Source organism: Cygnus olor, chromosome 2 (assembly GCF_009769625.2).
Source record: "Cygnus olor isolate bCygOlo1 chromosome 2, bCygOlo1.pri.v2, whole genome shotgun sequence".
Lineage (NCBI taxonomy): Eukaryota > Metazoa > Chordata > Aves > Anseriformes > Anatidae > Cygnus > Cygnus olor.
The window spans coordinates 111333209-111436491 of NC_049170.1; the positions used below are offsets into that span (position 1 = coordinate 111333209).

Consider the following 103283-nt stretch of genomic DNA (forward strand, 5'->3'; position numbering starts at 1 on the left):
AGGCTATACGAAAAAACAGTTTCTTCTTTGAAACAATATTTATAAGTAGTTGTCAGACAGAGGGAACTTTACAGTGAGTCAGTAAATGATCGTACTAATGTGAACATTTAAAAGGTAAGGAAAAAAGAAAAGCTAGATATTTTTGCAGTGATGTTCCTTTTTTTGACCGATGTTCATTACAGAAGTGCTTAAGGAACTTTCTTTGCAGAAAAGGTAAGAGGAGCTGTTGTAAAGTGAAGTGGCAGAAAACATCAATGAAGTGAGTGTCAGCAAGGTGGCGGCACTGGGGAGTGAGTGCTCCTGTGGATTCCAAAGTGAGGAAACAGCTTAGCCCTTAGCTGTAGCATGGAATTTGTAGCAAAAAGCAGCTTTGCTGTTCAAGGAATACAAAGTGACAATTCTGCCACCAGATTTTGAAGAAGACTGAGATCAGTGGAGCCCACAGCATGAATAGTTTTATAGTTTATTGGAAACAGTGAGCTAATTGAAAAAGTGTGATGAGCAGGATTTGCAGACCTATGGATAAATATAATGTGAAGAGTTGATGTGACTTTTTAAAGATGAGTCATTCTGCCTGTCTTTGTCTCTTTGAAGGTGTAAAAACAGGGTTCTGCTCATAGCAGGTATAAAAGAAGTTACCTCATAGATTGCACCTGTTTAAAGGTGCATCAAATCTTCATAGAGGGAAGAGGTTATAAGAGTTCTTCTAGGACTTCTTGCATTCAGCCGAATTGTGTTTTGAGAAGGCAAAGTAGAAAGTTGACTAAATTATTTACTGTGAAAGAGGACACTGACAGAACCAGAATATAGAAGACCAAGGGAGAGGGCACAATTTGCAAAGCAGAAGGTAAGACTTAATCTGAAAAGGAAACACAGAACAAGGGCTATGATAGATGCCAATGAAGTCATGAAGTGTGGAATCTGTAAACAGGAAGCGTTGCTCATCAGGGGCATCAGGTAGCAGGTTCAATTACAAGCAGAAGGGAGCATTTCTCTATGTATCCAGCTGAACTTGGGATTAGGCTATGGAACCACCGCGGCATATTATGGATACAGAAAATTTGGGCAGGTTAAAAAGAGAATATAAAGTGGAAAATGGTCATCAAGGATGGAATGTGTTAAAGATACTACTGCTGCCTCAGGCATTCCTTAAGTTTGGGTTACAGGAAACTGGGAGAGTATCCTAGGGGAAGTATCTGTCTCCGTATGTGTCCCTCAGTATAGCTGTACTTAGGTTCATGTTACACTTACGATGCTGCCAAAACTCCACAGAGTATTTACTAGAGAAGCTTACTGTCTGAGATGCCATTTCCCCTTGAAAATGTGATGTACCCCATCTTTTGGTTTGTGTCTGCCACTCGAGCAATAGCTTAAAGAGTTACGTTGCTAAACATGCATCACATCCCCTGTATCCACAGATCTGTAGATGTAAAGCTTGCAGAAATTAACCATTATTTAGACTCTGCCATTTGATAATAACTTTTACTTACTTTATAGTTCCACAGTGTTTCAAGTGAAATACAAAAGGCAGCTTGCAGAGGTTTTGGGTACAGAAGAATGAACAACATACAGTGAAATGAATATTTTATCAAATTTTTTTTTTTTGAAAATCCATTGGTGTTCATGAGGATAGTACTACTCCACTAGAGGACAGTAAGGAACTGCTTTTACGTGTAAAAGAATAAGAACTACCCTTTCCATTCTAGTTAACCAACGTTTTAAGAGCTCAGTTGCCTTAAAAATTCAATCTCTTGTCCATCTGCAATAATGCCAGGAAAAAAAAAAGTTTACTATTGAGACCAAGTTTCATCTTGATGAGATCAGATAATTAAAAAATCATCTAGAAGTAAAAATAGAAACAATAGCTGAGATACTCTATGGTTTCCCTTTCAAAGAGAGAATTTCCTAAAGAAATACCAGAAGTCTGAGCAACTTCTGTGTACCAAAAATGACAACTAAAATTGACAAATGTTAGAAATTAAGTTACTGTTTTCTATTTGCAGTAAATTTTAGTATTAATTTGTAATTATAGTTTACCTATATTTTTATCATGTTTTTGAAATAATGTATATTTTTGACCAGAGGAAATGGAAGAAAAAGGGGGTTGGGATTTTCTTCAGGTGTATTCAGGTATCAGTACCCAACTGGGAATCTTGGAATAGCAGTGCCTCTTGGGTCATACCTGCGCCACCCCTCACTCTTACCAGGACAGCTGCAGCTATTGTCTGGTTTCCTTATGTTGTCTGTGACAGCATCTTGGGGTTCGGATGTATCCACATGCTGCCTATTTTTGTTTTATGAAATAAGGGAAAAATATGGTAATTAATGCTAGGATTTGTGCATCTTTTAAAATGAAAATGCAGGTATAGGGTGCTACCATGTTAGCCATGACTGGAAGGAGCTGAAAACTTGATGTTCACATGGGTAGCTTCATCCCACTTCTGTTGATAAGAATCTATCATAGCAACAATCCTCAAGGAGCCAGCAATATCTAAAAACACATCCATTTGATGTCAAAACCAACCCCATTGGAATAGGTCGAAGTGGTTTCTGAAAGTCAGCTTCTCTTAACTTAGATCCAAGGTAACACTCAGCGGTTCCAGCAGAGTTTCTTCAGTAGTAGTGGAGCACAGAGCATCGCCCCTCTGTTATTAGGAATTGCTAGCATATATTCACATTTGTGATGTTAAGACACTTCCACGGGCCCAATAGTGGTACAGTTTTCAAGCCAGTGGCCTAAGGCCGTTCCCGAAAACATAAAGATAGCAAATGGCTGGCTTCAGTGCATCCGAAACGCTATCTGCCTGATCCACAAAGAGAGAGCCCAAAAAAAGTTAGCTTTTGATCATAAACTGTTTGTTGGGCTGCTTGGAGCACAAAAGTCAGACATTGTTAAAAAGTCCACAGGCAAACTGTTCCTTTCGCTGCCTGCAAGGCCGTCCCGGTCATTAGTTGCTTTTAATTAGTTGTGCTTTTGAACTTTGCTGTTCTCAGACAGAAAGGATGAATGGCTTAGCCCTAATGAAGCAGGAGGAAGACAGTGTCTATCTGCAGATTAATGAGGAATCCTGTCAAAAAAACAACATAAGAGAGCAAAATACAGGTGGAAGAAGAGCAGATGGAGAAGAGGTTGGTGTGGTTCTTGTTGTTGATGCATCCTGGGGTATCAGTGGGCTCTTCTTTTTAGAAATACCGCTAAAGTCAATTTGATCTCATCAGCCCTGATGCTCAAAGAAAGGGCTTTACTGAATTTAAGCGGATCAACTGGGGAAAATTCGGAAGAAAGAACTAACATTACCTTTCTCTTCCACGTGTAAGTGCAGAAAGACTGCTCGGTCTGAAGTGATTCACTGTGCTGTCCCAGCACAGCGCGAGCGTAACATTTACGGGGCTGTTCTCTGTGTATGAGTATGAAACAACAGCCAAGGGAAGGAGCGAGACAATGCAGAAGTAAGTCCAAAGATCCACTCAGTGGAAGATGGACCAGGACTGCTTCATGCCCACGTGGAACAATTTAATTGGATAAAGCCTGAAATGTAAAGCATTTTCCCCAGAATTCCTCTTTTTTCTCTAGCCTGTGCTTTGCGTGCAGCCTTGGAGGTCAGTTTGCGTTCCTGTATGTGTCCATCACATGGAAAATGATGTGCTGTAGACAATATAAACAGCGTTGTCCTCTGTGAATTACGTTGCTGATTACAAAGTGATGTGTCAGCACTGCTTGGGTTGAACTTCACAGTTTTGCGAGTGCTGTGACATAAAACGGGTGCGGTATAAAAATACACAATGCATTCATACCATCAGGGTTGAAACGATGGGTGCTATAAATATGGAGAAATCTTCCCTTGATGGTCATGTTAATATGAGATTCTTTCTGGGTTACAATTGCCTTCTTTCTCCAACTTCTTAGTACAGAAGGCTTGCCTCTCCTCCTTAGAATATGTTTAGGATGCGCTCGTGGCCAGGCGTGTGGCCATTTAGGTACAAGCACAGTGGTGGCAGAGCCCCCAGACTCCCAGGTGGCTGGGAGCTGGCTTTCTTTCCATCCCCACCAGGGCGAAGAGAGGCACTGGGCGCCTGCAGGGAAGGCCAAGGAGGTTTTTCTCCCACCATCGACACTTATGGGAGATAACCCTACCTGGCAGGAGCTGTGAGAAGGACAACTGGAGACTGGTTGCCCTTGGAAGGTTTTTGTTGGCATTCCAGCTGCAGCCATGAATGAGGCTAATCAGAGTTTTCACATGGTGATGAAACAATATATTTCGACTACGGTGCAAGAATGACCGTCGTTCTAACCACATCTTGGAAATACAGAAGTTTGCCCTTTTCTTGTTATTTCTGAGTGGTTTACGTAGAGCATCCTTGATGTTCTTACAAATGACTTTAAAAGGAGGAATAGAAATCAGTTAAGTCTTTGATTCATGTATATAATTTTTATGCTTGAAATTCAGCACCAACTCGAATAACTATTTTGAATGAATTCATTTTCAGTGAGTTAATAACTCACCTCACCTTGTCTATACTTAGCCAATGGTTTCATAGGGAGAAGGCTTTAAAAAATAATATAATGACAGAAAAGAAAAGACCTTTATATGCCTGTACTCCAAAGCCAGCAGAAATAGCCAGGAGACAGGCTGTGGGTCAGATGTTTGAAACCAGAAGCAGAGGAGACAAAATTCAGATCCAGTTATCGTCTTACATCTATGTGGTGATAAAAGCCACCCATTACCTCATAGTTAAAATTACCAACTCGATGAGTCCTTTTAGGGCGGTTTTAAATAAAGTGAGAATAAAATGAGGCTAGATAGGAAAGAAATGATGATTTTTGGACCTTGGGGAATCTGTTACATGTGCTTTACTTGTGCCCTTGGGTAAATCAGTTGTGGGAAAAGATAAAGAGATTAAAAACAGTCTTTGAAATGACATTCCTAATGACTCACCATTTCAGAGAGCTTGGGAATTTAAGCTGCATTTGAAAAGAAGCATAAAATAAAAAATAAAAAATGCTAACATTATCTTTGATAATGTGTATCAGATAATGAATTGATATGCTTTTAATGTTGAGCAGATGGCCCAGAAGAGGCAATTATTTGAATTCCAATTTTCTTTTACTTCAGTCAGTTTACAAAACTGCAGGTACCCTATCACACATGCATAAGGATGAATACAGTTAGAGCCAAGACACCGATCCTTGCAAATCAGAAAAGCCAATTTACTATTTCTATTCCAGGGAAGCGTCCAGTATCTCAAATTGTATCAGCGTTCTTCTTCGGAACAAAAAGCCAGGATTTTCCACAAAGTTACGTCTAAAAGAATTGGGTTTGAAATATTAAACTTGCTGAAGTATTTCACTCTGTCCTAATGCAATTCAGTTTATATCATTGCTGTCAGATGAGAAGAAGGCAAGAAATTCAAACACATCATGACAACCCTCTCTGAAATCACTCTGCTTTTTATATGCACTTCTAAAGCATGTTGCTTGCTGGGTATCAAGTGAATGAATAATACTTTTTGGTTTGCTAGCCTGCCAAATGCACTCTATTAATTGCTAATGAATTGTTAAATGCCTGGAAAATCACTCAGACAAAGCAACAGAATTTCTGAAATTCAGTCCCAATAATTTGACACTTAATCAAGAAAAAAAAAAAAAAAGGAAAAGGAAAGATGAAAAGATACAAAGAATATGCTTTTAGCCATTCTTCCCTCTCCTTCTCCCTTGATCTATAATCACACCAAATCATTGGAGATACAGCTCCATTCCTCTCAAGCCTGTGTTGAAAGAGTTAAGAGTTTAAGAGTGACAGGGGTGTCAAAAACTATTCCTCTTATTCCTCAGCCTCTGAGTATTGACACAGGGTATTTTCTTAGTGAGGTTTGAAAGGCATCATGAGTTCCTGAGAAAGGAGTTGCCTCCGTGCCTCCTCACTCCATGTCCTGCCTTGGTACCGGAGAGCATTGGGCAGGGGAGCCTTGGGGTGCCTGCTGGTGTCACCTCAACCTGCACGCTTCAAGGCATCCTGAAGGGGCTTCTCCACATCAGGATGAGCAAGGGAGGCTTTTGTGTAAACTTTGTCAAGGTGTTAGATGACCACATGGTTCTAACTTAGAATTCTGTACACCAAGATTTCATAATTCATTAAATGTGATCAATACTTCTAGAAGACAAGTATTCACTTGTATACAGTACTGGGGGTCTCTAGGCCATGCTGTCTGTTTACAATTACTGCATTTATGATTTCTCCAAAGAAAGAGGTTCATTTATATAGGGGTTTCTATTCCTTAAAACAAATGTGAACCAACACTGAAACAATAAAAAAAAAAGTTTCCCTTTGTGATGAAAACTAACTCCAGTTCAGCGTACATAAAAATAGATCTTGTAGGCTTTTTCAGAAGGAAACTTCTGCAGAATCTGTTTATCCTAGGATTGAACTGGGAAGGACATGAGAAAACGAACACTAAGACCTAAGGCATTTATTACCAAGAGACTACAACTGATTATTCCAAATGAGTATGTAAACTGGACGTGACCTACTCCGGGGGCTCTCACCCATGTCCCCACAACTCCTGGTTGCACTTTTTACACCAGGCGAAGTCCCCCGTGAGCTGTAGCAAGCTCCGAGTCATTCTGGTGGAGGCAGCTGCCTTCAACGTGCAGTTGTGAGACCTGCAGGAGTCTCCCGAAAGCCAACGCTTCATTTTTCTACCATTCCAGTTCGCCACCAAGAGGTGCCACCCTGCTTTCCTCCCAGAGCGTGCTAGCTCAGGGCCTTCTTCACTGCTCACTCCCAGAGGGAGACCAGAAGTGAAACCGGGAGGGAGCCAAGCCAAAGCCCTTGAATGCTCAACCACACTGGCCCAAGCTGCTCCTGGGCACACCTGGGAACTTCAGAGATCCAAAACTTGTTGCAGGTGAAGGAAGAAAACACCCAGCCCTGTGCACACGCCAACTTTCTGGCTGCCGAGCTGCCTGCCACTGCGGATTTTGTCAGATGAAGCTATGAGAATTGGTCCCCAGACTCTCAAATACTTCTGTGGCATACTCATCATCTCTGAAGCACGCTGTTATTTTTAAGCAAACTGTCTTAGTTTAATATCTGTCATATCCCTTGAAGCTTGCGCATTTCTTCCAAATCTCCTCAGCTCTCCTAAATCCTAGGCTTACGTACCTTTTGAGGAACAAAACTAATGTTTGCCTGCCAAGCATTTGTCTGCTTTCATCTTGGTAACGTATTTCCCTCAGCAATTTCCCATATCGCTCGCAATTCTGGATCCAGGCTTCTGGTAGCTAGCTGCAAGTGCTTTCAGAGGGGGGGATTGTTGCAAAGGGTGGGAGACTCAACACGTCTGGAGCATGCTGAATTTAAGCCATCGGACAGCAATGTAATTCACAGCCCATCACAAAAAGCTTGGCTGTACGTTGGGTCACTGGCAGAGGGAGTTTGGTGTGAAAATATTCTCTGATTCCCCAGGCTCTGGGAGTTGTGCTAGTATAAGGATGGCTGAGAACCTTTTGTAAGACCTTGGCCTGTTCCACAGCTGCTTTCAAAGCACACAGTCCGGATTATCCCCCTACTCTAGTGGCTTTCCTTGAGCCCTCATATTGGTGACTGGTGAATCAAGTATTTCAAATTGGTTTACTCCATTTTAAATCCTACTTGCTTCTTTTTCTGCATTTTTTTGACACTTAGGCTTTGGTAGCTATATCATATATATGTATTTGTGCTATAGACTAACCAAGAATAAATCATGCAAGTGGAAAAATATCAGGAACGATGTAGGAAAATAAAGTAATGCAGTTCTTTCTGTGGTCGCTGACCCCACAGACTACACAGAGAATATCTGATGCTCTTCAGATCCGGCATCCTTTTGAAAAGTAAAAAAGGCTATATGATAAAAGACCTGCAGCTCCTTTACCATGTCTGGTGTCAAAGCAGAGGATCTGTGGACTTCCCCAGCTGAGGAGCCCTCTCAAACCCATTTAATTTATTAAGGCTCTGGGATAGCAGAGGCTCATTCACTGCTCCCAAGTGGCCTGTGTGTAACTTCATATCAAGGGGGTTTGATAAAGTGTGAACACGTGAAATTTCAGGATTTTCCTGGCCTATTGGCAGCTCTTTTGCACTGCCTCTCTTCTGCTAGTTATTTGTGTGCATTTAAGTATTGCATTTCTGTTGTCAGACCATTCCACTTCCCCGTTTTTACTACCATAATGCTGTTGATGGTCATGGTCTCATCACCAGGCCCACAGCTATTGCCTTGCTAAGGCTCCAACCGCTGCAACCAAACAATTGCAGCAGTTTCTGCATTTATTTAAGCAATGCACACAAAGTGACCCCGACAACCTGGGAGGGCAAGAAGCTTTCTGTACGTCAGGCCTAATACTGTGAAGTGAGGTGACACAAGGCTGTGTCCGAAGCTGCTGTGCTGCGTGGCCTTGTGCAGGTACGTGCTTGTGCCCCTTGGGAATCCATCCTCGGCCTGGCTGCTGCCTGGGGCTGGATGCAGCAGGATGACCATGCCCGCAGGATTTGTTCCCTCATTCTGCAGCTCTGAGCACAAGATCATCGGCCTCAGGACCTGGGGCTGCAGCTCCCTCCCAGTACCCAGTTGTCAGTAAAACTTTCCAGTAAGCGAGACCCAATAAGGAGGTGTCAGTGATGAAAAGCCAACCCGAGAAGAATCCTCTCAGCCTCAGTGCTGATCACACTCATCAATCATTTACCTCTGCACCTTCTGGTGGCACCAAAGCAGCAATATCGGCACAAGTCCCTACAGCTCGTGCGCAGATGGTCTCCCACGGCTTGTGCTGCAGGAGAACTCTCAGCATGAGTGAGAGGGCTCATGAACGGGGGAACCACCCAGGTTATTCACGGGGACAGTTTACATCCTCAGCTTTGGGTACTAAACAGTGGAAAACAAGGCAGGCAGTGTTTCCTGCAAGTCTGGGAATTCTGACCTGTTTCTAAACAAGCGTCTGTTTGCTCTGAGCATCAAACCCATAAACAAGCACAGGAAAAAACTTCTTGCGAAAGCAGTGAGATGGAAAGCTTTCAAACCCTTTAAAATTTCTGACATCCTTTAAAATTCCCATATAAAATTCCTGAGATGTGTTTTCAAGCAGAAACATCGCTGAGGCTTCCTGGCTGGGTTGGCTGTGGCAGTTCTTGGAACGGCGGAGCAAAGATGGCAACCGCTACGGGTGATGCCCAAATCCTCTCGCCAGGAAAGCAAAACACACAGTAGAACTAGTTCATCTTGATTCATTTGTCTGCCTTTTGGTCCCTGGTGAGCCACTTTCACTGTGCAAGCGTTGTTAAGCATGAATACCTGGTCCACACTCCCCCCTTTCCCCTGCAAAGTAGCTTTTATAAGCTACGCATTGATACGAGGCAGTCCTGTCACGTGTGAGAGGCACCCACAGCTGGGGCTGTGACATGTTCCTGGGCTGAAGGCTTCAGTTGCAGCCCTAGGTTGAAAAAAAAGGGTAAGAAAAGGAAAAAAAAAATCCTCGATGTGATGATGCCTAAACAGAGCCCACTTTTGAGCCCCACTGATGTTTTCTTCTTCCAGAGGGATGCGAGTTAGACTGCAATTCTACCTAATAGCCTCGTGGTAAGAAAAAGATTAAATATCAAAGGAACACACTAATCCAGAAGCCATACCACAGTAACAGTGGATAATACACCAGCTCCATGGGAGTAGTGGACAGAAACACTCCCAGCCCAGAGCAATGCTCTCAGGTGCCAGTGCCACCATGTTACTTTCTTCGCAAGCCTTGCGTCCCATCCTGCAGCACTCTGAGAGCTTGGCCTGGTCCTCTTAATTTCCTTGACGTAAGTTCCTTGACGCTGCAGAGCCACCGTGGATGTGGGTCAGTGAGGGACAGGAGCTGGGTGAGGGCAGGGAGGAAGGCGCTGTAGAGGCAGGCCGCTTCTGGCAGCGGTGCAGGTTTCCAGTCAGGGCGGGTGCAGAGAGGCCCATGAGAAATGTGCCTTGGCCCTCAGGAGGCTGCGCTGGGACTTCAAATTCAGCTCTCTAGAGGACAGGAGGTCGATCCCACTTCTCAGCAGCTGCGTGTTGTGTAGTAAAGAAACTCTAAAGCGAAAGAGCTGGGTGAAATCAGACATGTAGGGTGTTGCCTGTGCTTGAGCTGCAAAGCCCTCTGGCTGTGCACGCCTTCAGAAAAGGTGTGCGGCCCTTCCTCTCGCCTCCCCCAGCACCCACCCGGCTCACTCCACAGTCAGACATTCCTGGAGCAGGGGTTTCCAAGGCCTGTACCAGGGCAGCAAACACAGACGTGCCTGTCACAATGAGCAGTCAATACTGTGACCCAAATGCAGGATCCCATCCAGGCTGGTTCTGAGCATCTCCAGAGAAGGAGACTCCACAGCCTCTCTGGGCAGCCTGTCCCAGTGCCCTGTCACCCTCGCAGTAAAGAAGTGTTTTCTGATAGCCATGGGAAGACCAATACATCTGCTTGGAGGTCCACAAAACCACAGCTGTGACTGAAAGAAGGAATACAGAAAAAGCCATGGTGAAAGCAGCTTCCTAGGCCTTGTTTTAGGACCTGTCTCTTCCACAACCAGGCCTTGCTGTTGTATTTTAGGTTGGGGGTGTCTGTATTTCCTCATGAACACCCCCGGGTCCTAGCACAACCTCGGGGTACATGGCGGGGCTCAGCAGTGGAGAACATGAGGGCCTTTCTGCCTTGACACTCAACTTGCTGCTCTAACGCTTTCTGGAAGTCAGATTTCTGTTTATTTATAGACAACCGAAATGAAAATATTATGTCTACTTTCATGTGGCAGGCTCAGAAAACAAGAAACAGTCACAGGAAAAGCATTTGTGATGGAAAGTTGCTGTCCTCTCACTGGGACCGTTTGGTCTGTGAGAAGAGAAGGAAAAGGGGGGGGGGGGGGGAAGGGATGTGTATATATATATATATATGTATATATATATATATATGTATGCATATATATAGTCTGCATGTGTTTGTATTTTAAATATATATTATATATAGAAGTAAGAATCATAATCTCAGAAGAAACCAGTATGAATATTTCTCATTAACATGAGAAGAAATAATACTGGTTCTTATAAGGGCCAGAAGGCAGCAACGTGTGCTCCACGGATGCGCACGTCCTTGGTGGGAGCTGGAGGTCTGGACATCGGTAGTTTTGGTGAGGGCATGAATGAAAGACAAATAAATCCAGGCTCCAGCTCCCACCCCAGCTTTCCTCTGGGAAGCCTCCTGGCATGCTCCTTGCTCTCTGGGTTTGTGAAAAGCAATTATAATGTCAATTATATTTTTATTCTTTCCCTCTAATAAAGAGCATCCCTAAGAGTGTCTCATTCACATGCCTTTCCTCTACTGCACCCAGCATTTCTCCAGCTTTGGCCAAGCTGGCAGCCCTGACCCCCTTCCCTCTCTACCCACCACATCGCCTCTGTGAGCCCCGAATCCCAAAAACTCAGCAGCATCTAAAAATATCAGCATATATATATATACATATATATATATATATATATACACCATTGGAGGCCCGACTCACCCGTGCAAAGTGCCATCCTGCGGTATCAGTTCTACAGGGAGTGCAGAAGGTGCACGTGGCCTTTGCACTGTCCCTGCCAAGGCAGATTGCATTGCTGCAAAGTACTTGCTGGGGACCAAATCTGTCCTCGCTGGAGGAACCTGCTACACCACAACAGGTGTACGTGCCTTTGTTTCTACTCCAAAAACAGAGTGCAGAACAGAACTTTAAGAGCAATTTTGAAAATTGCTCTCTTGTGACCTCAAAAAAATACATAATTTTCTATAGGAATTGCACATATGAAAATTCAGGGAAAAAATCTCCCATCAGGAAGACATTTTCCTAGACTTGGCGGATGCTACAAGCAGTGGAGCCCAGCGCATGTGCAAACACAACGTGCCTCTGGCCTGAGCGGGCGAGCAGCGCATAATGGGGCAAAAATCACACGCGGTGACACCGGCGAACATGCGGAGCACGAAACCCTCTGCTAGCTCTCCCAGAAAAATAGCCTTAAACAAACCAGCCCCAGGCCATTTCGGACGGCAACAAAGCTAACAACGAAACCAAACAGAGAAATGTCCTGACAGACTTCAGCTCAGTGAGCAAATAAACGCAGAAACCTGGGTTCCAAAGAGCGGGGGAACTCAGTTATGAAACAAGGTTTTGGTACAAAAGGAAGCTTAAAGCCACCGCTGGTGATCAGGCAGGGAGGAGGAAGGTCGCACTGGGTGTCAGGCCACACTTCACACACACACAGCTCGTTCAATCAATATTTGTCCTGGAATCGTACCCGGTGGAAAATTTCGAATTGAAAGGTCAGCATAATTCAGTGCTCACTTTCATTCATGCTGCATGCTTGGAAGAACGCGCGTTTTTACATCTAGCACAAAATAAGCTTCATAAATCCAAGGATTTTTTTTTAACAACAACAACAAAAAAAAAGACAGACACATCTTGGAAGTAAGCCCTGTGTTCGTAATGCCTTTCAGTTACACCTTCAGTGGGACAGGGACCTCTCGCCTATGATTTTAGCAAAGTAACCGTGGCACGAGGGAGACTGTTTAAATCCCCAGGTTCTGGACCTAATGGCACAAATCCACAAACGTGGGTGAGAAGTGAAGGCTCCAGAAACCTCCCCAAAGCCGGGAGCATGGGCACTGGTGCTGCCTTGGCACGCTGCGAAGGGCTGCACTGGGATTTATCCCCGCCGCCCCTGCCTGCCTCGGCCACGCCGGCATCAGGGGTTTTATTTAAGGTCACTCCAGGAACAGCGGGAAGATCTAATCCCGTGATCACCAGACAGCTGTTACCCCCTGCCTTTGTGAAAATGATGATCTCAAGTTGAGGATCTTGTTGCCTTGAATCATTGTTTTTTTTTCCCCGTGTGTTTGCCATAACAGATTGTTTGCTCGCATTCGGACTGTAAGGTCATGACCCAGTTTTTTTCCCCCTATCAAGAGTTAAAGGAAATTTGAGTGTGTGCAGCCCTAAACATGGACTTTAGAATTTGGCTCCAAAAAAATAATAATAATTAAAACACAAACAAAACAAACTAAAAATAGAGAAAAAAAACAACACTCTTGCCTAGTGACTTAATTACAACATATGCACAAAGCACAACAAATCATCCAGCTCACTCAAGGCTGTGATACAGCTGATGGGTGGCATTCAGATAACTATCACAGGGGCAGGACACCTTGAAGTCCTTAAAATAGCGTTGTTTTGTGGCTAACGTGAGGTATTGATACTCTCTAAGACAGTGCACAGGGTAATTTCAGCCACGCAGGAGAAAGCTCTGCAAAGGAGAGCCCAGTTACAGAAAGAAGGCAAATACAGAGGCAGGATGACTGCTTCCAGTCACAAGCTTACATGGAGAAGTTTATTTTAACAGCCTAGCTGGAAATTCACTGGAAAAACAGCTCCATCAGCCCTATCAAGAAGAGTCAGCACTGAGATGATGTTCCTCCGTCGGTCTGCCCTGCCAGAGCACCCGTGCTCCAGCACAAGACAAAGCACGGCCTTGTCCTGCATCAGATGTGCTGTACTCCTCATGCAGCTAATGAAAAAGGAAAAAAAAGCCCTTAAGTCAGTCACGCCGCATTAAAGATCACTCTGATGGACTTCAGCCTTGCTGAAATCAGCCACCGTGCACGCAGCGCCGCGTTGCTTTCAGAGAGCAGAAGGATGAGCGCAGGGCACTTCCCAGCTCGAGGGACTCCACACCTGGGGGAGCTGGCGTAGCACCATCCTGGTGCGGTCACGGCGAAGAGCAGCCCTCTTTCTCCTTCAAACCACTGCTCTTCCACCTGTGCACCTCCTTCCAGTGAAAGCATTTGCCTTCAGGTTAAATCTGACCCATGCCACCGTCATCTGGGGAGAGGAAAGTCCCCGTACAAAGCGGGGCACTCCGGTATACTCCCTGAGGCAGCATTTATCCTGAGAATAAACAAGGCCGGCACGCTTCACGTGCACTACCAGCCTGCTTCTAGGGGAGCTGTGCTTTCTAGGCTTCACCCACACAGTGCTATTGCTTTTGCATTTCATAACACTTGCAAGGGAACACTCGGAGCGGGGAGGGAAAAGAAAGATCCTCCGTGACCGTGTTCGGCACCGAGTGTTACAGTGCCCTGCCGTACCTGCTTGCTGGCTCTAAGCTGGGGCAAAACTGCAAAAATTCAGGCACGATTCAAACGATGTTTCATGGGAGTCACCCTTAATGCTCTGTGATGTATTTCTTTAAACAGCCATACATTTGGCCTTAAAACTACTTGGCTTGGTGCCCTTCAAAAATACCTACTCTAGAAACACTTGCACATTGAATTTAAGCATTTGAAGTTCCCGGAAAAACAGCCCTACTTTCATTCGTCATTGTCTCAGCCTTCACGGTCCATCATCATCTTATTTTCCTCTGCATCCAGGTGTACTTCATATACAGCAATAAAAGCAAAACAACCCTCAGCCTACCTTGTTCTAGTTGGCAAGCAAACACTAAAGTCTCAAGACTAGCAGATGGCTATTCAAACAAATTCACGTCTTATCAAGCTTACAATGGATTAACACACCCATGTTTTTGCTGTGCAGTTCTCCTCTGAGCTATAAAGATCGTTCTAAAGACAGAAACTGCAAACGGCTGTTTCCAAGGGTACAGTATATGCTTCATGATACATTATCAGAACAGCGGCTCCGCTGAAATGCTGGTTAGGCGTTGTAGCTCGTCACTTTGAAATTCCTGTAGCTTCTTAAGCACAAAAATACAGAGGGGTGGCAACTTGCCTTTGCTGTTAAGAGCAGGTGGAAATTTAAACCAGGAAGTTTCTTGATATTAGACAGAATGTCAGCACTAATCAAAGCTTTGATTAGAGTTGAAAAGGTCCCTTCCAATCCGACCCATTCTGTGATTATTTATAGTCTGTTCTTCTTTGCTTCTGTTTCTCAGAAACGTGTTTTCCACCCTCAAAAATAACAAATCACTCAGGTGAAACTGTACAGGAAGGAGGGACTTCGTGGCCCCTTGTAAGCTGCTGAGGTGGCCTGAACCAGCAGTGCACAAAACAGGGCGGACAGCAGATCTCTCCTGAAATGTGCTTCAGTTTCTCAACACTAAGCAGTGATCCTACCTTATCACCAACAAGCCCATTGCTCCAGTACTTTTCTTGGAGGTTTCTACTGGTGCCTAAAGTCTTCTGAGTCTAACACACCTTCAGATTTCTTCAGGGCCAGCTCACCATCACCTGCCTTAAGGATAAGAAGGGAAATGGCATACACAAGGTCCCCTTGCCTTCAGCAGGTGGATGCCTCATGGTCACCCTCTGCACTTCAAGTGAGGTACAAGAAGAGTTGCACCAAGACTAGAGCACCAGCAAGGAAAGCCAGGGCTATGCCAGCAGAGACAAGACGGTGATGAACTAGCACTGAGAACAGAACTAGAAAAGTTTCATCAGTGATTACAGGAGGAATAAGGACAAGACCGGAGGATACAATTCTGACATCCTTGTTTCATTTGTTTGTAGGAAAATGGTATTTCTGGACTCATAGTACCACATGGGACATGATGGGACCACACTTGAGGTTTCATTTACATATGTCCCCTTGATGTACAGCACATCCGACTCCATTTACTGGGTAATTCCCCCCAGTTTACGAGCTTGCCTTGAAATTTGAGTCCCAGCCTCCTTACAATTTCCAGTATGTCCATTCATTATCTGCTGGTTAAGAACAACAGATTAAGTTCTGTCCCCTTCATATCACTTACGTGCGTAACAGCTACTTTGCTGGCAGTTTTTACAGTTAGGAATTAAAAATTAAGCAGATACATTTGATCAGCTTCAGTTCAGGGTATGAACACTCAGAATACTGATTCAAAGAAATATTCGGCTAGCTACAGCAATTGCTTCATTCTCTGATGGGTCATATTGATTTTTTGTTGTTGCTGTTGTTTTCATTTTTTTTGTTTGGTTGTTTGTTTGTTTGGTTGTTTTTTTCCCCTGTAATCCCTTCTTTCAAAGGCATCCTTGAGAGAGCTTTGAAGTTCCACGTTTTTTTCCTGTAAGCATTACTCCTGCTGCAAGTAAACATTACAGCAACATAATACTCTTACAATATACAACACAAGACCTTGCTTCTCAGAGGAGATATGCATTGAAGGCAGCTGTTAACATGAAGCCAGATTCTAATAGGCTTCTTCACAAAGAATACTACTACTTTAATTCACCTATAGTCCTATTAAAGTGTATGGGATTACTGCTGCAGCATGGTGCCTTTCAAAAGGGTACCATCACTGGGATGCAGCTCTTGGAAGCAACACCATACTTGCAAGGAGGGTGTGAACAAGCTTTTACTATTGAGGATCTACTAGCTAGTCCTAATGACAGTTTTAATGTAGCTGATAGCATCTTGCCTCATTGACAGAGTAGAAAAAAAAATAATTAATTAGTTCTGAAAATGAGTGAATGTAATCCAAATATCACAGAAAAAAAATAATATTTACAGAGAATTAAGTTTTGTGCTAAACCCCAAGTTTTTAGCCAGGAGTCACCTTCTCTTGCTATAGAAGCCTCTTGCTATGAGGAAGCTTGTTCCCATAGGAACACAGTCATGCTGGCATGATGGAAACAGCTAAAACATTTCCAAAAACAGCCAGCAGAATAGTTCTGCTACATATCCTTGTTATTGTTCTAGTTTGAGTGTATTCATTATGTCCTATTATATCTGGTTGGATTACATCCCCGCAGGGGAAAATGAAATATCTATCTCTCTATATATACTTGCATATACACACACACACACACATATATATGTCTTTGGCTATATATATATATAGCCAAAATCTAGTTAATTCCTTTTTGGTGTGTATCTGAACATTTTCTTTCTTTCCTGAGGGGCTAGCACAAAAAAAACCAGCCACCTCCAGAGACATTGCAGTAAATTAGAAATAAACTATTTATTTTCACATTGGAAGAAGGAATTACTGGTGTGTCAAGCTTCCAAACAGAAAGACCTGCAGATGCACCAAATACAGACAAAATGTCATGCTAGCAGAGCTGTTCTCTTCTGCTACATTGCAACATCTTTGAACCGTTCAGTTTTCTTTCTGGCCCTTAACTGAGTTTTATTTTGTGATAAACTTTAGAATGGATTTCACAGACTTTCTCCAGCACTTACTTCTTCACAGCTTAAAGGATTTATCCTTTCCTTGGGGCTCAAGGAGGCTTGAATTTTAGTCTTTTGATTTGAATGCAGTCTCTCTTCTCTGGCTTTCTTTTACACTTAAATGCTTCTTTTATTTAAACAGCCCCATTGATCTCAGCATAAAGATTATTACATGAAGGTGCTGCTCAGTTGGAGTGGAGACAGCAGAAGACTTTGGATCTCTCCTGCTAGGGGACCACTTTTCCATTTGTTTCATTTTCTTTTTCCGCTTATTTTTTCATTTTATTCATTTTCTTTTGGCAGTTTCCTGCCAAAACTTTTCTGAGGGAAGAAGGCATCCCACTCAGACCATTTTTTTGCAGTTTTAGTCTCTATCAGACTATGCAAGATGTGCATATAATAAGTTGTGGTTATTCAGGTTAGGATTGAGCTGCTGTTTTGCCCCCTGAATTGCAGCCAGCTGTCTCTGGTCATTCCTCTGAGGATGAATTTTCTGTACTTCATGAAGGCTGGACTCCCTCCCCATCCAACACAAAAGCAAGCAGTAGGATTTAGGGGTCTCCCTTAGGGGTCTCCCTTCACACACATCTTGGTGTGATGAAGGAGAAAACCCATTCTCCGGACATAACCCTTGGGCGTCCATGCCAGGGTCGGGCCACCTATGCCATTTCTGAGTGTCCCCACACCCTAGCAGGCCCTCAGCCCCCTCGGAGAGTTTACCTGGCCACAGGGACTCCCAAACATCCACACACCAGCATTACCAGTGTTTATTCAGGGTTTTTGGGGGAGTGGAGCTGCCCTACCACCTCACACCCGGCCTGTGGCCAAGACTGGCCCCAGCCCCACCAAGGTCACCGCCACTCTGTCTCCCTCAGTGTGTTGTGCCAGTTTATCTGGCCGCCCTGGGAAAGAGGCAGAGCTGACCTTGCTGGGCACTATTATGCTGGAAATTTGCCCGTGGCAAATATTTACACAGGAGTATTGTTCAGAGAAGACCCAGGCAAGGCCTGTGCCCACCATGAGGGCAAGGAGAAGGGGCCCAGGCCACCTGTGCAGGCAGGCCGAGGTGGCATGAGGGGAGCCTGCTCTACTTCAAGGGTTTCAGGATTTCTACCAGCTGGGGACGATCTCCACCTGCTGAGGATGTCCTGAAGTTCACAGGGCTTGACAATTTACCCTGAAATCCTGGAGCGTACCGAGCATGGCATTCTTGGAGGATTGCATTGCACACAGGCAGAAAAATGCCATTGAGACGATGCAAAACCTCAGCTCGCTCTGCCAAAATTTTCCATGTGCCTCCTTCGTTCACACTGAATTAAATATTTTCAAGAGGAGAAAAAAAAAATCCCTTGAACTTTCTTTTTTTTCTTTTCAACTTGGATATTAAACTTTTACAGACACGATGAACTCATGCAACAGTCTCTGAAGTAAAACACTCCAGCAGCATGCCCCTTTGGGAACTTCAGATGCTATTTATTTAATGTTTTTACCCTCATTGAAGACTGTGTCTCAGAAAGTGTCAACAGTATTTTCCCTCTCACGCAGCAATTTGGTCAGACTGTCCTGTGAACTGGAGGATTTTCCTACCCTAGGCAGCCAACGTGCCTAAAGACTTGCTCACATGAATGTTTCAGAAACCTGCAGCTATGTTTTAAAATTATCCCGAGATGATTAAAAATTAACAAACACCATGGTGATGACAGATGTTCTCCCAGGCTTCCCACTGAAATCTTAATATCCAGTGATTCTATATTCAATTCCAAATTATCTCAAAATGGTAAAGAATGGGATAAATCACAGCTGTCACTTTATGAAAAACATTAAAAAAAGCTCTTTTTAGTGGTAAGTCTTGTTTTGTTCTACTGCCATTACAAGCTGCTTTTTATTTATCTGTCTGCTTAAGGAGACTGCCAGGAAGACAGGACATTTGCCTGTTCTCCTCACCTGAATAAAGACCACTGCATTCTTGAAGCTCACACCTACGTTAACTTACTATGATACTGAAAAAAATAAAAATTAAAAAAAATCTGAAGAAACTGCAGTGAGACAAGGACAAACACAGACCAGGATTGTTTTCTGCACAAGTGTCCACAGTTTTTGTTTTCCAAGGGAGGGAGGAGCTATGTGGCCCTGTTCCCATTTAATCACACAAATAGAAGCCAGAAACTGCTACATTCCAGTTGCAGCTCAGACACGGCCACCTTCCTTGTTTTGTCTACTTACCCTGCAAGCTCATTGCAGCAGCACGGGTCAGCATTTTAGCAACAACTAGTAAAACAGAGCTCCTGTTTGAGTGTGGGTCCTTAAGGGATCCAAAAGTATATACAGCAAACAAACACCACCAACAACAGAAATCCTCAAACCGAGCCTAAGTTGAATGAGTAACTTTAAAAATTCAAGCGTGTAAAAACTGAGGAAGGAGAACTCAGGCTGGGTGTGCTTCCCCTCAGCCCCCTCGCAGTGCATCCATCAGAAGGGAGGATGGTGTTTTCTCCTCGTGCAGCTCCTTCCGTCCCCACACCCAACCTTACGGTTCCCTCCTCTGCACCACTTGCCTGCCCTGAACCCATATTTCAGCAGCTGCCTCCACCGTGACCCAGAACAGCTGGGAACATCCCTTCCTGCGCTCCTGTAGGTCTGGGGACTGGGTGCACTCAGCTGGTTCGGGAAATGCAGAAGGCTGAGGTTTGCTCAGGGAAGACATCACTGGCAGTTTTAGCTGCGAGGCAGTAATAAGTCTCCAGCTAGCACATGCACGCTATGATTCAAAGGCTTAAAATTGGACCGAGGTGGGTGGATTTTGACAGGAAGGGCACTCCCTCCTCCTTCCCCAGCCCCACCTCAGACACAGAAGCCCACCTCCTAAATTCTTGTTTCAGTGCAGGAATGCTTGGGTATTTCAAAGCAAAGGTCAAAAGAATTTCTAATGTGGGCGAAGCAATGCGTTTTTCTTGTTCCTGCTCTTGGAGCTGGCAAAACCATTTTGACCAAAGTTTCCTGAAAAAAAAAATGTTTGGCCTGAAGAGGATCTAGCATAGAAAATGCCAAGGTGTTACAATGGAAAATGTTAAGTAGTCTTATTAAAAAGCTGTTGCCACCAGCCCCACCTAAAGGTATGGTATGTTGGAATAATGATATATATTCCGGTTTTGACCACTTAACTAGAGTGCCCTAATTTCTTGAAGAGACAAACATCTACCAAATTGGCCCCACCACCCACACGTGTACTGCTAGCCTACCGAAGACCTCAGAAGCCTTTCAAGGCGGTACAACACGCACACAAACACCACACATGCCACACCTCTGACATCTTAAATGATTAGCAGGTTAATTTGGTGACCTTTATATCTGCATGTCAGCTGAGCTGTGGAGGCACCGTTTCATCTTCGCCAAGGGCATTTGCTTCTGCGCTTCCTGCCAGTTACGCACAGGATCTTGCCCACACTGCTCCAACCATAATGCTAGGCGACCCCAAATCTCTCCCACTTTACCACTGCTGTATAAGAATTCGGTTTATGTTAACTGGCTAATGTTGGCACATACCCTAGAAAAATGCAAGAAAACAAAGTTAGGTTCCTGGTAAAGAGACAAGTGTGGGTCTCTGCATATCCAGGGAACTCTGTTTTTTAAACAAGGCAACAAGCATGTTAGTGTCAAGCTTTTATATCCAATTAGCAAGAGCAGACTTCAAAAAATAAAACACTCAGGCTCCTGAAGAATTACCAGTGGGAAGCAAGTACTTAGCTTTTCTGAGAATCAGGCTAAATTTACAACAGACTTAAGGTTAGGGCCTGGCACCGAAATAGGACTTACTATCCAGATGCAGTATTAGTCTTTTGTAAAGAATTTGTACTGTCTTTATCCAATTTCCATTCTTAACTATGGCTTTCAGTGAAGTGTGTTTAAATTCCCTCTATTTTATTTCTGCCAGACGCTTCTTTTAAGCAGAAGGATTATTAAATTCATATTCCAAGTCCTTCTTCAATGTTACAGCTTCTTTCTTCTATTGAAGTGCAATTGTATTCCAAAAAGGGACTTTGGGGAGGAACTAAAAAAAGCCAAATCGTTTATAAGATCGCTGATTTATTGTTTCTCCGAAGTCTTGCACAGCAAGTGTGCTCACAGGCTACAGGAATCTGCCTAGCTGCTGAGATCCGACAGTGGGATCCATGACCATGGGTAACAGTTGCTTCTGTTCTCAACTACAGAAGTGACGCAGTACCACCTTCAGATGACTTCTCTGCTGAGCTTTGCATATAACAACATTACCGGACTGATCTTGACAGTCAGAAAACAATGCTGTGAAAACGGCAAGAGAGAATTGCATTTGCTTTTCCTTCCACTAGCTGCCTTCCTCCTGCAGCTCTAACATGTGTCAATGACAATAAGAAACTTGTTTTTATCGCCCAAGCACACAAACACTGCACTGAGGACACTCAAGCACTGGCCTGGTGACTCACGTTGGTGACTCAGGACTGGTTATTCCTGCAGAGTTAACTCGCAATATAATACAAATCTTGTCTCTAACTCAAGTTCCAGGCAAAGTTTTCAATACACCTGCAAATATGTTTTTAAGCTTGAGGTGGCAAGCCATTCAGGCGCACAGCTTCAGCTCAACCTTCCGTGGCCTTTCAGACTTGCTCTTCAACTCCTGTTGGCTGCACACTTGCGTTGCAACAGGGCTCCCTTCGCACTAGTTACGCTAAAACCAAGACAACATAAGGCTTCCACGCTTGGATTCACTTTCCTACAAAGGCAGAGGCACCACTTCTACAGTCTCATTTCCCAGAGTGGTAAGTTGCTGAGCTTTCACTTTTTTTTTTTTTTTTTTTTTTTTTTTGTCCAAACTCCCTCTACCCTCCTCAAAATCTTTAAACCTGGCCTCTCCACTCACCTGTGTCAACTGGCTCCCCCAGTTCCTCGTTGTCTCCAGACACCCACAGCTGATGAATCTCTCTCTCTATTCCAGCATTTTGTGCACTGGGTAAAAAAGTTATCACGCTCTTCCGCTGCTATTACCACTTGTCATCCAACCACTTACATAAGCCTGTGACCTCTGAAATAAAAACATTTGCTTGCACTTGGGTAGAGCTGGTTGGTTGGAAGAGAAATTGGAGAGGAAAATGATTTAAAAAACAGTCACAGAAGCAAGTTTCCAGAATATGTCTTTTTGGTTTTCCTTTCAAGTTTGCTATTTCCTCTAGTCAACCACCGGTTCCCCATCAAAGAAAAAAGTTTGAACCAGCAAAGTCAATTTGTTTAACATTTCCACATAACCTCCGGCAAACAAGACTCCTATAGCCCGTGCAATCATCTACAGTTCTGCTAAGCACAGATCAAAAGGATGTAAGTAACTAGGAAAAAAATATTCACCTTAGGTTGTACATATTCGTTTTAATTTGCTACTAAACATATAAATAGGTCTAGAGAACCTGGTATTTCTAACATGCCAATTATCTCTGTACTGTGGTGCCCCACTCATTAACAAAAATAGCTTCACTTTCGACTGAAAAAGTCGTGTTTTTCTTGTTGTATGTTGCTTTCTCAAAGGGGTTTGTTCTCGTGTGCAGTGGAAGGGATGTTTTAACCCATCTTCAGCAGCACTGTTGGAAAAGGCAGTCCATACCCACACAGCGCCCACAGGAGCATTTGTTGAGGTCCCCTGAGGAAGTTAGGCTCATGGGCACACAGATACGTGCTCCGCAGAGGTTGCAAGAGGTGACAAGAACCTGGTGACCTCAGCCGAATGCCCCAGCCTAGCAAAGACGTACAATTTATCCCAGTCCCTCTAACTTTGACGTAAGGAGGTTCGATAAACTCAACCATTCACATGAGTCTTCCCAATTGTACACAGTGTATCAGGTGCCAAAACGTATTCGGACACCTGTGAGGACAAGGGGGGCTAACAGTTTTCTCTAGAAGAGTTTCAGAGGTGTTCTAGAGCAGAGGTTATGCCTCCAAAGCAAAATAACGCTCACATTTATCCCACCACAAGGGGGATTTTGTGAAAGGAGCGCACACTTTACACATCAGAATTGCCCCAGGTTAGACAAACCTCTCGAACCTGCACCCGGCATTTTGGTGGCGGTTCTCTTTTACCATGCTTATCCCCTGGTAGAGGCTGGATTTGGAAAATACACTCCAGGACTCAGTTGCCATAGCAAGCTTTTGAGCTCTGGGGAAAAATACACACTGTGGCTGCTTCCAGTCAGAAATGCAAGAGGTACAAAATGAGTGTATGCCTCACTCAGCTGTAATGTGGAAGGTGTGAGTTTCATGACCTACAACACAGAAGTAGTCCTCGGGTCAGAGGTCAGCACCCAGGGAACGTGCTGACTGTCAGGCTATGAAGCTATGGCATTTCCCTATGTGGCCCAGGAGTCCTCCCCGAAAGAGTCCTAAATTCTTTTTAAAGTGGAACTGTCTCAAAAGGCACCCTGAGCTTCTCCATGGGACCTGAGTGCATCGCTTCCCTAGCACCAGCCGCCCCACTGCCTCCTGCTGCAGCACTGGGGCTGCCAGTCGGAAGCAATTCCTCACGCTTCCTCTCCAAAAGAGAAGTTGGAAGGACTCGTGGTGATCAGCGGGGTACAGAGCACCTCCCTTACAGACGGGAGATGCCCGCTGGGCTCTCCTCTGGGGAGGTGAGTCCAGCACTCAGGCCCACCCGCTTCCCAACCAAACCATCCGTCCCTGATGCACCACAGGGACGAGCACACCGGTGCCATCTGTTAGGGAAGACAGCATCAGCTTAAGCCTCAAGAGAGCAGTCTGAAGTGGGAATGCCCATCTCAAAATAGCACTGGGATCTAGAAGGAGGTGGGGGTTGGGAAACGCTCCCTTTCCCCCAGCATTTCCCATCCATGCCGCCTGTACAGCATCCTTATTGCATCAGGAGCCTGCAGAGCCCACTCGAGGGACATCGGGGCCTTAAAGGCAGGGTTTTGGGGCACCCAGGGTGAGTAAAGGCCAAACTTTCACAAATCAGTCCGAGTCACAGAGCTCAATTCTAAAGTCATTGAACGCTCAAAAGGTCAGTTTTGAGAGGAGGGCAAACCTGGGTCCTTAGCTGCTTCAAAATTAATAGCATTAGGTTTTCCTCTGTGACCAAACGCCCAGCTTTGTTGATCAAATCTGCAAACTTTTGATCAAATCATAGGGGGCACTGCCTTCTTTGTGACAGTCTGAGAGGGATGTAAACTATCAGCAAACTGTAACGGGGATATAATAATACACATCATTGTAATGCTTCATGAAGGAGGTGCACGTTGCTGTCTCACAAGGATCGTGTGTGCTGGTGTTTGTGTTATCCAGCCCTTACATAAGGACATAAACACTTGTAGCAAGGCTGAGCTGAGCGAGTGAAGTGATGAAGAAACGAAGGCGCTTCGCGCTGTGATGGGACTGGCCTCAGGCCAGTGGGGCTGGGGGCGAGAGGGCACCCTGAGTAACCCCACTGCCCCCGGAGCAGGGCAGAGCGAAGGCTTGGGGTGAAGGGGGTGAGGGAAGGGGGGCTTGGGGGTCTCGTGAGGTGTTTTAATGGTGCTTTAATGATTTGGGGTTCTTGTGAGGTGTTTTAATGGCGCTTTAATGGTTTGGGGGTCTCGTGAGGTGTTTTAATGGCGCTTTAATGGTTTGGGGGTCTCGTGAGGTGTTTTCCGAGCCGTCAGCTCGCTGCAGCAGCCCGGCCGGGGTGCTGCCGGTGGGGACACGGCGCTGGCAGCCCGGCGGGCCATGTGGGCACAGACTCCACCTTCCCCTGCTCCCGCCCGCCCCCACGCATCCAGGAAGGGAAGAAGAGGAGGAGGAGGAGGAGGAGGAGGAGGAGGAGGGAAGGGGGAAAGAAAAAAAAAAAAAAAGCAGAGAGAGGTTGAAAGGAGGGAGCTCGCCGAGACCCACCCTTCTCCCTCCTCCTCCTCCTCCTCCTCCTGCTGCGGGCTGCTGGCCGGGCTTTTGTTTTGCTCCGCTCCCCGCTCCGCACGTGATAGCCGCGGCACCCCCATGCGGCCCTCCGGGGCGGCCCCGCCGGCGGCCCGACGGCAGCCTCGCCCCGCCGCCCGCCCGCTGCCCTAGCGGGGAGCCCGGCAGCGAGAGCGGAGCGCCCGGCCGCAGGGCAGGGACGCGGCAGGGAGCGGGCGGCCGGCCGGCACAGCCACGCACAATGGCGGCGGCCGCCGCCAGCCCCGGCAGCCCCGCCGCCGCCGGGCCCCTGCCGCCGCCGCCGCCGGAGCCCTGCCCCAGGAAGGGGCCGGGGCCGCCGCTGCCGACGGGTGCGGGGCCGGCGGCGCCGCCGCGCAGCGACCCCCGTCGCAGGCAGGCCGCGCTCTCCTTCCTCACCAGCATCTCCCTCGACGGGCGGCCCCCGCCGCCGCCGCCTCCTCCGGCCGACGGCCCCGCCGCCAGGCCCCGCCAGGCCCCGCCGCCGCCCCCGCCGCCGCCGCCGCGGCTGGGCAGCCCCCCGGCGGCGCCCGCCGAGCCCCCCCGGCCCCGCGGCGGGGCGGAGGAGGAGGAGGGCGGCGGCGGCGAGGAGGACGAGGAGGAGGAGGAGGACGCCTTCGCCGCCGTGCAGGTGCCGGCCGCCGCCTTCCTGGGCGCCGCGGCGGCGGCGGGGAGCCGCGGCCGCCTCAACTCCTTCACGGCCGGCGTGCTGCCCGTGCCCTTCGGCCGCGCCAGCCCCCAGGGCGGCGGTGGAGGAGGCTGCGAGCTGGGGCAGCCCGGCCCCGCCGCCGCCTTCGAGCTGCAGCGATCCCGGTAAGCGGCGGCGGGGCACGGGGAGGGACGGCACGGGGCGGGGGGGCGGCCCCGGGCAGCGGCAGGTGGGAAGCCGCTTCCCTCCTTCCTTCCCTCCTTCCTTCCTCCTTCCTTCCCCGCGGGAAGGCGTTTCCACCTTCATCCACGAGCTCTTGGCGTCCCTACACGCTGTTCCCCGCCTCAGGGCATCCTTTTCCCCGTTACCGAGCTCGCTCGCCCCCAAGTGTGTAACCTCACCTGCTTGAACAACCACCGCTTTTGGGCTAGGGACGTGCAAATGCACGTGGAGCAGCTGCGCCACGCGTACTGAACGCTCCTCCCGCACCGCATCGTGCCCGGGTATCGCAGGCTGAGGGAGAAGCAGGCTGGAAGCCGGAGGAAACGACTGCGTGCTCCCAGCCAACCGCTCCCACGTTCCCTGCTTGCCACGCTCGCTCCGTGTCGCTCCCTCGGACAAGCAGGTAGACTTGGAGTCACGTGCTGTTACTGCCAGGGTTCAGAAGGGTAACTGAGCAGAGATTGCTGCAGAAAAAGCTCAATCACAACCAACTGGCTTGGAGAGATCAGAGGGACTCCAGGAGAGTACCGGTGGCCTTGGGAGCTGGTTGTGACCCACAGGTTTGGGGGCTGCTGTCCTACTCTGGAACTTGTCGGTGACAATGCACTCAGCAGTTTGCTCCTGGTGTCCAACAGCCTGCATTCTCCACAGCCTTCCACTTAGTGAGCTGATTATCCGTGCAGGATTCCCGTGCCATCTTTCCGTATTCCCAAAGATCCTCCTCGTTTTTCCGTGCTTGCACTCCTTGGTCCCATGCTCGGCTCTGGGAGAGATGCTCAGATCCCCCGTGCATCACTTCTTCCCCCAGCCCATCCTCATCCCATCGTTGTTTTCCCTTGCCCCTCTTTGCTGCTCTCTGAATTCCTCCTTCCACAACCTGCCCGTAACGGCCCTCCCTGAGTGCTCTGCCACTTGTGGTGTGCGATGTAAGGAAGGAGCTGGGTTTTGTTTTCTTGAGAGTTAGGTTCAGCTGCGGCAAAGACCTTGTGCAACTCCCCAGCGCTCGCTGGTAGCGGGTGTCCGTGAAGGAGAGCTCCCCGCGAAGCCTGCAGCTCCGCTGACGGCCATAATGCGGCACATGTGCGGTCCAGGGCAGGCTTTGGCTTGGGTTCAATAGATGCGTTTGTGTTTTGGAAAACATATATTCTTAAATATAGAAATGGGATGGACTTGAGGTGGCGGCGTGCGTGCAGAGGTTGTACCCGGCCTTCGCTCCGCATCTCGGCGGAAAGGCACCGCTCGGGCTCTGATAGCGAGGCTCGCTCTTCGCCGCACGAAAGATAAATCATAGGCATGCACGCTGCTGGCGCCAGCCCAAGAACAGGGAGTTCGAGCAGACCTGCTGCCGCTCTCCTAACGGAGACGAAGGAGCCAAATGGCCGGCACATGGCCTGCCCTTACGGGCGTGATGTGGGTGGGAGGCACGGACCAGGCACCAGGGACGGACTTCGGCTCACCTGAAGGAGGATGCGGAGCAGAGAGAGAAATCAGGGCTTTTGTTAGCTCCTGTGTACCTCTGCTGTCTCTCCTCCCTCCCTTTCATTCTCCTTGCAGCAGGCTTGAAAATGAGTTTGGGGTGTCGTTTGAAAAGGCTAGTCCTGTGCTTGGACACATAAGTTATGTGGTAACATGAAACCATTTTCTACTACCATATCAGGCAAGACAGGCTGCGTTATGTTGTTGTTTTTATTTAGTTTTCAGAAACCATCGTGAACGTCTAATCAGAGTTTCCTGTTTTTTTTTTGTTTTGTTTGTGTTAGCAGTTTGTATAATTGTGCACTGGTTTATATTTAACAGGGTTATCATTAATGTGGTTTGGGTTTGTGCTCCCTGTGTATTCACGGGGAATAAATGATTCAAAAAAGGACGTGGAGCTTCTAGCTGTTCGGAGGCTAGGGTGTAATTACGCATAAATGGGAAAAAACGCTTGTGCAGTAGTTGGCTTGTTGATGCCGAAGGCTGTTGTCTGGTGCTGAAGAAGTTTGTCTCAGTTACGTGGTGAATGGGCGGCTGAGGACACTACTGGAAACTAGGGCCAGATTGTGCCACGGCTTTCCTTCGTGTCAAATTATAATTCGTTTTAATAGCTTCGTCTGAATTAGCCAGGACTTCTGTGGAACAAGATTTCAGCAACACCAATTTAAAATCATTACAGTGTCTGGAGGTTAGGTAATGATCCCATCCACGTACTTGTTTTTATGTAAGCCTACAATTCTTCTTGCTGTAGTTTTCTTTGCAAGAAACACCGTTGTTTCCGTACGTGAAGGTTCCTTTCCTATACGCGACTTTTTCCAGTGGCTCAGGTTGTAAGAAACGAGTGTGTAGGGAGACAAATCAGTGATTGGATTTGTAGTTTAAACACCACTTACAGTTGCAGTTGACTGTGTCACTGTGTCACAGCAGATGGGAAGGGGAATTCCTCCTGCAGCAGCTGGTTTGGGGAAGGCAATAGAAAAGAATATCTGCTGAGCAATCGCTGGGTGGGGGGATTTAGTCAAAAGGATGTTTAAGCTACCGTGGCTCAAATGGATTTATCTTCAGAATTTATTGACCTACAGAACAAATCTCATTTCCTGACTAATTCTGAAATTAATGTGTGATTATTAAAGCTCGTAAAGATTCAATTTGTTTCTACCCATTAGAAAGTCTCTGCGCCTTTCACCTTCCATCTCATTCAGTTTTGACAATACAGAGGGGAGGCAATTTCCTCGTTCAGGTCTCCATTCACTGCCACGGCGTTTTGTTGTGTAAGTGCTCAGGCTGTTATTGAAAATATGAAAGCATTTGCCTGTTTTAAATAGCTAGGTTTTGGCCTAATTATTCATCGTCCAGAGAGACGCAGTGGAGTGGGATGCCGGATTTGTAGACTTGCCCAGCCTTTGTGGGGCTCACAAGGTGCAAGTTGGCGCTGCAGGAAGCCCCCAGGATCACCGCACATCCGCAGAAGATGCCTCTGATCTTAACACCTCAGGGACAAAAGAAGAGCCTCTCAGAAACGAGTGTGTTACGGGCAGAGTCCTGAAAGAGGAGCAGAACAAAAAGCGGAGGGCACTGTCCACCCTTCAGGGTCGTGCCAACGTCGGGAGCTTGCTTGTGAGCTGCTGGAAAAAACATCGGACCTTTTGTGTGTGATTGAGACTCGGTTATTCACTGAGCCTAAAGCCCTTCAGGCAGCCGGAGTTTTAGAATTAGGTATACAAGAACAGCGTGAAAACAGCAATTTAATGGTCTGAGAAGTGAATGGAAAGTGCGAATGCTGAAAGTGCACATGCTGATCTTTTCATAGGTGTGCGACCTTGTGTACCACGAATCATTGCTGCCTCTAAAAACGGGATGCTTTGGTGACTCCTGTCATCATTTCAGAAACCTGAATGGCCGTCCCGTGCCACCCTAAAGAAAAATGTTCAAGAACAGGATTAAGGCTCTATAATAAGGGCTGTTTTGGTGGTGGCACCGGTGTCCTGCTGCTTTTGTCCTTGCCGAAGTGTTTGACACAGTTCCCGGAGGGCAGCCCCCCAGGAGAGGACTTGCTGTCCCCGTGCGCGCAGCTTGCAGGCTCCTGAGGGCCCCGTGAAGGACACGGAGCACGTCCACATCCTGTGCACGTCCTGTGGCCCATGCTGAGAGGCTGGGTCCTCATGGTCACTTCAGGCACGGCAGGAGCAGTTGCGGACTGCTGGTGGGCTTGGTGGAGTCAGGTCTCTTCCTTCTCTTCCCTCCACACAAAGCCTGCGTGTACTGGAGGCTTGGTTAAATGGCATCCAAGAAGGGTTTGGGGAATTTGCTGGACATCTTGCAGGTCAGAGGAAGCCGTACCGACCAAGTCATACTGGAAACATAGAGCCCCCGTCTGCATTTTGAGCTGTACACACGCTGAACATGGCCAGCCCTGCATCCACACAGGCTGGCATCCGCCTCCAGTGATCTCTGCATGCCTCTCCCTGTGGTCAGGGCACAGGTTTGAGCTTCTCTCTGTGGCTTACTTGGAACATCTGTAAACATTGCTATATTTCAGACATCAGTTGAAGTTGACCAGTGTTTCAGAAGTCACTGTAGTACAGTAATAAGAGGACGCACGGACAGATGGACAGCATAGTTACATCAGCCTTGTTTCCTTAAGACGCAGAGCTTTAAACAAAATCCCCCAGAAGTTTGCTCTGGCATATTTCAGGCTTTATTATAACACTTAGCAAGCATCTTTCACCAATAAGAAAGATAATATTCATCAGACAAGAAAAAAAAACACCCTTTGCTGTCAATTCTGAAGAGGAGCTGGGACAGAACGTAGTGTACACGACTACTAGGGAATTAATTAGACATCTTTATAGACAGACACATGCTAAGACAGAGCTGCCTGTGCAGAAGTCTCAGAACTTGACAAGTTTTGAAGTGAGACAGCGTTAAAGCCGGATCAATCACCTGCAAAGCTCCTGTGCAGGCAGGCAGGCTGGCCCTTCTTGTTAAGAGCGAGCTACACGGCGCCCTGTCACAGCAGGCATCCCTATGTGGTGAAAATCAGGAGCATCCATGTGACTCAGCAGCCCTCCAGACCATCACAAACACATAGTTTGATGGTAGATAGATGGGATAATGACAGATCATAACTTGTTGACAGCTTTCGGATAGGAAGTATGCTTTAATCAGTAATTATTATGACTTAGAGAATTATTCTTAGTTCGGAGCAGTTGAAAACGGCTAAAATACAAATATGAGGTTCCAAATATTCTGTCTGGAAGGAAAAAAAACGAAATCTCCAGTAATACTGATTCTATGGCTTCTGAGCTTCAAAGCAGTAAATAGCAGGTGGGCTGGCTGGAGGCTCTGTGGAGAGTTTGATGTGAGGTAAAGACAAGAAGCACGAATGGTGATTCAGAACCAAACCTTGATTTATTTCTTTTTCCTTACTTCAGCTGTTTGTGGTCTCTCAGACAAGTTCTCTACTACATAAACATAAAGGCTCATCTGCCTAATTTAACCTGAAAATGCAGGAGTTTGGTTTTACTTTTTGGAACTTTTGTACATTGAAACTTCGGTAGACAACCTTAGCCCATGACAAGTATGGGAAATCAGATTCTGTTTAAGCAGTGCAAATACACCTGCAAAATTCATCACCTCTGGCCACACGATCATACCTCCAAGGTCATAGCCAGTCCTTTTGCTCAAACGCTCTGTTCTGCACACAGAATTGCCATTGAGGAGTGCGGGGCTGCCTCGAGATACCAGGCTGAGCGACGCAGCAGGTGCTGTGAGACGCAAAGCTGGCTGCTTTAATAACCCAGCTGAAAAACCTCGTGCCAGTTTGCTGCAAGAAGTGTGATTGCTAGAAATTACATTATTTGGCACATGGAGAGCCTGTATCTGCTGGCCTACAGTTTGCAAATAACACACTGAGAAATTTAAGGAATGGTGTGTTTGATTTCATGAGAGGGGCTTAGCAGAAGTTTTATTTGCTGCAAGAGGAAGGGTAAAGAACTCAGCAAATCGGTTAGGAGAGGAAAAATTCACTGCTGTGTGGAGAAAACATGATGTGCCAGTGGGAGACTTTCAGGAATCTCTCTGGCACATGTCTTCAGGTTTGCTTTTCAGGCTGCAATATGCAGATGTAGGAGAGTATATATTTAAGGGACTGTGAGGTTCCTTTACAGTGGCTACTGTGTTATATGCATAGCAACTGCCTTCCTGTCATGAATGTTAAATATATTTTCTGTTCTAATGATGTGTTTCAGAGTCAACATTGCTCTTAGCACAGCTACATTTCAAAGTTTTTGCCTAAGGAAGGTTTTCTGTTGTGGAAAATTTAGAAGTGAATGGAAAGTTAAGCAAAGGCTAGTTTCCTTTCTGTACAGAGTGGTTTTTTTGTTGTCGTTGTTGTTTTGTTTTTTATAAAAGCCTGGGGGAAAAAAAGATTTGCTCCCCACAATTGAAATGTGTTTTTCTCTGCTTGTCTTGGGTGGCAAAAGAAGGTATGTGCTTTCTGACCCAGGATCCTTCAAAGCCCAAAGTATGCATTTACATATGTATGAAATTACTTAGGCAGGGTATAAAGTTACTCTTGTAAATGAATCTTTGCAAAAACAGGGATTTTTCTGTATAATATTGATGGGATAAGAAAAAAAAACCTGAAATCTAGGTAACTTTATTTTTAATAATTTTTCAGACAACAATGGATTGCATTTTGGTCCTCCATCAAGTAGTCGTATTACCAAGGCAAATATGATTACGGTTTCAAATCTATGTGTTGTCAAGACAAATCAGCCATAGGCGCATCAGTTCATAGGTAAAGGCATTCAAAAGAAGCATAAATTTTCCTCCAAAAGGAAAAAAAAATCCTCTTATTTTGTGTAACAGGAAAAATCTGTAAGGTGACACTGCGCTGACTTCTCTCTACACCACATCATTCAACCGGAACGAGACTTGTGGAACAAACAGGGGGAAATTTTTCTGCTTGCTTTTCTTTTTCTCTGGGCTTTGGTTAGGATGATGAGAGCTAAGAAGTTTGTAGTGCCTCTTGGTTTGTAGCCTGTTGGTGGGTACTGGTATTTTCAGCCATCCGCTTGCTCTCTGGTGTGCGTGGCCTGGCCCGTGACCCTACAGGACACATCTGCACGTACTTTTTCGTGTAGCAAAAGAAGTGATACTGCAGTACGGTGGCAGTCCTAGCACCGCATTGACAAATAGCAAACCATAGGTGCTGTTGCAGTCCTCAAAGTTGAGGTTGTGCCTTCTGCAGCCTGGGGAGGCTGGTCCTCCCTCTGTCCTCTTCCATCTGTGTTGCATCCTCTCCCTTCCTCTTTCAGGATGGAGAAAGAGCCACCATAGGTACAGGGTCAGCAAATCCCAGTAAAGAAAGTGGAGAGCAGAGTTTCAGCACTCCAAGGACCTAGAGTATGGTCACAGTGCTCAGAAAGGACTGTTGTCACCTGAAGGGATGTCTGGTTTCATCTGAAACACGTAGGGATGGAAAAAGGGGAACCAAGAGATGACTGTCTTGTAAATCCCTTTGCCTCTGGGCCTGCTTGGACCACATCCATGCATACGTATGGAGAGAGCAGATCTCCTTCAGGTCAGGTACACAAATACGGTCCATACCTTGCTTCCTCTTGTTCCTTGTTCACCCTCGTGTACTTGAAACCTATACTTTCCAAGCCCTTGTACTCAGCCTGTCTGAAGGATATGACATATATTAGCTATGGTTTGAAACATGTCTTGAAAACTTTTTTTTTTTTTTCCCCTCAACATCTTTATTCCTTGTGTTTTGTCAGTCATAGCCCTCTACTGACAAAAAGTTTTGCTTTCCTGTTGCTTCTGCACGTGAGTTAGTACTTGCAGATCCGTCAGGAAAAGGGGCTCACTTCCTCCTTTTCCAACCTAGTTTTCAATCGGCTGCACCCAGGCGAATGTGGGGCGACAGAAGATGTGCCCACGTGTCCGTAGGGGCCCGTTGAACTTGCATAGCAGGGAGGGAGTGAACTCCTCTTTAGGTGACAGAGAGCTACATGAGAAAGAAGGCTCCATTTCGATGCCTGGGACTTGGGCAGAACGGAGCAGCCTTGGTAGTTACAAGCAAACTTCATAGATCTCAACATTGCTCCAAGAGAATGATGTTATTTCCATAATTAAGCATCGTAAAACACTAGCCTGCTTTTCGGAGAATATGAAGAGAGGAAGAACAGCTTTCTGATGCTGCGGTGCACAGTGCGGTTTAATTGCTTGGGTAGGTGAGTCGAGCAGGTACTGCAGCACGTTATGTAAAAAGGTGTGGAAAGATGGCAGTCTGCTATTAATAGGCTTGGAAGAACATTCTTTAAAATACAAAGGTGTAATTATGCTTTCTAAAACAGAGCTCACATAGCCTCCTGTTTTCAACCCTTTATATGTCTTAGGAATGTTTTTGATTTCTTACTTAAACCAAATCTGGGTTTGATTTTTAAATGGTGGTGTTTACTGTTTTGTAGAATGACATCTTTTAATGTAACCTAATATAGAAAAAGACACAGGTAAGAGTTGGTTACTTAAAAACATAGACTTATTTACAGAAGAACACAAAGTGTCATTGTTAAGTACCTGCGTAGTGACTTTTTTTCTGCAATATATCTGCAAAATCCATATTTTTCTGTGTGTAACTTGCCTCAGGATAAAATGTTTTTTCTATTTTAGAAGCAGCTCCAGGTACTGCAGAACTCAGCCTTGCAAGTAACAAAAGTGCACAGTTATTTTAGGGAACGTACTCCATTGTAAAAGGTTTTGTGCTTCTGTTTGTTTTAAAGCGATTGTTATAAATACTGGTTTCTTGTTTACTCAATATAATCCTTATTGATTTAAGGCTATACAAGTCAAAGATAAGTGCTAGGGTGTAACAGGGAGTGTAGTTTGAGCAAATGCATTTAAAAGTAAAAAATACAATTTTTTATTAATTTATCACCACCCTTAAATAGGTACTTTTAGGGCTAATGCAGCAGTAGTTTTCATTGCTAGCCTCATGCTTTGTGTTAAGGTTGGATGCATGATGTGAATGGCAACACGTATTTGCTCCCAGCGAGTCTGTGAGCTCACAGCTTTCATCTCCTGGAAGGATGTAGCCTTGTGACAGGAGCAATGGATTTTTATAGTGTGGTACTGTGCTCAGGGCTGTACAAAATCTCGTTGCTGCTGTTCCATATCACTTACGAACTAACCCCCAGCCCACACGGTTTTGTGCAGTAGGGCACCTCACAAAGATGGGGCTTGTAATTGGAATTTATTAACTCTGGGAAGGGAGGTGAGGGATGGAAGAGAAGGGGCTGGAAGAGCCCTCATGAAACGTTGTGTGTTTGCAAAGGTTGAGGCATCTGGAAATGAGTGGTCTCTGAATTGCTCAGCTACAGGTGAGAACAGGATCAGGCCCGTCCTTTCTTTTTTAGGTGCAGAGGTAAGGTTTCCAACCTGTCAAGCAATTGTCTATCATGAATATTTTACTGGGTAAATGAGCACGTTATCCATGGTTGATGGTGGTGCGGTCTTCTGTATAACCAGTAGTTGGCTTGCATTTGTTGCAGTGCTGCTTTGCACAAACTGGGAACGTTTCAGCACGGTCTTGTTTTGGTTGTTTTTTTGTGTCATCTGCATGTGCTAGAAGAAGCACGGCTTTTGAGAGGCTCTTGACCCTCACATCCACTTTCCCAAGATAGGGGGTTATGGTAATGAAAACTGGCTTCACTTCTGCAGTGTTTTTTCTGGATTAGATGTCTGTCTTGTATTATTCAGGCTAAAGAGAGCAGAGCAATTCAAGCTGAGATTGTTTTGAAGGAGTCTCTGAACCATGAATTTGACGAACTCTCTGGGCTCCTCTGAAAAAATCTCACTTTAAAAAGACAGCATGTGCTTTTCCTTTATGTTTTTTCACAAATTTTGCTTCCTGCTTTGTCTAGCCGAGCTCCAATCTGTATACTTGTCCTCCCTGTCAATTTTTGGGGGAGTGGTTGGTGTTGCAGATGATAGTTGCGATTCTGTTTTTATTGAAGCTAACAGCACACTTCTGGTTAAATCAGTGGGTCAGAGAACTTGCTTTGTGCTGATGTATCAGCTGAAATGGACAAAATTCTCCTCATAAATCTTGAAATATGGCTTTTGAAGCCATAAAACTACCAGTCTTCTACATCTTAGACCATGGAGGTCTGTGGGCCCTAACGGAAAATTGAGGTGTAGATCGTGCTTTTCTAACAAAGTATGACCATGATTCTGTGATTGTTCTTCAAATCTTCATTGCTTTTCAAGTTTCCTTCAAGTTTAGAATGAAAATAAAGTTGGAGTAAGGATATCTCAAAGGTTTGGTCATGTCTTCAGTCAATGTGCGTGTGTCCTGCTGTGAGGTGACAGTCAGTCCCGCCAGACCGTGCTCCATCTTGTGTGAGGTGTTCAGACACCCAACGCCTTGAGACAAAGCTAAGCAAGAACCGCCAGAGCTACAAATTACTTGAAAGCGGGGCCTTTGTGAGAGGAGTGGGTTTCCTCAACCCCAAAGGCCATGTCCGTGCTGGTGAGCAGCACGGCCCAGCGGGAGCAGAGCGGCAGGGCAAGGATCTTGGTGCTGAGGATAAGATGTCCACCCTATGCACCTTCAGGCCAGCTCCAGCGTGGACCTGGGGACGGGGAGCACCAGTGAGGGGTTCCTGCCAGCTCTCGTCTGTCAGGATTATTTTTTAAAAGAATAACTAAATCAAAAATTGTAGGGAAAATTTGTCTTTGTGCTAATTGAAAAAGAGCACTTGGCCATTTGTTTTCTTTTCGCTGGTCAGTTGTGGGCTTTTTGAGCCTTCATTTTGTAATGCAGTAAATTCTGTGAAAACTACTTTTTCGTGTTACAGTTCCTCACACTAACAGACATCTTTCCTGTCTGTTTATTGGAAAAGGTGAAACAGGAAAGCAGAAATTTCAAAATTCGGCATCACATGTTGACAGTTCATAAGTCTGATCAACACAGAGCTCTACTGTCATACCCAACACGCTTTTTCTCTTGTCCTGTGCTGTATTTAGCAGCAAACATGTAGCTTGTGTGAGGAAGTAGTGGTTTCTGCTCTTGAGGTCTTGGGGGGGGGGGGGGGAGGGGGGGTGTTCTTTTTCATTCAAAAAAAAAAAAACAGAGGCAAAAAACTTTTATAAAAGCATGCCTATTTTCTGTTTCAGTGGAAATAAGGAGGCAAAATTTTGCCTGTGATTTATGCAAGCAGATGCCACAGGAGTCGTCATGGTGGGTCATGTCTGGGGTCTGCAGGCAGCGCTGCCTCTCTCCCCTCCGTTTTAGACACCTTCATTAATGTTCAGACCCAAGGAGGTGAAGAAAGGGCAGAAGCAAAAGAATAGAAGATGGGTGTGCTTTGGTTTTTGCTGCTGTCCGGGGCTGCCCCCCTTCAGATCGCAGCACTTGAACTTCCTCCTTCGCAGAGGCTTGCAGCGAGGAGGGAAAACGTTACGGGTGGTTGGGCAGTCGGACAGACAGCGGCGGAAGTGTATTTTTGGTTTCTTTGCTGGACGGGCTCTTTTTGAGATGTTTCTAGAGGAAAAATAAAGGCATACACATCTCCTGTTTTCCAAACAGCAGCTAACGGGTCATGCCCAGGAGAGGAAATCTTCCAAGTTCTCCCTGTAGCTCTACCAAAGGTAACTGACCGATGTCCTGTTAGCACTTGCATCCCCTGTTCTGCTCAATGACTTTATCTGGTTTCCCTGTGTCGGGATCAAGTAGCTAGACCAGGATTGCTGGAGGAAGACTGGAGCTGTGCTGTGAAAGCTTTAGATATATTTTACTCCAAATGATGGCTGTATGTTCACATTATATTAAAAGCAAGGATTTTTATCCTACATTAATACCATTAATATTCTCTGTTAGGTACAGGTGATGTTTTTCCAGTTGCTGAAGAGTTTTTCCTGTCTAGAGCTGCAGTGTTTTTACTCCCAAATTTAGTTTTCAAACTTATTTTTTCTTGAAAACCCTCAAAACATAGCGTGCTTGTCGTGGCTAGCTACAAATATATTTCAAACGGAGTACCTGGTAGGAAATAAACAAGGGAAGGAACTGGAAGGGGGAAATACCTGGGTTTAGGGGCTCTGTATTGGTACCCTTTCTGGCTAATATAAATACAGAGAAGTTTTTGTATGCAAACAAGTTCAGAAGGATCCTAAGCATAGTTTGTCTTTATATGTTGTAGTACTGCCATCAGGATACTATTTGCTATGTATTACTTACCCAGATATGACTTTATATATAAATTTGACAGATTTAAGTAGCCATAAATGTATGCTACAAAAGCGTATGCTTCCTGTTTTCCTTTTTAGAGACAAAAGAAAGAGATGCATATTTACAGATAATAAAATGTGATGTTTTTCAAAGGAATATTGATTGTTTAACTGCCCGTTTGATATCCACCTTGGAAGATTAAGTGTTTTCAGTAACAGCTTTGTGGTCTGTACCCTTTACTTGTTTGCTTAATGTCTGGCATGAAATGATGTAACTGGTACCAGTGCAGGTAAGACTTCAGCTCGTGTTTAACCCCTCGCTGGCACCATGTTGTAAACGGGAAATTATGTTGTGCGTGCGTAATCCCATTAGGCAATATTGTTGTTCAAAACCCTTTTTTTTCTCCTTTCAGCAAAGCCCCTAGGTCTGCGGTGAAGTGTTTTGTGACACATTTTTGAATGGGCCTTTTGCCCTGCTTTCAGTTCTTTATTGCAATAAGCTTTACCAGGAAACAAGAATCTCTTTCTTCTCTGCCAGTGTTTATTCAGCTTGGGGCTGTGATGCTGAATATGCAGACAAACACAGAAGTCAGATGATCTAAGATGTGTTACAAGGTTAGCCATTTCACATGAAAATCATATAAAATCTATATCGGAATTGTTAAGTCTGCATTTAATGTCTGCAGCATCTAAATGTCTTAATTACTTTTTTGAAAAGATGGATTTTTTTCTGTCTGCTTTCACCCCCAAGGCTGTTCTAAAGTAAATCCTCCCTTGCATTATATTTAGTTACATCTTTTGAAAGAGGTGATTAATTTGAAACAAGTAGTCCTAAATGAGCTTTGTCATTGAAAAATGGCTTTATAAAAATAGAGCCTGATCCTGCAAACACGTGCAGTTCCTTTCAGCCTTACTCTCACAGGTAGCTGGTTGCCTTTGGCTTAGAAAGTGATCGCCTAACAGAGACTCAAAGTGAGGGAGCAGTTTCGCAGATTCGTTTGAGCAAGAGCCCCATCAGTTGAGGTTTCCGCAGAAGTGCAGCATTGGTCACACACGATACACAAGTTCAGTAATCACTGCTGGAATGTGGCAGATGCATGCACATCCCATTCCTCGTTTAGGAAAACAGGGGAGCAAACGACAAATACTCTAAGCAGCAACTTAGCATTTTTTAAAGATTTGTAGTATGTTTTTTCATGAGAATTGGAAGCAACATTTCTAAAACCACATAATCCAATAAAGGATCCTCTGTCTCCTTTCCATTGATGTTGCAGAGGATCTTACTCCAGTATTGTCAACTTCAAAGTCTTGCAATGTATGATTGAGGCTTTTAAAGTTCCTGGACTACTGGGATGAAGGGGAGGTGCTCAGTCTAATCTCCTTGTGTTCTGTCTCCTTGACAAAGTTCCTAACTTTTGGAATCAAAAAAAGCTTTAAAAAGATGCAGCCTGAAAGACCTACATACCAGAAGGCAAAGTTAAGACTCTTTAAAGATTCACAGAAATTCATACATTTTTTATATGTTTTAGCTTTGTATTTGTTGTTTAAATGGATAATAACAGAGTCACGGGTCCCTCATGCCTTCCACTTTTGGAGAATCAGCAACAAAGACCGGAGCCCAGACGGTGTGTGCGTACGCACATGCAGACTTCTTGTGTATATTTTTTGGACAGAGGGAGGGCTCCCCGAAAAAATGCACAGTACCACTGTGGAAGCAGTAACAACTGTCCCCATCACGATGTTTGTTTCAGTGTCTGCCTTGGGACTGCTGGTCATGAGAAGATGCTGAAGCGCAGATGGGCTGGGGCAGCACGGGTCCCTCCGCTACTCCCAGGAGTAGGGCTGCCTGGTGACTGCTGTGCACTGACATCTCCCTTAGCAGCAGCCAGTATGAAGTAGATGAAAAACCAGAAAACGAGACGGCTCGCCCTGATGGCCAGGAATTAGTTTTTAGGAGGGGGTGTAGAGAAACGCAGGGGGACCCATGCGTCCCTGTGACTTTCTAGGAGGGGTCTGTGTGTGGGGACCCCTTTTATCCTCTTCCCTCTGAGATTTCTGATACTGGACCCAGTCAGGAAGAACTTCTGATTTTTTTTATTTTTTTTTTCTGCAAGGCAGCCGCCTCCTGTTTTGAAAATGCTCTTTGCTTGTGAACGTGACCGGCTGGCACTGCTGCCTGCCCCAACAAAACCAGTCGGCCGCTCTGGGGCGTGCTAAATCCCCGACAGTGTGTTAACCCGTCATGAGACGGGGTGTCATCCCCTGCCAGGCTGAGGTGTTCAGATCCAGCTGGGAGCTTTCTCAGAGTTACCCGGTTCATATGGATACGGGTTTCGTAATGCTGCTTTACATCAGGTCACATCAGGGAGCGGTGCCTGCAAGCAGCCCGCTGCCAGCTCTTGCCTGAGACTTGTCCCAGCAGCAGCCCGGCTTGGGCTGCGGTGGCTGCAGGGTGGGTGGCTACCCCTAATCCGCTCTGTGGGTCACGGAGGCAGTTGTGAAGTTTCTGACTGGGATACCTGGGTTTGGCTGACTTTAGGATTTTTTTTGGTAACAGAATTACTGGCAGCAGCAGGAGCATGCTGGAAAACAAAAAGCGGTACTGCAGAATTGTCAGAGCAGATAATGTTAGGATGGGGCGCAGCTGCCTTTTTTTTTTTTTTTTTGTCCCCTGTATTTGTGACCCTTATTTTTAAGAATTTTGTTTCAACTGTTGCAGTCTGCAAATTGAAGTAGGGTCGTGTCTCCTGCTGAATATTCATTCCTGCTTCCCGTCTGACATTAGGCAGTGCCATGGTCAGCTCTCCAGCCCACATGGAACTTGGGGGTTGTTGGCAGGGAGGGGGTTTTGTTACTGAGTTTTCTTTCATCTTGAGGGTTTTTTTTATATACATATGCCTTGTCAAATCATTTGTCTGTGCAGGCAGAGTTTAGAATGAGCGTCTTCCAGGAATCAAGATAAATATTAAAAAAAATTAGAGGCTTGATTCTGTGAAAAGCATAAGGAGCATTTGGTTATCATCTGGGGTAGTTCACTGGGCTTCAAATGGGAATTATAAATAACAAGCACAGGGAGTGAAAGATGACTCTGCGGTCCAGGTGGAAGCTGCTTCCCCAGTTCCCCAGCAGACAGAGTGGGGACGGGGTGTGATATTTATTATGGTGAAGAAGGGCAGGGCTTTTTTGGCTGTCTTTTTCCAGGAAGGAGGAAAAGGAAGTAGGTCCTGGTTTTGCTGTATGTGTAGAGGGGAGAACAAGCCTTTTGAAGCAATAAAAGGTTGGAAAGGAAAAGCAGCAGTTTCCTTCTTCCTCCTGTTTTCCTCTTGACTTCCCCGTCTACCCTGTTACGGGTAGGAGCTCAAAGTGCTGCAGAGATTTCTGCTCAAGGCTTTCTCGTTTAATTGACTTTGGGTAGCGAGACGTGAGCCAGGAGTCTGGCTGGGGGATACAGTTTGCCCTCGTAATTTTTCTCACGTTTGCATTAAGTATGCAGCTAGAAGCAGCTTTTGTGAGGACTGCCCTGAAAAGCCAGTCTTTTGGGGTGTTGGCCTTTGTGTTGCCTGAGGAAACTCTTAAATTTATGACCATAAACCAGTGTCTCCTGACTGTTCACATTTGAGAATAGGACAGATTTCTCTGTTTCAGAGAATCAGTGCGCTGAGTTGCTGGGAAAATTGCAACCCTTCAGCATGGAAACAGGCAGTTTTGTTGTGTGTGAAATGATGTGTGCCCTGTTTGCCTGCAAATTAAACTTAGTGGGTTGTTCAAACGAATGTCACGTTGGTCTCCTCACTCTCTTCTTAAATGATTGTCGAATATAACTGGGAGAACTGAATCCACAGCAGCTCCTTACAAGAGAGGTCAGAGAGCTCAGGAAATATGCTGTAATGTACTCAATAAATACATAGTTTTAGTGATGCTTTGGTACAATTTCGTATTAATTTTTCTTCTCCTGACTGCTGTATTTTTTTCTCCCCAGCACGATCTCCTGCAAATAACTTGGCAGTGCTCATGGGTCATCAGACGGACACAAATCGGTCTCAGCAGAGTCAGAATTTGTGGGTACAGGGAGCTGGTGCCGACGCTGGGGAGCTCCATGTGCCCTCTGGCACAGCGTGGGGCCATGCCGAGCATCCCTTGGGAAGGCAGCCTTGTGTGGAGCAGTGCCTGCATCCCTCTTTCCCCCAGTGCCACCCCTCCGCTAAGGGACCACGTGTTTTCTGCAGACACAGTGCCACCCACAGCCCTTAACATGAAGGGGTTTTGCATTCAGTGCCACACCACAGACGGGAGGAGGGAGACCCTGCCAACTCTAAGTGTTTGGACCATTTTGCAAAATGAATACCTTGAAATTCTTTTTTCAGATCTACCTTTTCTGCCCTCTGTTAGCATGCCCGGAGGTTGTGGCAGAAAACCTTCTGCTCCTCCCGTGGTTGCAGTCTGCAACTGGCTGCTGAAAGAGATTCAGGATCGTAAAATTCAGGGGTAGTAGAGGGTGGAGAACAGTATGGCCACGCTCTGTAAGTCATCTCAAATACCTAGCAGAGCTTCTTTAATAGGAGAGATTTCTTCGCTGCTGTTCTTGTGTTAGTGGGACACAAGCCTAAAAGCAAAAAATTAGATAAGTGAATATTAATGAAATCTGACATTAATTATAGCTAGAGAATGCTCTGGGAGAATTCATTTCGTTTTCAGTGGATTTAAATATAACTTTGCTTGTGCGATCCTGTTAAACATTGTTGCGGTATGTCACTAAGAAAGCTCATTATATTTGCTATAGAAAGATTATGACTTTAGGGGGATTAAAGTTTTAGTGGTGGTTGCCATCTTTCTTGTGGCCCTGACAGGAAACTGTTAAATGTGACGAAGAGGGAGGAAGCTGTGTGTAAGCCAGATTTTCCATCTGCCTGGAAATGCAACCATTAATTCTGTTGAACCAAACCAGTGGAAACTCTGAACTTTTTTTTCAGAAAGCAAGGTTCTTCAGAAAGGTGGTGTGTTCAAACAGCGGGAAACATTTCTTTCTGAGGCTTTCATATTGTATATACAGATGAATATATATATATCTGTGTCTCTCTCTATATGAAAAGAAAACAATTCCAAAGTAAAATGTTGACTTCAAGCAAATCGAAATGTTCTGGTCCCCTCAAAATCTGAGATTTGATGATTTTGCTGAAAATAGCAGCTGAAACGAAAACAGCAATATTTTTATTGTCACTTAGTCACAACCCTGCACCCAAAACTAGCAGGGGCCTCTGCTCCCTGCACATTATTGCTGAAGCTGCTTGGCATTTTCAGCCTGAAGATTTTGCCATTCCAGCTATGTTGTGCGTTTTCTTCTTATTATTTTTTGCTATTATGAACCTAAGCCTGTCCCTTTGGCCTGCTCATTTCTGTTAGCAAAAGTCTGAGCTTGGTGTAAGTTAAAAGCAGGTGTGACTTTGCTCACAGCGTTTGTGCAGTGGGGTATAGCTGAGGGGGTTAATGTTCAGACAGTGCTTTGCGATGTATTTTGTTCACACCGTGCAGCACTTACTTCAACAAGTCATTTGCTGACCTCAGTTAAAGTGATGTGTGCAGGCTGATAGCTCTAATTGGACACAAGACACCTGGTGTATCAGTGATTAAAAATAAGAAACATAATAAGAAACATTATGACTGGTTAGTGTACAACTGCCTTGAAACCACTGCATAATGATGGTGCATTTGCCATCAGATTAGGTCACGAAGCAGCTTTACTGCAGCCTGGAAAATTAGGAGCAAAAATAGTCCTGTGATTAAAACTTCAGCTTCTGAAAGCTCTTCAGAGAAGAAAGATGTGCAAATGCAGATGTATGGGAGAAATTAAGCAGTTTGGATATGCACAGTTCTTGAATTTAAAGAGAATAATTGATTAAACCGCTGTGCTAGCTCATTCTCACAGCCACCCTGTCTCAACAAAATTAAATGAAACACCAGAATGATCTCAGAATAAGTTGCCTAAAATATAATCCATAATCGGTCAATGTATTAACACGGAGAATTTAGTAGTTTCTATGGATATGTGGTTGTTCTGCATGTGCATAGCCTACAGTAGCAGTTGTCTTGGTTTAGATTTATGAATTTCTCCCACGTTTTAAAAATATTCCATACCCTTTATCACACGTTTATCAGCAGTAAAATAATTTCTCTCGGAAGCAATGTTTGCTTTCTGATCAGCCCTTCCATCAGGACTTGGTCTCCTCCACAGCCCTCAGCTGCAGCAGCCAGATTCCATCACGCACAGGGCATCCTGCAAGTCCCTCGTGTGCTGGCAGGCAGTTTTTAAACACGAGAGGAAAATGAGCGTTTGAACTGATAAAGAAAAATAATTAAGTTCTCATTCTGCTGTTGTTATGTTGTTTTCTTTCCGCTGCATCAAGCAGAAAACACCGACTATATTGCAGCTGTGCTATCGGGTACCTGAAGGATGAAATCTGGGCAGTATTGTACAGAGGCCTCTTTGCTGCCTGTACCTGTTAGGTACCAGGCTAGCTCCGTTAGCTTGGCCACGTGCAAGGAATTTGCTCAGTCGCGGAGAGGAGCAAGGAGCAGAGAATTACGGGAGAACATTAAACTGACTAATGAGACAAACAAGCGGTGTGAAATACAACGCGCCCCAGCTCTGAGGCTAGCACGAGCTGTACGCCTGTTCAGAAAATTGCCATGGGCTTGACTGGAAAGCAACAGAAATACTCCTGGCAGCGAACACAGTCCTGGCTAGTCGGGGCAGTTAAATTCCCTTGCCTGTTTATCAGTGTGCTCAAGCTGAAAGGCTGATACAAAGTGCTTCCTGCTCAGCATGATAAATAGAACTTTGCATGATAATTATGTTTACAGCAGGACAGATGTACTAATAACATGTCCCCTAAAGACTTCAAATGAGCTATAAAAGAACCAAATCTCGGCTGAAAATGCTGGCAGCAGTAGTATTAATTGTGTAAGTTACATCTGATAATTGTCTTGTTTCATTTGAATGAGGTAGTCAGCTATTAATGGCTCGTGCTCTGTAGTACCAAAACAGCCGACTGCGCAGAATTTGTCAGGCTGGGTAATATAGTTATATATTAGCAATGCGTCCTAATGGACATACTCTAGCGGATAGGGAAGGGAAGAAGTGTTGCAGTTAATTTCTAATGCTGTTTCATCTTCTATATCAAAATACTTGCTTATGTGCCTTCAGGAAGAGAACTTATTTTTGTTATCTACAAATTGTTTGATGTAAGACAATGCCTGCAGTAAAAAAACAGACTCTTTGTGGTTATTGAGGACTGAAGTGAAGAATGACTAATTAGTTGTCTTGTTCCACTTACCTCTTCCACACTGGTGATATGAATGAAAATCTTACGCTTGTTTTTACATATATTAAAGATCCCTGTTCTGCAGATCTATTACAGAGCAAGCGCACGTATAGAGATACACATATATATAATATAAACGTGACCTAAAATACTTAGAGTAAATTATCAAGCCTAATTTTTAGAATAGCAGTAAATGAACTCCAAATCTGTGCTCATACTAGATGTTGTGCCAGAATTACAGTTAAATAAAGATTTTGTAGGTAACTAACCAAATTTAAATCCCTGCTGGTCCAAATTGAATTACTTCTTGTGACATCCTAATTCATTTGCATTCCCAAAGCGTGTTTCGTTTCATCTGTGGTAAGCTGAGCTGCAGATAGTATCCCAGAGGAGTACACTTCTAGCAGTCCTAACCCACATCCTTCCTCTGGTTGATTAATCTGTAAATCCTTCAAAATGTCTCTGCCATGCTTTTACAGCAGAGCATCCCTGAGTAAAGCATGTGAGCGGAATCCTGAAATGGGCTCCCTTAGCATGAGAAGGGCTCTTTGTGTGTTTCATTAGGCAATACTTTGGGTTTTTTATGAGGAAACAGGCGGCTGACTTTCTAAAGAGCTCAAGAGGTGGTCGTTGGTTAGCAAAAGAGAGCTGACGGCCTGGAAAAATGCCTGGAGATGCTCTGTAAAAATTGTCCTTGGTTCCTTGTAACCTTTCATCATCTTAATTCGTTGCTAATGAGCTGCGAATTCATTGCAATTCATTGCAGAGCTTTAAAATTGCCGCTGAGTCAGATGACAAAGGGCTTTGTTTTATGTTATCAAGAAACCCCCTCAAAATGATTGAGGACTGGGCAGTAGCACATAGCCTCTGGAAGAAGCCTTGGCCCCCATGTCGCTGAAGGGTGCCCATGAAACTACAAAGAGCTGGAGAGGAGAAAGGAAAGAGGAGACCAGATGAACAGAAAATCTTTCTCAGCTTTCTGCCGTGTAGGCTTTATCCTTACTCCTGCTCGCGGTAGGGAAATGGCTGTGTGATGGATTTGTTCCCAAACTGGGTGGGTTCCAGGCCTGGTGCTTCTGGCTGAGCTTCCCAGGCGTTTGGAGACCGGCACCTCCAGCAGCACGTGGATGCCACCCCTGCATCGCCTGAGCCTCAGAAGGGGAGGAAGGAGAACCTCTGACAAGCTGCCCCTCTGGAAAATACCCTGACATTTTTGGACTTTCCCCCCTCCCTCCTCTGGAGGATAGGCACAGGTTGTAAACACTCACCGAGTAGCTGCCGCTTCACCTTGATGTTAGCAATTTGTTTGTGATTGTGAGAGCTGGATAACTCTGATCCTCCGCTATTCCTGTGAGGTTAGGGCGTGAGCCCATTCCCAATTAACCATCTCTATCAAAAGACAGGTTGCAACTATATTATTAGTGGATGCTTTACGTGTTTGTTTGTTTTTTTGAATGTGTTGTGGGTCAGATCAGGTCAGAGGCTCAAGAAACACCTGAAGCGGGTCACTGTGACATTAGCAATAGCTCTCCCAGCCTCACCTTCATGGCGTAATATGAATGCAACGTATCTTTAGGGTGAGGTGAAGAGAGGCTGAACCTGTGGGGAATCACCCCTGGGGTGGTTTGGTGCAGCAATCGGTGTGCTTTGAAGAGATCTGCCTGCCCTTGTGTCTGCAGGTCATCGGTGCCCAAGCTGCTGCCTCTGCTGCTTTGGCTCAGGCCTGGCCGTAGGTGGAGGTGGTGAACACAGTGTTTTGTGGGTGAACCAGCACAGGGGAGCTCGCCAAGCACACAAACATGAAATCTGGGTCTTGTGCCCCTTTCTGATAGTGCCAGACAGCCCCATTTGAGGTGCTTTTCCTCGCCCTGATAATGTAAAGGATCAGTAGGCCCTGTCTAGCAGAGTGCCCAGCCTCCTGGGCTGGAGGTGACCTGGAGGTCTCAGAGCAGCTTCCAACTGCATCTGCCAAGCCAAGGGAAATTTCATCAGGATGTCTGCTGGGTGCTCTCTGCTGTGAAAATGGGAGGGGAGGCTTCTGAGCAAAATTCCCGAAATATTTGATGTTACTGTACCACCACACTTTAGCAGCGGGTAAATAATACAGCTACACGACCAAATGTTACCAGCATTGTGAGGGTCCCATAATATGTGCTTGCTGGAAGGAAGGAAGAAGTAGGGGTTCCTCACAGAGCTCCAATCTCTTAAATTAAGTCACCCCCTTACCATGATTAGTAAGAAAGATGTTCAGTGAGATGTACAGTCATCTTCAGTTTGTAGCTGGTCTTTCACCGTGCAGCTCATAAGAACTAAGTGTTCTGAATAGAGTAAACGGGCTTCCGAAAACATTTTAATTTTTAATAGAGGCATGTACCAGGGGAGAGAAACCTCGGGCTGGGAATGTGCCAATTACAGTATGCTATGCTGAGCAGGAGACCTCAGCAGGGGGAGAAGAAAATGATCTAATCTTCTGATTCTGCTTCTGTCTATCAACCCAGGAAAATACTGTGCCTAGTCACAGTGGCAGCGACAGGGAAGAGGAGGTGGTTTGCTCTTCCCAGGGCAGCCACAGTGGTTGGCTCCAGGCCCTGTCATGACCAAGAAGAGCAGGAGAGAACTGAATTCCCTCTTACAATTCCCAGGCCCAAGCCTGCAGACCTGTCAAAGCGGTTATACTTAACAATAAGGATCTTGCATTGCCTTCTTAATGGATCTTATTTTATCATTTTTGAAACTGGCCTCTGTTACTGCAGATATGTTTTTAAGTAAATACATGATTTTGTACTGAAATGCCTTTGGCATTAAAACCGACTGCATGGACTAACAGGCAAGAGTACATTAATCCCAGTTGATGTGTTAATATTTAAAATTATGGCACTGATCTGTCTTGCAGTACCTCATGTTACCACAGATATCCAAAAGTATACCCAGTGTTGAATATCTAAGATACCTAATATTGGATGTCTCTAAACTGTATGAATTAATTGGCTTGGGCTTTAGCACAGTACATGGCCAAAGAGAGGAGGGCATGACCAGTGTTTGCTCCTGGGTACGTAATAGGATGGTGAGAAAAGCGCCTGATCCTGAGGGAATTTGTGGCAAATGTACCCAGAACTAAACCCAGAGTATGCACCAGTAAACACTCCGATTGTCACCATCTGTGCCAGGGCTCATATCTCATCCATGAAATACCTCAAGTTAGCTTTCACTTGTTCAGTTTGATCATTATGTGCTGCTCACATGGGGAACTTCTGTTTTCTCTGTCAGAAGAATTTTATCCAGGCAGTTCATTATGTCCAAGATGCATTTTTAGAGAGAAGATTTATTAGTCCCTGTTCACATCTTTTCTAAATCTAACGTTAATTTGCAGAATATGTTCCCGCAGATAGCATGCACATCTGGAGGCATGGTTATAATTTAGAACTGTAGGGAATCCAAGAGATACCATGAATGAAACAAGGGAAAACAAACAGGAAAAGGCAACAGTCTTAATTGTATAGTTATGTATGCAGGCGAGAATTAAAGGTGTTTTTCAGATGTGTATATGTGTTTCCACATGTTATGGCATCACTTATCTGTAGCCTTGATTTCCCAGTGCATTCTTACAACATTTGATTGCTCTAAAATACAACATTATTGGATTTTGGTAATTTAAAAGCTGGTTTTGGAGTGTAGCTTATTCAACTAGTGTCCTCAATTTTAGGGTTGATTCATTATTCTCTTAGGAATAGGTATCTTTCAGGTCAGGCTTTTAAGGAGCAGTGTTCCTTGTGGACAGATGTAAATATTCATCATTATACAATGCACAGAGTTCATCAGGCAGAAATTGTACGTGAAGAACCTGTTAGATCTTTGACAAGGTAGATCCTGTCTGTTGATCAGACAAAGACTGGTCTGGGTTTTACTGTAGAAAAAGGACATAAAGATGAAGAATTTGTATGTTCTTTACAGTGCTACAGTATCTGCTCTGGCAAGCACCCTTGTTTTCATAGGACAGACAATTAATCTTGTTGTTTGCTCCTTTGCTAGTTTTGAGTGTCTTTAATTAAGCTGGTGCCTGATGATGTCTTGCCATGATAATATGTGTTAGGTTATGAGGTAATGGCTGTTCTGAAAAATACAGCTGTGGCAGCGTTCTGGCATGTTCAACGTAAATCACAGCTCACAAGCCTTCTGAAAGCTATCACGTTGCTGCAGAGTCAGGAAAGTGAAGACAGTGAATCTGTAAATCACTGGTTACATATAATAGGGGATGTAGATTTTAGGCGCTTCAGGAACATCGAGAGATCTGCTGTCTTTAAATGAATCTTAGTGAATTGCAGCTGTAGCTCCTCATTATAGCTTGGGTATAGCTGATAGTAGGAGGACAGGGTGCAGAGGCAGCTGCTACGGAGAGAAGATGGTAGGTTTCAAACAGGATCTGTCTTCAGTGAATTGGGAACCCAGCTGGGGAAGGTAAAAAGAAAAGGGGCCCCAGATTCAACAACACGTGGTGATTGCTCTTCCATTTACTAGACTAAATCCTGTATTTTTCCTTCATCAGAGATTTCTTATCACTGCCTAATGTTGAATACATTTCCTCCCAGAATCATGCCTTCTAGCAAGGCTAAAGATTAATATCTTGAGTGGAATTGTGGAAGTTGCTGCAAACAACTGTATCTCCCATTTTTCTACACACATGTGCACACACACAGTGCAGATGCTTTGTCTATGAACGGTTTGCGTTTCAGCAATTCTAATGCAAGTCCCCTGTCTCTTCACAGTGCTGGTACTCCTGATTTTGTATTTCTTATAGACAGATCCAGATGGTGCTTCTGGGACATTGGGACAGAGTCATACTAGAATTTTGTGTTCTCTTTGAAGGAATATGTACGTAAAAATACATTATAATTTGTGAACAAGATGTTCCGCTGCATTGACGCACCGTGAAAAGCCAGTAGGATACTTTAGTCTTGTCATATTGTTTTCCTTCATTCTTTCCTCTTTCTTTTTTGTACCCTGTATTTTACACCAGTGTAACTATTTGTAAAAAAAAAAATAATATGTAAAAAGTATTAATCCTACCTTCAGGACAGCAAGGTGGATATTTTCTACACACAGAAGTTATGTGCAGACAGATCAGCAGGCAGCAGTTTGAGTGCTGTGTGTTTAGAAGCTTCTGCCTTGTGTATAGTGAGGACGAGGCTTGGAGAAGGATTTGGATGGCAGTATGGGTAGGATACAAAGCTCAGGGAGGACATCTGGTTTGGGAGGAGTCTGCCACGTTTATGCCATAGCTTTCCCCTCATCCCCTTGTTTTCTGCCCATCTTCCTGCTTATGCCCAAAGGGTTGATGCAGACCAGGGAAGCATTTTGGCATGGCATTATTAAGCCAATTATCTTTGGCTTAAGGTTTGAAAGCCTCTCTCCTTGCAGCATGTATCCTGATAGGAACAGGTTGCTGGGGCTCCTGCTAGCTCAAGGTTTCTGTGCCAGAGACACGCTGCAAAAGGCTGCGGTCTCAAACCAGGTTTACATCATGCCTGGACGTGGGTGACAACTAAATACAGTTCCCTTGGTGTATATTCTGTGTGTGTGTGTTTAGATTGGGCTGCTGAATTAACCGAATACCCCATTTTCAGCATATGCCAGATGCTTTTAACTCTCACTGTGGATAGCCTTGCCAATACACTGAGCAATTTAAAACTTCTAAATGGAGTTTGATGTTTTTTACAGAGCAAGGCTGTGCTTCGTAATTATGATAGCACATAATTAAATACTGCTTTATGTCAGTTTGGGTAGCTCCACGAAACTCTTAGTAATTTTTAACAGCCTCGGGGTTTGTTTTTGCTGTGTTTGTCTTCCTGTGCGATATTGGCAAAAGACTGGAAGAAAATGAGCTGGGACACAGGGATCCCAGTGAAAACTTCAGTCGGAGGGCGAGAGCGACTCATTAGCAGGTCCTTCATCCGGGTTAATAGCGGGTCATGAAGTTAGGGGTTATGAGTGAATGGCGATTCACACGCAGCTGACTGTCTCCTATAATACTTCAGAGGAGTGCATTAATTGCTGGCAGCTCAGCCTGGGGGTGTGGGGCAGCAGCACGTAGCGGGCAGGCTGATGAGGAAATTGAATTGGGAAGAGGTGGTTTCTTGCCTTTGCTGCGGTGACAGGGGCAGGAGGTCTTCAAAAGAGGCCTGGACATGGTCCTCGGCCAGCAGCTCTGCTTGAGCAGGGTGAGACCAGGTGCCCTCAGAAGGTCCCTTCCAGCCTCAACCCTGCTGCGATTGCCTGAGAACAGTATCTGGACGTGCTCCTTAGCCAGAGCCCACCATGGCTTGGAGGATGGCAGCTCCTGGAAGCCTGACCTTAGATCTCGCTGAGGTCTCTCCTCCTTCTCTTCATCCTTTTTGGCGCGGGAGGAAGCAATGTGAAGCACGGTGAAGAACAGTCATAAGATGTGCTGTTCCCGTGGAGGTGGGATCAAGACACTGCCCTGCCTGGCTTGACCCCTGTGGGAGCTGCATGTCCAGAGCACGGCTTGCTACCTCCCCAGGGAGCGCTTGCAAAGGATTGCAGTAGGTTGGCTTTTGGGCAGCAGCTTACACGGGCAACTTGCTGAGCAACAACGAACTGCTACAGATCTAGCTCGGGTCCTTCAAGAGCTTTAAGTCACAAATTCTGGATGAATTGCAGTGGGGCTGGCGTAAGACCCCACTTCCTTGGTGCTTCTGTAAAAGTCTTGAGAAAATTCATTCGTCCCAGACGAATTGGAGACGCGTGTCCTGATGGCTGCTTAAGTTGTGCACGCCAGCACTACCTGCTCTGCTGTCTTCAGCTGTTGTAGGTGTGTAACCTTAACAAGAGCAGGGGGGATGCACACCCACAACTTTCTCAGAAATTAAGCATACTTACAATGCAGCTCTTTCTTCCTGGTTTCCTAGCTGTGCTAGAAAGTCATTACACATGGATTTAGTTTTCCTTATCTCTTGGATTATCATCTGCAGTCTTCCTTCCTTCCTGGATGAATTTATCCAGTGTGCTGATTGCAGCTCCATTTTTTATCACCTCCTGTCTTAAGGGGCTTACGGTTTTGTAGGCTTAATGTTATTGAGCTGAGTATTTTGCAGCAATTGACAATGAAGATAATTCTCCACAGATTGACAGGTTGGTTACAGTGAATCTTTTTGCAGAGTACTTAACTTGACCATTCGCTCTTTTCGTCGCAGACCTTTATTTCATTTTTTCTTTGTATTCATTTTCTAATTGAGCCACATATTAATCTGACTTAGGAGAGGAGAAACAGACAACATTTGAGTCTTAAGAAACTTCCACAGGGATTCAGACATCTGGTCAAAGATAAATCCGGTATGCAAACAGGGTCATGAATATCTTAGAAAATAGCCCTTTAAAATACCAACGCATCAAATATTTCTGTAGTCTCTTTCTTTGGCTTTGATTTGGAATTTGACTTTAGCATATTAGTAATTTCTGGGCTCATGTAACAGTTGCACGAGGAACAGGGAGGAAATGGGAGGAAGAAATGTTTTAGATGAATGTTTAAGGGAAAGTGGTATTATGTGATTTTTAAAGAAAAAAAACAAAACAGCAAGCAGCATGAGACTGCGACCAGCAATGTCCTACAGGTGTTGATCCTGAGAACTGTGAGGAGATCACCTTGCCAGAGCTAAAAATGCCTGCCAGGTTTTTTGTGTGCATGAGGGTGAGGGGAGAGAGAGGGGCTTGGTATGCCTAGAAAGTGGTAATTAAAACTAGGAGTAATTTTTTTGAGGCTTTTTTTGGAGTAGGAGAAATTAACATTTTTACTAAAGCATCTTTTTTTTTTTGGTGTGTTAACTGGCTAAGATTTCCTCTATGTAAGTTTTAAAACATCCTTGTATTCAAAACTCAGCTGCCTGAAGACTTATCCCAAAGCATGAGTCTTGTATGAGTTGTGTAGGGCTGGTTTGTTTTGGGCTCTTACTTAAGAACAGAAGGATTTTCCCCTGCTTGTTATTGAAATAGGATGATTTTAGTGCGAAATAGGCATTGACATAGCTTTACATCAAAATGTTGGTGATTTGGGAACAGTTTGGGTTATTTCAGTGCAAGTCTGCATACGCCAGCTGCTATAGCAGGTTAATCAGTTTTTGAAAAGCAACTCTTCTAAAAGTTGTACAGACAAGCCCTGTCCACTTGCCTGCAGAAAGAAATGTGATGAAAGAATTTAAACATTAAACACAAGTTTTCTTCATACGTGTGGGGCACAGGGTGTGAGTTAGCTCACAGCAGGTAGGTTCGTTAGTTGGCATTCCTGGTGTAAGATCCAGCTGTGGAAGGCTTATCAACGCTGGTATTTAGGTCATCTTAATTAGGCCTCAAAGTAAAGATTTAGAAGTGGAATAATTGCACCTACTTCATTGCTGCTGAGCTTCTTCAGTGAAAAGAGGCGAAGTTCCCGGGCAGTATGAAGTGATTTAAGCAGAGGCGCTGCAGATCCTCAGCAGTGCTCCTGTGCCCGCGCCAGGAGCCGAACTGATAAAAAACAACAGCCCTGGGGAGAGGTGAAAGATGTGGCGGTGTGCGGCTGGCTTCGATGCTGTGCTGGATAACCCTGCTCTCACTACTGCAGTGTATGTCCTCGTAGGTTTCTGTGTGACCTGTACTTCATTTCTGGCATCGAAAGCTGCCGCGGAGTTGATGAAATGAGTGGCATTCGTTTCTGCCAGCCAACTAATGCATCTGCCTTGATAACAGATGCAAATGTAGGCAGTGCAATCTGCAAACCCGTCTCCGCTAAGCGACTGGCGGTGAAGGTGAGGATGGGGCATATCTTTGGGTAAGGGAAGGCTTGGAGGAGAGCTGTGGTGGCTGGAGTGTGCATCTCGTGTTGTTAGATACCGTGAAGCATCTAACAGCAGATAGGGGAAATACTGTGCTACTAGCTTGATAAACATAATAGGGAGAAGGTGGCAAGGTTGTACCACTCTTTATCTTTTCAACTAACAAGCACACTAAAAGTTTTAGTATGCTTTTGGCGTATCTAACACTACAGGATGGGAGGGTACCATCATTCAAGTGTGTTATTAACCTGACAGCGTATAAAGAGGTATTAAAAAGCAACAGCTGTCATTTGCCACATCAGTGGTGCTGGTGGTTGAAACGTCCAACTTCTGTTTGCGGACCAGTGCAGCTGAAAATAGAGGGGGAGCTCCTTCTCACCTGAATTTCTCTCCAGAAGAGCTTCTCCGTGTCCTCTGACTCTGGATGGAGCACAGGGAGCACCCATGGGCACAGGAGACAGGTGTTCGTTGTCTTCTTCCTTGCCAGCAAGTTCAGCACACCCTAACATTCAGACTTCTTTATATTTTCTTAGCAGTTTGAAGGCATATCCTATCTTGTACCAGGTCTTCTAAAATTCTAGGTTAGACAAAGCCCAAGGGGATTTAGGTTTACATATTTTCCTAATAGGATTATGCTTCACACTTAGTTGTTCTATAAATTGTTTGATTTTTTTTTTTTTTTTTATGATTTGCTAAGTACTTGAAAACCTGCGTATACATTCAGAGTGTCTGGGGGTTAGCGATAGAAATATGGTGTTCGACCTAGTAGTAAACTAAATCACTGAACCTCAGGGTTATTTTGAACCGAAAACATTTTGGTAATCTGATTTCCAGCACGGCTGCAGGAGCAGTTGAAGCAGTGCAACTGCAGGGGCTAGCAAATTGCAAGAAGGATTAGAAACTGCTTACGCTGGCATCAGTTAAAACAATTTATTGTGAAAATACAGCCCAAGAATAAAGTAGTGAGCACCCTTCCAGACACAGGGCTTGTGGGTGGGTTGTATCGTGCACATTGTTCCTAATTTATGGTGGTTTGGGGGTGCTCTGGGTGCAGCTCCTAGTTTGCTGCTGCTGTTGGGGTGCTGGGAGGTGTGCAGCAGCTGCTTCAGCAATTCTGTGCTGGGGCTTCTTCCTTGCCCACCAAGACAATCAGAAAACTGGAAGTGATAAGATTTCCTTTACAACTTCATTTCAGTGGTGGTTGGGAGGGGTCTGACTCAACCATAGAAAACTGGTTTAAAACCCAAATAAACTGCTCGGTGCTTCTCAGAGGGATGAGCAGAGCTCCTCTTCAGACAGCTGTTCTGTATCCTAACACCTAACAAGTGATGAGATAGTAAAAGTTGGACATGGCTGAGAAGTGAGTGGCATTTTTTTTGGTAAAATGGCCAAGGAGGAATGGAGAAAATGAGAAGTGTTCCCTGTAGCAGTGTGGATAGCAGTCAGTCTCTGTGGAGCTATGTCTGAGTTATTTTGTCAAAGACCTCTAGTTAAGATATTGCAAGCTGTAGTACAGCAAGTGAGGGACTGTCGGCAGGTGGGTATTAAACCCTTAAAGAAAGGAAAACTTGAAAGCCCAAACTAAGGAGAAGGACCTGTTGGGAATGTGGAGTTTGAATTGCTGTTTTGATACAGAAGCATGTATGAAATAAGTTTGGTTCTGATTGGAATCAAATGGATTTAATAAGATAAGCAGAAAAGAAGAAAATGAAAGTTGGTTAATAACCCAAACGTACGGCTCAGGTAGAGAACTGTGGTTTGTGAACCTTTCTAAATAGCAGTTCCAAGTACTTCATTATGCACTCTAACCAGTGGCGATGTTTTGTGTTTTTTCTCCGCAGACGTCGGCTGATCTCCCAGCGATCTTCTCTGGAGACTTTGGAGGACATTGAGGAAAATGCCCCACTAAGGAGGTGATTTTATTAGCTCCCTGTCTGGTTATTGGTCTGTAAGGCACATACATGGACAGGCTTGCTGTCTCTGCACGTGCTGAGAAGCAGCTGAATGTGCACATTAAGGCGTTCTTCATGTTGGTAAAGGTATTAAAATGTCACACACCCTGTAAGGTGGTAGGTGATGGGAATTACACGGTTCCTGGCTTTAGGTTACTAACTGGAAAGCCAGTATTTATATTTTATGAATAGAGAAGTCTAGCTGACACTAACAGGAATGACCAGTGCCTAACTTAGTACCTTGAAAATGTAGGTACAGCTGCTTTAATAAAGTAAGCCCTTTAAGGTTAGTATTTTTTGGCATTATTATTGTTTATGGATTTTTAAGGTGTTTGTTTCTCTCAGCACACATCCTGTTTCACCAGCCAACGTTACTGTCTCTATGTGTTGATTTGTGACTGCTGCTTCATTACTAAATCCTCTCCCATCCATGTTACATCATCAGCTTCCGTGCGGTTTTATTTCTGCATCCAAGAGGCCACAGCTTCTCTGGGGACTGCAGTAATTAGTCACTAGGCAATCCTCTGGAGTGTTGGAAAATGGAGCAACTGTTTAACAGTTCAGAAACGGGCTGATCGGTAATCTGACCAGTGTGGGGTATGCTTCCAGGTCAGCTGTTCGGCTAGGCAGCAGCTTAATTTTGAATGTCTCTTTATCCCGGGACCTGTCATTCAGCTGGTTTATGTTGGTGTTTAGCCTGTGGCCTTGTGTATCCACATGCACATTGGCTGTCTCTCCCCACCTTGAAGCAAAAACTTAATAGCAGAGGCTGTACCGACTGGCCCGTTACCAAGACTTGATTATTTTTACAAAGCTTACTGTTGAATGCTTACCAGCATGTTATGAAGTGTTCTCATAAATGATTCAAACACATATAATTGGCAAAAGATATAAACAAAGCATGGCTTGCGAGGCAGTATTTCTGTTTGCTAATTTGCAGAGTTGTTGGTAGAACCGCTCTCTTGGTGGTATTTTCCTGCGAAGAAGGAAACAAGCCTAATTGCAACCATAGGGTGAGGGAATTGCAGGGATTTTAATAGCAGGGGAAGGCAAAAATAGCACAGTGGTGGGGTTCCCCCCCGTGGGGATCTGGCCGGGGAGTGGGGCATGGTGGTGGCATCCGGGGGCAGCAAGAGGCAGCCCCTGGTGCTTGGGACCAGTAGGCTGAGGTTTCAGTCCAACAGAAGGACCTCAAGAGGTCAGGAAGCAACTGAACTCTGTCTACATGTAGGAGAGGATGGGAGAAAATGGGTTCACGGGGTGCCATGCACCAGAGAAAGCTGCTTCTCCCTTCGGTCCCACGGAGGATGCAGCGCCTGCAGTCCTGCAGCCCTGGCTGCACACCGAGTTCGGGAGTTATCTCTGGTGCCTGTGCTCTGTGACTTGGAACAAAACAGCAACGAGATGAAACGGAGAAAGCTTTCACAATGCGTGTTGTGGTTTCAGTTGATTAAAAAGAGCAAGGCTGGAAGGAGGGAGGGAGTGTTGTTTGTCTCATCGCTCCTTCCTCTGGCAATTTCTTTCTCTAATTGCAATTTTAAAAAGTGTGTTCGCATGTAAAACAGGTTTAAGCGTTAATGTTTTGAGGGGAAATTTTTCTCTGAGGTAATTCATTTTATTTTCCGTTGTTCTGTGTGCTGTCAGGAACATGGAAAGTGATATTTAGAGTTAAAAGCAAATACAAATTATCCTTGTAAATGAGAGATTTTAAGTCTTTCTAAAATTAAAACAAGGAAGAACTTTCCTCAGTAGCTCCCTTATCAGTAGCCAAGGAGGTTACAAAAGTGTGGGTGTTGGTGTGAGCAGAAAAAAATGCAGAAAGATGTACCAGGTTTTGTTTTACTTTTTTTTTTTTTTCCCCCCCTCCCAAAGCTTGGGCTAAGCTGTCACAACAGATTACAGGAAGTTTTATTTTGCTGAGATTTTTTGTGTGTTTTTCTGCGTGAAGGGAGGGGTGGTGGTGCCTTTTCTCATTATTATTTTAAATATTTTTTTTATTTGAGCTGTCACATTTCCAGACTTATTGTCTTCATTGTTCTTGCTGATTCCTAAAACAGGGTGACTTGAATCATTTGTCTAGTCTTTCCTTCCTGCCTTTGTGTAGACTTCTCAGCTGTACAGCAGGGAACTGAGCACTTTTTTTTTTTTTTTTTTTTCCCCAACTGATTTATTTTTCAGATGTCGGACTCTCTCAGGATCACCCAGACCAAAGAACTTTAAGAAGGTTCATTTTATCAAGAACATGCGGCAACACGATACCAGAAACGGCAGGTACTGTGCGTGCAAAGGCTGCTCGTGGGGCACGGGGGCATGGGAAGGTTCAGCGTCCCCCTGAAACAGTGCAGCGTGCACTGCCTGTTGCCAAATGTATAGTCGATATAGGCCATTAAAGTAGTTTGTGAAAGTGCAGGCTCCTTTCTTGAGTGAAATACGAGTCAATGGCAGTGCTAGCCGATAGATTTTTAAGACCTATGTCTCCATAATGCAGATACCTGTGGAAAAGGAAAATCAGCGGTGCTGTCAGTAAACCAAGCATAATCTGGTTACAGTTCTTTGAGGATAGTGCCAGGTGCTAAGTGTGAGAGGGGCACATGGCTGAACCTGCCTGGAACACGTTTAGCAATGGCTAAATGATATTTCAACAGCTATTAGTGAGTGCAAGGGTAAGCACAGAGTTTGCTGGGTTGTCAGGGCTGCCTATTGAAGGAGGCTTACCAGACAAGTGACTCAAGAAAACAGCTGGAGGGAAAAGTATTAAGATTATCCCAAGTCTTACAAGATGAATTATAAAAGTGACAGATTCTGATCGCACCATTGTGTCCTCCCAGCTGCAAAGTGCTGTAAATGCGCAGGTGGGGATGGTTGTGACAAGTGGGATCCTTCTTTTCAGGGCAGACATAGGCAGAAAGGGTATTTGGGGACACCGCAAGATGTATGGAAAGGTGTGGCTGTGGCCACATGTGCACCCTGAGCTCTGATGTGCAGTACCCAGATTGCAGCCACAGGCACCAGCGGTCCTGTGCAGCAGCAGGCAGCCAAGATTTCCCTTGCTGCAGTGGCACGGTGTCTGTCTTCTTCCCATCACCCAAGTAGGTTCTTATTCCAGTGTCATCCAGTCAGAAGAGAAAATAACTCCTCCTTGCTTATAAAGACATCTGTCTTCTGTGTCGTGGGTTTTTTTTCCTTCCCAAGACTATTTCCCTTATGCCTTATGATATTATTCTTGTCCTTCCAAACCTAAGTAGGTTACCTGAACAGGTTTCATATAGACTAAACTGTCCTGCTGAGAGCTGACCCTTGCACATACCTGCTCTCATACAACTGTAGTGGTCAAGAACCACATACATAATCTGGGGAATGATTTGTGGGTGTACCCTGTGATTTTAATCAAATGTGGAGCCAGATCAATAGAAATTGTGACATAACGTCGAACCACAGTTTTTATGAATCGAATTCTGGGAGGTGTTACTTGGCTAGAAGAAAAATTTCCTTGCCTTTATTCTCACATGTACAATTGAATGCAGTGAAAGGTAGTAATCAACATAAATACTGCAGAGTGTGGCTCTGGGAGATGAGAGTTTTTTAGAAACAGCTTTTGTTCCAGACAGACGTGCAGAACTGTTGACTTGACTATTGTCTGACTAGCAGACGATTATTGTCTAAAAAATGAGTACATGTGTAATCAAACTCTAAAAAGCAGCTCTCTAATTTTAGCCTGGTTTGTGCATAAATATATGTACACTCTAGGAATTTCTTACAGAAAAAAAAACACGCTTATAAAGTATTATGCAAATTTCACAGAGAATGAGTAATTTCTGAGATATGCATATAAAATAAATGCATAAACTTGAAATATTACCTGTCAAAAATGAATAAATACTTGGTTTGTAAACTATCTACAGAATCGCTCATTTTCTCCAGCCGTTGCAAAAATGTATTTGTGGGTTATATGCGGCGTTTTGTCTTAATTTGTGTTACGTCAGTCATTGTGTCTGATAATAACAGAATATTTTTGTAGCTCAGAAAACACAGCCTAAGCTTTTGTTATTCAACTGGTTTCTTATCTTTATCAGCAGACACAGTTTTCCAGAATATTTCCATAATCATAATAAAGATCCCTTTATCTGCAACACAGATACAGTAAGAACAAGATACACAGTTTGTTAAATGCTTTTCATCCTATGGACAAAGAACAACAGCAATATTAGCTAAAAATAAAATGTAAAGTCAATACTTTCTGTCTCCCTAAAGCCAGTTAAGTCTAGCAGTAAGTAATCTGAGCACGTACCCTGCTTTTCCAAGGGGTCTGAATGCTGTTGCAGTCACCGAAGTTAGCTGGCATTCTGGATGAAAGGGGCCCCTGGAAATTCAGTTCAGTGTGCTTCATGTATTCAGCCTCAAATCAGCAGAGGTTCAGAGTACCTTTGGACCTTTGATGTTGGTGTCCTCCGCACTTCCCTGTGACACAGAGGAGCCACAGGTATTGCAATGGATAGGAAATCCTCATGGGTCTCCTTCCTTTTGCCCAGGATCTCGTCCCAAGCAGCTCACGTGTGTTCGTGCAGGAAGGCTGAGTTGGGCTCTCTGAGCTCTGAAACCTGCAACCCTTCTGTCGCTGCACGACAGCCTTTCATGTGGCTTGACTTGAGGAACTCGGCTTTGAAAACATCTACACTAGTATATTTTTGAGTGGAGGATTTAATAGCTAGGCTTCAAAATAGCTAGTGCTTTCAGTAATTGTTTCACTGGCACGAGACCAAGTTGTTTCACTGGCACGAGACCAAGTTTCACAGCAAAGAAAAATGCGGTATGGATGATAGCTCAGGGCTCATTTTCCTTTGTTAACTGCCCTTTTTGGGGCTCTTAACCTGTGACATGTCCCTGTCCTGTAGTGCTGAGAGCTCTTCCCCTCTTAGCCCTGGAGGTGGCACGTGTTGAGCAGCGATACTCTGGGTAGAGCCTTCGGCAGTCCTACAAAAAGGCAGGACGGGCTGTGGTTAAAATAACAGTTCAGGTATTTGAGCACTGAGAAAAAACACCTATACGCAGACCGCAGCATATCAGTGATTCCTTGTAAGGCTTCCTGTTGATAGTTTTGTGCGCTGGTTAAACCAGTTTCTTCAGATTTGTAGGATGTGGCTTATTAAAGGAACGGGAAAATTAGGTTTCCTAGACTGCACTATCAGAGCAATCTTGTAAAATAACACAAAATAAATTTGCCCATTAAAAGACAAAGACAAACCAACCCATCATACAAATTAGCAGATGTAGCCACTGGTGTGTGGTTTCACCCTATGAGACCTAGTGACTTTACTCGGCAGGTTTATTGGTGGTCTCTTCCATAAACTGTGAAGCAGAAGACGTCCTATCTAGCAGAAACAGGCCACCAAAATAGCAACGTGAGCCAGCTGAACAAACAATCCAGGGTGAGAATGTGACAAGAACATTTCTGGAGTCATCCTATATAGCAGCAAAACAATACACCTCTCCCACTACATGCCATTGCTTTCTCAATTTCTCGTTAGAATATAATTCTGTGCCAAAACCAAGCAGAACCCATAAGCTATGAAAGGTCTTGCTGCCCTTTTAATTGTGGTAACGCACCCGTGCACACTCAGAGGCTGACTATTTGAGTGTCCTCACTGTTTATGATTACTCTCAATCAGTTTCAGATAGCTCCAACGTAAACTTGGGACACTGTAGAATGATGTCTGGTACCAAGATGGCATCTGTAGTTTGTGTTCATCCTTACCTGCAGGGGAGCAAAGTCTTGCTACTCAAACATTATCAATGACATACGAGGAAATATTCAGAATATATACAGTACACATGATGTATATCACATTGCACAATTACAGTGTTTTGGTGCAACTCAATCAAACCTAGACAGAAGCTAAAGAAAACAGATGTTATTCTTCAAATCAGGCGTATTACTAACTCTGTTGAGCGCCTTGTGCTCTGTAAATTTTTGTAGTTTTGTAGTATATACCTCATTAAAGAAATTGGAAGATGAGCTTTTACAGTCTCAGACAGTTGCGCATTGTCAGAGCTCTCTTGCAAAATAATGGTTCCTTTAAGCTGTAGCAATTAGTACAACTTTTTGGTAAAATGAGAGAATTAGAGAGTGAAAACCTTTTCATGAAGTAATTTTAAACATGTCTACATGGCACAATGGCAATTGGGGCACGTAAACCCACTCTGAGTCAAACTGCTTCTGATATCCACTGATATCCAAGATATCTCAATCGGAGTTGCACAGCATTGTAGGTACTGATGAAGAGCTGAAATCCAGAAAAATGCTTTTCTCTCATAAACAATAATTCTGTTTTCCTGAACAGCAGCCAGCTTCCTCCACACTTTCTTCTCCAAAGCATGCTTTATGACAAGTGTCTGGATTTTCTGGTCCAGCAAACCATAGTCAGCCCTCAGAATATTTTTGTTTCCACACATATTCTCTAATCTCTGAATAAAATGCTGTTTTATCCCTCTGTAATCAGCTTCTGACCACTGCCATCTCTGGGTCTCTTCCAGGCCAGCTCCTAAGTCTGTTTTGCACCAGCCTCCCTCCAGTAGCTCCGCAAGTGGAGGTTTTGTGGTAACCTGGCTCTGGAGGCCCTTGCAAGGAGAGGCTGTGCACTCATCTCCCACTCTGCCTTGAAGATCTTTATGTAGTTGGGGCCCCCTGTTTCATGGAAACAGGGACAATGTTTGATTCCCAAGGGAAAGAAATCTGAAAAAAATAGAGCCTGGGCTGATGCCTTCTATTTTCTTTCTGATCTGATTCCTTCTGATACACGCAGCTAGTCTTCTCCGGTGACTTCCCATTGATATTTCCACTTGAAGACACAGAAAGCACCAGTTTGTTTTTCTTCAAGAGGGTTTTTTTTAGGGAGTTGTAGGGCATCAGTGGAAGAGCTGTATTTCCAGAAGCAGCCAGAGGGAATGGGGGATATGCCTGATGGGTGCTGTGGTTCTCTGAATTCCAAGATGCTTTCTGATGTCAACCTTGAAATGTATGCCAAGTTGCATACATCAGCAAACGAGGCTTTCAGTGAACAAGCGAGCTATTGTGAGTAGCAACTATTCAGCAATAAACAGTGGCAAGCACAAAATTAATCATATTCCAGGTTTTTTTGCTTGTGGCCTACCTTTCTCAAATGTGACAAAATTATTCTCCCTGCTTTATCACTTACTGCAGCACCATGAGACCATCTTATCAGAGATGAGATACTTGCCATAGGTAAGGGCTGTTATGGAACTCAGATCATACAGTATCTGCTGCAGGAGAGTTTCCTAACATTGTACACATGTTTATTATTAGAAACCCTCCGCTATTAAAGGGTAAATACCGCTTTGCTTTGAAATATACTTTTAAGGAAGAAAATAGAATTGCTATAATAGAATGATACAGGAAAAGGAAAATTGATCATTCTGCATTTTTCCAGGGAGACAATACTTGCATGCAGCAGCTCTCTGGGGAACCTAAGCCTTTTCCAAGAAATATGACTAAGCCAAGCTGGTCCCATAAGTAAACAATGCTTTAAAAAAATGTAAAGGGTATAAGATTTAGAGATGTATGTGGTGATTTTCAGACAACGAAGAACAAAATAGGTTGCTAGGGTTTGTCATCCAACTTTGACCAGTATAGGACAAAGGATGAAAAATGTGGGTGAAATCCCCTCACCACAGAGATCTGTGGCAGACAACATCAGGAAAATCGGTGCTGAAGAGCAGAGCAAGGAAGTGAAATTGCCCTGACAACCAACCTAGCAATAGGTGCTAGCACTCTGGACCACAAGTGGAGACTTTCAGTAAGGTGAAACACGGGTAAATCATAACACTAATCAGGTTAGAAGTGTACGAATTACCATCACCATATCTTAGAGGAATTTGAGGGGATGTAGTCTGTTGGCCAGTTTTAGGGGAAAGAGGGGTCTATTTCAGTGTATGTTGTACAAGTGTACAACTGTTGGGGTCCTGAAGCTAATGAGGAAAGATGGTATATTTATAAATAATCACATATTTATTGCTAGTGTATATCTTACATTTTGATCAAGTTCCTCTTGGCTTCTTGCCCATCTGCATGTCCTAAAACTTGAATTTATGCTGCTGTTGGAAGTCTGTGTAGTTTTATGGAAAGTGGGTCTTGACCTCAAGGTAGTTCTGATGTTACTTGATGATATGTTGGAGGTTGATGGCTAAAGGTTATAGTGCAGATGTAAAACAGATAGGTTGCTTTAAGGTATTTAATTTAATGCCACTCGGTGACTTACTGCAGATGACGCAGAGATTTGGGGACTGGTTGAAAACACAAGGTGTTTGCTGGTAGAGCGGCCTGTATTCTGAGATAAGCTCTGTGCAGGCAAACAAATCATGCTTGCATGTAGCCAAATGTTGAGGTACCTGCCCATAATGAATGAAGGCAAGCCATCTTTACAGGAGGAGGGATCCAGTCCTGACAGTTAATAACTGAGACAGACATTGTGCTGGAGGAGAAGGGGTGAGGAGCTACGTGATCAGTCATGCCCGAGTGTCAGTGCAACATCATAACCAAGAGGGTGATATGATTACTGAGCGCAGAGGCTGGTGAGTGTCTTCCAGGCAAGACACAGATCTTAAAGGTAAGACTGAAGCTTACGTGACATTAACGTCTGCCGTCTGTGCAGCTGCTGAGTCCAGTGGTAATGCCCAGAGGCCAAGGAGGATGATGGGGAGGAGTTGGAGAAGACTCAAGGAGGAACTTGGAAAACAGTGGAAGGATCTGAAAGCTTGTCGTAATAGCAGAGTTTGACTTCATTCATGAAACAGTCGATATCAGGAACAGAAAGCTGAAAATCAGTGGAGTCTTTTGGTTTAGCAGAGGAAGGTCATGACAAGTAGCAGCAAATTTTTGTCCAATAAATGCAGACTCAAAGTCAGCCACAGAGTTGTGGGGTGCATCACAGTTGATTGGTGGTTGGTGTGTATCACCTGGGATGCTGTTGGATTTGTTAGCTGTGTTTTAGGCAACTTGGTGAGGTATCAGAACAGCTCCTTGATGCTCCTGGTGGACTCTCTTTCACTAAGACTTTTAGAAAAACATCAGTTCTGGATTCCAGGTGAAATGTACTCAATATGTTCTTCTTGGAAAGCCTGTACAGGAGATGGGTTGTACTGTATATTTACTGTATAAGGCACAGACTTCAGCATTCCTTTAAAGATTCAGTTAAGCGATACCTTACCGTGAAATACGAAAGAAGAAGGAAAAATTGTCAGCGATGGAATTTTTGTGATGATTAATTCCTCAACAATGACATCTGTTGCTTTGCTTATTGTGGTGGGATTTTTAAATTTTAGTCTTTGATTTCTTTTATTTTCTTTTATATTTTAGAATAGTCCTTATCAGCAGCAGAAGATCCTTCTGTAGCATATTTTCAGTGCTGCCATATCGAGACTGTACCCAAGTCGGGTATGTATATTTATACACATACTATGTAGTCTTTCTGGGCCTGCATGTAGAACTGGGTACGGACAACAGAATGACGGAGGCTAATGCTTTTAAATATCTGCACTGAGAAGAGAAGAGAGAAATGCATTTAGAAATGTTTGCATTGTGGGTCGTTACCAGGTTAAAACTACGATTCTCACTTCCCAGTTTGTTTATTTATATGTGTTGTGGTATCTTTGGTTATTAAACTGGAGAAAACTATCCTCCTGAATTCTACATTCTTGAAAAATATATGCAGCCTATATTGTTTCTTCGGCCTTCACTCGTCTTTGACGAAACACGTATTTTAGACAGCACAACTTTTATTTTATAAGCAGTCCTAGCTTTCTGATTCTCCCACATGACTATGGTGTTACTGTATCTAGACTTCCATTACTACAGAGAAATAATTGAATCTAAACATAATAGCTTTTCATTGTACTTGTAGACAGTGGTCAGATCATTCAGTTAGCGAAAAGAGAGTTGTAGTAATGCTGACAGATTGTTTTGGCACTGATGCCATACAGATTCTTAGCAGTTGTGAGCAACTTCCATGGAGCTGACTTACATCCCTGAAAGTGCTGAGCCACTAGACCTCAGATAGATATCTGGGTTCTCCAGCAGTTCTCCAAAGACTGAGAAAGCTTTTTGCTCTTGCAGTGAAACTGCAGAAGCGGAGGAAACTGGGTTTAGCTAGGAAATGTCATCTTGCAGTCTCTGGGGCACGACCTGCTAAAGGCAGTGCTGGCTGCAGCTCTGTGCCTCTGGGGCAGAGGTTTAAAACGTGGCCGCCTGCCAGCGAGCTGAGAGTTGCCTGTAGTTGGCAATGGCTCAGTGCCTGCAGGGCACAAATCTGGGGGAAATATTCAGATGGTGCAGGGAGGTGTTTTTTGAAAGACCCGCAAAGTACCTGGAATCAAATTCATCCAGTGCACAAAGGGTGAACTTGGCTCATATTTTTCTGCCATCTTTTTAATTCTGGAGAGTTATTCGCCACAAGCTGCTCATGCATCAGTAATTCAAAACAAAGGGATATTATTTTTAATGCAGAAAGGAAAGGAGGTACCTGTGTAGGAAAGTTGACTTGCTCTCCTGTGTCTTACAGTAAAATTTTTCCCATAGTTAAGCAGGGATGACACATCAGGCAAATCCTTGACAGACGGGCAGCTTTGTTCAGTCTTCTTTGGTGCACTGTCATTCATTTATGGTCATTGCCCTGTGGAAATTGCCTCTTTATTGAAAATTGAATATATTTTGAAATGCTGATGACTGGTTATATCTTCTAAATTACAGCAGTAATGAACCCAGCTCCATGTATAAATATTATTTCAATATGTAATGTCTTGTACCGTGCTTGCGCAGCAAGAAGGGATTGGGATGAGTAGATAGAAAGTGCCAGTACACAGCAATCCAGCCCTTTTCCGTCTGTTAAAAAGCCAAAATTAAAAAAAAAAAAAAAAAAAAAAAAGCCCTCTGTCTTTCTTCCAAAGCATCAGAGGAAGCGAGAAACAATTAAACGGTACCTCCTTCCAGGAACGGCTGGTGCAAAGAACAGATGAGGCAGTATATCAGGAACTGTAGCCACTCTGTTCAGGCTGCACAGTAGCTGCTGACTGCTTTGCATATTTTGGATGTGTGGTAGGAGGGGGGAGAGACATGGGTACCTTTCTGAAGCTTTGTAATGACACCATCCTTTAGCTTTGCTTTCTGTGTGTCCCTGGATCACTGGTGCAGCAGTTTTGACTGGTTTGCGGTCTGTAAGCATTAATGAATAGTTATGGGGAAGAAACAGATAATTCCAGGGAACTTCGGATGTGTCCTCAAATAAAACAGAGTGGATGGAGTTAGCCCTGGCAGGAGTGGGAGAGCGGGGTGGACATGGAGGGGACACTACTTGATGTGACAGGAGCACAGGGCAGAGCTGCTGCTGCTTCTCCACCTCTGCTCTGACTTGCAGGCTCCGCGGCCAGCGAGGAAATCTCCAGGCACAGCTGTGCCCTGGGGAGGCTGCCAGCCCCAGCTATATTGGAGGCAGCAGAGAAGAGTTCTCCTGTACCGATGCTGGCAGCTGAACTGCTCCAATAGATCTGTTATAAAAACCTGCCTGAAAGGCAGTTCCTGCCGACACAGCTAAATTCTGTGTGCTTGGCCAGGATGGATGGGGCATAACGACCCCTTACCAGCCATGTGCAGGAAATATGCTATAGATCTTCTCCACCTTCCATGCTCATTCAAGCTACGATAGCAAGAATCCTCCCCAAGCTATGTTCTTAAATTGCTGTACAAATACAAATGTGTGTCTGCGGGGATGTGGAAGGGAAGGCTGCAGAAACACAAGAGGGTGAAATTTGAGCTGTACCTTGGAAAATCTTTCCCAAATCGCCTTCCCTTGAAGGCAGACAGCAGCAGGCTCACCGGAGCATGGCTCACAGCAGGAGTTTGAAGGGAAGCATATTCCACAGCAGTGCAGAGGTTGCTGGTGATGGATGGTGGTTTTTGTTACCTGCTGTTTCAGAAGGCACATCGGGTTGCACGTGCTGGGGCTGAGAGGGGAGGGCACCACGTGCCAGGGAAATTATTTGCTCTACTTCTCTCTGTTTTGTTGAAGAGAAGCAAAAAGTATAGAGAGTGATGTGTTGGGGAGAAAAATAAGTCATGAACAGTAGTTATCACTGGAATTTTGTGTCCTCAAAATTTTGTCCATACCTTTTATTTCGTGGAAAACTAATGCTCTAGCTTACAGTGCTTTTGTGCAAGAGGAAGGGGAGAATTACCACCTAGATTCATTCACAAAGGTTTCGAGATGCGTTCCTGCTGCTGAAATCACTGAGAGGCAGGTACTTTTGTGGATCTGGGCCATAATTTCTCCTCTTCGGGTCTGGTTACGGTGAGGTTGCCCACATCTTTGCAGGTGGCATGGTGGCAGGCACAGCTTCACCAGTTTCCATGGCCAAGAGCAGGGCAATGGATGGGACCAGAGCTTGCTTCTCTTCCCTCATCTAGACCACCAGCGCAGCTGCAAGAGCAGGCATAGCCAGGTGAAAGCAATGTTAGGAAGGCTGTGCAGCATGTCAGGAGCTGAAAGAAGCAGGAGTCTTGCCTGCTGCCTTCCCTTGGCCTCTGAAGTCGTAAGTTAGCAGACCCTATGCACTGCTTAGTGGTAGCTAAGGGCAGCGATGAGAGAGCTGCCCCATACTGGGAGCACTGTGATAGTTTTATTGCCTTTCTTATTAAATTAACACACATACACACAAACTCTCATTATCATTACAGGCCAGTCTGCAGAAGCATGTATTATCAGCAGCGCTGGTAATACTGGCTGAATGCTTGCCTTTGATGATGCTTTTATGAAATTTGAAATCATTGTGTGGTTCACAGGTTAGTGGTACGGCAATTCTAGAGCTGCTAGTAGTGCTGCAGAATCACTTTGGCAGCTGATACTCTTTTGCAGTGTACTGGAGATCTTCACAGCTAAAGGGTATTCGCAGTCTGGGTTTTTCTGCTGAGCAAAATCTTGCTCACCTGTGAAACATGCCCACACATGGGTTTTGCAGTAACGTTTACAAACAAAACTCCAATTCTCCATTGCTTACGTGCTCTTGGAGCTTCTTTAGGCACCACTTCTCCTTTGGCTTCCAAGGAGACAGCACAGTTCTGGCAATCCTCATGGACGTTGTTGGAGGTGCTCCATGTGGCCTGCAGGACTCAGTGGCAGTCCGAGAGCAATCCAGTTCTCATTCATATTCTAAAATGCCTGAGCGTTTTCACAAGAAGGGAAATGACAATGTATGGCTGTCATTGTTAACGGTGTTACAAAGGAGGAGAAAGGCACCATATTGTTCTTCCTCCAGGAGAAAAAGGTAATGAAGTTAGTTGTTTTTATAATTCTGTTGCTTTAATTTTTTTTTCTTTGGCACACGTCCTTATGGCTCACGATATAAAAACATGTTTTGAAAAGGGGCTTTTTAGGCTAGATTTTGTTAATAACAAAAACTAAGCTTTATTTTTTTTTTGCATTCACAGATTATAATCATCCCTATCATAGTATTTTATTTTGTAATGTTGCTAGAGCCTTTTAAGAGCTTCCAAGTTTCTGTAAAGCTCTGCCCAGAAGATGAATGTAAAGGAGCCGGGGAAGGAGGAGAGCTGGAGGTGTCAGAGAGGTTTGGCACTGCAACATGGCTGGTTTTACATTCAGCTATCAGCCGTGGGGTCAAAGTGGCTGACTGTCACTGAGGCTGGAGGCAATGAGCTAACGTACAAAAATTCCAGAGCATCAGATAGTACGTCATAAAAACAGCCAATTCACCTCATGTTTTATTCTTCATGGCATTGAATTCATTAAGGGGTTAGAAACTTATCCTGCAGAGAGTATAGCTGCTGAATATTGCTCTTTGGTAGGAGAATTATAAGAATTATTAAGTCAGATAGAAGAATTTATCTGGCTAAACCTGCCTCCAGTTAAGGAAAATAATACAGGATCAGTAATCAAATGGATTGGAGCACGGAAAATCAATCATTCTTCTGAAGTAAAGCATTAAGTCACTAGATAAAAAGAATTTGTGTCCTTCACAGCAGCGCTGCAAACCAGTTTCATCCAGTTTCTAAAGATAAATCATCACTGAATTTAACTTTGCCCGTTGAAGTCCTGACAAGAACACAAATGAGTTCAATGATACAACGAGCAAGAAGTTTTCAATACCATCATCCCAAATAACGTGTAGCCACAGCGATCAATGAGCCCAGAGGCCAGGCATTCCCAAAGGGTTTCATTATTCAAATTCTGAAATCTTTGTTCGTCTTCGGTGTTTAAACTGGGTAAGAAAGCCCTATGCAAAATGAGGCAAAAAGGAGCATCTAGATGAGTTTGTCTCACACACTGCACCCCTGCAGCCAGTGTAGGAAACGGGAATATTTGCAGGAGAAATGAGAGCTTCTAAATTGCCATAAGTATGGTAGAGATAAGTGCATAGCAAAGCAGGTTACTCTGTTATATCCTTCAGATTTGGTACCAGGTTCCTTGCTGTTCTTCCCCTACCCGATTTCTGTATGCGAGACAGTTTGATCAAGTCGTCAATCTCTAGTATATTTCTTGAACGTTTATCAGTCTGTAGATTTGGGAAACAGTAACTATCTATTATTGGCATATGATAGGGAAGCTGAAATATCCTTGCTTTCCTTCACTGTTGCCCATTTTCCTTGCTTATCCCAAATTGAACAAAACCAAGTGCATATTAGCTTTACAGAAAGACACAGAAATCTGTTTTTTTTTTTTCCTACACAGCATGATGTTTTTAAACTAATCATCTCACAGGTGAATTTTATAGATCCACCATTAGCTCATTTTTATGAGGTTTCCTGTTCCCTTAGATTGAAATTAAGTGATAAATCCCAAAAGCTAATAGGCTTAAGGTTTGAACTTTTATTCCGTGTTGGGCAAAACAACAAGACGAGCTGACACGCTGACACCTGAATATGTCTGGAGAGATTAAAAGGATGCTTGCCCATTACAGCAATCTTTCCACGAGCTTCTCCACCTCCTTTCCCAGTAAATTGCAGCTTGAGATGTTGTTCTAGCAACACTAATGGCAATTAGGATCTGAAAACTCTCAGTCAATTAAAGCCAGCAGTCTCAGTCAGTAGGAGCTCTGCTGTAGAACTGGCTGGCAGCACGTCTTTTCCAAAGTTGTCATTGTCCTCATCCCTAAAAACAGAGACGATAAGTAGAAATTATTTGCAGTGAGGGATAAGAGCAGTATTTTTTTTTTGATATCTCATGAACCGCCTTTGTTTTTGGAATAAATCTGGGCAGTCAGGAATCACTAAGCATAAAATACAAACACAAAAAGGTTGCATCTCTAAATAACACATATCAGATTCCTTTTGCCATAAGTAGAAGGCTTTTTCATGCATCTAGAAATCTGTTTAATATTTAATGGACTCCTAAATTATTCACGAGTCAAAGTGTTCAACTGTTGCTGTCATTTAAAGAGCAAGCGCCCAGCAGGACTCTTGCATGGGTCTTTATAGATCACGTCAAAGCACAGTGTCTGGCTCATTAAAGAGATGTTACATTCATGAAAGAGCAGGTAATACAGTTTATATTCAGTTATATATATAGTACAGTTTATATTCAGTTTACGTTCTGTTAATCCTTGCCTGATACACAGGCTGAGAATTCCTGTTTTGATTCTTATTTACCTGTTCGGTAAAACTTTCCACCATCCCACAACAACTTTGGATTCACAAGTCACCCGGTACCGTTCCAGGAAAATCTGCAAAGTGTATGAGGTGGAGAAACTAACTTTCTTTTTCTCCCTCAGTTCTGAGTGTAGTTTCCAACACCACTCAGCGGCATGCTTTCTGGAAATGGTATGCACAAATAGAGCGTGGACATTTATGTAAATCAGAGTAACTCCCCTAATGTTATCAAAAACTGGGGTCAAGTTTTTTGCCTCCTGCAGAAATGGCATCCTGATCTTGTGATTTCCTTAAGCTTTCCCTGCTCAAATAAAGCAAAGGTAGCAAAATTACATTCCTGTGATTTATTTTAGCTTTTCAGTGTCTGCTGGAATTGCTGGAAAATTTTGTTAAAAAGCACTTTCGGAAAACAAAACACAGGAAAATCAAAAACGAGGAAGAGGAGGAAGGAAGTTCTCTTCACTTAAAAGCCTATTTGGCAAGGGCCATCTTTCCTGCTCTGAATTTTGTAAACAGCTTTTACTACTGCATATTGGTTTGTGCAGTTCCTCGGTGCCATTGGTAATGTAAATAACTTAAACACAGGGAAAGCTTGATTTTCTTTCAAGTTCCTATCCTACACATGTGTGTAGGGCCTGTTGACCATGGTGCCGCACAAGGGCTCGTATCCTCAAGAACTTGGTGGCAGTGGTTTGCTGTGCTTAACGTGTTGGCTGTCCCAAAACAACTGTCCCAACCGTTCCCCATTGCAGAGAGCAAATGTGAGGCATATCCCACTGTTTCCTAGCTGGTTTGGGGATTTTGGGGGTTTGGTGAGGAAGAAGCTGTGCTGGGGCTCCTCCAGAAGCAGGGTCGCAGTCCCTGGGCTTGTCCCAGGTGGGGAAGCTGCCCCAGCATCCCTGGGACAGAGCTCTGTAGCTTGTTGTTACTAGCAGTTCCCCGCAAGAGAAAACTTAACCTGCCTTAATTTACAATCCAGAAAGGATTTATTATTATTTTATTTAGCTGGCTCAATCACAGGTATCCAGCATGAGCTTTGCTGAGGCATTCGTGAACTTTGCTGTAGTAGGAGTGGGATGAAAAATCAGTGCTCTCCCTGCAAAAAATTGACTAGCTTGCTGTTGGTCTTAGTGACAGGGAACTCAAAAAGGATAAGCTACACTCACCTAGGAATCTCCTATCAAGTGTTTAACAATGTCTTCTATCAGCGGGGAGAGGATGTGTATAAGCTGGGATGATCCTTTTCATTTGAACATTGATAAGAAACTGTGTGTTGGTTTGTACTGATTTTCCTCAAGAGAGTGAGTTAAATTCTCAGTTTTATGGACAAGTTTCTCCCCAAACAGTAATGTTTTATTACTGTTTTACAACGCAATCAATATATACTACCTACAAATATAAGGACATACGTAAAGGAAGAGAGGACTTCTAAGTAGCCTTTGCAAAACACTTAGAATGAGGGAGAATAGCTGCAGTGTTGCTTACGGGGCCCTGAAGGTAGAGGTTTCTTTTAAAAACAGAAGAAAGATGGGAAAAATTGGGGGATTAGTCTTGATCAATCTCCAGCTAATGGGCAGGAATCATTCCCGTGCATGCTTACACTTGGAGCTGACCCTGATCTCTGCTCCCAAAGAACTGATTTCTTCTACGTCCCCAGAGCCACTCTAGTTTTGAAAAGCTGCTGAGCTGACTCTTTAAACGATGCCAGATTTTCGTTGAATGAATTAACAAAGCTATCTAGCCTTCTCTGTTAATTGCATGGAGAAGTGTCTCCGTGACTTGTTTTCAAAGCTGTAATGGCATTATTTCTTCCCCTGTCCTTGAGGAAGTGAACTAAATTATCCTGCTATTGCTAAAGATAATTCAGATTTTTGTTTTGATTTGGGGGCTTCCTCAAGTCGTGTGTTCATTTCTTAGATAAGACCTACTGAAATGCTTACTGTTTAGTATTTATCTCTAGAAGAAATAGTTCCTTTAAGCATGTTGTGTGCAAGAACGGGGAGGCTAATCCGATGCCTCTGACAGAAGGTTATTTTTACCTAATTATTTGTGCAGCTTCTCAGTAATATAATATCAGGAAACAGAATGATGATATGACACTGTGCAAAGTGAACCCCAGTCAAGAAATCAAGAGGGCTTTGGATGAAAACCTTGATACAGTGTTTTTGTTTGCCATAGAGGTATGTTTTCCAGCAGATAGATGTGTTGGATTTTTCTAGGAGCAAGGTACATGATTTATTGGGAACTCACTGATTGCCAGTTTTCAGAGAAATAAAATGAGTGACAAGATTTGAAGTGAAGACAAGGAAACAGGGTTTGCAAAGAGAAAGCAGGAACTAGCCCAGTCCAGCAGTCAGGTGAAAAGCCTGCGGGGCTTCTCCAAGCCTCATGTCAGCATCTCTCCCACAGGTTTTTAAGCATGTACTTGGACCTTAGCAGAAATGAGCTGGGAAAACACCACAGGATAAATATTCTGGAGTTGCATACAGTAGCCATTTGTGGAGCACAAATTTGCTCATCATCTCTTTTATCTTCACTCACATTCGTGATGCTAAAGCATGGGATACAGACTGATTGTCTCAGGCACGTCGTTTACCTGTACGTGTAAAATGATGAATGGATCAGTCCTCCAAAGGCCCAAGTTTCTTTCCTGAAGTGAAAGGGAGAGCTGGATTTCTCCTGAAGGCCTCCAGGAGCTAGTTCACTGAGCTTTGGACACCCTCCTGGTCTTGGAGGTGCAGAAATTCCTCCCAGAGGCTTTCATGGGCAATTCACTCTCTGCATGACAGCATGGAGGCACTTGGGCACGTATTTTAAGAGCATCAGTTTATTAGATATGCTGGATTATTGGATCTCACCCGAAGCTTACACAACTCCCAGGTCCCTCCCAGTGCCAAGCTCTGTCAGGTGCCCTCAGTGATGAGGAACCAAGTTTTGCACCATAGGTGGAATACGAGGCACAACCAGGAACAAAGTGGGCTTTTTGCTGTAACCAGTAGCTATAATGTATTTTAGACAACACAGTCCTGTCCGTAGGAAAGGTTGTCTCGTCTGTGCTTTGCACTGCTAGATTTAGGATTAATGCTGCTTCCATTGTGTGGTGGAAAGTAAATAAGATGTGCTTATGAAGAGCTGTCTGCTCTGGTTTCTGTTCCCCAGGGATATGAAGTTGGATGGTGGACGCCAGTGCCATTCTACTGGAGTGTGTCTAAAAGAGATCATTGGTCTTGAAGGTGTGGAGCTCGGAGCAGATGGGAAGGTGGGGATGCTTCACTTCCTACGCTGTTAGATTCTCTGTAGTTAGGGAAAAATATGGCATAACTGGTAACAAGCACAAATATTTGAATAAATTACAATATTCAGCATAATACAATAGTTAAAGCACAGTATGTATGAGCTGTAAAGAAGATGAGCAGAAATTCAAGGGGACCATCCTAGCTGTCAATGCAAACAACTCAGTTTCCTTGAAGAAATCTGCCTCCGGCAACATCTGAGTCTGTGGAGCATTACTAAATCGGTGTTCCCCTGGCTCTAGCAGGAGGTATCAGCACAGAGTGTATTGTCAGAGGCAAAAATAATTTCTGGTGATAGTTGTAAGCTGTAATTCTGCTTGCTTTCAAATTTATTTAATAAAATAAATCTCACTTACCATTGCATTTGTCCAAAAGAGTAAGAGGACATTAGTATGAACCTGAGGAGCATGTCAAAATCCAAGAGCGCATTCATTTGAAATGGAATAAGCAATTATGATTTTTTGGGGAAAGCGATCCATTTTAAACAAATCTGTAGAGAAGAGATTATTTTAATCACATATGAAAACTTTTTTTTTTTTTCTGAAAACCTGATTTACGTTTTGTCATTCCATTTATCCAGTCTGCTGTCATTTCTGAATTTAAAGGCTTAAATAAAGGTCAGTGCTGCTGCACACAGTGTGCTCACCTAACCAAGTGACAGTCCAGACCCCAGACTGTAAATTCTTTAGGACAACCTGTCTGCTTATAAATAAATTAAAGCTCATGTGTTTTATTTGATACCTGTTCTGACCTGCTCATAAACCAGTCTGGAGCCTGAGACTCATTTTTTTCTTCATAATACTGTTATTTTTGGAAAATAAACCTAGGAGAAGCAAGACGTAGTCTATTTCTGGCCAAGCATGCAAACAGAGAATTGGTTCATTCTGAAAATAATTTTGTCACATTATTCATTCACACTGAGTCCATGCTGGCAGGTAGCGAATGATCTCCCATAACCATTACCGTTAACTTAAGACACCAACAAGACTTTGCCAGATCAAATCCTAAAGGACAAAAATACCACAGAAAGTGCTTAAGTTAGGCGGTGTTCAGGTGATTTGCCTGTGGCTGATCTGTGATGAGGGACCCATACACAAGAATGCCATTTCAGTAAAGAAACAGCTGAAATCTGCTACAGGGAAGGCCCACTGAAAAACCTGATGTATTTTTAAATCTGACCCTTGAGTAGGATTTTGCAAATCCCGTGTATTAGAGCTCGCGTGTGTGTTTGTAGTTTTGTTTTGCTGAAGAATTAATGCATTTGCAAAAGCTTTTTTGTGTGGATAAAGTGACTACACTGAAGCAAATGTAGGTGACTAGTGTTTATTCATCTGTGCCTAACTATGAAATCCAGAAAATCCCCTGCTAATTTGGTTTCCCCTGCTTCAAACTGGGATGCCCCAAAGGGATCCTGCTGCGGCTGAGCTGGGCTGATAGTAACTCTCTGTCCATTCTGACTTTCTTTTTAGACCGTTTCATACACACAGTTCCTATTTCCAACCAATGCTCTGGGAACTCGGAGGAACACAATAGACTCCACCTCATCCTTCTCCCAATTTCGCAATGCAAGCCATCGTAGCCTTTCTCTGGCAAGAGCTAACAGCACCCAGGGGAGCATTGATGCAGGTAACTTACCAAGAAGCTTGTTTTAATAGCCTTGCATACCCTGGCAATAGGTGACTATTATCACAGAATCACAGAATTGCAGGGGTTGGAAGGGACCTCAAGAGACCATCAGGTCCAACCCCCCTGCCAAAGCAGGTTCCCTAGAGCAAATTGCACAGGTAGGCGTCCAATTATGAAGACTTTTTGGTGGAGACGCCATGTTTTAACCCCTTTTGTGCTTAAATTAAGCAAAATATAGTCTTACGCAGTAGGTAACACAGAGCTTGGAGTGCCCTTTTCCATGCTTGTTCCCTGTTTGTTCAGCAAGGCTGGCTTACAAGAAAGCACCGGTCCCTTGTCATATTGCCAGCCGCTGATCCCGCTCAGTATGCCTCCTTGTGTAACTGGCATTGTTTGTTCCTCCCACATAAGGCTCATCGTGACTGCTGTTTGCTGTGGAAAATACACAATGGCAACACGATAGTCATAAGCTGAAGGTGTAAATCGTACTCATGACCTTTATTAGGCTGGAAGGGGCCGTGTTTACAAAACTGGGCACAAAACATACGCCAAAACACTATATGCTTAAGATACTTTGGCGTGTTAAATGAAACAAATCAAAACATCTGCATAAACAGATGAGAGCTCGTTTCTGGGAATAAAAGTCAACAAAACTTCCCAACTCACTTTCCTCTCACCTGAACATGGCAGGGTATGTGGGACCACATTTGTTTGGCAGACTTTTGGACTGTGGCTTCATTTTGGGGTTTCACAGAATTGTGCACTTCTCTAAGCCCTAAGTTCATATTTACCAGGTAATTCATAAGCTTCAGGTCCTCTGTGTCTTTGCAAGTTCTACTATTACTGAAGTACCTAGAGTGACATATACAAAATTGACTCTTTTCAAACAGCCAGCACAAAGATCATTTTGTGCATTACCACTGAACTTGTTTGCCACTTAACGTTTACAGATTTCTTGATGTAATTAAGAAATGTTATTTTTACCATTGTTTTATAGGCAGTGACCTGGGAGACTATGTTGAATATGACCCCAATCTTTTAGATGATCCCCAGTGGCCGTGTGGCAAACATAAGCGGGTTTTAATATTTCCTTCGTATATGGTAAGTGATACTCAAAACTAGGTGTAGCACAGATAAATGTTAGTAACAATATTTAGAAAGTTGAGGTTGCATTTGGCTGCATTTTAAGAAGATTATTATTATTTTTAATCTACTAATAACAGCTGTTTGGAATGCTTTGTTCTAAATGACAGTTACTTACTGGGACATGTAAAAACAAACTTGTGGAGGTATTACAAAAGTAAGTGCTTTTATTACTGCTGTATTTCATAAATATTTTAGATGAAAGGCTTGTTTGAACAATGCACTCATTCTCTCTCGTTCAGAGGAAAATTTATACTTCCTCTAATTGGCATCTATTACAAAATAGGAGAATGCCCATTAGGGTTTTTCTGAAGTCATGAAACTGTATTTTGTTTTGATACTTATCGTCTACTCATTGGAGTAGAACCTCGGTGTCTCGTAGAGCCTTTGTTTCCCAGATATTTATTTCATCATGGGATAGTCCTTCCTTTAATTGCAGCAATTATGAGCAGAACCTGTATGTTTTTTGCCATGTCCAAAGCTGTAATGCAACAGACTCATAACAATTCCTTGATCTCAGCTCTAACTCAGTATTTACTCTGGTGAGAGACTTCTGTAGCCTTTTTGCAGTTGCACCAAGCCCGTAGGATTTGGTGTGCTATTTTGGCAGAAATGTAGCAAGACGCAGTGCAGTTGTATGTGTGTGAGCACATATCTATCTGCATTAGACATCCAAAGCAGTAGTATACCGTGGTGGAAAGCTAATTCTTTTCTTTTTTTCAAAGTGGTGACTTACTATTACTCACTCTTTTCTATATATAAATAGGATAGGATTTGAAGTCTGAAGTGTCATCCACGTCCCCACTTAACTTGGAGCAGAGATACTACTTAGGAAACTACTAATGTATATAAAGGTACAGTCGTTGCAGGTTCTCCTCTGCCCTCCAGCCTGGTCTTTATTTGATAATAGTATTGCTAGGTGTTCCTTCTTCAACAGAAATGTATTTTACTTGTGTCACTTAAATTGAAGCCGATCTACTTGTTGGCAAGAGTGCTCTGCCTGTTGCATAGAAAGGCTTAATTGAGCTCTGAGGCTGTGTTTGGGTTAAATTTTCAAGTGAAAAGTTTTAGTATGTCCTCTGCTTACTTTCAGCCAGTTTTACTTTTAGGGTTGGCAAGTTATTTTTGGCTGGCAACCCACAAAGTGTCAACCCTTTATGGCAGCCACGTCTGGGTAGGAAAATACTTGTTAGGTTTTGATACGGTTATTGTCATGGACAGGGAGCTGTCTTCCTTCAAACAGAAACTCGTTGTTAACTGGCATCCAAAATGAACATAGTTCTAGCAATCGTGGTTGTGTCTCCAACCTTCTTCAGGCTGTAAGTATGCTCCAAACAGTCTGAGTCCTCTAACATCACCCAAAGTCATTGATGCTTGACGTTGAGGTGGACGTGGTCAGGTAAGTCAAAATGAGAGAGCCAGGAGAGCTTCCTGCAGGGGAGCTTTCTGCCCAGGAGCGGGTGTGTGCTGCCCTCCTTTTCTGTACACTGGTTAACCACCAGTGTGGGTTTTGAGGCCCACATTTGTGCTTTTATTGCAGTAAGCTGCCTGGGCTTTCCCCTGTGATAGAGGTATGACTAGATACATTCAAGGCGAAAAACGGACTTGAAGGCTAATCATTAAAATCAATGGCATTGTTTGCTCCTTCTCGGAAAGAAGGCACTAATCTGAGAAAGGACCGAAGGAAATTAAGTGCTGTGTTCCGTTTGGTGGTGGGAATAGCTGGCATGTGCCAAGAGCTCTCTTGTCCAAGGTCCAAGATTTCGCCGTGACGCAACACAGGAGCTGCACAGCTTGACAGGGAACCAAGGAGTGGGTGTTTGTTCTTCAGCGCTCGGCTGAGGGATTTCACAAGCGGCTGGTGCTTCCTTCAGCCGAGAGAAGGGAGGAAAGGTCGTGCCAGAGCGTCCCGGGAGCTTGCAGGTTTAAACAGGGTTTTGCAATTTGGGCTGCGAGTAAGGAGGGCTTATGCATTGAGCTGGTTGATAGAGGGCCATACTGCCTACGCAGAAGACTTCACTTGCATCCATCTTCCTAGACTCAGCTGGAGTTCCCCCTCCCTGCAGTTCCCATCAGTGTGAACAGAAGCATAATAGTCTGTAATTTCAAGGCATTTTCCTCCCCAAATACAAAAACCAGCATATGCTGCAATTAAAGCAAATTGCAGTCTGAGGTCAGCGAGAAACCTGTGTTGCTTTTCCTGACGGTGCACAGCCATCTTAGCGTTAGCAGACTCCTGCAAAACGACCGCAGCATTGTCGACCTACTGTACACACGGATTCAAAGCAGCCCGCGGTCCCGAGTGGAATACAGCTTCAGTTACTGCCTCCCACGGGTGCTGGAGCAGCCGAGAGCATCTTCAATGTGAGCACCGTGCGTGGAGAGCTGCAGTTTGTAATTAAAGTTTCCTTACTTGGCCAGCATTTAGCATTAATGTTTGGCAGCTGCAAGCCTGTAGGCTTTTTTCCCCCTCCTTGTGGATGTCAGAGCAATTAAGGGGGTAAGGTGTGTGACAAGAATCTGAACAAATGGTGTTTTAGAAGAGCGAGGCTAGATGCTGAGCTGCAGCAGGTCTGCAGGGCACTGCCGGCTGCAGAACAGAGTTAAATGCACAAATGCGACACCCGGGAGCCCGACGTGTGCTCTGCAGGCCAGGATTGCTCCTCTGGTAGAATGCTCTTGAGGTCTGCGTGAATTCTGCTTCACTAAACATTGCAGGCTTTATTCGAAGGTGCAAGACGGATAAAATGTGTGGCCCTGCTTGGATTTTACTCTGACATGAGTGCGGTTTGCACTCGAGCCTATGAGAGAGGCAGTTTCCTCCTTTTTTTGTGGAGCCCAAGGTTATTATCACTTACATTGACTTTATGGGCTTATAATTTTCCCGAGCTGAATTAGTCCTGACTTGCAGAGCATTTTGAACTGCAAGTCCTTGTTTTCAAGGAAAAGCAGAGCTTCCTCTTTGAAGATAGCTGTGGGGAAGAAGTGCTTTTGCTTTGGTCTTTTTTTTTTTTTTTTGCAGTGAAGTTCCTAGCTTTAAAGGATATGCACTTCCCTGTAGCATTTCTAAAAGTAATACCCACAAACAGCCTGATAGGGAACAAATCTGAAAAGGCAGCCTATTTTTTGTTTCCAGCACAAACTCCACCACTTCCATTAATTGCATTCGTTGTATTCAAATTCTGGTGTACCCCAGAGAAATTATTTCACTTTATGTTGTCTTTGTAGGAGAGCCTACAATCTCTGACACAATATAAACAATAAGAGGTAGAAGAATTCATGCTGGAGGAGGCAGGGGGAGGGAAAAAACATCATGTCATGGTTAACAGATGTCTTCCTGGCTGATACTGCTAAAACAGGAATTCTTGCAGATTCTTAAATCTCCCCAGAATAGGAACTTCCACCAGCTACCAGGCAGAGCAGTAACTTCTTTGCTAGCATTTCACGTCAACCAGTGTGCAGCCAGCATCTTCACTGTCTCCCTGCATTCCTGCAAGCAGAAACAAACAGGAGGAGAAAACTCCCTCTGCAGCATGCATGAGGACGACCCCCACAGCTCTGGGTTTTGCTGGTGACACAAAAACACAAGAGCGTGTTCAGCTGGCTGCTATCTGCTGCCAGAACTTGCAGAAAGGGAAGAAAAGCCTCGATCAGTAGCATCTTGACTTTGAGTGACCCTTGTGTAATAACATCCCTGCAATATCCATATATCCATGCCCAAGGGATACCCTTGGAAATTGGTTTTTGGTCCTTAACGACAGTTTCAGTGTATTGCTTTAATTATATCAAAACAAACTGACATCTATACGCTGCTAATAAAAAAGCATGTTGCAGAGGACTGAAGGGCTCTTACAGCAGGCTGACCATCAGCCTGCGTTTGCCAAGTACAGCACTCATGTCAAGCACAGCCAAGCTGCATTATTAAATATTAGTCTTCCAATGTGATTTTAAAATTAGAACTGCGTGCTGCTCCATCCGTTCAGTCTAACAAAAGCCCTGCATGATGATATAGCACATTTGCTTTCTCGCTCCCCCCTTACTGTCTTTCACAAGGAGCACCAAGGTCAGAAGTACTCCACTACAGCAAGCGTCCTTTGATGTCGTCACTGTAGTCTTCGAGCTGCTTCCGTAGTTGGAAATTAAGAAGCATCTCCAGATTGCTTTTTTATCAGCTGCTGGCCTCGTACCCAAAAGTCTCAGGGAGCAGAGGATCACAGCGGTGGTATATATTCATATTTAAAGCCAGTGCTCTATGGATTTGATGCTATATTTGGCTGAGGCTCCAATAAATATGTATTTTGAAGCAATGACACGCTGTATTAATTGAGAACGCTTTCAGTGTGTTAACTGTATAAAATAAACTGGCATCATTCCACGTACCTTAATTCAAAGGGGCAGCTTTGAGATGATTTGCTTTGTGAAATGCTAAATATTTCAGTCTATGTTCCGTGAATGTCAGTACCTTTCTGACAATGAGACATCTTTTAGTTGTCCTTTTTCTTTTTTAAAAAGTTGTTATAATAAAGAAATCACTCCCATTTTCCATCACTGTTTCAAGCCTCTGCTCCAGCAGGATTTCCCATATATGCGCACCTTAGGCCATCGCTATATACATTGGGTTACTGACAGCTTATAGCCACGTAGCTAATCACGTGTGGTATGCATTAAAGCAGGGCAGAGTCGTTGACTTCTTCGCATCTGTTATGTGGTTGAGACCTTACCAGTGTGCTACTGAAGGTCTCTTAAACCTATCGCGTCTGCTCTCCATGAAGCAGATTGATCAGAGGTCTGCAGTAAAGTCAGCTGAAGAGAACCTATCGTGTAACTTCCATTTTATTCACCTATTTTATTCTGATTTTACCCTTCTTAGAGGGAGATGGAGGCATCCAAGGCTAGGTCATCTTTTACTGGTAATGTGCCAAAGTAGGGTTTATTTTCAACAATATTTCATCTTGCCAGTCTTTCCAACCATTCCAGGCATCCTGCCTCCTCCTGTATTTATGAAACTATATATACAGCTTTCCTATGAGAAAGCAGCTGCTAGAAAACGCGTGTGAATAACACACGAGCTAACTTCCAAGTTCAAAACTGCCAGCCATGCAAAAAGTGTGCAGAGCACAGGCTTCAGCCCGAGCATTCATCATGTTGGCCAGGCATCTGTCAGCTACCATATATCAAAGCTTTCATTTGTCTTGTGCAACCTCCATCGCCAAACTAAAATATACATTTACAGATCTGTATACAGAGAACACGGACAGAGCTCGCAAAGGAGCATTTCTGAATACTGCAGTGAAATGTGTTTTGTGCAAATAAGCTGTGAGAAACAAGACAGACGGGTCTGGATGACAGAAGTTACAAACACTGGAGATTAGAGTGTTAGAGAGACGGTTGGGTACTTCCCAGTGCCTTGCTCGTGCTGACAGCCCTGGAAGTGCAAAATGCCTGCCTTCTGGGGAATAACGTTGTATATATTTAAGTGTATTTGGATGGGAAAACGCCGTGCTCCTTTTAGGGGATTATTTAAAACGCCATCCTAAAATTTGGAGCATTGGTGTTGACCAGCGCAGGCAATACCAGAACTATTCCAGACAGACAAAACTCTGCTTACAGTGATGTCTTTTCCTTGACACAGCGAGTTTGTTTCTAACTCACAGACAGCCCAAGAGAAATAAAATTGCCTAAAGCAGAGGAAGAGTAAACGCTGAGCAGAAGAGAAGGTGGCAAACGATGACTCGGGGTCAGAGCACTCCCATTTCAGCAGTAAGATCCCAGCTGGTCCTTGTGGGTCACTGGGGCACCCTGGCCGTGCTTTTGGCCTTGTACATGCGCTGAGGTTTCCACCAGCCCATTCTCTTTCCTTCTCCATGGGAAAGGGAGCAGCAGAGGGTCGGTGCTGAGCCGCTCGTGGGGTGCAGGAGGGCAGCTCCAGCAGGAAAGGACGGACGGACAGACGATTCTTGGGCATGTGGGATTTCTCCTTAGCTTCACAGGTACACAGCATGGCAGCAAGAGGGCTGCCCCTCTGGTGAGCAGAGCCCCAAATACAGTTATCCTACAGGCACCAGCTGAGAAGGGGGCTTCCTGCTGCGCAGGGGTAAGTCAGGATTCTACAGCAGCTACCAAAAAAAAAAAAAAAGGGGAAAAAAGACAAGAAGTTGCACAATGCCTTTTCTTGAGAATAAGGGCAGTTAGTTGAGCTCTCCAGCATGGCACTGACAAGACGAGACAGCTGCCGTAGAGCCAGTGTGTTCAAACATGCTGCTGTTATCCTGTTACATGAATCAAAAACAGCACACACCAGCTTTCATCTGGATTTCATTATTGTGATTTATATCATAGAGACTGTTGTCTAGCAGGAAGCAGCAGTATTCGGAGTTGGAGGGGGGGAGATCCTTATCACCAGGACAAAATTGACAAATCTCTGCGTTTAAAAATAGCTGTACCTCATTACCATTTTCTGTTTTAAGCCGTCTGCTTATTCTCAAGACTCTGAATGCTTTGCTTTAAATAAATTAAAAAAAAAAAAAAAGGAACATCTTCTAAAAAGATTTTAGCTGAGTACTGGCAGATCTCCTCGGCTTAGCCGGCGGAGTCCCAGGTAAAACCAAAGACCCCTGCAGAGCAGCACGTAAGGCACCCAGGAGGCTGCCGCGGGAGCCCAGGGCTCACCCGACCACTCCGGAGCCACTCGGGCACGTTTGTGCTGGAGGTGAAAGCAACCCAACCCTGCCGTAGTGCATTATCAACGTGCAGCCCTTCAGCTGACTGCGGAGGATGCTCAGGCCCTGCCTCCACCACGGGCTTTCTGCTGCAAAGTGGTTTCTGTCCTGCACGCTCGAGTCATGTTTTTTTTGTGTTCTCCTCTGTGCAAGGGGAAATGATTACCTGGAAGGAGCCGAGTGCGAGTCTGCCAAAAAAAAAAAAAAAAAAAAAAAAGCCATGATGGCTTTGTGGGAGATGATTAAGATAAAACTAAGGAGCTCTGTGGTAACAGAGAGCAAACAACGGGCAGTTAAGTTTGCAATGAGGCATGAAATAAGGTATAGTGTAGCTTTGCATGGTAGCACCAAGCCTGCTCTTTCTAGGATTGCCCAAGACAACCAAAAAGTGCTGATAGTAACTGAAACCATCTTTGGATTTAATAGTGGGTAACCTTTGTGTGCTCAGCATCTCTTGACTCTGTAAATAAGTGAGGCATGGACCAATGTTTTTGTATTTTGAGTAGCAAGTAGCACTGGTCTAAAGTATGCTACATGGCTTTTTTCAGTAGTCCTCTTACAGCAGTACGAAAGATCCTTTTTAATACCACAAAGAACTCCCAGCATATACATGTAAGTGTCAGAAGCACCCAACTTGCTGATGATCCTCTCGCAAAAAACCTCAAACCCCCAAAACCAAGGAGTAGGCAAGCAGGAACCAAAATCCCAGGGAAAGGAATGAGAGGAGAAAGAGAAATTGGTAAGATTTTCGTTCTTCAGCTTTTGAGGTCTGAGCCCTGCAGGCTGCAAGCAGAGCCTCCCGCAAGCGACTTTCTGAGACACCCAGGCAAAGTCTTCCGTGTACATTCAGCCAAATCCTCCCTTCCTTCCACCTCCAGCAAGACTGAAAACAGGCAGACCCACACATTCGGCTGAAGCCTTTCCCTTCTGGCCCAGGTAGGGTGAGGTTTCTCCTGCCTGTCTTTTCCTCCCTTCTCTTTATTCAGGCATGATAGCAATCTGCCTGCTTCAACATCAAGACAGTATGTGAATTTTTAACCTTAGCAGTGCTTTGGTGTCTTCCCAGACCTGTGCTGTAGCTGATCCGTACACGTGCAGGGCAGCAAGGGTCACTGAAGAAGGTTGACGTGACCTTCTCCTTTCTGATGTTTTCTTATAACTGGCAACTTTCCTTAATAGGACAGAGTTTTGTAATAAATCATCCCCTTTATTGAGCAAAATTTGGACTGGCGCTTGACATGTAACTGTGTCAGAGGGGGCATGCAAGCATTTATACTTAACAGCAGGCAACTGTTGGGCTTGACGTGCCCAGCAGAATTACCTGCCAGGATGTCACGGGGAAGCAGTTTATCTGGACAAATGATGCTTTTCACACTGCAAGGCAGACAGCAGAATAGCCCTCATTTTAAAATGTGTATATGACTGTAACGACTCCCTGCGGCTAGTTGGTTTTTTCCTCTTCATATCAGCATGTTTACTTCAGATACTGTTGTGTGCTATTCAGGCAAGAAGCATGCTCTGCTTTCATTTAAATTCTTGTAAATATCCTTTATTTCAGTACAACCGCTCTTAAACAAAGTGCAGGAAAAGTTAGTTGCCTTTTGCTCCTCTTCGTGCTCATTTCTGATCCAGCCAAGAACATGATCAGATAACAAGAGTTGCCCAGTTGCTCTCCGGAGCCATTACACTATCCTCCCCAGCCCTTCCATGTTTTATTATTTAAAAACTTTGGCTGATTTAGATTCCCATGAGGATATAATGCAGTGAGGCTCCATCTTCTACAAAGGTGTAACGTGACAAGTGTTTTGTATGTCTCTTTCCCTCGCTCATCTAGAGTCAACAGCCCTTTGCTCTGATATAGTTTAACCATAAACAGAAATTAGAAGGGAATAATCATTTACTGGGAGGAGAATGCAGGATATATAATCCATATGGGTTGCACCCACCTGCTGTGTGCTGGGATGTGGAAATCTAGGAAGGGGATGCAGTACACAGAGGTGAATGCACTGCCCGTGCTTGAAGCTGGCCAGGATCCTGATGCCCAGGGACCAGGTTGTCCCCTGGCTGCCCAAGCCAGGGCTCTTCTCTGCTTCTGTCCAAGGGGCACAACAGCCAGAGCCAGGAAGAGAACTGGCACATCCTTCAAATGAGGGGTTAGCTCTTGGTTCAACTGATTTCAGTGGTGACAGAGGATTTTGGCAAAGTGCTTCATGAATGAAGACTGAAGGAATGGGAGAAGTGCTGCACACCCGTAGCTGCTGGTGGTGGTGGCATTGCAGGACTGGCCAGGAGGGCCCTCTGCTATCCAGGGAAATTCTTCAGGTTGTGACAAAAAGGAATAGGAATCTCAGTGTAAAGTAAACAAACTGTGCACTTCCGATGTGGTCCTAACTCAGTACTTCTGTCCGGTTAATATGTGAGTTATGACAGCATTACTGTCTTGCATTCTACTGATTTATCCACGATTTAGGCTGATTACCTATTCTATCACAAATGTATAGCACAGTAGTCAAGAATTTGTACCAGCAGATCCTTTGAGGAGTCTGTTTGAGACTGGCAATATGTTTCAGAACCACACACAAAATCTGGTCATCGCATTATTGTGATGACTTGTTTTGGCATAACAAGGATTGTCAGCTAGGTTTTATCCACCCACATTGGGCTTAAACTCATTTGCAGCAATATTTGGAAGTAATGAGGTATGTGTTGTTGGGGGTTTGTGCTCAGCACTCATCTCAGATTTCAGGTCACTCGTTCTGACGGAGCGGTCACAAACAAATCGTTACATTAATTCAGACTTATTTTTCCCCTCTCTGAAATCATTAGGCATTTGTTTGGTATTCTGTGCTTTCAGGGACTGAGTGATCTTGTTTGTTACACACAAAAAGAATGACTTTCTCTTGACCGTGTGTTACAGACCACAGTCATAGACTATGTGAAGCCATCAGATCTCAAGAAGGACATGAATGAGACCTTTAAGGAGAAGTTCCCTCACATCAAGTTAACCCTCAGTAAAATAAGAAGGTACGTTGCAAAGCTTGGTATGGCAGCCACGTGATACAGCTGTCTCACATTTCAGGGCCATCACTGTTGTGCATGAAGAGACTCACAGCACTGATTGATCTTCCAGGAGCAGTGACCTGCAGAGGTGCAGAATAAGTCAGATGGTTGCTTTGATTAGCGGGCTGAGTGAATAAGATAGGTGAACATACAAACGCGTACCACTGAGGTGTCAAACTCAGCATCTGAGAGGATGAGGATGTGAGCTGGGCTTGCACTATACTATAAGATCCAGAAAAATAACATAAAAAAAGGACTCGAGTATATGGCACTTAGTTTAAAAAGAGCCTGAGGAAGGAGAAATGTTGATTTTTGTGCCTTGTCCAGAGAGCATGGCCAGAAGCAAAACAAGCGATCAGTTTCACAGCAAAGTTTTAGTATTTCATCACAGTTTCCAGCATAGCAGGCTAGACATACTGCTTCACTGAAGTAATGATGATTTCATTTGACTGAAGCGGCCAGGATACTGATTCTCGTTGCTCTGTAACTAGAGAACTCTGCGGTACATAGCAAGGTTGGGTTTGACCAACCATAACCAACTGCAAAGCTGCATATAGATCACAAGCACTCAAATCTGTTGTTACTAAATAATTTGTATGCAGCTTAAGAGTTCTGATGAAATATTTTTACTAAAAGTGTCAAAGCTTTACAATTACTTCTATACTTCGATGCAACTGCCTGTTGGGGAGGGGCAAGAAGGGGAAGAATGAAGTCAAACCATGCAGTGCAATGTGTCCCCAAAACAGAGCACAAAGACACCTGCCCAGTAAATTACATTTTTCCTTTTCCTTTCCATTTGACTAAGCAGGAATCTCTTAAATAATGACTCCTATGGTGAAATGAGAAATGCTTTAACACGCAGTTCACAGCATACTTGTCTGGTCTCTTTATTCAGCTTGAAGAGAGAAATGCGCAAGCTTGCTCAAGAAGAATGTGGTTTTGAAGAGCCCACGGTAGCCATGGCCTTTGTCTACTTTGAGAAGCTCGCTCTCAAGGGGAAGCTGAACAAGCAGAATAGAAAGCTTTGTGCTGGAGCCTGTGTTCTTTTAGCAGCCAAAATTGGCAGTGACCTCAGAAAACACGAAGTCAAACATCTTATAGATGTAGGTATCCATACGTTTCCAGTGTTCCTTCTACATTAAGTGCCAGCATGTGTTATACACAAGCCTGCTTATCAGTCATCATGCTCTCCTCTAGGTTGCCAGCTCTACAGCTAGCTAAATACATTCCTTTATTTTACATTTGTGTGGAAGTAGGAGAGATCAGTGTCACAACAGAGGACTAAGAAACTTGTTTGACGTGATTGAAGACCCTGCTCTCAGATATTGTGAGGTCTGAGATATATCTGACCACCATTCTGTCAATACAAGTCAAAAGTTAACCTACAGGAAATTCATTTTGCTTTTAATTGTATTTTTAAGAGTGTCAGTAAAGACTCTCCTTTGAGAGAGAAATGTAGATACTAACTTGAGAAGGCATCTGATTGACTACCTCTTTGTATTTTTTTCATCAAGTTAAAAATTTGGGCCAAGAGGATGTGGCTTCCATTAGACACTTCACCCCAATGTGTTTTTTGTAGAGGAAGGTGTTTGGTCTCTAGCCACTCCATATGAAAGAGTTAAGATACAGAGGGGTGTGTTATTCCATAGTCTATTTGCAAGAACTGGGATACCAATCTGATTCAATGCTACAGAAAATCAGTGAGGTAGCTGAGTACAACCAACCTCAGTTCAAGAGGCATGGGACTTGGCTGGGGGCAGAACGGGACTCACAGCCTTCTGCCACAGTCACAGAACTCATCTGACAGTCAGTTTGTTAGAATGACCTTCAAATAACGAGATAATAAACTGAGTGGGAGTGGGAAGATCTGGCTTCATGCTATCATGAAAGATTGGTTCACCCTTAAGTTGCATTGAGCTTTTCATTAGATCCAGTGGGCAGGGATGCAGCAAGCCACAGAGGTCATAAGAAGTTGGGGGGGACAAGTGGGTGGTATTGAGAATATCCCTGAACAGCTGGCTGCCTTCTTCTAGCTTCCAAATCCAGTGAAAACAGCAGAACAGATGGGAGGTTTAGTACGTTACAGCAGAAAGTCAACTATGGAACCCATCTCGTCTCCCTTGAGGATAGTAATTTTTAATATACACTCTACTTACAGTTGTTGCAGATGACACCTTTTGCCTCTGAGGTATTACAATCAAATATATGTAATTGTAGCATAAATAATTGCCCTAACAGGGCCTTACAACACAGCCTAATGCTGAAAAGAAAATCCTTGATTTCAAGCAGAGCAGGAATTTTGTAGGCAGGTACAAGGTTGCATGTATTCCATCACACAAGTGACTGCATGAAGCTAGGTGTTCCTCTTCCTGCTTCGGTAATCACTATGATCATTAGAAGATGTATTTGCTAGAGATGGAATGAGTGGAATGACAAACATGCCAAAAATAGCATGTCTGGCTGAACTTTGTAAACAACTTCCCCAGTAAAAAATGGATGCATCTGATTCATCCCAGTAGTTTATCACCTGCTGATCAGTAAGGGAAGGGGGAATACGAAGCAACGTGACACTGTATGGTCATAAGCTGCTGCCCAGCACATTTAGGTCAGTTAAAAGTAAATTAAAGTCTTGCTGAACAACAGCAACGCATGCTTATTTAAATGTTTTTAATGATGTCATTTGTAAGAAGGCACTAGCAAGTCAAATCCTCACTCATAAAGTCTTTTTTTTCCGGGTTATTGCAGAAACTGGAAGAGAAGTTTCGGCTGAACAGGCGAGAACTGATCGCCTTTGAATTCCCAGTGCTGGTGGCCTTGGAGTTTGCTCTTCACCTTCCTGAGCACGAAGTGATGCCACACTACAGACGCTTGATCCAGAGCTCCTAGCACTGGCTGCCCTCCTGGGAAGGGGCTCTGGACTGTTCCCACTTGGCTCTCTTGAGCTGCAATTACTACTGGAAATGCAAAATCAGACTCCTAACACTTCACTCTCTCCCTTTCCAAACCAGTTTTTCCAGCGACTGATAGGAAACACTGCGTTGACGTAAGACTCTCAGCTTTGACAAATTTATGTATCGTTACTTTCTCAGAGCAGGTAAAGACTGAGATGTTGGTACATGGTTAACGTGCTGAAACTGGGTGGCAACTGACCCTGCTGCAGGGACTAGAGACATAAAAGTTACCTGTCATCAGTCATACAGAAATACGAAGGGCGTCCTTCATTACCACCCCTCTCTCAATCACACAAACCCTGGAAGCCCACGTGAGTGCATTCTCATAGTGCTTTTTCTACAGACCTGCTGCAACTTACAAAAGGACTCCCTAACGTTGTGAAAAAGCTTTTAAAAGAGGATATCTTCACTGTGTCAAAAAGAATGTGCCAATCTATTTTTGTATCAGCAATTGAAAGTGCACTTTTTCCTGTGGGGTGTTTGTGTGTGTATCCGTGTGTGTGCGTGCGTGCCACCGACCTGATCTTGGTCCAGGTGGTTGGCTTAGCGGTGTCAGCGTGTATCAGTTACTGATGGCGAAGATCAAGGTGACCTTACGTGTTTACTTCTTGAAAAACATAACTACTGGAAAAGTGGTAAACGGGATCATTTTTGGACACTTTTTTTTTGTTTTTTGTTTTTTGTTTGTTTGTTTTAATTCTCTGATCTTTCCAACATTTTACCTTTGAAAGGATTACACTACTATTACAAGAGAAGGATCAGCAACTGACCATAAGTTTTCAGTCGTGTTTGTGATAAAGATGAAAGCATTAGTATGAGATTTCCATGTCATGTTTTTTAAAAATATCTTGTGTTAAGCCACATGCATATTTTTAACCTTCGCACTTTTCCCACTGTGGAGATGGTTAGACTTGCACTCTGTAGTGTTGTATTTCTGTGCTCTATGTTAGAGTGCGTAATAAGCACATTTATTGTGCTGTATCTTAAAACAGTGTTTTATTAAAAAAAAAAAAAAAAGTAGGGCTCAGCTGTATAACAGGTGTCTTAAGGCTCCAACAGCAGGGGCATCAGCTATTCAAGTTTTGGTTTTTAACTAGAATTGACTGCAAAACTTAAAACCAGTGCCCATTTAAGTTAAAGGTCCAGTTCCTTTAGACATTTCAATACTGGAGTTTTACAGGAAAACCTCTTGCAGCTTCCGTGGCTCTGACTGGACACCCAGAAAGCCAGAGAGCGTCATCCGAGCTCCCCGATGCTACGTGCACACTATGCTAGCGCCATGCTTACGGACGTTGCTCAATCGTTGTTACGCGGTGGGATTACACCCGTGTCCAACCTTCTCTTGTGCAGATTCACTTAGTAACAAGCCTTGCCCTCAACATGCCCCGCATAGATCCAGTAAAGTCAGATACTTACATTTATGGTATTCAAATAAAAAATCTCAACCACGAGATTTTTAGCTGAAGCCTTACCTCTCTAAGTTCGGGAGTGCTTGCTCAGAGTATGGAAAGGGCTTGTGAGCAGAACGTAGAGAAGTGGGACATACCAGAGGATGTAAACACACTAATGCTTACTTTCTTTTGCTTTTACTTTAACCGGTTTTATTATTTCCTTCGGTTAGGCCAGGAAACATCCAGTTTCTTTACCAGCTTTGACTCCTTTAAATTCTAGTATGAGAAACGCCTGCGTATGAATACTCTATAGGATCTGGAAAGGTTGTCTGAAACATGTCAGGACAAATGGGAATTCGCTTGATGCTGTTGCTCTCCCTCCATTTTAAGGGGGAGGGCCATTGGGCTGGCTTACAGTTATTGCTAATACTTGCCTAGTTACTGATCAGATACATTCCAACAGGATTGGGGGGGAGGTGGGCAAGAAAAGCGTGCACTTCCCGCCCCGGTGCAACTCCCCAGGCTGCTGCAATCCCCGTGTTGCTCCTGCTCCCTGCTGTCTCCCGTCCCCAGGCAGCCCCGGAGGAGAAGGGCCCAGAGCCTGCAGAGTGCTCAGCGCCTACAGCTGCCCCCTGGTCTGATTCAGCCCTAGGCAGTGGTGTAGCAGGCTGGTCTACAAAGCAAAACTGTCAGCGGCTTTGCTAAGAGGTCCTTCCACCCCTGGCTGCATCCCTCCCCACCAAAATCATGTGTGTACATTCGAGATTTGCTTCTGATGGCAGAGATCTGTTCCTAAGAGCGACCACTCAAAGCTAAGTGGAAGCTTTAAAGGCTTCTGCGTTTTGCTTTTGAGTCTTGATTTTTTTTTTATTTTTATTTTTTTTTATGTTGCTTTATAGTATTGCAGGGAAGAAAACAAATTGTGATTGCAAGATACAGACTAAAGAATGGCAGTCTTACAGTAGTCTTTAGAGACGCTATTGAATCATGCTGTCACCTCTTTTGTCTTCTGTGCTGCTACCCAACCCTGAGCTACAGTTTACACAGATTTCTGGGAGGAAATCTGCTTGCTGGAGACTTTCTGCTTTTTGGTTTCATCGTTTTGGGGGCGGGAAAGGGTTTGGGAGTGCTGTTCAGTTACAGTTTGAATGTGGGATAAACACTTAAGATGGTGACGATGTTGCACTGTTCGCTTAGGGAACGTATATAAAGCCATACGATGCTAGATCTCAAAGCACAAAGCTTGGTCAGTACAATTATGGTTAGGACAACGGGCAGCATTTGCCCCCCTTTTCTCCCCAACCCTTGGAAAATTCAGGCGGAATTGATAGAAGAAATCTGTACCAAACAAAAAAAAAAAGTTGATTGTTTGCCTATGTCTTACATGGTAATGAGTGTTGATTTACAGATGATTTTAGGTTCAACTTTAAATAGTGTGGGAAATGATCCATTCCATATCACTTGTTCTGTTTTGAAATTATATACCATACACTCTACCATGCAGAGTTTTTTCCTTTTTCTAAAAAAAAAAAAAAAAAATAAAAGTTTTAAAAAAATTTGAAAGGAACACTCTTTTCCACCAGTGACAGTAAGTAAAATTATTCAGCTCTCTCTCACCTGTACGTGTCAAGTGGTTTTGGTTTTGTCTTCCTCTGGGACATAAAGCTGTTTAGAGATAAGCCAGCGACATGACTGCCCAAGGGCCCTGGGCATCTCCTGACATTCGTCTCCCTGCACACGCCCCACTTCCAGGGTCTTTCCTCCAGCCCAGATCATCCTCTTCCAAGGCCACTTGTTTTTGTTTTTCAGGTTTTTTTTGGTTGGTTGTGTTTTGTTTTTTTTTTTTTTTTTTTGGGGGGGGGGGGGGAAGGGAGGGAAGGTTGCTGATTTTGTTGTTTTTTTGGAGGCACCAGCTCCTCCTGAAGCCATAAGCCTGGTTTGCCCAGCCCAAATGGCCATGTGCAGAAGCACGAGGCACAAGCAGGCTCCCAAGCATTGCTTCCGTCTCATGACCCTAATTGGAGAAGTTGGGGTATGCCACTTATGTTTAGGCCAGGTGTTACTAAAACGCGCGGCCAGCCCCATACCAGTCGTAGCCCAAGTAGCAGGCTGCCAGAACTGCAATTTTGAGCACTGAACCCCGTTATCTGCCACCAGTTTATTCAAGCTGTCTTTCCACCACCTTTGAAACCCCCTAACTCCAGCACCTAGCTAGGCCTCGTTAGGCCAGAAGGCCTCGCCAGACAGCACCTACTTATTGTGCTTTTTCATTCCACGTCCACTTTAATAAAGAGATTTCAAAGGTTTGGCTTCCCACCCCCTACCCATCACTGTGCTCCCTAGAGCCCCGTAATTGTAAATGGGTATTTGTGGTGATAGGAACGGCAGCTGGCTTTATGTGGGCACCAGAACATGCAAATATATGGAAGAAAGCTTTGATAGTCAGCTTCCAGAACAACCACAAACAGGCAGTGGCTTCTTTAGGATAGCCCACAGTGTGTTTAAATGAAATATCTTTATCTAATTGCTTCAGCCACGCAGCACGGAGCCCACGGGCTAGCTCTTCCCTGGAAGCAGTGAGTAGCTTGTTAGGAGAAGATAACACCTTCCCACAACGTTAACGGATTTTGGCACCCGGCTCCACGTTAAAAACACAGAAACAACGTTTTTTTTTTAAAAAAAAAAAAAAGTAAAAAATGCAAAAGTTGTTCAGAGAAGTGAGAGACTGAGCAATCACAGCAGCAGTGCCAACATCACTGCTTGAGACTGAAAGCTGTCCCAGGTTGCGCTGTTGGGGAAGGGGGAGGGAGAGTGGGAGGAGGATCTGAACTGAATTTGTTCATCTGGCTGCCATTTTAAACTCTGTAGTAAAGGGGAAAGAAGTGAAGGGGAGAGAGAAACTTGAGATGCGTCCTTTCAATGAGGCTTGCACATGAAGAGACCCTTGAACCTTGCTCCGACTGCACAGTGAGTTCCCACAGCCAGAGACTCAGTGCCTCGGCCTACAGGACTTCTGGTCTGGGTGAGCTCAAAAAGCCTCTTTCCATTCACTATAAACCAGAAAATTAATAAATAACCTTGTCCAGAACCCAGCGGCAAATGTCAGGACCAATAGTGAGAGCAGGAGTTAACGGTTATAGCGTGCTACTGGCAAAGAGCAGGGACTGTGGTCCTGGGAAGTGGCCTTCAAAGCAAGGCAGGGCAAGGAGGCGCTGTTGACTTGAGTGGCAAAATCTTCCATCCCTTGGAGACCTAAATATTGGTGACCATCAGAAGTAAATTCACCCATTCTATGAATTCCTCTAGCCTGTCACACAACCCTTCCCACAATCCTGCTGAGCATTACCTTAAAGCAGGTAAGGGCCTGGCCTCTGCTAGGCCGCTCAGACAGCTGCTCTGGGACTCGATTCCTCAAACCATGAGGAGCCTTCCAATTCACAGTCTGATTTGACTTGTGACTAGTTTGTAACTTTTTGAACTCCTGTCAGTATTTTACCTAATTGAAAATGAAATCCTCCCCTTATGGGGACTATGGGCTCAGCGGATCCTCAGTGACAGAGGATATTCTCAACAACTTTCAGGTATTTAGTTAGATGAGATACTAAAAGGAGAACAGAGACATGAGAAGAAAACAGTCCTCCTCTGAAGCAGCAAAACCATGAAATGTGAGAGGACACCCAAGCAGCTCTTTTCCTTCATATGGAGAGCTGCCAGTCACACTAAACTGTCACCCTTTTCCTGAAGCCCTTGTTGATGCCAGTTTCTCCAGGCCCCTTGCTCTGTCTCTCTCCTCTTCCTTTGACTCCTCTACCTTTTTGGCACGCTCTCCAGATGGGATCATGGATAAACTGGCAGCAAACGCCCACTCAGAGTATCAGTAAACAGCACGCAGAGATTATTCAGAGTTAAAGGAAAAGCCTCCGAGCCCAGTGAAGTGTTGCCTTCGCTGTCATCAGTGGGTGCTGCCATCAAGGGAGAAGCTGTGCAAGCCAGGCCTTCAGAACCGCTGACACTTAAACACGCTCATTTTTAACTCACCAGCACCCACGAGAGAGCCTTTGTACTATACTCTACTCACCCTTCCTTCCCAACATACACAGCCAAGAATCATGAGTTTACCTGTTTCCCACTGCTTCCCAGAGGGTTTTCATTTGGGGTTGACTGGGAGAGAGTGAGGATGAAGAGGCAGAAGGGGAGAAAATGCAGCCTGGTTTATTTACAAGTCACTGTTAAGTCCTGTGTGATCACAGAGGGGTTTACCAGGAATGGATTCTGTCCGTTGATTTAGGAGATTCTCAACGTTGTCTCGAAGAAACGGCTGCTTTGGATGGGGAGAGGAGATAATGCACCAAGAAGAGACGTAGAAAAACTGCAGGGCTGAGTGGTCTGAAACTCTGCTCCAGGGAGGAAGGAATGGTTCACAAAATTACAAATCTGCAGAAAACAATGGGAGTCTGTGGTTTCTGTTGATATTTTCTGCTGGCAAACAAAAGAAGCCCGTCTGTATTTTTAGTTTAAAAAGATTAAAAAAAGAAAAGAAAAAAAGTGTAGTAACACAGTATCTACAAAGTTTTAAAAAGACGGATAAAAGGCTTTTATTTCTAAACTGCTCTCAACCCACTCAGAATGGGATGACAAAAATGACTGAATTGTTGCCATCCAAGCTGGATTACCCGTCTGGAGCGTGCTGCCTCCCCATCCTGCCCTGCTTCCCAGTGGGGCGTCTCTGCAGAACGATGCCTGTGTGAGGACCTCCAGCTGAAGGGCTGAACCCCAGGCACCTTCCTCACGTCCCCCCGCTTCTGTGGGTGAGAGCACAGCTTGCGAGGCAGTCAGCTCCATGTGATTAACCTGCCACGAGCAGGCCTTTTTGTTGGGAAAGGTCTGAGCTCTGTCTTCAGGACACGGCAGGAGCAAGTGGTGGGGCTGGCCCCCAGGTGTACACGTCGGCTACGTGTTGGTTGCACGTTGAGGTGAGGCCTTAGTGTGCACCAACCAGCCCACCACCCGCTCTGCTTCCCTGTGAAAGGAAGCACTGGCAAGAAAGGATGGAAGGGGCCATCACCACATTTGTCCACATGAACAATCCTAGAGGAAAAGGGAGAACCAAGACATGTTAAAGGCATGCCCACCTAAAGAAAGGAGAACTGAAGCAATGACTACCCACACATCATCATCATTCATTCACTTCTTCTTAACAAAAATAAATAAATAAAATAAAATAAAAATAAAAGCTCCTTCCTAAAAGGGTACTGAAGCATGGTTGAACTACAATCACTAGCAACCCACCTTCTGCTTTCTAGGCCAAAAGTGAGCTGGTCGTACAGACCTCCAGGTCCATGCTCTGACCTCCCATGATACAGCCCACAAACTAACTGCTCTGTAGCTCCTTGTAGACCACAAGCATCTTAAAGAAACATCAAAGCATTCATTTAGACATTTTCAGATGGACAAAGTCCAGCACATTTCTAAACATCAGTAGTTTCTTCCAATCTCTCTTCTGTTGTGAGCAGTTTTTTAGCCAAAACTAGACCAATTTGAGCTTATAAGCAAAAGCAAGTCATTTAAATACACATCTTTCAGATGCACATCATTCAAAAGCACATCACTGAAGAGGTACATCCAGAGTGCTTCTGAAAGCTCAATATTTAAGGCCTTCTCCTGGAGCAACATCCTCCCAGCCATCCTGAAACACCCGTCTCTGGTGAGGAGCGCAGACTGGAAGCCAATTAGGAGCTGAAGTATTTCTGTGGGTAAAGATTACAATTCTCACAAAGACAAAACCAGGACTGTAAAGTGCTCTTTTTTTTTTTTCTTCCTTTTTTCCTTTTGGTTCACCTTGTCTTACTTGAATAAACCCAAAGATAAGCAGGAAGATGTTGGTGCAGCGCTGGGAGCTGGGGCTGGCTGACTCTTTCATACGCGGCATCCGGAGCTGCAGTCCCCACCCTTTGTCTGATTTATTTTAAAAGCCTGCTGCGTCCATTAATGGAAAGTTGGACTCTGTTCAGGCTGCGATGGTGTCCATGGACAGGAAAATGGAAAGTTTCAGATTAAAGCTGCAGGAGGCCAGGAAGAAAAATATCTGGTGAATTTAATTGATGGTGGCAACGCAATTATTGTGGACAAATGTTAAAGAAATGTCCGTCTGTGAGCCAAAGCAGATCCTTAGTTGGAAAGATAAAGGAGGGCAGCATGAAAGTCCACAAGGCCACGGGGCTGAGAAGTTGAAACGTTCCTTAGCAGCGGGAAGGTCAGGCACTTTGCTAAGTTGATCTTTTGAAGGTGTATGATAGGACAGCTCTCACCATGCCGTTACATTTGCTAACCATCCAAGTTATTCTCTCTCTCCTTAATTTCCTGAAGATCTGAGACATATCTGATGACACTTGGGCATCCCCATTGCTTTTGTACTCAGCAGAAGGTGATAGGAGTCCCAGCAATATCATTCCATAGTCTCATTGAAATAAGCAGCTGAGCAGAGGGAGGAAGTCGTAGCGGCAACCTGTGCTGAAGACCTTACAGACACTGGGGAAGCCCATCAAGGCATGTGGATGCCCTGGAAACCCACCTGCCTGGGGCTGCATCCAGAAAATCAGCAAATAGACTTTTCAAAGTGCAAATGATCTCAGATCCTACCAAGGGGATCTTTAAGGGGGAAAAAAGGTGAATAAAAAGCTGGCAAAGAATGCAGAATTCCTGTTCCTAAATCAACTATTGATTTATAACTGTACTGCCCTCATGTGATTTTTTCTTCCAGTTAACTGGGTAGCAATGAGCCAGAAAATTAAAAATATTTATTCTTAGCATAACTGTAACTGTATTTATTTACATAAGACTACTATAGAAAATAGGAGGAGAGGAAACCAGTATGAAGGAAAGGGAAAAGGGAAAAACACCCCAAACTCCAAAACTTTAGAGAATGTTACAGCTGAAATCTCATGCATGCCATGGGCTCGCTCTACTGTTTGTTTTTAAACCATCGCATGGAAAATGATGTCAGAATCCTATAGCAGGAATGTATTTTTGGAGTGGCCAGAAATATTTCAGAGTACTTTGTACCCTCCTATTAAGGCAAGACAGCCAAACTTCCAGCTCATGGAAGAATTCATCGTGAAGAGATTTCATGAAGTCTCTCAGGGAGAGAGACCAACACAGAAGACACCATTGGCTCTTCGAGAGTACGTTCCCTTCTCTCTTTTCCCTAAAAGCCATAAACCCTTCCAATCTTTACCTTTGGATGATTCAACGTGTATCGTTTTAGGAGGCGACGTGGTTTATTAACTCGCAGTGGTTTCTTGAATCACGTCGTAATAGACTCGCGTTTCCTCTCGTTGAGGAAACTGGCAGCGTTTCCCCACGAGAGCTGCCTGCAGTCGCGCTTACAGCCCCAGATGCTGGGAGCCAGAGGTTACTAAACAACCCCTGCTGCTATCCCCTGCGTTTACCCCTCTAAAATCAACTTTCCGTGATTTCAGAGAGGACTTTGAACCAGAAACAGTGCCCTTGTGTCACATTTCCATAAACAAGAAAAATAAAAAACACAAGAGAGACTTTGAACCAGAAATGGCGCCCTTGTGTCACATTTTCGTAAACAAGAAAAATAAAAAACACACGAGAGATTTGGAAGGGCAAGGGTAAGTAACTTTCTAGCTTTTCCACCGATTTCTGTATCGGGAGGTTAAGGGTTCCCCCGTCAACATTTCCAGTGGCACTGCCCTGCAGCGCAGCGCCCGCTCTGCTGAACTAGACCACTTCTCTCTGAAGGTTTCTGAACCACAGAGGGTTTGGTTTATGGGTTTGTTTGTTTGTTTTAACCCGACAGAAAACAATACAGACAAGTTTTTTCCATCTGAGAGGCTGCAGCAAGCGACTTGCCCATACAACGTGCCTGTTCACAGCACGAGCCACGCAGCTCTCTGCTCAGCAATTTCAATATTCCGCTCTGAATACGGCTGAGCCACACGAAATTGCGTTGTGTAAGGCTCTCCTTGAAAGTAGAGATTTATTTCCTTTGGTTACAGCTCACCAAGTCTTGAGGCTACGGCCATCTGTGTTAATCCCCACACGGTCTGTTCTTACTCACCATCAATAACCAGCCCAAGGAGCGCCCATGCTGAAGACAGGGCGCGCAGACAAGTACAATAAGGAAATAAAAGTTGCCGTGACAGGATTTTTAGCTTCTGTGTCTATCCAGCATCCGAAGTCTCTGAACAAAAATGGAGACATTAAATGAGAGAAAACAATTAGCGTCGCCCCAAAGGAGCACAGCAATGGGAGAAAGAAAGTTCAGCGCCGCGCTGGGAGTGGCCGGGGCTGGGAGGATTTGCAGATCTCAGCCCCCGGCCGTGGGACAGCCAGAAGCAGGACGGCAAAGCGAGGAGCTCGGATGTTGTGCCCCCTGCCCGATGGCTGTCGGCCTGCTCACAGCTTGATGCTTAGCAGGAACCGTGACCCTCTCATTAAGCTGCGTGGTACCGGTGGCACTGCCAGCTCTCCCCCTTCCCTGGCCATCTCCATTGCCTTACAGCTTAACGAGCGTAAATCCCAACCACCCAGTTTCTCAACCCCAATTCCCATTTCCTCCAAACATCAATGCCTTCTCCTTACCCGTTTCGAAGGAGTTGTGCCGGAGGCTTGTTTTATTCGGGCAGAAGGGAGTCACGAAAAGTTTGGGACCGCTGAGAGCAAACATAAGAAGGAGAAGCTTGGGCATCCTCAGCTGCCTGTTTTTAAATCTTAATCACAAAGCATAACACAGAACACACCGAGCATGCTGTCAAGCGTGATTTGGAGAGAGAAAGAGATTTTTCAAATCAAGAAGTCAATATGCCAGCTGGCTACCCCCATCTACTCTGGAAGCAGAGACATTTATGAAGGGGTAGAAAAGCACTGCCTGACGCCGTCCCATCCCAAGCAGCAAGGAAGGGGTACACTCCCCACCCCAGCAACCAAGAAGCACAGCTTTTTCATCAGTATTCTCCCCAAACAGTCACTTCTCTAGCAGAAAACAAAGCTTACACAAGGTCAAAGCATAGCTAACAAAGGGTTAAGCTTCTCACACAAGGCAATTACTATGGAAATAGTTACACAACCCTCACGGGCTCCTTTAATCGCTTTCTGGGACTAAACAGCCATGTATTTGTAATGTGTCCTAATCAAAAAAGAAATAAATAAGCAACATGTTTTTCAGGAGAAAATCTCTTCCCAGTTTATCTCCTGGCACAAAACTATTTCAACCTGTGCTTTTGCCAGTCCTGCCCCCAGTCTCCTTCCCCCTGACCCACACCTCCTCCGCAAACAAAACCAGCCTGCCCCTGCTCTGCTGTCTGGAACAGGATTAAGGTTTCACGCAGGTCTGTTGCCTGCTTCACGTAGCAGATCATCTGGCTGAAAACCGTTCACTCAGCTTCTGCTCTGGGCAAAGCAAATTTGCTATGGAGTTTTCTTCAACCCTCGAACTCCTTTAGGTTACGGATAAAACATTTGGAAGGCGGCCTCCTTTCCTCAGCACAGCTCCCAGTAAATAACTTTTCTGCAGTATTTAATAACAGCACCCTTTTTAAAACATGTCCTATGTCCACGTCACACTTCTTGAATTTTTCAGATCTTGTTCAAGGATGGGAACCAAGAACATAAATACATACTCATCCAACAACTCTGACATTGCTGTTAAAAAAGGAATAGTTAATTACAACTCTATCCCTTACTAAGTATTTCTATCTCTAACCAAGTATCTTAATGGGTCCACTGCTTTTTGAAGAAAAAAAATAAAAGGTACTGAAAGATTGGCATAAGTTCTCTTCCTAGCACTAAGCACAACAGTCACACAGCAATAAGCAACAATGGAATTGCTTCAGTGGTAAGCATCAGATTCTTTTAATTCATTTAATAAAACCTTCCGCTGGAATCTGTGGCACAGCAGCCAGGTCCAGAAGATTGTTTTGACTACCCACTTGTGGTCCATACCCATCAGCTTTGCCATTTCAGTCTTCTCTCCGTGGCGCTTGACTTCAAGAGCCTCTTTATCCCAAAAACCAGACAGATGCACAAGTCGCGCCTCCCCAGCAGATCGTACGAGCCTTGCCACAAACCAGCTAAGCAAGATAAGATCAAAAAGGTATTACATGATTCAGCACTATCTGCCAGGGTGGTTTGATCAGAAGCAGTAGACGTGAAAGCAGCGTGATGAGGCAGCCACCAGGGATCTGCTTGCCCTCGGGACGACCAGCACAGCCCCATCTCTCTCTAGTCCCATGCGCTGATGGCCCAAGAGCTGCTGAGGCTTCAGATGGTACGTTCCTGAAATGAGAGACTGGAAAAAATGAGGTTCTTCACCAGCTCAACTACAGGACCATTGCTGTGCATTTAGGAATTAACATCCTTGCGCCTTTGCTCCTTCTTCAGATCTTTGTTTCTACTCTTTTTTTTTCCCCCCTCTAAATTACTGAACATAACTGTTATCAAGTCCAGTGAGAGCCATCTTAAGTTTGAACTTCAGAGGTTTCCTTCTTCGAAGATCATTACGACAACCCCGAGGTGTGTTTTTTAACCTTGCAATCTCTCTCCTCCTGAGGCAGGGCTGAACTAAAGATCAGGCCATGGTTTCCTCAGGAAATTACCACGTTGTTCTGTCCCACCCCCACCGGTCACACACGCTCCTTGGGTCTGCTCTCACCTGGGAGATGCTCCTGGAGGAGCCCCTCTTCCAAGACCAGCACTAGGGGGTCTTCAACCCCCCACAGGGGTCATCCCTGTCTGAAGCAGGTCAGGTTGGTTCAGAGCGTGCTGCTTCTTCCCAGCCACATTTAACAGGGGAATCCAACTCTGTTTTCTTGAATGGCTTATGTAGTGATCAATTGAGACCTTTTTTTTTTTTTTTTTTTTTTACTTACATCAAGCAAAGCCTCACAAATGCAAGCGCATTGTGGTAAGGCACAAAAACGAAAAACAGAAGCAAAGAGCTCCGTGTTGGTTAACATGCATGAAGTTAATAAATACGTAGCGGACTCACTAAGTGGGTAGCTTAGATACTAATTCGGCAGCTGCAAGGACTCAATTCCCCAGAACGCAGACAATGTCATGCCTACTCCAGCCAAACAACCTTCCCACAAACACCCTAAGCATGCCCTCTGGAATTAAAGAACCCCTGCTGCTGATTTGGCCATTTCTTTCCAGTGAGACCACCAGCAAGAAAGCAAACGGGTGTTCTGGGGTTTGGTATGTTGCTATGAATAGGACAAACAAGAGAGCGGGGAAAAAACAATAATCCAGACTGCAACCTACCCATGAAAATTATGCAAGAAGAGAGGTACATGAAGAGCTTTTCCCACAGCAAAGGTTCCAGCTATAATTGCAAAGCATAAGCTATCACTCGGGGACTCCTTCATGAGGCACCGTTGTTCTCTGTGAGGGCACCCCATTCCTTCCACCAACCATGAAGGAAATTTTTGTCAACTTAGATGAAGGGACTACAGTTCAGATATCTAATGCCATGTGAGACAAGTCCGTCTCCTTACTGAACATTTGTTATCAAGCTCCTTTTACCACGTAGACCTTCCTCACAATATTATCAAGTCAACATTTAACACCACTTTGACATAAATTGCTTTCCCAGGTGCTAATACATCAAGACTAATTTC

The 103283-nt window shown here is 44.4% G+C and overlaps 1 protein-coding gene across 3 annotated transcripts; it reads left to right on the forward strand.

Moving 5' to 3' along the window:
* Positions 1-25338: 25338 nt before the first annotated feature.
* Positions 25339-93251, forward strand: CABLES1 (Cdk5 and Abl enzyme substrate 1). 3 transcript variants are annotated; one of them, XM_040547846.1, is made up of 10 exons: positions 25339-25928; positions 55681-55752; positions 57970-58062; positions 65162-65239; positions 74618-74717; positions 76221-76377; positions 77375-77478; positions 87157-87263; positions 88195-88402; positions 90045-93251. In XM_040547846.1, exons 1-10 carry the CDS (start codon positions 25339-25341, stop codon positions 90183-90185), a joined length of 1650 nt encoding a protein of 549 aa, XP_040403780.1. In that variant the 3' UTR covers positions 90186-93251. The 3 variants fall into 3 exon arrangements, with proteins under 3 accessions (XP_040403780.1, XP_040403782.1, XP_040403781.1); XM_040547848.1 differs by lacking the exon at positions 25339-25928 and adding an exon at positions 26219-26389; XM_040547847.1 differs by lacking the exon at positions 25339-25928 and adding an exon at positions 52903-53835.
* The last annotated feature ends 10032 nt before the right edge of the window (positions 93252-103283 follow it).

What these genes read in the sequence shown, in the direction of transcription:
- CABLES1 (XM_040547846.1), top strand. Translation starts at nt 25,339, where the DNA reads ATGGCGGCGGCCGCCGCCAGCCCCGGCAGCCCCGCCGCCGCCGGGCCC. An exon ending in AGCTCGGAGCAGATGGGAAG is followed by an intron (nt 74,718 to 76,220) that starts GTGGGGATGCTT and finishes CTTTCTTTTTAG; the next exon opens with ACCGTTTCATACACACAGTT. An exon ending in AAGTCAAACATCTTATAGAT is followed by an intron (nt 88,403 to 90,044) that starts GTAGGTATCCAT and finishes GGGTTATTGCAG; the next exon opens with AAACTGGAAGAGAAGTTTCG.